Source organism: Aquila chrysaetos, chromosome 13, assembly GCF_900496995.4.
Source record: "Aquila chrysaetos chrysaetos chromosome 13, bAquChr1.4, whole genome shotgun sequence".
In the NCBI taxonomy this organism is placed as follows: Eukaryota; Metazoa; Chordata; class Aves; order Accipitriformes; family Accipitridae; genus Aquila; species Aquila chrysaetos.
In genome coordinates, this window is record NC_044016.1 from 5,910,032 (window position 1) to 6,051,899 (window position 141,868).

At 49.4% G+C, this 141,868-nt stretch overlaps 2 protein-coding genes and 1 long non-coding RNA gene across 6 annotated transcripts; 1 reads left to right on the forward strand and 2 right to left on the reverse strand.

The window, feature by feature from the left end:
• Nucleotides 1-7,924: 7,924 nt before the first annotated feature.
• On the reverse strand, nt 7,925-9,606 carry LOC115350220. The gene is made up of 3 exons (XR_003926352.1): nt 9,493-9,606; nt 8,364-8,365; nt 7,925-8,029 (listed from the first exon to the last, which is right to left on the reverse strand). It is a non-coding gene; the product is annotated as an uncharacterized LOC115350220 (long non-coding RNA).
• A 4-nt stretch (nt 9,607-9,610) lies between these two features.
• Nucleotides 9,611-79,334, forward strand: ITPKB (inositol-trisphosphate 3-kinase B). The gene is made up of 7 exons (XM_030035628.1): nt 9,611-10,584; nt 62,719-62,818; nt 63,451-63,664; nt 66,816-67,020; nt 72,418-72,519; nt 74,057-74,128; nt 76,864-79,334. The coding sequence occupies exons 1-7, from the start codon at nt 9,661-9,663 to the stop codon at nt 77,077-77,079; spliced, it is 1,833 nt and encodes a 610-aa protein (XP_029891488.1). The 5' UTR covers nt 9,611-9,660; the 3' UTR covers nt 77,080-79,334.
• An 11,306-nt stretch (nt 79,335-90,640) lies between these two features.
• STUM (stum, mechanosensory transduction mediator homolog) lies at nt 90,641-139,405 on the reverse strand. 4 transcript variants are annotated; one of them, XM_030035572.1, is made up of 5 exons: nt 139,121-139,405; nt 105,571-105,750; nt 99,823-99,831; nt 95,845-96,677; nt 90,641-91,614 (listed from the first exon to the last, which is right to left on the reverse strand). In XM_030035572.1, exons 1-4 carry the CDS (start codon nt 139,305-139,307, stop codon nt 96,637-96,639), a joined length of 417 nt encoding a protein of 138 aa, XP_029891432.1. In that variant the 5' UTR covers nt 139,308-139,405; the 3' UTR covers nt 90,641-91,614; nt 95,845-96,636. The 4 variants fall into 4 exon arrangements, with proteins under 4 accessions (XP_029891432.1, XP_029891433.1, XP_029891436.1 ...); XM_030035573.1 differs by having other exon boundaries at nt 95,845-96,860; XM_030035576.2 differs by lacking the exon at nt 99,823-99,831 and having other exon boundaries at nt 95,845-96,860.
• Between the last annotated feature and the right edge of the window lie 2,463 nt (nt 139,406-141,868).

Consider the following 141,868-nt stretch of genomic DNA (forward strand, 5'->3'; position numbering starts at 1 on the left):
CACACGGGTTCTGCTGAGGACCTGCAGGCCCCACACCTCTCCTCTTCTGTCCTTGCTGTTGCATCTCATTAAGTTACTTAGGCAATTAGGTGAATTCCCCTGGGAAGAAGAGAGCAGCCAGCTAGAACTCTATGGTATCCATCCCCATCCAGTGGGAAGCAGGGACTAAATATGTAACATTTAGGAATTCATTAGAGCTGCAGTCTAGCTTATCAGCTCTTATTCAGCAAGCTTGGAAATGGATGGTTATTGTCTCCTCTCTGGGCCAGATCTTCACTTTCCCCAGCTATAATGGCTTTTTAGATACCTAATTTCAAGCAGCTGTTGGTACCTGCCAGACCATGAAATATCTTTCACTTTTTCCACAGGAAAATAAGAATGGGGAGCCCCTTCCTTGGAGCACAGAGAGTTGTGAAGAGTGGCAACCTTCATGGCAAGGTGAGGGACCATCCCAGCTCTTGAAATGTCTTCTTACTCAGGCACCTAAATGTGGGTTTAAATGCATCAATTTAGTTACCCAGAGGTAAAAACTCCAGCTGTAGGAGCTTGCCCAGGTTTAGAGAGCACATGGTAGTAGAGTGGGAAATGACAATGATCTGAAACTGTAGTCTGTGTGATGGCTTAAAAATCTTAGAAATGTGCCATCTCAGAGATAAATAACTCTGCCGATCCAGGAGCAACATGGAAACACTTGGGGGAGGAGGAAGGACAGCACAAGAGGGAGCCTTATCCTGGGCATACCAGCCAGAGGAGGTGGGAGTACAGCAAGGAAAACTATGCTGCATTGCTGAATTTGCTGCTCAAATCCCAAACTGGGGAGCAGCTCAGAGAGCAGTTCACAGCTCCATGAGCGGATGTCTCCAGAGCAGGGACAGGGGGCAGCAGGGAGACAAAGCTCTATTACTGGTTGGGGATGGAGAAGCTGCTCTTGGGACTATTAAAATGCACCCTTATTATGCCTGGGTATGTATGTATGTATAGAAACTTGTGATAGGGCTGAAAAATTTCCGAGGTGGACATGTAAGCTGTTCTTTCCATAAGGGCTTTACTCACCTGTAGTTGTTCAGAGGAAAAGCATGATCCAGTGTGTGGATCTCAATCTGTCTGGGAAAGATGTTCTTGCTTGAAACAATTTTATGTGCAAGGACTGGTGTTTTCCAGTGACTGCTATAATACAGCTGCTTTTCAGGGTCAGGGTCTGCTGACCTTTGCAATTTGTTGCGTGGCAATGAACAGTGCTAGGTACAGAAAATAGCACAGATAATACACTGTTGTCTGGCAACATCATTTAGGAATATTTTCATAGCTCTGTTGCTTTAGCTATTCAAAATTATGAAGAATTAACCTAGATCTGCCAGTTTATTAAACTGTGCTGCACTCATTCAAAGCTCAGCTTTTTTCCTTTCACAGACAATAGGAACAGACAAAGGTAAACATCTGTCCATCACAGAAATATTATGGTAAATGCTTAAAATGTATTATTATACCACAGGCAAAAATAGATTATTGGAGAGAGGCAAAATGCTTTCTTTTAAATTAAATGCCCACAGCCCTGTATGGGCTTTAAAATTATTAGTCGTGTCTTCTTCAGTGCCCTCTCTCTTCCATTTTTCAAAACACAGAGATCACTCATTACAGAGTGGAAACTTGGACAGCATTTCTTGTGATTCCGCGTTCATCTCATCCCTAAAAGGTGCAGTGGAATCTCACAGCCCTGGAGGCTGAATATCCTCGTCATATACTACCAAACCCAAAACAGTCTATGTGACACACTGCACACTTAAAAAATAGCCTGTCTTTTTCCTGCCATTATCGTAGCTATCTGAAACAAATGCAAAGCTGCCCAATTATGGTTATGTGGTCACAGTCTAGTGGAATAACTGTGACCCATAAATAGGAAAAACCTCTTCAGACAATGAAGCAGTATTTGAATTCTAATTGTTTTATCCCCTCAACCACAGACCTAGGTACAACTTTTAGTAGCTTCTGGGTCCAACGGGGAAGGATTTCCTTTTATAATTTTATTTTTACTGAACCTCAGTAAAACTCAAGAATACATATTTCATGTGCTCCTAGTGCCTCTAGTTCTCTCCGTGCAAAAAAAGGAAACATTAATGCTGAATCATGGGTTACGCCCCAAACATGCACGTGTTTGTATTCTTATTATCAGCAAATAGCAACCGTGGGCCAACTTGCCAACGTAAAGCCCTGCTGCAGTGCAGAGGACCACAGCTGTGGCACATAGTGACTGCAGAGCTGGGCTCTTCTCTGGCAGCAGGAATAAACAGGAATGGTGGCACTGAAACTGCTGGGCATATCCAGACATAAAACCAGTGGGCATTCACATCAGACCTTCACATCTTCATCCTGGGGAGTTTACTAGCTTAGGGAAAAATAAAGGTACCACTGACATATATGCATTGCATCAAGAGGAAATGTAACATCTTGTGCTTGTTCTGGAGCTCCTAAACTTTCTTGTCTGTCGTGTTTATATAATTCCTTGTTAGAGTACTTTGCTATGCATAATATTTTCCATGCATACATTTTAATCTCCTGAGCTCTGTAACAGTTCTCCAAAGTCCTGCTGCAAAACCTTGAGCCTGTGAGCCAAGCTGGTGTTCTTAGCCCAGCACTAATGCTCTGCATATGTGTGCTGTGCATGGATGTATAGAATGTATGCATCCCTTCCTCCAGGGACCCCAAGTGTGTATGAAACTTCAGGGAAGTCACAGCCATAAATACCCTGGGAGACACAGGACGTCTTAGTATGGACTGCCTGTTTCACAGGCAGGTGAACCAAGGCAGAGAGGCAATAAGCTACTTTGCTAACACCCCACAGCGCAGCAGGGGCAGAGCCAGGAACAGACCGCCGAGATCTTTGGCTGGCTTTCTTGGCTGTGCCAAGCCATCTGACTTGGGGCAAGGTGCGGGCAGGAACGTGTGGAGGAGTATCCCAGAGAACAAAACTGGTTCCTTTGTGCTCTAGGTGGACATACGAGCTCAGGCAGACATGGGTGCAATACACAGGCTGCCCTAAATTACATTGACTTGCTACAGGTGTCTCTGCAGAGCCCTGTGTTCTTGCTCCCTGAACAGGAGCTGGCACAAAAAATATTAACCAGTCACTGCTTAGTTCTGCCATCATATGTGTTCCTGTAGCATAATGGGAGGGGAGCAAATGACCAGATAACCCAGCTCGGAGGTCACTGAGAACTGGGAAAAACAGTGGCTTTCTGACTTGTTTTGCCACTGAAGCAATGCAAAAGGGCTAGTGCAAGATCCAGAGCCCTTTTCTCAGGCCTCCGCTTCCCCTGCCAGCCCAGCCAGCCCAGAAGTGTGCCATGCCTGTGACAGTCACCTGCCTGAATGTAGACAATTCTCGGCACATAATTCAGTGTTGTATTTCCTCTTGAGTCTTCTGTGGTTCTTTTTCTTGTAAAATGTTCACCATATTTGTTCTCCGTCACACTGGCATAAAGTCAGTCTGCTGACTATAGAATTACTTTGTGTTTATCCGTTTATTTCTGTATTTTACATGATTGTAAGACTCAACTCACTGGTGAGGAAATGCTATAAAATACTGACTTCCACTGCAAGGATGCTGACAGTCCTTCTGATGCTGAACTGGATGAACAGTGACAGTTTGGACAACTCATCTTTGAAACACAGTGAAGGCTGTCTTGTCCAACCAGTCCAAAACATGACTGAGAGTAATAATTTAAAAAATGAATCTTATAATAAAGGAAGAATGGAAGGAGGAGGGTACTTTAGGATTGTAGTTGTTTTATGATTAAATTGTTAAGATTTTTTCTGTTTTGTTTTTACAATTGGATTGATACTAAGAAGATTGTGGTCCATTCTGTCTTGTTCTAGTTTTATAATGCAGCCCATGCCATATTAATTGAGTGCCTCCAAGGATTTACGTGAATAGGATGACCAATATCTGTCATGCAACTGTTCTCCCCTCTCCATGGAAGGAGGTATTTCTGCAGAACAGGACCTTGTTTCAGTAAAGAGTTTTGGGGTTTTGTTTTGTTTTTTGCTTGTTACTGTGGTTTGGGTTGAGGAAGGGGTTCTTGAAAGCAGTACATGTGTCTCTGCGTTTTCCCTAAGGAAAGCAGGTCAGGGGAAGTAATATACCATGCACTTAGAGTAGAAAGTGCTGAGGCTTGCAAAACGTCTCAGTCTTGGGGAGTCTGTTGCCAAGCCTCAGGCCCTCACAATGATGTGAGCATCACTGTGCCAGAGGCCAGCGACACTGTCTTCATCTTCATGCTCTGGCAACCTTTTAGATACTATCCCAGGCTCAGCATGGCAAGCCTCGAGATGTGAACCAGGACCTTGGCTCCAGAGGAAGAGGGTGTAAGTAACAAAGGACAGTTCTGTCTGTGCTTGAGAGGGTTACCACCACCATTCTGGTCTGCCAGGGCTCCCCTAGCACTGGAGGGCTGTGCCCGGGAGCAGGCTTTAGCAACAGTCAAAAACTTTAGCTAGGGTCACAGCAGAGGCTGAAAGGAGTAAAACTCTGTTTTACTCTGGCTGTACTGTCCGCTTTTCCTATCCAACATTTGCTTCCTGCGCAGCTGATCTCCCCTCCTGCCCAAACAGCCCTCTCATCCAGCTCCAGTGGGGTGCAGGTGCTCCTGCTGCAAGATCCACCGCTCCCACCAGCAGCCAAACCTCCTCTTCCCCCCATGCATTCACACAGGCAAGGCCGGTCCTGCTGGTCCTTCAAACAGCCACCACCCCACTGCGCTCGGCAGCCCCAGACCCAGGGGCGAAGCAGCCGTAGCCCAGCTGAGCCACGCACACTGCTCACTGGGCACAGCGAGCACATTTAGAACAACTATTTTTAAATAAGGCATGATAATTTATGTGTCTCCCTTCAAGTACACAGAGGTGCTGGGAGACCATTAACTTTGACAGCTGTGATACTTCTTTCCCCAAACGCTTATAGCTAGTGTGTCAGTGGGAGATGTTACACAGTTAGGACAGCTCCATGCCCTTCTGTGTCTATCCTCACTTTGTTTCAGGACTAAATACATCCTGCAGTGAATATATGCCCTTCCTAAGTGGAAGATCCTGTTCATTTTAATGGCCCCACTGTCTTGAATAAGGACAAGTTGCCCACACAAAAGTTGGCTGGGTCAGCTCTTTGTCCTAACCCAGCCTGCTTCCGTATCCTCAAGCACTGCAAGGATTTTCTTTGGAAACAGGAAGTATAAATTGAAATGAAGAACATGACTTACGCAGACGCAAGATCTTTTAAGACCCAACATTGGACTTTTACTTGAAGAATGTATGCTGAGGTTGCAAGCAAGTCAGAGCGGGACCATCTTTTCGTTCTCTTTGTACAGCACCTAACGCAACAGTGCCAAAGCCACAGAGAAGGCTCCTCAGCAGCATCAAGCAACTATAGCAGTGCTGGTGCCCGGAGACATCCGTCTGTGTCTATGAAAGAAACTTGTCTCCTTTCTTGCCTTCATCCTTGTCCCTGGATGGGACTAGCAACCTGTTTCAGTTCATGCTTTCCATTTAGGCTAACCTCAGACACTTGGTTTCCACTTGATTGGAAACAAGTGTGCTGAAAGCTGTCTGCTCTTTCTTCACTATACAATGTGGACTGCTGCCTGGCTCCAATCTGGAAACAATTATTTCCCTACTGTACCTACCCATTCTGAAAAGTCAAAGACTTATCCCTAGACTTTTTTCGTCTTTCCACTTTTATTAGCCGCTTCTTTCATAAAGAAAAGCTTGTAATTGTATGTAATGCCCACAGAACAGCTCTAGCTCTAGCTCTGGATGTCACATATTTCTGTTACGTGACAAAAATACTGCCATGTTTTAAGGCCAGGTCTCCCATAGGGAGTTTTGTATCAGTAAATATGCTGCAGTGAATTCACCACTCCGTTGTCCTGTTCTGATAGGATGAGTGCTTGAATTTGTGGGACTTTAAGAAGGTGCTTTAAGCACCCATTGTGGTTATGCTGGTGTAAATACTCTTAAACAACCCCAAAGAACGGTCAAAACATCCACACACAGATGTGCAGTAGTGCTTGCAAGTACATGCAGATGCTATTAGCATAGCATAGTGCAGCTGTTTTAAAAAAAGAAGATCCCTGCTTATCTGCATGTATTCCTGGATTTATTATTTCATTCAAATGTTCCTACTTTTTGATATGTGTATGCAGACACGAGGGAATGAGAGCAACAGAGAACCAGAATCTGCAGATATTTGCAGACAGGGGGAAGCTTATGCCCATGAATAGTGCCATTATACTCAGTGGGATGACTTTTCTAAGAAAGATTGATCACATACTTTATTTCATGAAAGACTAGCTCCTGACTGAGCACAGACACTGAGGAAACGGATTGGAGTGGAAAGAGTCTAAAAATCTCTTTTCCTGCACTGAATTCAAAATAGCATTTCTCTTACTGGAAAAACAAACATAAGCTCATTTTGGGTGTCTCTGTCTGTCTGCCTGCGGGATTGGCAACCCGCACCTTCTGCAGATTCGGAGACCTCTCTGCCCCTGTTTATGCTTTAGAGGTTATGTCTTAATTACAAAAAGCTGATCTGCTGTGACATCAATTTCCCTCTCTAGGGGAAATTCCTGGCTGTGAAATCCTAGCAGAGACAAATTGCTGTTGGTTTTGGGTTTTTTTTTTTTTTTCCCTTGGCCAGTCCAGACCAACCCCAAAACTGCCATCTGGGTTTGACCTTGACTACTACTTTGAGAGCAAATCGCAGAGCCTGCTCTCCTGAAGTGCTGACATACAGACAACTATTTCCAATGAGTTATCTTGATACAGAAATCATGCTGTATCACAGCCAAGAGGCTGCTCCCTCTGCCAAGCAGGACCCGTGCCTGGGGGCCGCAGGAGCTGAGAAAGTGCTGTCTGTGGCCTACCCTGAACCAAAAAGGACAGATGGTGTCCTGGACATGTTAGGTACAACCCTGCCTAAACCTGGGGCCGTGCTACAGCGAGTGGAAGTGCTTAAAACCCTCGTGTTTGGCGTCTGGGGACGTGGGGGTCGTCTCCCCTCCACGGGATGTGCTCACCCAAAGCCACGCAACCCGGCAGGGAGGGCTTTGCACCAACTTTGGTCTGGTGTGAGTGACCAACGGGCTGAAAAGCAGCAGGACTGAGCCTTTGTGCCTGGGGGAAAGGGGATGCGGCGTGAAATGGCCGGGCTAGCCGTGCCTTCGAGCTGGGCGCTCGGGGACACGGGTGGCCTTTAGCTCCGCGTTCCTAGGGCTGCAGGCAGCACCCTTTGCCTTGACCGCTGTGCCCAGGGGCGGAATACGAAGGCCAGCAGGCGTAGGGAGGCTGGGATGCGGAGGAAAGGCGGGAGGATGTGTGTGTGTCCCGCCCCGGCGGTGCCGGGCCCCGCTGCGGGACCTGCACCGCTCGCTCCGGCCGGCCGGGGGTGGAAAATGGCTCGTGTATCTTTAACCCACAGCGGCCAAAACGCGGCGGTGGTGGTTTGTTTTTTTTTTTTTCTTAGTTAACAATGGAAACTTTTTTTTTTTTCAGTATTTCCCTCCAGCCGAGCAGCGCCGAGTGAGCAAAAAAAAAAAAAAAAAAAAAAAGAAACTTGTTCCGCTGAGTTCAACCCCAGACAGGCTCACAACTTCCTTCCTGCTCTCCTACCCCCTCCCTCCGCTCTCCTCCTCCTCCTCCTCCTCGCCGCTCCTCTCCCTCTCCTCCTCCTCCTCTCTCCGCCTTTCCAGCCGCACCGGGAGCGGGCGCCGGGGCCGCGGCGCGGACCTGGCCGGGGCGCGGAGCCGCCCGCGCAGCCTCCGCCGCCGAAGCGCGGAAGGGGAGAGCCCGGCGCTTCCCCCCGCTTCCCTCCCCGCTTCGCCCTGCCCCACCGGGGGGCGAGGAAAGCCGTTTGAATCCGCGGAGAAAGCAGGACTCCCGGCCGTGCACCGCGCCCGCGGAGATGCTTTCTGCAGCGCCCTGCGGCCGCCGGCGCCGGCGGGCGCTGCCGGGCGGCGCGCACTGAGGGCGGGCGCGGATCTTGCTCCCAGGTAAGCGGGGACGGGGACGGGACGAGGGGGACGGGACGCGGCCGCCCCCTCCGCCGGGATACCCCCCGAGCAGCCGCGCCGGGGACCGCCGGGCTCCGCGGGGAGAAAGGGGCGAGGTGAGGGCGAGCAGAGGGGCTGGCTGCTGCCCCGGAGCCGAGCGGGCTGTCCCGCACCCTGCCCTGACCCCAGGCAGGCTGTCCCGTACCCAAAATCTGGTCGAGAACCTTGTGCCGGTGCTCGGTTTCACACCTGAGCCAGAGTGCTGGGAGCGTTGCAGTGCCGGGGATCCCTGCAAAGAGGGGTTGCCTGGGCTCTGCTGAGCCTCACGCCTTCTCCGAGCAGCGCCTGAAGGGATGGGGAGCCTTTTGGTCACACAGGCACTGGGGACTGTGCTTAGACCTGTGGGCACTTTACCTGCCAGGAGCCTCACAGGGGGACGCACAGGGGTACCACTGACAGCATCGCACACAAGTGCTTCCAAAGATGCGTACACCCATAGCCAGAGTTAGCATGCATGCGTGTAAACAAGCCTGCACGCTCATGTAGGCAGCGCACTTGTGTGGATCTCATGGGTTCCCATGCGCCAGCATGGGATGGGGATTGCAACTCCGGTGGGACATGGAGCAAACAGACATGAAGGAAGGCACGCTGAAGTACAGAGGGGCACAGAGAGCCACCTACAAAAGCAGAGTCTCTCTCACATGCATACACACTCACACACACAACAGGGCAAACACCACCACACCTTTCTGTATGCGGGCTATGACTTGGAGGCAGTTGCAGCAGTTGATCCCCCAGAAGGTAAACGTGCACAGGGGAGGCACATTTAGACAGGGCACGTGTGAATATGTGCAAGGCCATGTTTTTGCACATGGTAAGTTAGGGGAGTAGTGGAGATGTGGACCCATACTATACAAAACTGGGCAAGCAGGGAGCCTTCACATGTATCGTTGAACAGAAATCCATGCCTCAGACTTGATCTTGGTTGTAGGGGGCAAACCGGAAGGTGGCAAATTTAAGCTGTTTGGAGTTTTTCCCTTTCTTCAGAAAATGTCAGCTTTTGGGGCCCAAACTTGAAAGCTGCCAACTTTCAGCTCACACCAGTTGGCCATAACTCCCTAATTCAGTTGCGGGAACGGCCGCTGACTGTATGTCCTCTCGGACACGGCTGCTGTGGCTGCGTCGACAGGCAACCTGGAGAGGGGGCAGGGAAGGCAGGAAAGAGGGGAAACAGCCCCAAACCTGATTTCCTCTTGGCTCAGACCCTTCTGACAACCAGGCTGGGCCATGTCCCCAGGGGTGGCACACTGAGGCTGCATGCAGGTGTGTGCAGGGACTGGGGGGGCACATAGGAAGGGAAGAGTCTGGCCAGCTGTGTGCACAGCTGGAGGGTGAGCTTAGGGGGGACACAGAGCTACTCTCACTGCTTGCCTTTCTCTCTCTCTCTCTCTCCCACCCCAGCCGTCCCGTTTTATGGAGCTGCAGGCCAGATCCAGCTCAGCTCCCCTGCTGCTTCCCGGCGATGCTGCTGGTCCCAGCGTGGAGAGACCCTCAGCAGCGCCGCAGAGCCTGAGCACTGAGGCAGCAGTGGCGGCGGCCCCCCTGTGCGCCCCGGCTGACTACTATGGCCGTGTACTGCTATGCGCTCAATAGCTTGGTGATGATGAATAGCAACAGCGAGGTGACAAGCGGAGGGAGCAAGACGCCGCCTCCTCCCGGACAAGTGCTGCCCAGGGGCCCGGAGACACCCGGCAGCTGCCGCCCGCTCCCCACCTTCAGCCCGGCCCCTGTGCCACCCCGCTCCCCGCGCCGTGGCCCCGCTTTCCTCTTCCCGCCGCTCGAGGAGCCCCCGCGGCAGCCAGGCAGCCCCAGGGGTCGGCGGGGCAGCCGGGGCGAAGAGGGGCAGCCAGGACCCCCCACAGCGTGGCAACTTCAGCGGGAGCTGCACAACGTCCAGGTGAACCAGAAAGTGGGGCTCTTCGAGGCACATATCCAGGCGCACAGCTCTGCCGCCCAGCCGCCGCGGAGCCCCCGGCCATCCCGGTCCCGGCCCGCCAGCCCCGTGGCGCCAATGGTGGGACTTGGAAGCGGACCCCGGCCGCGAGCCTACGGGGAGAGTGAGGCCCCCGATGTTGCTGGGGTGCAGGTCTGGCCGAGCACTGCAGAGCCCCTGGGGAGGTCGGTGGTGATGGTGGTCCCAGCTGTGGGGCTGGTGGAGGGCAGCAGCCCCACCCCGGAGCCATCAGGGCCTGCACCATGGCAAGGCGAGGTGGTGGTGGCCCCCACAGGACTTGAGGGCCAGTGCCCAGCCATCGGCGGGAGCATTCCCGCCGTCATCGTCACGGACCTGGGGGGCCCGGAGGAGGAGGCGGGCGCCGTGCCCCCCGGCAGCCTGCCCGTCCGGAAGCTGTCATCGTCCTCAGCCTCATCCACTGGCTTCTCCTCATCCTGGGAGGAGTCCGAGGAGGACATCTCCAGCGACCCTGAGCGCACCCTGGACCAGACACCGGCCTTCCTGCAGACCCTGGACCAGCAGAAGCCCCGAGTGGTGAGTCTTGCACCAGACCTGGGGAGGTGGGGCGAGCACTGGCAGCATTCCCCCTCCAAGGCACAGCTGCAGTGGGAGGGCAGAGGTTTGTCGCAGCAGAGGTCTGCAGAGAAACTTCCCATTTGCTCAGTGGTGCTTGCTTTTCCTCCCGTGAAAAGCTTATCCCTGTTCCTAGTCTGAAAATCCCCTGCTCGCAGGAGAGAGTAGCGGTACCCATCCCACTGTGCACAGTCCTTGCAGAGCTTCCCCGGCGCTGCAGCCTGCCCGCTGGCATGCTTAACATGCACCCACGGACTGTAGCCTTCTGCTGACGTGGTTACGAGCCTCAGCTTTCCCTCAGCACAGGTTCTCTGGGTGCTGGAGGTTTCCCATGATTTACATGAGCCTAAAGGAGAATTCATTTCCTCTTTGGAGTGGAAACTGTGTGGGCCAACTGTCTGCTAAAATTTATACTGATGCCCATCACCATAATGTCTGTGTGCCTTTCACATGGAAGCAAAAATCTCTAGAATTTCTGGTAATTCCCCTTTTGAATAAAACTTTTTGCTTGGAGGGTATCTTATATTTTAGGTAAGCACGTATTTATTAGGTATTTATATTAAGTTCATTTGTTTCTGGATCTTTGTTTGTTGTGGGGCTGGTTGGGAGTCTTCAGGTGAGAGAAAGCATCAGTGTTGTATTACCCTTAGAGCAGAAAGGTCTCCTCGGAGAGGAGGGCTTTGAGGCGCTCTCCAAAGGCAGACACTCCTGGGATATCTTGCATCACCTGGGGAGTTCGTTCCATGTCTGAATGCTCTACACAAAGCATGCTTTGCTTTGCTCTGAGCTGCCACACCATTTATCCAGAGGGCTTTGGACCACTTTACCCCAGGGTGCCGATCACGAGGTTCTCCGACCATCACGTTGGCTCTCCCATCCTCTGGCTGTGAGATATTACATTGATTTGGGCTCAGCACTGGAGCCTCACACTGACAGACCCAGTGGCTCCTTAATTTTAAGGAGTTTGATAAAGGCCTGTCAACTTTCAGTGATGTGGTTCACTATGTTTAACTTTCTGTAGACACATGATAGTGAAACTCTTGCTAAGCTCAATGACACGAGGAAAACCGGTACAGGGAAACATCTAAGTAAAGTGAAGGTATCAAACTCATGAAGAACTGACAGACTGTGGTTTGTAAAACACTCAGCAGGCTGAAATAAATGTCTTTGCTTTTCTACTTGTTTTGTCCTGTTCCAAGAACTCAGGCTCAGTTCTGCTCAGGATGGAGAAGCAGTTGAGTAAAAGCACAGTTAATGAAGTTATGAGTCTGTGGCTCATCGTGTTTGCAGACAGTTTTGTATTTTGTGGCTCTCAACTGATGAATCAGCTTGCTCCCTTTGGGAGCTGCTACAATCCCTCTGCTGATTAAATTCTCCTGGTTTTGTGTGCATGAGCTGTAGTAATCTCTGCTCTATTCTCCATACTAATGAGTGTTCCTAGTGCCAGATCCACTGATTTGCTGCTGAAAACAGTTCGCTGATGGGCAAAATCATGCCTGATGCTCTTGTGGAAAGCTTCCTGGAGCCTCAAGCTGACTCTGCACAGCCTCCGGTGGCCTCCAGCGAGCTCAGCCAGGCTGGTGGCTCAGCAGTGAACAGGCAAGGCTCGTTTGTATTGCCAAAAGGCCTGGATCAGAGTGAGCTCAGATCAGGTCTAAGAACAGAGTAACTCTGCTGGGCTCAGTGGGACTACTCCAAGCTAAACGAGATGAAGATCTGGTCCAAAATGTGTCAGGCAGTGTGTGGAGGTGCACTTGATTTTGTGTTTCAGTGGTGGAGTCGTCTCAGCAGGAGTGGCTGGGCTAATTTACAATGATACTTTCTGCTGGGCTCCACAGGTCCCGTGCAGGGCTGATCACTGGCTTTGGCAGGTTATAGTCAACTTCTCAGCAGGATTGTGCGCAAATGCCCAGTAATTCAAAGCTGATTCATATAAATAACACCCAACTTTGTGTACCAGTTGGCAACATCTTTTAAATGACAGCAGAAGGCAGCTACTGAAGCAGTCTCAGGTTGCACACTCATTTGTTTTCATGAACTCACTATTTCCTTTTAACAACGCACACGGTCTGGAAATGAGTTGTGTAATGAGGGAGAATGTGTGAGAAGCTCTCTCCGCAACTCATGCTTTTCCGTCAAAATAAATTCTGGGAGATCTCGGCCAACAGAAACCAACCTCGTGCCTCTGGGTTGAGTAGATAAATGCTGGGCAGGCAGAGAGCTCTGCCTGTCTGCACCAGGTGCTGCTGGTACGGGGGAAGGGCTATTGTACCTGGAGGAGAGGTAATGACGAGTGACAGGGAAGCAGTTCTTGCTGCAGATATGGTTTGCACCGCATATCTCGCATAGCATATTTACAGATTTGATAAACAGCAGGCTTGCTTCTGCCCTTCCTTTCTGGAGGCTGTCTGGCTTAGCAAATCTGTTAGGGATGTCCGGCTGTCTTTTGTAGTTCCTCCTGGCATCCCCGGGAAATGGGCAGATCCCTCCGGCTGGCACGGACTTGTCCTCCATTTGTACTTCAGGTAGGAAACTTCATTTGCGGTCGGGCCTGCAAATTGGCCAGTAAGAAAATGATGTTGCCTAGCGAAGGGGAGGGAGGGAGTCTGGATACTTTTTTGGGCTCTGTGACTTGGAGCAGCTCAGTAGCTGTTATGGGCTCTGCCTTTGTTTATTGAAATAGTTTGCTCAGTATGTTGCCTGTCCCTGGTGTGCTCTGGTGCCCGGTGGGCTGCGCAGTGCTGGGATACAGTGACCCTGCCGTCATCATAGCAGGCTTCTGAAGTGCAGTGGCAGTAAGAGCAATCTGATCTTTTGCTGTTGCCTAACTGCAAGCCCACTTAAGGTCTGAGTAAACCTCCACGTAAGGGCTTTTGCAGCTGTGGCTTTCTCCAGGCTGTGGGCTGCTGTTGGAGAAACCCCACAGTTGTTTATTGATGCTTGCAAGGTTTCAAAGGCACTTGAGTGATTACACTTCTCGGGCTGTGTGGGAGGGACAGCCTGTCCAGGCAGCATGTTGGGATGGGGATGCTCCGGTTTGACAATGCAGCGCTTGCTACACGCCTGCCACGACAGCAGCACGGGCAGTTTGGGGAAGGAGCAGGTGCCTCCGCTCACCCACCGTGCTCCCTGTTCCAGGCTCTGAGTGGCCCAGGTAGCCCAAGACAGTGGCCTGGCTCCTAAGGGGGATTTCACACCGAAAATAAGCCCCATTCAGCTGTGACTCCCATTGACTTCAATGGGAAAACACGAGTCCATGAGTTTTGCTGTTCCTGGGGGTCTCTGTTTGCTCTTCCCAAGGGAGAGCTGATAGACCAAGGTGTACTCAGCAACAGGAGGCTTGGCCCCAGTCTTGAAAGCTGGCTGTGCCCCTTAAGCAAAAGATATTCCAATGCTGGTCATTACATGAGTCGTTCTCATTGACCTAAATTCCCTAGTTTGTCAATTCCTTGGCAACTAGAGACAAAGCAACAGGCGAGTGGAGGGAAAGGCAGAAATTGTGCAAGTACCTACTATAGAAAAATGACATGTCAAGGGGAAAAAAAACCACCCTCCTGGAAAAAACAGTGCAAGACACTGCAGTGTTCCTCTTCCTGACTTTCCCACAGCCACTGTGAAAATGAAAACACTGGGACATACGGCAGAATAGTAATCAAACGACTCTCAGTACATTGTGAAACCGCTGCTCCTTTCAACAGGCAGAGCAGCTTGCTCAGAATAAGAGACTTCCATTAACCTGTGCAAAATGGCAAGAGCTTTTGGAAAAAGCTAATGGCATTGCTGCTGACAGGTGATTTTTTTAATTGATTTATTTGTTTGACTCACAATGGCTGTAACGCATTTCTGAAAGGAGCCAAGTTTAGATAGGGTTAGTGTCAGCCAAGGGCCTGTGGGACCCTTGCTTATTTCTCTTTGAGATGTTCCAAGGCATAAGCTGACAACAGCACTCCTGATTTGTTCCTATAAAAATCAATCAAATTAAATACACTTTCATACCTTTCCTAGCTGTCACTGTGATCAGGAAGTAACAGAAACCATGACCACATGGCTATGGTGATGCATGCAAGCCCCGTGAATGTATATCTTTACGCTGACTGTTTTTATGTATTTTACTCCTTCCTCCCACCATGTTTGTCTTAAAAGCTCCTAAGCTTATAAGCTTGTGAGTGGTATCACCAATTTAGTATCAATATAACGTCTAGTATATGAGGGCCCTGCTTGCTTGCTCTGAAGAGTGACTGTTACTCTAGTAATGCATATCATTGCCCACGGAAGGTGCTTAGCACACCGGGTAAACTGCCAAAGGATGGAGCCTCCTTCAGCCCTGCTGTGGGAACACTAGGAGGAAGAGGAGAATGAGATGGACACCTCTGTGTTTCCACTCTCAGAGCACCACACTCAGCAAACTTGGCAGCACGGCATGTTTTGTCTGCTGGGACAAGATCAGGAGCCCCTGGTGCCCGGTGGGCTGGGCAGAGCTTCAGGCTCTTTGTAGGTGGAGGCGGTGCGCTCTTTGGTAGCTTATGTTCTACCTACTCATGTGGCCTTCTTGGGGAATAAGCAGCTTTTTTATGGGCTCCCACCCATGGAGGCTAGGTGAAGATGCTGTCAAAACCCAATGAGAGACAAACGGTGCTATTTCAAGTCCATTTTCATCAGCACTTTTGAGCTCATTGGGAAGGGTTTCTTCTCTGCTCACATTTTCCATGATTGACAGTGCAGGAATTACATGGCACATAGCAGATCCTTTTCATAGGGGAACTCACTTGCTGGCACAGCTGTTGTCTCTTGCATATTTTGTTTCTCAAACAATTTCACACTGAAAACATTCATAAAAGGGGGAAAAAAGCCCAAAGCATTTCCGAGGTGCAAGAAGAACAAACATTAGGCCCATCATCCTTAGGGTCCCCAGCTTTGGAAACAGCCAGGTTTCCTCCCCTTCTGATGGGAATCGCAGGATGTCAGGAGCTTGGCTGGTTGGACCCTTCGGGTGTTAAGCTGAATGTCCGCAGAGTGAAGTTCCCGGATCAGCGGAAAATTTACAGTTTTGTCTTTACCTTTTTAGAGCCTTGCAATGACAAAAAAACAATCAAACTGTAGTCAGCACCTGCCTCATGTTTTCCATATTATTTCTATAATGTGTTAGGACAGATTTGCATGTGAAGAAAATATTAACGCAGCACACTGAGCTCTCGCGTGCCATGTGATGACTGAAAGCCAGTGCTGAGCTAATGTTTTCTTTACATGTAAATCTGTTCTAACTCACTAGAGAAATAATGGCATCTATGTATGATGTTAAATGTTGCTTCGGCTAAGATTAATCTTCTGTAATTGTTAGAGATTATTTTGTTTATACCAGTAGGTAAATTTGTGCAGTAAATTTGACCTGCTTTCTTCCAGTGAAGCACAGCCAAGCTTTCTAAGAAAGATATGTTAATATTTAACAGACAGTGAAAACAAAATGTTAACATTTTCAAATCAGTGAGTAACTTCGCAGCCTAATCCCTATTCTCAAATGTGACTTTTCAGGGAGTGTGGGCTTCCACACTTGTTGGGTCACTTGAAATGGCCCTTTTATGGAATCCATCTTGCTCAGCCTCTTTGGAGGTCTCCTCAGGATAAGTCTTCTCCTAAGGTACCTTTCTTCTCTGTTGACTCTGATGGGATCTTGAGGACTAGCCTAGGAGTGTGCTTAAGACAGAGAAATCTGCTTCTAAAGTACTTATGAATGTCTTCTGTAAAATTTATCAAAATTTCATTCTTATTCATACACATAAAAAGCCAGGTCATGCATAGCCTGCACAATGGCTGCAAGTAGTTCAGGAAGCTACTCCAGTCTGAGGTCTACCAGCTTGAAAAGCAAGTGCCTCTGATTTGGCTTTTTAAATCAGTGTTTAGGCAGCAAAATGTGTGATTCACTCTGTAACAGGGATGATCACCCAGCAGTGCTTTTCAGCATGAGTTGGCATGGGTATGTTCAGAAGTTCAGGGTCTCTGGCTGCAAGTTTCACTCTGGATATATGTGCCACAAACGTGCTCAGAATTGGTGGAAGCTTTTGGAAAACTTAGACTGCAGCTTCTTCTTTCCCAGCCACGGTGGGAGTTCGCCACCACAGAGCTGCTGTCATGGCTGTGTGCCTGTGGAGATCCTCACTGCCGTAGTCAGCCACGGGTTGTGTTGATTGAGTGCTGGCATTTTCTGACCTTAGTTTCTCAGAGATAGGCAATACTGGAGTCTGAAGCTGCTGCAAGCTGCTAAGACCCATATTAGCCTTTTCCCTCTCACAATATTTATTTCAATGTCATCATACATTTCAGCTGTGAGAAGAAAGAAGTGAGTTTTTTATAGTAAAGAACGTTCTTTTCATTAATGATGTAGAAAAAGAGACAGCCTAGTAGAAGGAATTCAATTCTTCCTTTCAGATCTAAAATTTATTGCTAGCCAAAACACAAGGATTGCTTTTGGAAGGAGAACTAGGGGGTAAAACAACAAGTGCTTAACAGTTATGACTTCTTGTAAGCGGTACAGTGTATTATCTGATCAGCACTACACAACAGGAACTGCATTAGTGTTCAGCACTGTTGCGGTTTTAAGTAATAGTAAAGCATCCCTCATCTCCCTGAAGGACACATATGGGCTCTGGAGTGACATACCGATGGACGTCTTAATAAGTTTGATTCAAAGGACAGAATCAGATTGTCTCCTCACCCTTTGCTTCACATGTTGGATTTGCAGAGAGGTCGGCACCTGCAGTTGCTGTGGTGTGGACCTCGCTGAACTGATGTGAGTTTTGCCTCAGGTTTCATCCTTGGCTTCTGGGCTTTCATCCTTGACTTTTAAGTCTTGTACTTGGGGTTTTGGAAAGTAGGGCTCTTGGACTGTGTGAAGCGGAGTGGAGGTCTCAGCCTGCAGTCTTCACTCTCACAAAACTCCCTTCCCTCCCCCTGAATGCTTTGGGCTTTGCCTGAATGAAGACCAATATATCAACACCAGGAATAACCAGCACAATGTCTTGGTAGGATGGCGATGCCAGGAAGCAGGCCCAACCCCCTCGCCCCCGTCCCGTCAGTGTTTGCAGAAGGGGCCATCAGAAACGTGGCACTGAGTGGAAGTTAGCAGAGGGCTGAACAACGGCAGCACCTACCTTCAGCATCACCTCCTCCTCCTCCCCCTTCGCTTCCTGTCCCTTTGCCCTTGCTTGGGCAATTTGTCTGCAGCAAGATAGAATCAAAGAACCCTCTTCCTTTGCTAAACAATTTGCTCCTTTTGTTAGGGTCAGATAAAATGCTGATAAAAGCTGTTGTAGCTCCACTGAAGCCAGCAGGAGCATGCTGCATATTTGGTCCTTGATCGTTTTTCGCCTTGCTCTCCCCTGCATGTATCCAGTTACATCTTGTGGTAAATCCATGTTAAACTGAATTAATGAGCAGAGATGCGGTCCCCGCAGGGGTTTTGCCCGTCGATAGGTACAATGCTTCAGAGCCTTTGGGGACAGGAGTTTTATGAACGGAAAGATCTGCAGGGGGACTTTTGGGAAAGTGCATTTTACGGTTGAGTGTTTTTTTCTCATTTCTCGCTAAACAATCTCCGATCCCTGCTGCTTGGGAAAAGGGCAGGAGTGGAGCCTGGCCTTCAGCTCACCGCTGAGCCTTGTTCATTGCAGCCGTACTTTGACAAGGCGTTTTGGAGGGGCATAGGAATAGCTTTTTTCCCATTGAGCTAAATGCATTCAAAACATTTTCGTTAAATGGGTACTTAAATACAGTGGTCGAGGCAGCCCATGTATACCCCTCAAAAGAGAGAAGACCAGGGTGCCAAGGAGGGGCAGGTATGAGGGGGAGGTTAGCAAGCTCCTTCTCACCATGTGGACCATAGGAATTGCTCTGCCGGCAGCCACAAGCCCTGTTCGATACCCAGGGGCATCCTCCCACTGCAAGCAAGGTACAGAGCAGCCGGGGGAGAATTAGCAACATGTTCAAATGTAATATGGTTGCTATAACGGGTAATATATATTTAACACTCTGCAGGGACCATTCAAGCCTGCATCTGTAGGAAGGGGGAAAAAAGTCAGGTTTGCTTTTTTGGCAGACTGCAGATCAGAGTCCAATCTGCAATCTCTCTTGGTATTTTTTATGTGGGTGGGTTTTGTTAAGTTACAGGCAAAGTTATTGCACCCCTAGGCTACTCACATTAAATGTTTCTCCAATTTTAGCAACATTCTTTCCAGGCTCAGCTACATTTGTTTTTATCTTCTCTATGGCAATTGATGATCTAAGTCTAAAATGTATAACTCCGCAGGATCTCCTGTTATATATTTCTTCCACAGCTGTAGCTGAATCAGGACAGTATAATCCAATGACATGTTGTAATGCCTCATGCTTTCTTTAATACATTCCAGATTAAAGGAGTCAGCAAAGTTGACATATCCAAAGTAATAAATTTAAACAATAATAACGACAAATCCTGAACCATGATTATATCTTGAAAGTGTTGGGTTAGGGTTTTTTTTTTTTCCTCCTATCTTCTCTAATCTGGCTAAAGTCTGTTTGTAGGAAACTGAACAGGACAGATAAAAGATGATGAGACAAACAATTTAATCCCTTAATAATGTCAAGTGGAAAATCCAACAACAGATTGGCAAGGAACTCAAATAACAACTGCAAAGTGGCCCTTACTGAGGACTACAGACCTAGCTTAAAAGGCCGAGCTTGGGATATAATTAGAGATGAGCCTGAATCAGTGCCCACAGGTTCAAACATTTCTTTGAACTCTGAAATGGAGTCCAATTCCTTTTTTTTTGGTCCATGCCTGCATAGCATCAGCTTAGCTCCATTGAAGCTCCCGTTCAGCATCATCTCGTACCTTGTGCTGCCCTCAGTACCCACACAAAGTGACCATGAAAGGCCCCAGGGTGGTATTTCCACCTCTGCGTGCTGTTGCAGATGGGAGCATGAGATGGCAGCGAGTGTCTGCTGCCCAGGTAGGTGCCTGTCATGGCAGCATGAGGAGGAGGAGAGCTGGGCACCGCTTTCTGGCACTGCGCTGGCCTCCGAGTCCCACCATCTCATCCTGCTCTTGCTGGGGACTGGCACACAGCTGCACCCCCATGCAGCAACCCCCATTCCTGCTGCTTCGGGCAGTCTCGCGCTGCCTTTAATAGATACGCCTTGAAAGCAAGGCATGTGGTCACAGAAGTAGGAGGCACTTGGAAATGCAATTGCCAAGCAGCTTCAGAAAGAACATGCTAATTATTATCTCCTCGGAGCTGTATTTACTTAGCGCTGACAGCCCTTCACCCTGGGGTTTCATGGTGGGAATGTCTTATTGGGGTGGAGACCAGGGCGTCCAGAAAAGAAACAAAGGAAAGAGATTTTGGAACTGTGTCTTATCTCTATCCACCTGAATTACTGTTGTATTTTAAAAGAATATATGAAACCCATTGTTTGAAAAAACCCTGACAAGTGTGCTTTCCCGGCTCCATTGTTTTAATGTTCTCCTAGGAATTTGTATATAAAATGTTCCCAGTCCAGTTTATCTCTCTCTGCTTGACAAATCCTGTATTTCCCTTCTGTACTTTTAGCAGAGTGGGAACTAACCTTGATCTTTTTGCAAAGCCAACAGAATTGCCTTGTCGGGTGTCACGTTGCCACCTTCACACACAAACAGTGCATGTCGCAGTTTTTGAGCAAGATGTACCGTCACTGAAAAAAAGGCTGTGTAAAACTCTTACATTCAGGATGAACTTTTGAAAAGCAGCTCTGAACTGAAACAGACCCTCTCTTGGAGGAGGGAGCAACTAATGTTGTCCGGCTCTCGTGGAAGCTCCCTTTCACAGCAAGGTTAAAACAAATGATCTGAAGCCAGGGATACAGCTCAGCTCCTCCACCGTTAGCAGCCCCTCATCTATGTCTCATCTCAAGGAGAAAAGGCTTGGCTTCTCTCCTCAGGTCTCTGTTTTCTCATGTTACCCTTCATTGCTGGAATGGCTTTTTCGAGCCTAGGAAGGCAGTGTGGGAGTCCAGGTGGTTGGAAGTGACCATAACGTTGACCAGGTGCTGGGCCGGTAATGAGAGGGAAAGGCAGAGGTAGCATGATACCACCTTGTCTGTTCTTGTCTGTCCCTGTATTGTACAGCCCGACCAGCTCTGATATTTGGTCTTTGAGCTTTTGGGCAGCTTAAAGGCAGTTCCAGATCCCAGGTTTGTTCTTGTGGATGGGAACTCTTCCCAGAAGGGAGAAAGCTCAGAGGAGCCTGTTTAATATAGGCTGATCTCATGCTTGAGCATACGCAGGAGTTGACCTTTCAGCACTGAAATAAGAAGTGATGGGAATAGAATAAATCACAGCCTTGAAAGAAAAGCCAAGTAGCTTAGACTTGCACCTCAGGAGAAGGAGTTAAGGTATGGAGGCTGAGAGCGCTGCAGAGGGGCCAAATGACAGATTCGAAAAGCGATCTTTCAGCAGTGGGTTTGGTGGATCTTTGCAGAGCAAGACTGCAGAGGAAAGGCTATTGAGATGTGAAATTGAGATATGAGGTGATGAGCCCTGGAGGTGAGTTTTAGTTGGGTGGGTAGGTTGGAAAGACTCTGTTAGGGATGTTATCCTGAAAAAATCTGCAAGACTTACAGATAGGTTGGATGTGAGGACCTAGAGAAAGAGATCCAAGTTTTCCACTTGCTAAAAGTTTCAGGGTAGGAGCAAAACATTCACAAATGAGAGCAGTAACATTTACACTCGCATTGCAAAGGCATAAATTGTTCTACGAGTTGCCAGGCTGTGAAGAATCAAGCTTCTGTATTGCATTGCAAGCCCCAGAGCTGTCATGTTTCCATCGAATCCAAAGCCAAAATTTCCATAAACTTGATAGGAGTCAGCTCCAAGCCCCCATGGTACACCCCCTTAACCTTCAGGGGCCTGGTGTTGAATGCAAGATTTTTCCAAGAGGACCAAAACTCGAAGCACTCCCCTAATATCTGGAAGCTGCAGCCCAATGAGGAACTCCCTCTGCATGGTGGCTTCTGTCAGAGTCCGACTCCCTGTTTGGTCTCAGGAGAGGGTGTCTCGGGGTTTCTTTAGGGCAGGCACAGTGGAGGGTCGGGCTGCTATATGCCACAGAGCCCACTGCTGCCTTGAGAGATGCTGGGGTTTGCCCTCCTGGCCCATCTTCCTCTGGACCATCTGTGCTGTGTCCCCAAAGCAGTCAGACCCCCAGCCCCATCCAGACAAACCCTAGCAAGACAGAAGATTGTAGGAGCTGGCTGGAGCTGGAAGAACAGTTTTTTGGCAGAGAGTAAATTTTCCAGCAAATGTCAAGGGGGAGGGGGAGTCAAAATGATTCACAAATTCAAACACATTTTCTGAATAGTTCTGGCCTAGAAAAAAATACAGAGGTGGGGGAAGAGGGAGGGATGATAAAAATAGCAATGCATGTCATTCTGACACTTTCAGAATGAACCGTTTCATTTTGGGAATGGTTTGTTTATGTTTTGCAAGCATTTGAAATGTAGATTTGATTCAAAATGGCATTTTTCACTTAAAAGTTGACCTCACCGCTAAAACACACTGAAAGAAGAAAAGGTTTTTTAGAACTTACATAACACAAAATGAAACACCTCCTTTTGCTTTGGCTCCAAATGACACATTTTGGAGTTTTCCTTCCACAGCCCCATGATTTTAGCTGTGTTCAGCCCAACCGGAACATCTCCTCTCCCCGATTTTTTTGGTTGAGCTCTGATGTAAAAAAATCCATGCTCCATCCAGCTCCCGTGCTGGCCAACCTTTAAGTCTAATGCCATGGAGCAAGTACTTTAGTTTAATCTGAGGTCAACCACACATTGCTGTGATTCAAACTGAAACCTGTGGTATCGAATGAATAAGAGCTGTAGGTTTTGTAGATAACTGGCAGCTTCTCCGGAAGATGCAGTGTCGAACCTCATTTAGAAAAATAACCCAAACTCTTGGGGCCCTGAAATCTGATCTAGAAATCTTCAGAGAAGCTGGAGTTTGCAGACAGCTGAATGGCAGACTTTCACTCCCCCGGCACTCACACTGGTCTCATTCAACTGATTCATTAAAGGGAAACAACCAAACAGCTAGTAATTACTTTGCTGTAGCCAAAACATGCCGCAGAGTTTCCCCGGGCAGAGGGGAAGGAACACGTGCATTTGCTATATGATGAGCCATCGTCAAGTTTACTGTTCCCCGCTGTGTTTTCTGCCTGGCTGGGACACATTGCGCCGTTTCCTCAGCTGAAGTCCATCCCTTGGCATCTGGAGCGGAGCCTCCTTTGCTGAGATTTACCTTGACTGTCTTCTGAGCCCCTTCATTCTGTGCCTTGGGAGGGTTCAGGCACAAAAGAGGGAGAAAAAAGATGCTGCAGTGTGGGACAGCAAACTTTTTAACAGCAGCCCCTCTTGGGCAGGGGCCGTAGGAAAGACCTTTTCCATTCGTGGGAGGATCCTGGGGTTTACCTGCAATAGGAAGGTTTATAAGCATTTTTCTGGCCCGCTGTAATTTTAGTGTTACTGAAGGGTGGATCTTATGGTGTGGACAATACGGACATTTTTATCATCGAGGCGTGTAGAGGCGAGGGGCTGGCAGTGGCCGAGTGGCGGAGCGGGCTGTGCTCCGTGCTGGCCCTGGCAGCGATGGGAGCTGGGATGGCTCTGCTGCTGTCTGTGGTGGCTCTGGGTCCCCCTGCAGTGGGGGGTGATTAGTGCTTGCAGTGGGACAAGGAATCGAGGCCAGCATGCGTGTACCAGCTCTTCAGCTCCCTCGACCATGCATTTACTGTTAAAACACTGCCAACTCAAGCTCTCCCCAAAACAATGAGGATTGCCTTAAAAACCACCAAATGTTTCAGGGGTTTTTTGGAAGTGCTGGGTTTGTTTGATTGTTTTCCTAGTTTCTATGCCTTTAAGTCATAGTCAGGGCAATTTTTCAGTCTTTTCTCTGCAAGCCAGAAGGCTAGAAACATACTTTCTTTCCAAAAATGAAAGCTCAGAGTCTCAGCCACCTGAGTGCAAGAGCTGGCAGCTGTGACAACAAGGCAGAGCTCATGCTAAAACTGCAGGAGTGGGCAAATGGACTATTGAAGTAGCTGCTTCTCTCGGTCGAGAAATGGGCTGAATGGAAAGAAAGGCCAGAAGGGCAGAGCATGTAAGCCGATTCAGCTTTCCTTTAACAAATGAAGAACGCCAGCTCTCCCTCCCCGCCCTAGCCAAAACAAAAAGCCCGTACACAACTAAAGTGAAATCTGCTTTCGTGTTTGTACGTGAGTCGTGACACCTGGAATAGCGGGTGACATTCGACTCTCGCATCTCTGCCGAAATTCGAATTCATCTCCCAGGCGAATTCTGGAGGTGGGAACACAGATAGAGGTACTAGCACTCACCAAAGAACAAGGACCATACTGACTGCACACGGAGGCTCACACCGCTCCTCTGTCAATTTTTTATATAAAACACAATTTGAAAACTAATCACTTTTTCTGCAAAGGTGATTCAGAGATCTTTGACACAAGCAGCTGCCAGGAGACGGGAAAACAGCTCTGACTGTGTTAAAGTGGGGAGGCAGCACAGAGCCTGCTGGCCAGCACTTCAGTGCAGATTGTAAGATTTTAGCAAAAATCTCAACTTTCCAACTAAACAACTGCATTTGGATAATGATCTATGGAAGGTTGTACATGTCTTTTGACAAGGAATCTTAGGCTCTTACAGTGCTCGTCAAATACCGAGCAGGGTTGTTGAACTGTCCTAAACCACCTTGTCATTGAATGGTGCAGAGGTGCTGTGTGAAGTAACGCCAAGTGTTCTCTAGCAGTTCTAAGGGTGTTTGGATTTCAATTTACTCTCATCGGATACGCTGACACGTTCTCCAGTTTGCCTCTTGAATTAAGATGCTGCAGTGTTCACTTTTCTCCTTTCCAGCTGATAGGTATGTGTCTTTGCTCCCCCAAGGGGAAGGAGGCAAGGATATTCTTCCTTTTAGTGCATCCTTAGAGCTATTACACATTTAAAGGGAATAATCCCCAAAGCAAAGGCATGGACATTGGGTGTATCTGTGGGCTGTGCACTCTTCTCAGGTGCTCCATCTGCAGGGTTAACTTCGGTGAAATAGCACCGGGAGGGCAGTTTTGAAGATTGTGTACAACATGCAGATGGTCTTCTGGAGAGCAGCTGCCTTTGGAAAACCAGCTAAAACTACTGTCGGCGTAACAAACAGAATTAGAATATTTCCAGGGTATAAAATTAAGGGAGGAAAGCAGCTTTACTGACTATTGTCAGAAAACAGAGGCTTGCATAACAGCAACAGTTTCCATATACTATGCAATTAAGTTACTTGCTTGGGAATTAAATTGCAAGTCAGTTTAGACAGCGTGGCCAGCTGTAACATAACACACATTACAACACACATACTGAATGTTATTACTTGGTGTCAGCGTTTATTGAACAGAGTGGGGACTTGAGAAACAAACTTTGGCCCAGGAAGCACTAACAATGTGATGGCACTTAACGTCTCTAAAGCAGCACAGCTAGCATTAGAATTTTGGGGAATAAATTCTCCAAAGATAAAATACTTTGGAAAATACCTGCTAATCCCTTTAAACCCCTAAGACATATTAATTTTCATATTGGGTAATGAAAAGCCACAGATTTTACCACTAACCTCGAAAACATCCTGTAGTTTTTGGAAAAGTGAGGGAGACTCCAGGTGTAGGTTCAGCGGCTGGTTTTGCAGCAGCAGTTCCAGCTGATCTCACTGGAAAGTGTTTATTTGCTGCTGTCTGCTGGTCCCTTGCTGTCTTCTTTTGCTACTGCAGGAACCAGGGCCAGCAAACAGTGCTCACTGACTCCTTGAACTACGCTTCCCTCCCATTTTTATGGAGAAGAATCGAGGCTCTAGAACATCGCTTCATTTCAGTTGCAAGATTGGAATGAGATTGGGCCAAATCAAGTCTGTTGTAGCTCCGTTGAGTTTGGTGGGCTTGCACGAGGGCTAAATCTGATCCAGAGTCAGAATAACATGGAACACAGATGGGCTGGGTTAGTGCATTGTTTATATAAATGGCTAGACCATGGAGAGCTGCCCGCATTGCAAAATCCCCCTCCCAGCTGGGTCCGTCAGGGATCCTTTGGAAAGCACGGCATCGGCAGACCAGCAGCAAAATGTAGCACAAAGACTGAATTTCCCCTCTCTTCCTACAGCAGGTCTCTTGCGCTCAGAGTTGAGGACCACGTTGGCAGTGGTGCATGGGCTCAGCTCACCAATTGTGCTGAACCGGCATCTCAGGGAGCAGGACAGATCAGATTGCTGTGCCCACTGATGGGAGTAAAGTTATAAATACATTTTTTGAACAAAAATAGGAACCATCCACCAGAGCTATTTCTGATGACCTCAAAATAAAGTTAGAATTTGGGTTTTTTTTCTCTGTTTCTTAGCGGGGTTGCTGAGCTCTCCAGCAGAACAGGAAGTAGGCTGAGGAGCTGTTTGAGTAACCCGAGTCATCAGATCAATGGAAAAAATGGTTTGAGTACATTTTGTGAAAATGCAGCCAACAATTTTGAAATTACTGCAGTTTCTCTTCCTAGATCAGGGCTGTTGTTCATGCCAAGGGGACTTATGTCTACCACTGCTGTGTCTGTAAGGAAGCAGAGTGTTTCTTTTTGATGATGTACACAATGTGTACCCAGGGGTGAAGCAGAAATCTTTCCCTTGGTGTCCTTGGATCAGACTCCAGATGAGTTAATCCCTCAACATGATCAGGATCCTGTGTAATTTTGAAATGCCTATCATGCCATTTGGAAGAAAAATAAACTTGCTTTTATTGGGAGTTGGGCATGGGGAGGTCAGGGTAGGTGAGGAGGGAGGGAGACGATAAGAGACACCATTTTGCTGTCAAGGAGGAAGATGCGCAGTTCTGAATCTCAGAATTGAGGCTGGTCCTACATTTTAGTGACACTTGCAGCTCCTTTCATGTTTTGCAAGCTCATCCGAGAATTGAATGCATGCCAAATTAATCTTTCAAGGGAAGCGGAGCCGGGTTGAAAATATCTCCAGCACAGATAATTCAAAGGAAGTGCAACTTTTAAAAAAGCATGTGAAGTGCCTCTAAGAATCTACCTGGTTTTTCTTGTTTTCTTTTTTCCTTTTTCTCTTTCCTCCCCTTAGTCCCACATTTTGCCTCTTTGCTGTCTCATCATGTCACCATTTCCTTTTTTCCCATTAGTTTTTCTCACAGAGGCATACAAAGGGTTTTCGATCCCGTCACATGCTCCAGCTGGAACTAGAGCACGACTCTTTTCTGACTGTATTTTCTCCAGGATTTTGTCAAGTTTAGCTGCAGACGCTCCCCAGCTTTTCGCTAATTGTCTTTTCAGCTGTCCTCCGCTTACGACACTCGCGTTGCAGCCGGGCAAAGGCCAGTTCAAGCTTCAAAGTGGAGGCGATGCCGTGAGTGCGGGGAGAGCAAGGGGCTGCCCGGGTGCCCGTGGCGAGTGGGATGGGGCGGCTGTGGGGAGGGAGCGGTGCGGCGTGGGAGAGCAGGGTCAGGAGAGAGAGATAAGACGGACAGGAAGGGAGCGAAGGGGAAAGGCAGGTGGAAAAGGGAAATGACCGCGGAGGCCAGGAAGACTGAAGAGAATACAAGGGAAGCTGCGAAGCCATCTGGGAATCTGCTTTAGCCACGTGTAAATCGCACACGTCCTTGCGGCTTCCCCCTCTGCGCAGAGCAAAGCAGCGCCCGGAGGAGGCCGGGCAGAGCCGGGATGGCGGCGTGCAGCTGCGTGGGGTGAGCCTGTGTGGGTGCGGGGCCGGGGGGGCACACGGGGGGATGCGGGGACCAGCCCGGCGCAGGTGTGGGGACAGTCCCATGCAGGTGTGGGGACAGCCCCGTGCAGGTGTGGGGGCACAGTGGCGGCGGGCACGGGGGCGAGGGGAAGTGAGTGGGTGCCCCGAGGTGGGGTGCAGGAGCAGGCAGAGCCGTGGCAGAGCCGGGTCCCGTGAAGACGGGGGCGGAGGTTGGTGGAGCCGCCGCCGTGTCGGCTTGCGGGCGACGGTGGGGGCAGAGCGGGAGGAGAGGTGGGTGGCGTGGGGTGGAGGCAGAATGGGAAGTCGAGGAGAAACTGAGTGCGAAAGCTGATCAGGGGATGGAAAAGGAGGAAGCTGAAGGGAAAAATCATGTGAAAAGTTTCAGGGAGCAGAAAAAAGCATCATGGAAGGCTGACATGGCAAGGCAGGGGAAAGTGAGGAGAGCTCGGATACGAAGGTTTCGAAAGCACTTAATGATGTCTGGGGTGGGATTTGTGGCAAATAGCTAGATCTGAGCCAGCCTCCCTTTGTGGGGGGAAACAGGCCCCTGCAGAGCATAGCGTATGTGACCTGCCTGCACAGCGCGAGAGGAGCTGTGGCTGCGCAGTGCCATGACTGTAAAAGGAGTTAACTAGCATAAATGCAGTCGTCTACACTGAACATGACTAAAAATAGGTGAGATGAATTGCAGTCCCAAGGACAAAATGTTACTGTAAATGAATACAAACAATCTCGTGTTATCTAGCCTGGTGCGTTCATACCTCTCCCATGCATGTGCATGCTGGAGGTGTGTGCCCAGGTGCAGGGCTTGTGTACATCAGGTGCACATGTGAACACCAGCATGTACCTGGCTGGGATACTTGTGTCCCATATCTTCTGTGCAAAAGTCCTCTCCACCTCAAACCCTGAAAAATTGGGCCATGATGCCAGAGCAGGCTGTAGTTCCTCAGGTGTCTGCAGGTTGTATCGTAAATCGTTTCTAAGAGTCTCAAGGAAGAGCAGGGAGACGCGCTGCAGTTTCGGGGGGGCTGCTGCTGACCCCATCACTCTCCACTTTGCTATGGAAGGGGCTGCAGGGTTAATCCAGACCCTTGCCTGATTTTAGCTCAGCTCTGCAGGCTGCCTTCGCTGGCACGGGGCTCGTGGCTGCCTCTGCCAGAGGTGTAGGGGTTACTTTGCTTTAACTCGTGCCGGGAAGCACCAGTGTGACAGGGAAGAAAGGTGCCCTGTCCCTGACAGTGCCGTTTGCCCTGTGCCACCTCACTGGCTGTCCTGAAGGAGAGACAATTTTGCTCCCCCGGTGAGAGAACTGGTTAGGAAAAAATAGCACCACATTTCCGCAGGGACACCCATGGGACGTGCCAAGAGAAACCGAGGCACACGCAGTTATTTCATGGGATCCCTCACACATGGACTAGGCTGGCGTGGATGGTCTAAGCAGGGCACGGAGCTGGAGCCCATCTGCATTGGAGGCATCCTCTGGCAGCCCCAGCCGGCTCTCTGCAGCCCAGCTCTCCTTCCCCATCCCAGTCCCTGAGCTTGTCCTGATCTCCAAATTAGGTCTGCAGGTCCCTTGCCTCATCTTTAAAACTCTCTGTGCAATTAACGTGCACAGGCATGTCCTTGGCCGAAAATGCCCCCAAAGAATGGGCAATGAGAGGTGGCAGGCAGTTTGACTGTAGCTAGGGCTCATGGTTATTTGTAAGAAAAGCTGTGAATGTATCTCTCTGCACCAAGAACTGGTAGGTTGCTCATGGAGGTCATGAGTCTCTGGTGCTACCTGAGCTTGTTTAACAGTCTCCACTATGGAAGAAAACAGAGTTTTAATCCAGTGAGGGTGATGTTGGGCAAATACTTTTAGTGCTTGGGTCTGCTTAGTCGTAACTGAACTCCTCTTTCACTTAGTCCTTTACTGCAGGCTGCTCATTCTCATGCTGCGCATTTCCTCTGCCTGCAAAAGCACTTAGAAAAGCTTGGATCCCCAAGTCACATATTTTCAATATTTATGCCCCCTGGATGATTTTCCAGGGAAGCTCTTAATCTTACAAGTCAAGAAAAGACATATATTTGTCAGAACTAATACTAGCAAGGTGCAGAGTTCATTCTCAGGCAGCAGGTGGGTTAGAAAGCCTTATTTTTGTGCAATTAATTTTGTAAGAGCTCCCTCCCCCCTTCTCTATGCTTTCATTTGCTTCTGTGTCCTGGGGTCTCAGAAGACAAGGGTTTCTAAGGGCCAATGGCTGTCTTGAAATCACTTTCTGGCAGTGCTCACAGGAGCAGCCCAGAAGCAGCCGTCCCTGGATTTCCACGTTCGTGTTAGCTGTTGAAACATGTTGTCTCACAAGATCTATAGGGTATCACCCCACTAAATTCTTTAAACCTGTTCAGAGTGGATTAGGAGAAACCCAATAAGCCAGTTTCTGATTACTGTAATAGTTTCCAGATTATTTTGTTTAGAAGCCTGTGTGAAACATTACGTTGTGCCTTCCTCTCTCAGTCCTCAGGCTGAAAGTGAAAAGGTCCTGGTATAGAAGCCTGAGGTCAGGAGATAGATACACAAAGTTTATACATGGGATTATTTAGTGTGCAAACTAATGGGCTTCAAGTGAAATACTTAAGATCATTGCGAAAACTCTTCCATTACTTCCTTTCTACTTACCCTGTCCGGTAATAAGACATACAGTTTGCGTGATGAAATTGCAAGGATGTGCACACAGACTTGGAAAAAAAATTAGTTGTCGGCTCTGTGCAGAGCCACCCTGGGGAACTCCCTGCTGCAGGATGCTGGGGGCCCACCTGCACCGATGGGAGAAGGGGCTGGGGGAGCACCACGCAGCCACGTGTGGGATTTCAGCAGTGGCAATAAGCTGATCATGTGGAAGGAACGGTATGGGATTGCTGCGCTGTGTGGGCGGCATTGCACAACAGCCTCCATTGCCGATGGGCTAGGGCTGTCTTTGCGCTGAGGCTCCTCTCCATGCTCTGGCGACGGGGAGGGGGCTGCAGAGGCACCGCATGGCCCATGGCAAAGGGCCACAGCTCTCTGCAGCGATGAGAGACTAGTCCAAATGAGAAGGCAGCTCCTCGTGCTGCTTCATCTTCCTGTGAAACAGGGGCACGGCTGAGAGCAAACATTCTGAATGGCATTTGCTCCAATCTGGGCCCTGTAGACTGTACTGTTCTCACAGCCAAAACTCCAAATAAGAGCATTTGCCTGGTTTTCTATTAAATACAGCACCTGAGAAAGTGAAAGCCTTAGGTTTTGTAACTTGTTAGACCTAACATCACAAATGATGAGCCCCAGGTGCATCACGCAGACTAGCACTAGTCCCATGGCAGTGTCAGGCGCCACGGGAGCAGGACCCAAAAGGGTGTGCTTTTTCCCCGAAGTTGGTATGAACTCCAGCACATACTGTGCAGGGCTTGTGGTGATGCTGGGTGGCTGCTCCCGGGAGGGTGCTATCAGCGGGGTGTCTCTGAGCATCCTGCACCAACGAGATTGGGGGGCAAAGCCTTCCCCTGGTGTGAAGCCCCTGAGCTGCCTTAGCTTCAGCCCAGCTCTCACATTTACACCAGCTGAGGATCTGGCTGTTGCCTCAAACCAAAGGGTTACATAAATAACGTGCAGCTTGAACTGTGTTAGAAAGCCCCACCCTTTTCCTGCAGTTTTAGTTAGAGGGGCCATGCTGCTTGTGATGCTTTATTGTAACAGAAAATTAAGAGAAACGCGGAAAAACAAGGTAATAGGATATTTGTTTTAAGGTGTGCAACTGGGCTTTTTGTCTGGGGAGGGGGAGAAGGTACGCTTTCTTCAGCAGGTGTTTTTAGATCACATTTTTTTAAGCAAGGAGGAGTGAAGTAGATGCAGAAATTATTTATATGGCCTTAATTGTTGTTATATCTAAGGAGGAGTTTAACTGGAAAAGATTATGCGTGTGCTGTCTGAATATTGCATCACTCCTGGATGGCATATTCAGATCAAAATCGTTTTGTATGCATATGGCAGCTGACTAACCGGTAGCCTGATGTTTCAGCAGGACTGATACTTGCACACCCTCCTGGCCCAGGTGTGCTCTTCAGCATCTAGAAGCTGTCATTGAATAATTCAGCTTCCAAAGAGCAAGCTCAGCACATCTGGGCTGACACGGTGGGGCTGGGTGGTGGGTCATAAGGGAGTGAGAAGAGCTGTGGAGATTATGTGGACCCCCCCATGGGTAACCACACAGCAGCCACACTCGGTGCCTTCTCAGGCTGAGAGATCTCAGGACTCCTTTCAGAAGTGGTGCAGCATGATGGTTCAGGTGACTGTCCCCTTTGGAAGTTCACATTGGCTGTCTGTCCATCCACTCTTCTTAGATGTGTTCGAATTTTTTAATCCATCTATTTCTGCTCTCAAGCTTCTGTACTTGCTCCAGTTACATCAAACACTGCTATGGCAAAGCCTTTAAAGGTGTGTTTAGGACCATAGGGTTCCCCAGGTTTCTGCATACTATGTGGGCATCACTCAGAGACTGAGCAGCACTGGTTCTGGGCCCTCAGGTGGTTTGTGCATGGCCGCGTGTTGCCCTCTTAGCACAGGGACTTGAATCCTGCTCTGTGTAAGGAGTGAAAGTGTGCTGGAGCTTCAACTGACCTAAAGATTGCTATGAAGTCTATAAGAAATTCAGCTGAACCTGGCTGCTGGGAAAGTCTCAGGACTGGAATAAGACCATTGTATGAGATAGGTCTGAGGAACATCAGCAGGGCTTTCAGGCAGCAGTTAGTCCACCAGATGCCCTCATATGGGAGCTGTGCCCCAGCTTCCGATCCACAGGCCTGTGTGCTTCATGTGGCTGGCCTGGAAAAACCAGGATTTGCAGGTACAGCTGGGTGATGGGTACGTATTGGTGCAGGAGACATTTTGAAGGGTAGAAACTGATGCACTGACATCATAACAGGGAGCTGATGGGCTGGAGACAGCAGGTGGCACAGCCAGCCTGCAGCCCCAAGGAGTCTTGGGGACCAACATAGAATCATAGAATCATTTAGATTGGAAAAGACCTTTAAGATCATCGAGTCCAACCATCAACCATGCCCACTAAACCATGTCCTGAAGTGCCTTTTCTACGCGCTTTTTGAATACCTCCAGGGATGGTGACTCAACCACTTCCCTGGGCAGCCTGTTCCAATGCCTGACAACACTTTTGGTGAAGAAATTTTTCCTAATATCCAGTCTAAACCTCCCCTGCTGCAACTTGAGGCCATTTCCTCTCATCCTGTCTCCAGCCACCTGACAGAACAGACCATCACCCAACTCACTACAACCTCCTTTCAGGTAGTTGTAGAGAGCGATAACGTCTCCCCTCAGACTCCTTTTCTCCAGACTAAACAACCCCAGTTCCCTCAGCTGCTCCTCGTAAGACTTGTTCTCTCTAGACCCCTCACCAACTTGGTTGCCCTTCTCTGGACATGCTCCAGCACCTCCATGTCTTTCCTGTAGTGAGGGGCCCAAAACTGAACACAGCACTCGAGGTGTGGCCTCACCAAAGCCGAATACAGGGGAACAATACAGGTCAGGATGCCATTGACCTTCTTGGCCACCTGGGCACACTGCTGGCTCATATTCAGCCGGCTGTTGACCAACGCCCCCAGGTCTTTCTCTGCTGGGCAGCTTTCCAGCCACTCTTCCCCAAGCCTGTAGCGCTGCATGGGGTTGTTGTCACCGAAGTGCAGGACCCGGCACTTGGCCTTGTTGAACCTCATATAATTGGCCTCGGCCCATCGATCCAGCCTGCTCTGATCCCTCTGTAGAGCCTTCCTACCCTCGAGCAGATCAACCCTCCCTCCCAATAGTGACATGCGTCATTATTTACCAGAGGAAGGCTTTATTGTGACCGCACTGCCTGCTTTCTGAGACCCGTGCATTCACTGTTGTTCCTTACCATTTTTATTTGTGTAGCCCCCGCAGCCCTGTTGGATACTGCTATGTGTTGTGTGCCATTGGGCTGCATGGCCCTGTGGGAAGGGATGCACTCTCCACCCTTGGCCTCTCCTCTGCTGGAGTTCAGGCAAGCGGTCGTCTTTTGTTTCCTCAGTCCAGCAAAATGTGTTTCTCCCAGGTGGGCTCTCTGACCCTGCCGGCTGACAGCTCCGGTGTTTCTGTCTGTGCCAGGATTTTCATAGAAATTCTCCACTCCTCCTGCACTGGGATTTTCTCCCAGCTGGTGGGACTGGCTCTTTTCAGCATCCCATCAGGCTGGGAGCTCTGCCAGCTCCCAGCCAGGCTCCACTGCCCGCACACAGCCAGCACAGAACAATAGAGGTTGTCTCTGATGCCTGGTTGTTTGCTGCTGGGATAGACAGCCCCAGGCTCTGCTCTGGGGAGAAGCAGCATTTCTAATCCTGCAGGAGTTTCATCTCTTTCAATCAAGGGTCTATACAACTCCTTGCAATGGTTAGCTCTATGAATGACAATAATCTATAATTTGGCTAGTGTTGGGTCTTCTCTTTCAAGGATCACCTACAAAAGTGACTGCTGAAGGAGCAGACAGGTGAAGTTGGACATAAAAGCAGATGTTACAGGGGTGCGTGACCGCAGAGATGTACATTGCCTCACGCTGAGGGGAGTCCTTAACCTCTCATGCAAGAATAGAGAAGCAGTATGTTTCCTTCTTCTGGTGGCGGCTTGCCAAGGTGAGCAGGTTAGCACCGACAAAAACATCTCTCTCTGCAGCCCTCAAACTGGGTCATACGGGTTTCCTCTTTGGATTTGCATTTCTCTTGCAGCCCCTTTCAGCTGGCCTGAGGTGCAGTAACGTGCAGGTGGAAGCGCCCTTGCAAGGTTATTTGTAAGTGACTTGAGGAGGAGCAGGAGCATGCACACCCAGGCACACACACACACAAAACCCAGAAACCTCACCTTCTGTTACAGAAGATGAGCGGTGCTTCTCAGCATGGCGTTGCTCTTGCCACGCGGCTGCTTAGGGTGCTGCAGCCACAGGGGATGGCAGGAATAGCTCACCAACACGTATGGCACACACATGCCGCAGCACACATGCTGCAGCACACATGTACACACAGGCAGCACATCTGCACATGCAGTGGCCACCATCGTTGCCAGTGCTTGGACCTTCAGAGCCAAAAATGTGAGCTTTTTGTCTGGAATGAAGAACATGATTTGAGAAGGGGTTTACATGTCCTTTGTGCCATGGTGCGGGGTGTGGATGGGGACAGGAGCTCTTGCATCTGAGCGACCAGAAGTGACATCCTCCCGTGTCAGCTCCTGCTCTGTGGTGTGAGTGCTTCCACCCACGCATTGACAGTGCCTGCATCGTATTTACACCATGTAGACCCGATTCCAAAACTTCTTTCAGTTTTCCCTCCATCCTTACTGGAAAGCAAAGCTCTCACCAAAATTTAAGTGAAGTTTTTTCCAAAAAAGGACTGTTAAAAAAAAAACAACCAGCTTCAGGATTTGGTCTAGTATGAAGGTTGCTTTTGCTTTTAGTTTCACAGAAATGACAAACATCCCTAGCTGCTCTAAGAGTTGAGGTCAGAATGGAAGCAAGCTGTTTTGGGGGGGGAAGCAAGAAAGAGCTGGTGAATCTTTAAACCCGCAGCACCACTGTGGCTCTCACCAACAAAACCTGACACAAAAAGCCTGCTCATTAAGATGGCTAGTCATGGACCAGCCTCGCAAAGGCGTGGGTGGCATTCATTACAATCCCCGGAGCTAGGCAGTGTGTCCTGCATCGTCACTTCATTTCAGACCAGTACCCAGTTCTGCTTAATGTCTCATCACAGCCTGGGGGAGGCTGGCGTACTGGGTGCGCAGGGATGCTCCGTCACAGGGACCTGTCTGGCGGAGCTCTGGCTGTTAGGCTGGGACCTACAGTACCTCCATTAGCACGGGACGTCCCGCACCTTGAGCATCTGCCCTCGGGTTTCTCTGTTACCAATAAGAAGTCTCCATCTAGGCTTTCTGGACACTTTGTTCCCAAAGCTGGGATTACAACCTGATGAGGTCTTGTTTTCACGGAGGGACTGGTAGGAGAGTCAGGTGTCTACAAACGTGCTGAAGGCAGCCTGGGATGGGAACATCCTCATCTTTTGGAGGAAGCTCAATGCCCAACCCACAGCTTGCAGCAGGTCTGCATCTCGTAACCCTCTCCCTTTGCTGTTCTCCCTGTTCCTGCGGCAGCTCCAGCAGTAGAGTTGCGGCAGCCTGGCTGCAACCTTTGGGCCCCTGTGTCCACCCCTGGGGAAGCATCGGACACAGCCCTGCACCCTAGCCGGTGGGTGGCTGGGGATGGGAGTAGCCAGGCACAGGGGTCCCATAGCAGCTGCACTGGAGATGGGACTCAAGAGCCACAGCGTGAAGCTGGTCCGGCCCAGATTCATCTGCTGTACCGTCACCAGAAGGGATGGGCATGCCACCCTCCCAGCACCCCTACCCCATCCATGATGCCAAAGAGAAGGAAACTGCCCCAGTGGCAGATGTGTCAGGTCTTGGCTGTTAAGTGTAGTTGCTACTACCACGGACGTAGCATTGCTTCCCTGGATTTGGATTTTTTCCTTAGCATTGTGCTAGTCCTTGTTGTCCTTTTCCCTTCACTAATTTTCCTTAATTACTCTCATTGCCCTCTCTCCCCTGCAAGTCAATGCCATTAAATCCAGGCACCAAATCCAGAGGGGCACTGGCAGCACTGATTTCCTGGGCAGACTCCTGAAGGCTCTGCAACCTCCTTATGAAACTCCTGTCCTGCGGTGGAAGCGATTTGGCTGCTTTTGTCAATCACTTCTGCCTGCAGCCATCAGAGGTGACCTGCGTCTCTCAGGATTCAGACAGTTTCTTTGCCTCTGAAGTGCAGAAGATTTTATTAGATGTTGTGCATTTATACTATGAGGTCTTGATGGTAATAGATCATCTTTTCATCTTTTTTATTGTACAGGATGTACCACAAACAGGCCCCGATTCCTGTTTACTTTAAACACTATCGCAGCATTACTATGCAGGCTTTCCTGATTGTCTCCTCCTCTGCCACAGGCCTTCCAGGTTTTTAAATATTTCTTATTTATACATCACACAAGTCAAAGATTAGATTTTATAATCAATATGATAAGGAGAACTGAAATACAAACCTTTCCAATAGGAAAGAGCTTGACATAATTTTTTTGTCCAGATAAGTAAGGAGGTGGATATGGCCCCACCATGACTGCAAACACTGGATAAGCTGCCCTGCTTTTTGGGAGCCCCTGGGGAGGAGCAGCGAATTGGGGGTGGGTGTGAAAATAGAGCTTCCCAGCACCTTCTCCCGGCTTATTTGGGCCTCTCTATACTTTTGTTTAAATGAGACCCACCAGTCTCTCAGCACTCGTTTTTGTGGGCACGTTTGCGGCTATGGCGAGTGTCTGGGGCAGGCGTGGGAGGCCTTTGCTAGGAGTTGTGGGGCACAGCCCCCCAGCTGGGGATAGCGAACACTGTCTTGCTTCCAGGGCTCACAGCTCTGTGGGAATAATCACGTCCTGGGAATCCTTGACAGCATCCCTGTTGGGCAATGGAAGTGCCCGCCAATTTAGAAATGAGGAAGGCTTGGCAGAGAGGTCAGCGTTTCCTTAAGCACCCATTTACTTTCGATACCTCTGTTTTGTAGCCCGTTTTGAGACAGGCAGGCCTGAAGGGCAGCTATTGATTTGGACAGTAATTCAGGCTCGTAAACAGTGTCTGAAAGGTCTCAGCCCTCCGCACTCCAGGGTAGTGACCCTGAGGGAAAAACGCTGGCTTCAGTGAGCGTTATCCAGTGCCTGCGATCTGTTTGGGAGTACTGTTCAGAGCTCCCCTTTCCTCACTCCTCAGCACGTAGATTCATGCCACAGTCTTCCAGGCACACATGGCCCTCCCTCAGGCACCCTTTAACATGACTCCATAACTCATTTTTGTTCTTTGTCTTATTTATGACTGTCAAGTATGTTTCTTCCAGTCCAGCAGAAAACAAGTCAATGTAGAAAACAATATGTGATTCAGTTTGCAGTGGTGCATCTAATTTACAGGAACTGGCTCCTTCGTACAGTACATACTGTGAAATAGCAGGTCTGCCTTGGCACTGGCTGGACAAACAGAAGTGACTAAGCAATCCAATTGATTTATGGCAATAGCCTTGCACAGAGGATCCGGGAAACCTCTGGGAAAACTGCCTATAGCTTAAGGAATTGCCACCTGCGAATTATAAAGCCTCCAGGGCACAGCAGAGACCCGTCGTCAGAGCCTGAGGGGCGAAACATGAGGCAGGAGAGCACCTAGTTTTTGGGGCAGTGCTTCTCACGGAGCTCACCGTGTTTTGGGCTGCCAGCGGGTGAGGGAAGCGCCTTTCCCGGCAGGATTGCGATGCAGGGGGCCCCGAGGCGAGCCAGTGACGATGGGCTGCTGCAGCTGCTGTGGGAATTCCTGTCACAGGTAGGGCTGGGGGGGGGACCAGGGAGGAGTGAGAGGTGCTCAGAAAGGTTGAGGCACAGCTGATGGTGGCAGAGAGATGGGAGAAGGGGGAGGTTCAGCTGGATGAAGTGCCGGACTGCCGCAGAGCAGGGTGATGGGGAAGGACAGAGGTCTGGTTTTAGGGGTTTTAGCCTGCACTCCCTGGAAGTAAGTGGGACTTGAGGATCCTCGTTCCTGTGGCAGTGCAGTGTTTTGTGTCGAGCATATCATGTGCCACTGGCTATAGGCAGGTGCAGAGAATGCTTTCATGAATAAGGGGGCAAAGTCATTTACTTGATTTGACTTACTCTCACGATAAAAAGGCCATCCATCATAAAAGGAAATATTTGTGCAGTCTCTGAACATGAGCTGTGATGTGTCTGTGGGCTCCCATTAGAGTTTAGATTTGGTTTTCTTTTTGCCTAACCCACTTGCATCCTCAGAAGGGCGTCCCACAGCCCCACCACCCCACAATTTAGGTTTTACTGGCTTGAGCTGCAGAGAGATTTTCATTCTCAATGGCAGCTAAGATTCACTGAACCGGTGTTGTAAGAAGCTGTTTTGCCAGTGCAAGGCTTTTTGGAGTTAAGCAGGTGGGGAAGAAGCTGAGTACAAACGAAGTGGCTGTTTGAGGGCATTCGCTCAGCAGGGGGATGCGCTCAGCTCTTCAGCTCAGCTCTTCAGCCCAGCAGGCAAGGACTGCTCTGCCTTCCCTCCTCCTCTTCTTCTGCTACTTCCTCGCATCCCACCAGTGTTACCCCTTTTCCCTCATCCCTTGCCACCCCGTGTTGGAGCACATGGCCCTTTGTTGCCCTGCTTTCCTGGTACCTTGCGCTGCGTGTTTGGCATGCCATGGCCACCCCAGAGGTGCTGGCAGTGGCAAGGGAAATTTGCCTTCTCAATCACCGCTCTTGGCTCCTGAGCACTCAGTGTCCACGCCTGCAGGACAGCCCATCAGAAACACCCTGCCACGTTTCACAAGCTGATGCTGCTGCTCGCTGTGAAGGACCACGTTTGCCCCGCCTGCCCCTCTGCTCCGGCAGTGACAGAGCCCGTGGACCTGTGACCCTTGATGGTGGTGAACGGCTGTCCTACAGGGATGGAGAAACAGATACAGGGTTGACAAACACTGAGTACAGTCATTTCTTCAGAGGTACTAGGAAAACAAGGGGATCAGTGCTTGCCACATTTCCTAGCAAAACAGGAGTGACATGCTGGGAGGGAAGGCATGTCTCCCAGCTGCCATAGCCTATGAAATGGAGGGGCTCTTTTTGGAGATGCAGTGCTGTGTCCTGTTGCACAAGGGGCCTCAGCTTTGATGGGCATGTTTGGGGAGAAATGGTGCAGAAAGGATGAACAAAGCTAAAAATGAAAAGTTCACTGATTTGCCCTACACGTCTGAGTGTGTGGGGTGTGAAATACAGGATTTACTGGTGGAGGAGAGTGGAGAGCAGAAGGCAGATCCTCTGCCTGTTGATCCAGGCACAGGTTCTGTGGTATGTTAAGTACCTCTGGATTGCTTGTGGAGCAGAGGAGGAAGGAGTTTGGCAGCATACCATGGAAATTACTGCCTCTCTCTGAGAGGGATTGATTAATGAGATCAGGTAGGGACATGGCTTGCCAGGTTATAATGACTTTACAACGCCTTCCCAGTTTCTTGTGGGGCACCACCCAGAAACACAGATTGAAAATACACCTCAGGGTCGTGTTGGATGTGTGGCCCTGTTGCACTCTCATCCCTTAGGTCCAGGGTCTCTGTGCTGGCTGTAGCAGCTGTCTCAGCCATGAAGGATTCCTGCACATGGGCTGCTCTGCCAGAGCAAAATGGGGGCAGAGGGAGGAGGCGGGGATCAGTAGCCACCTTGAAAATCAGGATTGCCTCCTTCCACGTGGGCTGCAGTGCTTGCAGCTGGCTCGCAGTCACGTCCACGTGCCCTCCCCTACACCCAGGGGCTGGGGTGGAGGTTTGGGTTCCTGTAGTTACCCACTTGTTCATGTCCCGCAGCCCAGAGAGGATCAGGGGACACTTGATGGCCAAACGTCACAGAATGAAGGCACTGCATAAGTTCATAAACTTATGAAGCTACTAACAGTGTGTAATGAACTGTGGAGAGAAGCACTTGTGTGCCTCTGAAAAACCTGATACAAAGGCTTTAATGCTCATGTAGTCACTCTTCTCAATTCTTCTGGGTAAGTAAATTCCCAGTATCTTATCAAAAATCTAAGACAAACCCCAAGGAAGCTGTGCAATAGGGGAAACTTGTCAGGTGGGAATGGTGTTCAAGAGCTGCCTCGCTGGGAAGCTGTAACTCTCTTTTCTTTGCATTTATCTGCTGATAGCTGAAAGCAAACCCCTTTCCTTGAAAACATCGTTTGTTGCCAGACCCCAGGCGCTGCAAGCCTGCGTTCGATAACTGGCTGGGGAGCACTGAAGCATTGGGAATGGGGAGACGAGGGCTTTCCAAGTAAACCAGTGACTTTCTTCTTGCTTATGACCGATTTGAGGGTGGGTGGTATTGCATTGCTTTTTTAAAGTAATGGTAGAGTTGAATCAGTCTAGGGGCTAGGCTTTTAACCTACTGCTTATTTTTTGAAAAAATGTCACTTGCATGAAACACTAATCTCAAACTAGAGCTCCTGAGGTGTTGGGGCCTCTGCCTTTCCTGTTCTTCTTCTCTGTGTGTGTGTGTTGAAAGGAGCTTAATTTAATATGGTTGCCCTGTAGTTTAGAAATGTGGTTGTGCTAAATGGCTGTCCGCTAGATTGCTCTTGTGAAGTTTCCTCTGGATCCCATAGAAATAGCAGATGTCAATGCTCAACAGCAAAAAGAAAAGCTTAACGTTCAAAGGAAGCTTTGCATCAGAATTGAAGGATGAAGCCAAATCTTGATATTTCCTTCTCAGAGCTTTGTGTTTGGTAGTAAATCTCGATGATGCACGTGGCATGGATATGCAGTTCATCACCACTTGACTTTTCATGCAGCTATAGCAAAAAATGCATGTTCTCAAGTCTCCCTGTTTGCCATCTGCAGCTGGAGCAAGTGTGTCCCAGAAAAAGAAAACAAACTTGCTTTTTCAGGCTCAGGCACTTCAAATATGTGCTTTAGGTGGTGGCAGTCCTGGGATGTGAAAGATGTGGGCTCACTTTCTTCTGCTGCAGCATTTTGGTTCCTAGGAAGCTCTTTGTAAATGAATCGGGGCCGATGACCTCATTTTCGGTAAATTGCGAGGGGAGTTACTTGCTGATTTTTCTGCAGAGATGTCTGATTAAGCCACAGAGTAAATAATAGGAACAAATATTTCAGAAGGACCTTTCCCTTGGGGTTTGTTCCCACTGAGTCAGTCCCTGTTACATCAACAAACAGTGCCACTTCAGTAACTGCAGGAGTCAACAGGGCTGAGTGGAAATCGCAACACGTTGGGCTGATTCCTCCTTTCCCCTCAGCTGGTTGATCACCATGGCTTTCAGTTTCCAGTCTGCCGCGGTATGAATGTGAGTACACACTGTAGCCTGGCCTTGAATTCAGAAAGTGGTGATGGATTGTGGTAGTCCGACCTAGTCCCACGTCAAGAAACTATTCATGAACATGTCCTGAGAAAATTTTTGCTCTACGTCATCCTCTTCAGGATGAGCTCTGGGGTAAGCCGTGTGCTCCAGCGAGGCTGCCTGCCCCATGGCAAGCTCATGCTCTGGGCACCAGTGCTAGGGTGGCAGGGCTCCTGCCCTCCTCCTGCCTCTCGGTCTCACTTCTGCAATTGAGTTTCTGCTCAGCCCCGAGCAGGGAGAGCTTCCCTGGCAGTGGGAGCACGCGTCTGCTGCAGGGTCCTTGCACTAGTTTTGGTTCATGGCTTTTAGAAGGGTGTTTTTCAGGTAGCCTGGCTGACTGAGAACTGCTGTGCATGCTACTTAATGATTATTCAAGGCAGGCACTTGTATTAGGAACCAGGACTGCCATATGCGCAGCCCGTGGGGGACTGGGATGGTGCCTGGCGTGTATGGGGAGTCACAGTCATTTGGCTGCTGGGCTGGGGACAGGATGCCCCCAGTTTTGGAAAACTCAGTGCCAACTGCCTGTCCTGGAAAGCTACTCTCTTCCATGGGGAGAGGGACTATTACCCTTCGTGTGATCTGAGTGCTCCGCTGGTCTGGCAGGGCTTCAACTTGGGACCTCCGTGTCTCTGAGCACGAGCTGGAAATGCTTGGCATGAAGGAGCAGTTTGACAGCCCTGAGCTATGCCAACTCATCTTCCCCAGTCGCTGAGAGCAAGCGCTGACCTACTGAGCTAGCTGCTCTGCTCACCGCTGCCAAAGTGGGCTGGTGGGATCAGAAGAAAACAGCTTGCCTGCTGGACCTGGGGAAAGTACCTGATGTGAGGATCCTGCCCATCTGCTAGGAACGGTCTGCACGCCGGGAGCGCAGCACAACTGGAAGCTGTCATCCCAGCTGTGCAGCCCTGACAGCTTGTTTCCGTAGGGAGTGAGCCGTTGAGTGGGAACGCTGGAGTTGGCTGTTGCTGGCTCCTGCCAGGCAGCCACGGCGTGTTGCAACACGAGGGCATGTTAGGGGACTCCAGAGCAGAGGATCCAGCTGAGGCAACAGCCCCCAGATCCACGGGAAATGGGATTATTAATGGTTTTCCAGCGAAACGCCTCCGTGTCTACGCGTTTACCGGGAATAAGATAGGGGCAGAGCTTTTTGTGTGTACACGGGAAGCCCCAATATAGGGGCTGGAAATGTCCCGTTGCTCAGCGAAAGGATCACAAGGTTTTGGATCCTGTCTGCTGTCAGCAGCCCGCACAGGAGGCACTTTTGCAGCCGGCAGCAGGGGTTCTGGTTTAAGAGAACAGAGCCACTGCAGATCTGCTCACCTGGCCAGTTTACATTGCGTTTTCCCCACGTGTAGGCCCGAGGTTACTAGGACAATGTCCTCCATTGGAAAACATCCAGAAAAGCCCACCAAGGAGGGAAGAGAGGTAAGAGAAGGATAATAATGGCAGTAATAATGGCAACTATGGAAATTATTTTTCAGCAAGCAAAATGCAGACTCGGGACAGCACCACCCCCACAGACTGCCGAGTCAGCACCTTGTGCTGTTGTTTTGCCGCCCTTGAACCTCCTACCCTGCTTTCTTCCCTGGAAAGGGGAAAGGGCACAGTCTGTATTTGCTACCTTCTTCAAGTGCTTCAGATGAATTTCCCAGTGTTTCAGAGCTTGCAAAGCTCTGTGCAGGGTGAGGAAGCCCAGGGGAAGCACAATAGCTGCAGGGGTAGCCTGGCACGGGTTTAGAGGTAGCAGGTTTTCTGACTGATCGGTGCTGGGCTCAGAACTGCCTCTAAACATCGCTGGAAAATACTTTGGTCTAATAACACCTTTTTTTTCCCGTTTTCCCTAAGCTCACATTCTTTTTCTCTGGCATTTTGGCTGACTGTCGAATGAATTTATTGCTCTAATAGCAGAAAATGACCATCAGCAAATCCCTATGTTTTTGCTGCCTCTAAGGCAAACTGCTCGTTGTTTCTCCATACTCTGGAGCACAGATATTTTACAGGGCAATTTTCCAGCCTCCGTCCGCAGGCTGGCTGTGAGGGCTGGGCTCCTCCAGTGGCAGAGTTCCTGTACCTGCATTTCAGTGCCCTGCTGAGGGTGACTTTTGTGCACTGGGCGAATGCATGACAGCAATTCAGGGGGAGGCGTTTGGGGGTTGTGGGAAGTGGTGGGGAGAGCCAGGTCACGCAGCTGGCTCTGACGGTCTTAGTGGTAGCATGTCCTCACTGATATGTGGTGTGTGCTGGGGAATTCGCTTCAGCCAGAGGTCAGCTTTGGCCTTCATGCGGAAGGACGGGATGTTTCTGGTACACTTCCACGCACTGGTGGAAGTGCATTTCCAGGGCAGAGCTTTGTCCTGTATCAGGTTTTGTACATCCATACGCCGCCAGCAGCTCGAGCCATTTTGGATATACATGCTGGATACAGCTGCACTCATGTGACTTCCTGGGCTAAACTTTGTTACAGGGGAAAAAGCAAAGTCTTTGTTTACCCGTCTCAATGGAAAAGTTTAGTTCTGGCCTGTCTTGCCAAGGAAGGAAGGAGTGTGCCAAAGTGATAGTACAGCAAATTCTGGCTGCTGGCGGACCAGGGACGGAGCTGGCTGCCGGGCACGCTGTCGGCATCACGCCCCAGCTGTGTAGGGCTGCCACGGGGCATGGGTCTCCGGGATGCAGTGAGCGTCTGGCTCTTTCTTGGCTCTCTGTTATGAGAGATGGCCACAGTGAAGTGCTCAGCAAGTCCCTGGTGTCTGTCCAGCAGAAAATGAGGAGGGGGAGAAGCAAGCGCTGTGTGTGGAGGATAGGAATGGGCCAGGGAGGGAAACACCTTTGGCAACGTATACACAGAGAACGTAACACAATGCACGGTGGGCCCTTGCTTGGTTTTGAAATGCAGTTTTGATTCAAGTAATCACAGCTCTGGTATCAACTCACTCAGTCACTGTGTGCAGCTGAGAAAGCATGCAGCAAATGCATGCAGCAACCGTTGTCTGCAGCCACCCCAAGGGCAAAGCTCAAACCCTGAGCTTTAGGACATACTTCCAGTTCAGGCTTTTCATTCCATTTCTTTCTGTCCTCCTTCCCCTTATTGAGGTGTTAATGGCTCCTGAGCATGGGGTGCTGGACTGGCGGGGGATGCTCTGCTGGCGTGGCTGCTCTCTTGCAGGGCTGAAAGGCATAAGTTGCCCCTATGGCTTTCATTTACATGAGCTGAAACTATTACAAGGTTAAATTACAGCCAGGCAATGCACCTTGGTGCTTTAAAAGCTGCGGACATGTTATGTGGCCCCAGAAGGTGGTTCAAACAGGCCTCTGCAAAGAGAAACTCATCCAGGGGTGAATTTACCCCGTGCTTTCAATGCGCGAGCTGCTCTCCTGTGCCTGGCTGCAGCAGCGTGGTTCCCCCAAATCACAGCCTTCCCGTCGTGGACCAAGCACAGCACGGGAGTGGTGAAGGGCCCTGTGCGACCTGAACAGGATCTCCGGTGTACAAAGGGCAGGCTTGTCTGAAGAGGAGGAGGGGTTTTGTATTTTCCAGTGGAACCGGGAGACTTGACAAGACCCAGGACTGACTCACTAAATCCAGCTCTCGAGACCAGTCCCTTGGAGTAGATAACTTTATATTGTCCTCTTCTCAATCTAAGGAAGCGACGGTGCTGTGGAGTGAAGAACTGTGCCCCACATGTGCATTACCTGTCCCCCTGCATCTGAAGCTTTCCGCTTGAAACTGAGAGCCCATGCAGTGAGCTCGGCTGACAATCCCAAATCCCAGCACTGACTGCTGGGCAACTGAAACACGGCTGCAGCTTCCCTCCTGATTTTGTCAGATCCTTGGTTCTGCAAGTACTTCTGCTCCTTTGAAGCTGCTTGAACTCAAATTAACAACCCTTTAATGGGACTTGCATCTTCCAAATGAGACTCTATTAGCTGCTTGCCATAGCTGTCATTTTCCAGATGCTTTCAATCACCCTTTTTTTAACTACATCTCTCTACAGAAAACCAAAATTTCCCTTTCCACCCTCCTCTAATCTCGCTGCTCACCAGGATGTGCTAGTCACTGACTTGTGAGTACTTTGTTGTTGTCTGGCACATCAGCGGGTGTCACAAATAATCACCTCATCAACACGGTTTTTGTTAGTACCTCTAACATGCTGGCTATTAAAAATACCTTAGTTCATTAGTGAGACACTGTTTCCAGCATATAAACTTTTCCATTCCAGAATGACTGACTGTAATGCCCTAAAAAGCTTACAGTTGTTTATAAGCTAAATAAAGTAGGACACCTTCCATCTACTTATGCTGTGTCCCCGCCATGACTACATGAGAGGGGTAGACCTGTGCTGCTGTTTCCATAGGCATGTGTTGACCAAGATGAAATACTTTTATTTATGGATTTTTCGTCCTTCTGCTGCACCCATAGTACCACTGCCTGGGCAACACCACTCACAGATTTAGGTCTTGTGAGATTTTTACATCTGTGCTCATGAGCTGGAGCTTCAGCTGGTGCTGGCGGCACCGCTGGGTGCTGAGGGTCCCTGCCTTCCTGTCATGCAGGGATGAGCGGGCTGCGGCGAGGGGCCAGGCAGTCACTAGCTAGGTGCACCATCTTTGCATAGACAATTACATTTATGATTAGGAACAGAGAGGATTTAGCCATAATATTTGCATAGCTCCTGTGCAGAGCTCTGCAAGTGCTGGTGTACGGTTGGTAGCTAACCCCGGGGTGGCAATCGTGCTCTTGGCCCAGGGCCCATGTGCAAGAAGAGTGCTGGCAGCGGTTTTGCTCGGCCATCTCAGAGATGCCGGCTCAGGAGAAATGAATCCTCCTCCCTGGTGGTGGCCTGGGGATGTGTCCCTTGTTAGCCATGCGTCCTAGCCATATAGTGCCAGTGTAGCATTGGTGAGCAGGTGTGAGCCTCCTCCACTGATGGTACTGTCACTGGGACTCAGATGTCTTGTGGTGGCCACGGTTTGAAGAGCCTTGCCTGCTCGAAGAGGGAGCACATGAAGCCATTTCAGTAATTCTTGTAGCTGTAGCATTGGGAATGCCACTGTCTCATCAGTAGCTTCCTGACTTGTTTTTCATGCAGAAAGTCTTGGTGTTTGCACAGGTGAAGGAACAATGAATCCAAAATGGTCTTGTGCAAAAAAATGCAAATATCGCTTTTATTGCCGTGTGACAGGGACAGTACATTTGCAAAGCAGTATGGCTTATTTTCCGCAAATCTCTCCTTCTCATTCCTTGTAAGGCTGGGGAGCCTCTAACGTTACATCCCCGAGAGGCACTGGCAGCCATATGCTATGGCATGTGGTTGTGACTTTGCAGTAAAAAATTAGGTCTTATCCTCCACAGGCCAAACAGTGGCTCTGAACAGTGCTAGCCAGCCAGGCAGTGGAGCTTGGCAAAGTCACCAAAAAGCAACTAGCTCCCAGCTGAAGTACTGAAAGGTAACCTGTGATTTCTAGTTGATCTTGGTACTATTCAATCTGAGACTGTGACGGTCTCAGTGCTTTTCTGTAGAGAGCTGGACTTGTTTTTCAGATAGGGAATCTCCAAGGGAGATATGGGGAACTTCTAGAGATCATCTCGTAGGTGAAACTGCCTTTCCGTGCTTCCTTCTATTCCTAACCAACAACAGGAGCAACTCAAGAGCTTGGAAATGCCTGGGGTTTTTTCCTTTTCTTTTTTTCCTTCAGGAAGGGGAGGTTTCCTAAGCCAGGATTCAGTACCGCTGAACTAATACTTTAGTTCTACGCCTGTGTGCCGGTCCCTGACGCTGAGGACAGGATTGCCCTGCTGCGAGCCACCACACTGCTAAGTTGAGTGGCTTTGCCATAGCAGCTGCAGCCTGTTGGTATTTGCACAGTACTCTGAAGCAGTGGGGGAATTAACCCTGCAGGGCGGGAGATCCCTGCATGGGAACGAAGTGCTGAGATTTCTACTTCTGCCCACACCAGGGAGGCACAAATAGGATTGCGAACACAGTGCAATAAGTGAACCAAAGAGGAAACACTAACCCTAAAATGTTAATCCTGAATTGTCACGATGAAATTACACCATGAGGAGATGTGTAAAACAGTCCAACAGTTAGCTGGGCTTCTAGGGAACATCCTCCATCCTCCAAAATGTTGGAGTTGTACTTGGAATGGGTATGCCCCCAAAATGGCTTGATGATCCCCAGTTGCCCATCTCTGAGGCTCTGGGGAGGTGAAAAACTGCATAAATTGCTGTGTCTGGTGGCTTTTAATAGCTCAAAAGTCTGTCCTGAAGCTTCAAGCTGCTGTGGGAGATAGATAAGCTGTGACCAAAGGTGTCACGTAGTGGTGGCTTTCTGCAGAAGCTGGGCAGGCTGCTGCCCTGAGCTGCTGCTTGAGGGACCATCACCGTGCTTGCCGGCACCCAGCAGTGGGAGAGGAGCCTCGGTGCTGGGAGTGGGTTAAAATTGGTCCGTGAACTAAGGTGAACATCTCCTGGAGAGATCTGACCCCTAGAGCCACCAAAGCATGGAGCTGGGGGAGACCTTATGGTAAGCGGCTGCTCTTGGATGTTTCTGCTCAGGCTGTGGCTGGTTAGGCTGTGCTTGCTGCTCTCTGTCCATGCTGCAAGGCAGAGGTCTGCCCCAAGCATGCACGGGGCTGGCTAAGCCCCGTTAAACTGCACTGGGGGCGATGGGGTGGGCATCCCTGCGGGTGGGACCCCAGTAAAGGGACTGGCAGCAGTGCCTGTGCTGGTGCAGCCACATTGCCCTGGTCACAGCACGGCCAGGTACGGCATGTAACACTTTGGAGAGAGGATTGTGCCAGCACATCCTCCCCCAGGAGTCACCGCTGTGCTCCCCATGGAAAGCCACTGGGAATTTTTGATTTTCCACCCAAACCTCGCTCTGCTTGGGACCTTGGCTTTTCTATACTCACACTCCGAGAAGTACAGTAGTAGGTGTGCCTTTTTTTTCAAGCCAGATCTGAAAACGTGCGCACGTTTATTCTGAACAAGGCAGATTTCTGGCTCCATTGTGCACTTCTTCATTTAAACATAGTGTAAGTAGTGCACAGCATGCCCTGCAGGATCCTGCCGTCTCTCGCTGATCTCTCGATAGCTTGCTCAAGAAAGCTACCTCCTGCTCTGCAAGCTTCAACACCATGTAATGGAAAAATATAGAAGTGGGGCCTGGCTGTGCGTCAGCGGGTGTCTTAGCAACCTCCGCCTGCGCTCGCCTCGGCGATAGGCACGCGGGACTGTCCGTCTCTGCGGAGGGATGAAATGTAGCATTAAGCATCCCCCCCTCCCTTACGAGGGAGAAGAAGGAAATACCAGGGTTTGCTGGTGTCGCTGGAGCTTGCCGGGTGCTAACAAAGCAGTAATTTATGAGTGTGGCAAAGAATTTCATCGGTCTTCAAAGCAGGACAGAGGCATCTGGCGCTCGGCCACTGCGTTTGTATCAGTACAGGAAAAACGCTGAATTTCTTCAAAGCTGCCACAGCGTTTCCTATTTTTAGATTAACAATGCATGTTTTGCTGTACGGCACCAAATGTCAACAAAGAATGAAGACCTATTTATGTTGCTTTGTAGTAAAGCTGAAGCAACAGGAAGCCGTGAGCCATCTGGGTGCCTTCTGAGCCCTCCAAAAACCCCATCCCGACTCAGTTGTAAAATGCACCAGGTGACCGCCATGCCAGCTGGTTTGCTCTCTGATGGGGGAAGAAGATGGGTTTTGGGGATTGCCCTCCCATCCTCAGACCCTTCAAGTTGCTACGTGGAGGAAAGAAACCAAATGCCCAGCTCTTGATTGCGCTTGCGTTCAGAGGCTTTTTGTTTCTTGCTGTCGTTCGTGCTCTCCCTTTTGAGGCAGCGCCTCAGCACCGGCGTGCTTCTCGGTGCAGGTGCCTCTGCTGGTGCCTGCATTTCACAGGCACTTGCTGGAGGAAGGGATGGTGCCAGGGGCCCTCTGTGCCCTCGAGGACGAGAGGAGGCTGGAAGGGCACCAGCTGTCCTGAGTTTTCCTATGGCACTGTTGGAGCAAGCTAGTTTTGGCAAAAGTTTCTAAACTTAAGGGCTCCTTTAATGCGAGGGCTCTGGTTGCTGGCTTACTAAAATCAGCCCCAAAGGAATTGCTGCTCTGACGTTGGTATTTCTGGGTTGGAGAATGGAGGATGTCCAGGCTGGACGTGTGGTTTAGGTGGCAAGGTTCCCCTTGCCTTGCTGCAGAAAAACACTCGGAGCATGAGTGGTGTGTTAGAACACCACAAATGATTTTACTGCGAGGGCAGGCACCAACTGCCTGTAGGGGGGCATGAAGTAGATCTCGGCTCCGGAGGCAAAGCAGAGGATGCTTTGCACCTTGGCTTGCTGAAGCGGCTCATCGAGCTGTCACTGAGCAAGAGCGAGAGGAAGCAGCAGCACCTGCCCTTTCTCCTCCTGCACTCTGCAAACACTCTCCTGGGTGTCTGCAGCAGCTGGCTGAGCCATGGGGTGAAGTTCTGGCCACTCGCTGCTCAGCTCCCCCCAGCCTCCTCCACTAGCTGCTTATTTGGGATGGAACCTCCTTTTTATCTTTTTATTTTGATTTGGAAAAATAAAATTAGAAAAAGCCTGTCAGAAACTCAAGTGACTAAGTGCTTCATGTGCTGCTGAAGTAAATGAACAGCAAAATGTCTGAGGGGAGAAGATGACTAAGTTTTGCTACCTCCTCTTCTGCTTCCCTCACCCTCTAAGAGGAGCTAAACATAGTTGCCTGCAGCAGGAGGACTTCAGCAACTGGCTGCTACCCACAGATGCAGCGTCAGAGATCGTGGGCTCGTGCCTTGCTGAAAACCCCAGTCGTTCGGAGAACCAGGCGTCTTCCCTACATTCATTTCTTTTCTCCCTTGCTCTTCCCCCAAGACAAAATTTATTTAGAAACACTAAGACACAAGGAGCTAAACTCTGGCTTTGCTACACCCATGTTTATAATGGGTTTCTTGTATCGCTTCTGCCAGTGCCCTCGTGATTATAAGGCTAGATATAACTACCCTTCATTTTCTTGTCCTTTTTTGGACCAGAAAATGGCTTGAGCACCCTCTTGAAGCATCACGGTGCTGTTCCGAGAAAGGCTATCTGGATTTTAATATGAAACCCATGATCCTTACTTCTTTAAAAGATGTCGCAGTCTTCTGCAACTCATCAGTGAGAAAATGCTGCTTGCTAAATCAGCACCTGGGGGCTGGCACTGGAGTTGTCCATAAACACCGTGTCATGCCGCTTGCCTTAAAAATAGCCTCTTTCAAGAGAAATATTTAGTTTATAAACAATTTCACTTTAAAAAGAAATACAAGCAATCGTATCTCTCTGTAAATAGTGAACCTGAATTGCCTGGGTCACCCTTGGGTGATCCTTTATGTGTCTGGCGTGTTGCCAGCACCACTGTGGTACTCAGACCCTCTCTTCCCGCATCCAGGGAGGGGGATGCTGGGGTTTTGGGGGGGTGCCCTTAGGGCGCTCAGCAACTCTGCCATTGCTTTGGCTGAGCGGATCCCCCCCAAAACCCCAGCATCTTCCCCCTTGCGCCTGTGCCAGCGTCAGCCACCCGAGGTTACCTGGGGTCCCAAGTGAGCCGACAGCAGGGCAGGGTGTTTCTCCCCAAGCATCCTCTCCCCACTGCACACCCAGGGATTCAACACAGCCGTTGCAGAGGTGATTTTCCATTAGTAATGCTCAAAAGAAAGTTCCATTTTCCTGTTTCAGATGAGCATTTCCCTTTTGGGTTAGAGAAACCTCTTCCTCCCCACCACCCTGTGGAAGGCTATAAACATGCACCGAAGCAGCAATTTTCTTTGCTGTCCTCTGTGTTCCTCTTTCCACCAAAAACCCGGCATCCCCCCAGCTGGCACCTCTGTGGCGTCACATGCACCAGCTCAGGGGAGATCGTGGCCATTTATATAGGAACAGCATGTTTTTTCCTCAATTTCTTAAGAGTTAACAGCTGAAATCCTCTTTTTCTTCCCCTGCCCCACCCCTGCGTGTCAGCACACGGTTGGGTTGGAAAATCCAACCCCACGTGCTGCACCAGGATACAGGGTTGGGTAACCCTCTCCGCGTCTCCGAGGATCCTGTCCCTTTCCCTAAGGGCTCAGGGGTGTGCCGGGGTGCAGCAGGGCTTGTCGGCTCCGCGCGTAAGCTTCAAAGGCAGCGTAAAAGAAACAGCGTAGGAAACCCCCATGGCTCATTTCTAGCAAGAAACCTCCTTGCCTGATGCCGTGACGGGCTTCTTCCCCCACCGCCCCACTAGCCTTTCCCTGGCGCAGGGCTGCCCAGCCGGCAGCGGCACGCTCGTTGGATGTTCTCGCACCAGGCAGCCGCGGCAGGACGTTGGCTTTGGCGGTGGAGGTATGTACCCAGCCCTGCAGAAGCTGAGCCGTGTTGCTAAAGCTGGCATTTTTCGATGACTCATAACTAAAATGGCTAAGGGGCGTGCGTAGGGCTTTAACTCCGAAAATGAAGCCGAGGATAAAATTACTGCTGGTGCTGTGCTGTCTGCTTGCTGTCAGACCTTCTGCCGCAATGGGCCGGGGGGCAGCTGAAGTGTGCTGTTAGCATGAATTCCTCCCTCCGTCCTTTCTCCAAGGTCACTCGTACCTGCACGGCGCAGCAGCCGCGCACAGCCGGTGCTCTCGCTCTGCTGAGCTTGTGCCACTGCCTGCCCTCGCCAGGCTGGCTGAGCCCGCTCCTGGGTGCAGCGGTGACGAGCACCCAGCCTGAAGGAGCGTGGGCGCAGCAGGGTCTGGATCCGCACGGACAGGGAACGGGGTAATTTGGCTGAAGTCGATGGGGATACGCTCTCTATTCACAGCCTGACGCTGCTGTGTGGGGAATCGGGAATGAGCATGTGAGATGCTCTGTGTTTGAAGGTGTTTTGAAGCCCTGTAATTAGCATGGCCTTGCTGTGCTCCTGGGAGCCCCTGGCTCCAGTTGGTTGTGTGTCCAGCGAGGAAGGAGTCCTTGCAAGCAGCTTCTCTTAAAGTGCAAGATTGGTGCTTCCCACACCCGTTCGGGACAGTGCAGCCGGAAAGCTGGCGGAGGAGAAAGTCTCCAGGGTGCCCACGAGGTAGGCTCAGAAGCAGTCCATGGCAAACGAACTATGTCTGTCTCATTCTGGTGGAGAGAAGCCTCATCTGTGCCCACAAGCCCCAGTGCCGGGAGTAACAGATGCTGAGAGCCGTAAAAGCTGACTTGCGCTGCTCTTTCCTGCGCATCACCTTGTGGCACAAGGGGGGACTGGTCCACGGGTACCCGCTACCTCTAACAAGCCTCTCTTTGCCTTCAGGTCTAGATCACTTTTTCTAATAGCACTTGGGGTCAGTGCTGTTTTAAGACTGGAGCCTGTGCGATGTGGAGCCAGGCCTCCCACTCAATAGAGGCCCCTTGGCTGCTGTGCAGAATCACCCAGGGAGATGCTCTGGGCACTGCGTGGTGCATATGCAGCAGGTCTGCAGCTGCGGGGAGGAGGACTGCTGCACGACACGGGAGGTGTGTGCTGCCCCAGCACGCGCCTGCAGCACCCTGGCTGCTTGCAATGCCCCTCTCTCAGCAAAGCCACTGTCTTTCTAATATGATCCTTCTGTAAGGATCTGAAACCAAGGAGTATCAAGCTGCATTTCCACTCCTGGAGGAGGTTGCTGATTATATTTAGGAGCTGCCTAGGAAAAGGAGCCCATCCCATGGCAGTGTGTTGGGAGTGCTGGGGAGCCACGGCCGAGGCAGGCTGGTGCTCCCAGCAGCTCCTCTTCAAGCAGAAACTCCTCCAGCCACTTGGCAGAGGATTTGCGGTCCCAGCTCTGAAGCAGGAGAGACAATAAAACTCTAAATAGTACTTTAAATCATCAAAGTGCTATCCAAACATAAGGGACTCCAAACACAAATGAAAGTGCTAAACTGATTTAAAGGGGAATTAAAAGGTCACGCCTGTTGAACATTCAGCTTTAGAGTTTAGTCATGTTTATGAAACTTACAACTGCTTTTCTAAATCAGCTTTTTACACTTCATATACCCAGTAAATATGGGTATGTTCAGGGCTTATGACTAATTTTAAAAATTTTCTCTTCTAAACAAATTACCACAGCCATAGCCTGGCCCTTTTTTCCTTCCCTTCCATCTCTGCCTCCCACTCCAGCCGAAGGCACTTAAAAAGCATCTGAACATTTCACTTGCTCATGGAAGAGATGCATTTCTCACTCACATATTCCACAAAGTGAAGTTCAGTTATGGTCAAAGAGCGGAAGAGCAGCGAGCGAACTCCATGAGCAGGCAGAGCGAGGGAACAGCGATGGAAATGTTTTCTGTGCCCAAGACCAGTGCAAGCTGCTGGGGGTTTCAGCAACACGAAGGCTTGAATCTAAAAGCCAGACCTTCCTCATCCAGCTTCTCCTGCGGATCACTGCACTAACATTGCATGCCTTGGCATTGCTTTTGCATAACCTTGCTTGTGCATCATCAGTGCTTATGGGCATTATGCTCCTAGGGTGTTATATTTACAGCGTCCGTATCAATGCCGTCTGTGCTAATGCCAGAGGAAATACTACAGATGGCTACAACAGCACTGGAAGTCAGTGGCTGCACTGTCTGGCCCATGTCCACCCTGCCTGGGAATAAGTCCGGCTGAATGGATGAGTGATGTGGTATCACACCATAGTGTATGCCTGCTGTGAGCCTTGCGGGGAAAGGAAATCCGTCTACACCCCCCTTCTTTGGGGCCATGAGCTCTGGGCATTTCAGCTCACGTCATGGCCCATGTCAGAGAGCAGACTAGTCCAGTCCCAAGATTTCTGGGTCACCTCCTGAAGCAGACAGAAAGAAATCAGAATCAAAAAACAAGTATTAGAAGCTGCTTTGTTCCACTCATTGATGTTACTTCTGCGTTTGGTGTCTCTGACCCAAAATGCCTCTAAGCAGACTGTAAATGTAGCATCTTGGTTTAAATCCCTAAAAACTTGCCTTCAAATTGTAGAAGAGAGTGTTCAGCAGCCCGCATCCTGCAAGTAACTGTATCTACCAGTCGAAATAAGGCAGATTGGAAATAACTGGGACTTTACCATCTCCTGCTGGTCTGAGCACCTGTGTTGCTTCCCAACGTGTCCTGTGCCAGGGTCCCCCCTTCCCAAAGGACCCAGGGGTCCGGGCCATCCCTTGGGAGGATCTGGCAAAGCCTACAGCTCCCGTCCCACCTCCGCAGCATGTAAGAGCACAGCTCTTGTGCAAAGGTTGTTTCTTGCAGGAAGGCTGTGACCTACCAAACCACTGCTCACTGGGGCACTCTGTTGTGACTTTTAGGAGCTGAATCTTCCTTATCCTAAACTGCAGCTCTGGCCTTTAGGTGGCTGAGCTGGACTTCAAATCAAGCAACCAGAGACTGATGCAGTTGTTTGTTTAGTGTCAAGAAGGGCCCATCTTCTGGTCTCAGAGGGCATGTGGGAGGTAGCAGCAGTTCGGGATTTACAGTGGCAGGGTTGGGAAGGCTGCGGGGGGGTCCTTCCCCACTGGCAGGATGAGAGTGAGAAGCGCTAGAGCCAGGGCAGGCTCAGGAGCCCACATCCCCAACTTGTGCTGCGCTGCTAGAGGAGCCGATGAGCAGAAATGATGTTTTGAACCAGAAAGACAGTGGTGAATACTCTGGAACTGGGAAAGGGATCAAACACAAGTCTCCAGATGGAAATGGAGCAGTTTCCATCAAAGCCGATGACAAGTTCCCTGATATGGGGTCAGATCTTTGGACAGCACATCGCGTTTCTCAGCTGGACGCCTGATCTGGCTGCCTACAGCTCTGTGCACCAGCGTGCTGCACAAATGGGCTGCAGCACTCCGAGACTCTTCTCACAAATCAGTTCACCAAGGCCCACTTTTGGCTACCAGCAAGTATTTTTATAACCTGCTGCTTTTAAAAGCTAGCTGCTTGCTGAGGAAGGAGCATTGTACAGCTTAAGTAGCAGTCCACCAAAAGTGATTAGCTGTTTCTGAATTATTCAGTTACCTTCTCCAAGCTGAAAATTGCTTAACAAACCTTATTTGTATGTACTTAATGAGTAACAAATACATTTCCAGAGATCTGGATCAGTTCCCACTCAGGAAAGCAGGCTGAACGTGTCTAATGCTGGCAATTAATAATTCAACCAGCTTTACGGGAAAGTCAGTTATGGCTGATCTGCATTAGGAGGTTTTCAGCTTTACTGAAGTAAAGGCTCTCCATCAGGAAGAAATGCCTCATGGAGACAACCATAGCTTTGAGGCTCAGTTACTCTGAGCTCCAGTGCAGGTTTTACCTTCACTCTCAGTTAGGCTTTTTCGGCTTCTTTCCTTCTTTGCCAAATTGGACAGAAAGGTCTAACACTGCCTCTCCTCTCTGTAGCGATTAACCCTAAGCATGGCACTGACGTGGATCCCACGCTGCTGCTGTGCTCTGCTTGTGCTTTGTGGGTGAGGAGGTTGCAAATGTCCTTATACATGATGGGTGACTTCTGTGCAGCTGGCTCCCACAGCCGCTCCGTTTCCTTCCATTGTGATAGGGGAGGTCAAACCGAAGGACTGCTGCTCACTCATCTGCCTTTGCTGCTTCTAATTCTCCTCGCCTCCATCATAAGCAGGAAGAGGGAGCCTGCAACAAGCTCCTGTTTTTTTTCCAATACACTGGAATATTTTTTCGATGATCCCACCAGATGTTCCTGGCTTTCAGGCATTTTTACCAAGGCTCCTCTATCGCACATGCTGATCTCTTGCAGACGGCAGACAAGGCAGTAGCTTTATCTCTATGACCCTCTACCCCAGATCTTTGGTCTTGGTGGGACTGCTCCCTGGTCCCACTGGGGAAAAGGGCATTCCTCACAAAGCCAGAGGGGAGTGGCTTCTCTCCTGCGAGAGGCAAAATCCTTGCTGGCTAAAATGAGACTATTCTGAAAAACAAAGCATCTGAAGTAAAAGAAATAATGCACATATTAGGGTTGTTTCTCTCTCTAAATGAGATGAAGACCTTGGAAAGTAGCAGAAGCTACTATGCCCCAGCAGAAACTTCTATGCCCAAACCATCAAAATAATTTCTCTAATGGGGCTTAGGGGTTTGGACTAGAATTGCTAGGCAGCCAGGAGTGCCTTTCAGTCATCAAACTGTATTTCCTTATATCAACTTGAGTGGTCTGTTGTTGGGCCTCACTTTATCTGTGCTGAACAACGGCAAAAGGAGCCTGACTGGCATTGCCTCTGCCAGGTTTTGGGGAGCTGCTGAAATTTTTATTGAATGCCTTGCGCGACTAAACCAAAAAATGCCCACTGATCCAAAGCCCTCCCATTGCAAGCTGCTCCTCTGGCCAAAACATGGCTATTTAGCCATTGTGCAGTACAGAAGCAAATGCATCAGTGAGGATGAGGGGAGTTTGCATAGGAGGAAGATGATGTAAAATATGGGCTGTCACTTGCTGCCAGCATCAGGGTCAGCGGTCACAGCCTGGTGCGTGCTGAAGCGGTCACTGGGCTCTTTCTATTGCCTGGACAGAGGGAGAAGTTCAGGGGGCTGAGAGATGGCAAAGCCGAGCAGAGCATAACCCCAGCTCTGCACCACGTTAGTGATCGCACTCCGGAGCACGTCACGGGAGGGTATTCGGCCGGGATCCTGCATTTTGGTCGCCCACATGCCAGGACGCGCCGGGAGGAGGCATCCCACGGTACCTGCCAGCTCTGCCCCGCTGCCCTCCGTGCCTAGCGCCCAGCACAATGAACAAAGCTGGCCTCCTTGCCGCGGCTGGAGTGACAAGGTTTTTCCCCAGTCAAGGGAAACAATCATCACTAGGGAAACCTTAACTACTTTTTAGAGACCAAAAGAAAACGCATTCATTCTTTTAAACATGGAAAACTAAATGGCCTCTTTTTCCTTGGCTGCATGTGCGTGGCCGCGGAGCAGGCTGACACGGAGTGAACTCTCTGGGCAAACGCTCCCCCCACTTATTTAGTTATTAAAGAAGAGGGCTCTCCGGCGCAAAGTTTGCCCTTCTCAGCTGCTCGCCGTGTTGTTTTTTAAACCAGCAAGGCTCCAGATACGAAGAGCAACTCGCCAACCCTCCTACTTGTGAGTGAAACATCCCGGAGCCCTTCTGAGCTGTGCCGAAAGCCCCTTCCCGCAGGGGCCCCCGGCACCGCAGCACTGCAGCTGCACTTCTCCTTTTGGAAGAGCTGGAAGTGAAAGCGAAGAGTGGAGAGGGCCCGCTGCACCTCCCACCCACTCTAGCTGCAAGGGAGGGTGTTTGGGGAGTCACCCCAGCACCCGAGGAGCGAGCGAGGGTGCTGGGCACGGAGCAAGGCTGGCACGGTGCCTCTCCTGAGCCGCTGCGCTTGGCGAGGGGCGGGCAGCCGGGAATGTGCCAGTGGGGCTGCCCGGCCGCCCGGGTGTTTCAGTTCTGCAAGGAGCACCGAGGGTGGTTGGATGTCAGCATTCTACAGGAGCGGGGCTTTCTCCAAAGTGAAGGGAAAGCCAGGGTGTCATTCATGCAAGCCCCTGGGCCGCAGCAACTCCACTGAAGCCAGGGGAAGTGGTGGGCATTGGTGACACTGCTGTCTCCTCACAGTTTTCCCTCCATCTCTTCTGATTCTAGGCTATTTCCTGATCTTCCTGGGAGAAAGGGGCTGACGTTCTTTTCAGAATTGGGAAAATCATTAATTTAACACTGCTCCCACTCTTTCCCATCCCTGCCCTGGCTGCGTAATCTTGCCTCTAATGGTGCATGCTCTAGTTAATAAAAAGCACTGAAATACAGGTCCAGCTCCTGCTATTTCCAGGAACATTTGGTCCCATAAAACATAGGAAACCATAATTTAAGCAAATTAAATCAGTTATTGCCTATCTGTCTGGCTGAATGCATGGAAAGGGAAGAGCACCCCGCTGGCTCTGTGCACAGGGAGTAACACCAGCCAAATTCCACCAGCATCTGCGCTGGGAAAGGGAGGCAACAGGCAGTCCCAGAAAGGCACATCTCCTTCAAGCAGACATTAAAGGAATGCCATATGCTATAGGGAAAATGTACAGTGAGTACTGAGCTCATCAGTCACTTTTTGTTTAATCTAATTAAACACAATATATCCTCTGACCTTCTGGGTTGGCACTAAATTCTCCTATGTTGTTCTTTCCACATGAAGCTCTATTGACAGATGGGGAAAGCCTAGTTTGCTTTAAGCTTCAGATAAGTAAAGTTAAACATGCAGCAGATAAAATTGTTTTCCCAGCGCTGCTCTCCCACTGACCAATTGTGGGTGCTCGCTGGGAGGGCTTAACTCCTCTGGCCCGTATCCCACCCCCGGCTCGGGGCACCGAGCTCTGCGGTGAGCAAAAGTTGTAAGAGGGCAGAGGCAGAAGCTGAGTGATGCAGCAACCCTTGAAAGTTCATTTTTAGAGTTGGTTCTAACAGTTGCTCAGCTTCATTTCTGTGTGGCAGATGATTACGGAAAACGGTGCCGCTTCTCACTAAATATATTTCCAGAATCACTAAGTAATTTGCTACCTAACAGCTAATCAGTCGGCATTTGCTGATGCCGAAACAGGTTTTAAATAAAAAGTGTCGAATTGCATCAGACACGTCGTGCATATTCCCTGCTTATACAGGCTACATGCTGTTGCTGTGTGTGCAAGGGCACAATCGGTCAACACGGCTTCGTGAGTTTTCTGGGAGGGAAAGCAACCACAGAGCTGGATTTGGGGGAGAGCAGGGTGCCACAGGCAGGCGCGGGGTTTGATCATGCAAATGGGTTGGAAGCGTGCTCAGCTTTCAGCGTGACAACCTGCGTGCTCATTTCCTTGCAGGCAAACAAGAAGAGCATGTATCTGCCCTTCACCAGCATCACTTGGTAAAGCCACCTGCAAAGCTATTTTTTCCAGTATGGTGAAAAATCCTTTAGTCTGAGTCCAGGGAGTTATCGCAGGTAACCCTTCCGTGTACGTACAGCTGCACCTGTGCTCCTGGTCCTGTGCACAAATAACTCCTTGAAATATAAACCAAAAGTTACAGAAGAGCCTGGAGGCGATGCCCTTATGGTTCCCGATAGGCTGGGTTAAAGAAGATTTCTTTACTGTAAATAGCTTTAATACTCCTTTTGTGTATTAACAGTGCTGGGCAGGGTGGGGAGGCAGCAGCCCGCTGAGTGCAGAGGGGCTGTTTTCTGCACGTGGCCGTGGAGTCAAACTGGAGTGGTGTGAACCTCATGGCTGTGATTTTCCATGGCCAGTTGCAGGAGCTTGACATGGGGGTTGGCATGACCGGGATCCCAAGCCATCAGCTTTGAGTTGTCTGAACTCATGCCGGTGTTTGAATAAACGCAGACCTCTTGCTGGAAGCTCTCAGCCATCCCCAGTGGCTGTGAAGGACCCTGCCGATGGTTCACAGCCACATAACATCTCTCTTGAAGCTGTAGGGAGAGTACGAAGGATGACATTCTGCCTGGGGAGAATTCCGTTATCTTCAGGCATAAGGGGGTGGCAGGATCGCTGGGGGCATTGGCCACTGTCGCTCCTCCATGGTCTAGCCTCTGTCTCTCCTCTGCAGCAGGTCGGCAGCCCCAGAGAGCAGGCAGATGAAGTCATGCAGCTGCTGATTTACTAGGGGAGCTGCTCCTTGCAAAATTCACTGCCTTTTGAGCACTCCCACGACAGAGCGACCAGACATTTTTTATAGATACATACAACCCCCAAAAAAATTGGACCCAGCAGGCTGCTCTGCAAAATGAGCTGCGCATACTGGTCAGTAACACGCGATGGGCTGAGGGCACAGGACAGCTTCCTTTTGATGAAGCAAACTTTCCCTCATAACACTGGGAGGGAGCTCGGGCTTAAAACAAAAATCCGATGACTCCTGAAGGAATTGCAAAGGGGACAGTCCCTCCTCTCTCCTGCAAGTGCCCACATGGTTGCCCCCGTGAAGCCAGGGGGAAGAGGCTGCATGAAGCAGAATTGCCAGTGACCCCTGCGGCAGCGACAGCTTTCCTCACAGTCTATTTCCAGCAAGCTGGGATTGACTTGAGATGGTTGAAGCCGCCTCAAGCCTCTCCATAAAACAAGTCCTTAAAATCTGGGTTGGAAATGCCTGGCCACCCGAAACCTGGTTGTGCCTGGATGAAAACATTTCCCTCTGGTGTAAAGGGATGGGGATGTGCTACCTGTTCTTCATGCGGGTGTGCTCAGTGCCTTGCTTTCTGTCTTGTTGAGCTCAGCAGAAAGGTTGTTGTGGTGTTTTGTGTCTCTGGGGGACTCAGGGCCATTACCCTGCGCTGGGAGCAGTGCTGGAGCAGAGCACATTGCTCCTGGGAAAGCCCCGGGAGGGGGAAGCCGAGGTGGCTTGCCCTGCTTCAGAGGCCGCTTGCTTTCATTCTGCCTGTGCTTTGAAGTACCTCAAGGTTTTAGCTATAAAGCTCTAACCACTGAAAAATAAAATCTTGGCTTGGGAAGGCGCGTTGCCTTGGCGTGTTTCCTGGGACTGAGTGACTTATGATGCTGTGCTGTAAGTGGGGGAGGACTCCTTCTCCTTGTTTTAGAGGAGGTGGGTCACACTCCTCTGGAGTCCAGACTCCCTCGGAGACTTTTTCTTTCCCCTTTTTTTCATGACATCAGCCGGGACTTGATGTTACTATTTTAAAAACAAAAGGAGGGGACACCCCCCCCACACACTTCCCTCCCGCTCTCTGCCAAAAGGAGAACAAAGAACAGCTAAAGCGCACAAGTTCTGGCACTCTGTTTGGAAATAAAAACATTCATCCTCATGTCAGGTAGGGAACTGCCCGACCCCCCTGCCAAAGCAAGCAAGCCGGGCGGCAGAGCAAACCCGCGGCGCAGAGGAGCCTGGGCGAAGGGGATGCCCGGTGTCACCCCGCGCTTGGGCAGCTGCTTGCCAAACTCCTGCACTGCTGTACCAGTGCCAGGGTGCGCCGGGATGCTCCCGGCCACGGGCAGTCATCCAGGGAAAGGCCACCCTGTTCCTCCCGGGCTGGGAGGTGAGGAAGGACATTTCTTCTTCCCCTCTCCCACCCCTGGTCCCCACAGCGTGGGCAGCCCCTGCATCTCCATGCTCCCCGGCAGGGCTGGTGCCCGGCGCAGGGGTAACCCGATGTAATTTCCACGCTTTAGACACTAACATCTTTGTCTGGCTTCTTCCTCGCCATTTAAACATGTCAGCAGTTCCCAGCACAGATTCCTGTGCTGTGAGTTCACCCCGGACAAGTATCCAAACTGCAAGTCGGGGCTGCTGGCTCTTCCCCGCCTGTCTGTGAAGCGTTACTGGAACAAGGGCCGGTTCTCCAAACACGAGGAAGAGATTACTTGGGCTTTCTGGAAGGCTCCCTCCCATGCCTTCAGAGCAGAGCAAATGAGGATAATTTATCTGTGGGCTTCCGGCTGAACCCAGTAGCTCGGAGCAGCCAGGACTATGCCGTCTGTTTGTCCCAGCTCCTGCAAGAAGGCATTTTTCCATTGTCACCGTTGTATATTGTTCGCCTGATTTGTTTGTGCCATCGCCTTCTGGGGCCAAGATAAGAAGTCGTCCCCCTGCCTTTTAATGGCGGCATGCTCCCCAGCACAATCCAGGGAAAAACTGTCTCAGGAAAGAGCCTTCGAAAGAGGCTTTCATATGCCCGACAACCCTCATTACAGTCATGTAAATAGTTTTGTGCGATCTATCTGGCGAGAAACACAACATGTCAGAAGGGAATTGTTCTCTAAAATGTAGTTATGGATGGGCCAAAGCAGGCGGATCAGCTGCATGCGGGTTGCCAGCTTAATGGACAAAGCAGCTGCCTTTCAGTGGGGAACAAAAGCCAGGCAGTGAGCCTATGCGCACTTGTGTGAGCGTCTCTTATTCCCCGTGGGAGCTGGAGTTGAGTTTTGTGGCCAGGTAGAAATCCTGGGCTCCCTTCCCTGCTCCATCTGCCATGATCTAATGCGGTACCCAAGGATGGGTTAATGTCCCTGCTGCTTCTGCAGAGGGATGCGGGGAGCAGAGACAAGGTAATGCGGATGGCTGAGCCCTCTGCAGCAGAAGCAGCCAACTGGAACAACGCTGTAACGCTATCCACTTTAGTGAAGTTACTCGTGATTTTTGAACATAGAGTCGAAGCCCAGCAGCTCTGGCTTGGCACAGGGCAATGGGACAAGAGCAGATTCTCTGTTTGCTTCCATCCTGCGCTGGCTCCGGTGCCTCCTCGCCTGTCCAAAACAGCTGCGTGCTGCCTGAAGTGACTTTACGGACAGTAAAAGCTTAAAACATTGCATTCACCTTCATGATATTTTTCTCCCTTAGAGCAAATCATGGCGGAAGATCAAGAATATGGTGCACTGGTCCCCATTTGTGATGTCTTTCAAGAAGAAGTACCCTTGGATCCAGCTAGCGGGACATGCAGGTACGGAGCATGGGGAGGGGCAGAGTGGTGGAAAGGCTCTTTGTTATCTCAGGTTAATGGGCTTTGTTGGCCAGAATTGCTTCTGACTGCTGCATGGACGTCACAGATTTCAGCTCCCACATCTCTAGCCCAGGAGAGTGACTTCCCTAAATGCTAGGGAGGGTGACGTGAAGGTGCAGTGCTCTGTGCTTTCAGTGTCCCAGGGCCAGCGGTATTACTGCCACTTTTTCACAAGCAGCAGAAAGCTGAGTCCTTTGGGTGAGACCCAAGCCCTCTTGCTGATCCACAGCAAAGCAGGTGATGCTGCCCAGCACAAAGATGCCCCACGCATGAGCCTAGAGTCAAAGGTGTGAGCTTACCATGAAGTACACAGAGGCTGTGAAGCAAATGTATTGGGTGCTGCAAAGCAGGTCTCTGCCCTGTTTAAGGTGTGACATTGCTGGTCATAAACCTCTGACACTACATGTGAATCTGGCAGCCTGAGCTTGCAAGTCCCAGCCTGCAGGGACTCTTTCGGGTGCAGGTGTAAACGGAGATGCTTCCAAGGTGTTGGGCTGCCCTTCTTGTTTTGGGAAGGCACAGCATCATCCCCCATCCAAAACAAGTGCCACGTTGTCCCTTGTCACCCTCAGGTAGTTTCAAGGCAGCAGCCAACGGCAGGATACTGAAGAAGCACTGTGAATCGGAGCAGCGCTGCCTGGACCGCCTGATGAACGATGTCCTGAAGCCCTATGTTCCTGCCTACCACGGCGACGTTGTGAAAGACGGGGAGCGATACAACCAGATGGAAGATCTGCTGGCTGAATTTGACTCCCCCTGCGTTATGGACTGCAAAATGGGGGTCAGGTGAGTGACTTTGGGGACGTTGTTTGAGTTTTATGATGGGATACTCAAAGCAAATGCATTTCCTGGGTAAAACCCTCCGAAACACACAAGTGAGAACACCAGGCTCACCTGTCTTCAGGAAAAGCTAAGCCAACAGCGTGAGGAGAGCGCCACGGGGAAGCCTGGGTACAGGAAGGACACACTAGGCTCTTTCCTACTCTGCTTGTTGACTGTTGCGTGTGCTGGGAAAGTGGTTCGGTGCAGTGGAGGGGACAGCACTCTATTTGGGTTTGGGTACACTAGAATGGCACAGTAGCTTTTAGGAGGATGGCAACCTGCCTCTCACTGCTGCAGCTGGACACAGCCAAGGGGCAGGGAGCAAAAGGTGTGGGAGATCCTGCCCAGGGTGCCAGAGAAGTGAAATAAAGGCACTTGAATGGCACAGCTTCGGTGAGTGAGAAACTTTCCCTCTGCTCACTCTTTGCTTCCATGCACACTTGAGGGATAAAATGTGTGTGCTAAGTAGTTAAGTGCCTTTCATGCAAAGCTCTTGAAATGTTTCCTAACAGATGAGCAACATTACCCGTGTCCTCCTCAAGAACCATCTACAGATATGCCAAGATCCCAGGCTGCAGCCACTTGGCCAGCAGCAGTTTTTGAGCTAGCGACTCCACAGCTGAGAGGGTGTCCCGGAGCAAATGGGAGCAGGGCTGGTGACCCTAGGCGGCTGCCAGTTTTGGAGCAGCCTCGGGCCACCGCTCGGCCCTGGGTCTGCTGCAGGCTGGTGTCAGGGTGGGTTGAGACCCCCCTCGCTGGCTAAGGTGCAGCCCAGACGCAGTGGAGATGCTTGCGCTGCTGGAAAAGCTGATGGTTTCTGTGGGAGGGAGGAATCTTTTTTTTCCCCTCCTGAACTCCCGATGTGAAACTCGAACTGGCGTGTCGGGCTGTCGGCAGGGAAGAGGCGAGGAATACTTTCCACCGGAGGGGTGGAGAGAAGGGCAGGGGGCCCCGGCGCAGCCACGTGGCCCTGGCGGACACACACTGTGCTGCCGTGGGACAGAGATGGGACCCGCTCTGGACCCAGAGATGACAACCACCAGAAGAAGACCTGCTGGTCATGCTGCCCGGGTGGTCCTGCAGCTGCCTCTGGGAGGAGGAAGGCCTCCTGCGCACAAATCACAGGTTGGGTGATTTGTGCAACTGGGTTTTTGGAGCTAAGACAGGCAGAACAGGCAAGGGAGCAAATGTGTTGGGCATCATCATCATTAAATAAGATGGTGCTGTGGGAGGAGCTGGTGAGGGAGGGTGACTTGGGCTAATGTTGGGGAGTGGGGCATCCCCATGGCCGGGCAGGAGAGGCTCTGGCAGATGAACTAAACCTCAAGGCTATTAAACCTGTCCTCTGAGCCAGCAGCTTGCTGCCAGGCAGATACAGGTTTGTTTTTTTCCTGCCAACCCGGCTTTGGGATGCAGCAGCCTCCTGCAGTCACCCCTAAACAAAACTTTGTCTTTCTTAAGCCCTGGTAATGGTTCAAGCCCGGAGCGATGTGGGGGGACCGAACCACGAACACAGACGATCTGTCATTCTCATCAAAAGGAAATCTAGCTTTCTCAGCAGCACTTCTGAGCATGCCACTGCTTTATGCTGCTATTTTATTCTGTCTGCCCAAAAATCATGGGTTTGGTGATCTCAGCTAAAGCCTTTCATTGCTTTTATCTGCAGTGTTTTTCAAAGGGGCTGATGCTCTGGGGGTGTCTGCTGAGTGATCATATGCCTGCCCAGAGAAAAGACACCAGTCTGCCTTGCTAAACCTGTGGGAAACACAGGAAGACCGTTCCACGCAGTCTGCCTAGCATCCTCCCCGTGCGTTTTGCTTGGTTCTGGCAGTGAACTGCACACTCAGTGCTGGGATTTTGGCTCGAGGGACATGAGGAGAGGACTCAGCCCCTCTACAGAGCTGGTCATGGCTAATGGGAGGTGTAGAGCAGTTTGGATTTGGGGGGAAGGAGGTGACAGATAGGGTCATTCCTGTGTGGTTTTGCTGGGACATCTCACCTGGCTTGGCGAGTTGCTTGGAGAGAGCCTGGGCACTTGCTGGGCTGAGCTGGGGCAGGTTTGGGAGCCACAAGAGGAGTTACATAGTGGTTTATTACTGCTGCAGGAAGTATTATTTTGTGGATGATAGTTTTCCGCATGCCGGAGTGCAGAAGTTCTCCACCAGTGTGCTCTGGCACAGAGTGGTGCTCCTCTGAAGGATGCATAAAACCAAGGTCTTTGCACGTTCCTCTGCACCCTCCATCCTCCTTCCCCCATTCCCCCACCCTGGCTGCACCCCGTGGTCCTGGGGGGACAGTAAGCACCTGGCCAAGGCTGCATCCCTCCCCCTGCTCCGTCCTGTACAGGAAACTTCAGCTAGATAGTCCACTTAAAACAGGCCTATACAGGGCAAAATCAGCAGCAGCAAAACAGCCCTCTGTGAAAACACCCTGTTTAGCAGCCTGCAAGGCACAGCTCTCATGGTGCACAGGGTGAGGTGATGGGAAAGCACAGGAGAGGCACAGGAGCAGCAGCTGCCCTCCTCCTTCCCCCAAATCCAAACTGCTCTACACCTCCCACTAACCATGCCCAGCTCTGCAGAAGGGCAGGAGGGAGCAGCAGCCACCCACGTTGGCCAAACCTCGGAGGGAGCAGCAGCTAACACCGAGGGCTGGTATGCAGCAATCTCCCTCTTGCCTTCAACTCAGCCAGGTCCCAGAGCACGTGGGCAGTTTCCTGGGCACATCTTGAAAGCCATGTTTAGTTTGTCAGAGCCGCTAAGTCACTGCTCAGGTTTGCTGAGCATTGGGAAACAGACCCCCAGGACCAAGGGGTGGTGGCAGCAGCAACACCATAAGGACCTGCAAGAAATAACCTCCCTTGTTATTGCCAAACTGGTTGTGGTTCCTTAATGAACTGAAAAGCTATCAGGTGTTGATGATGGGGTGCTAATTAACTCAGGATCAATTCACCTGCAATGAGGCTTGCTCCATCATTTCCTATGCTGCCCTACTCCGTAGGGATCAGATATCATGGGTAGGCCCAATTTTGGGATAAGGGTTGTCTGTGGGTATACGCTACCTTGCGTGGTAGCACTGTGGCCCTGCTAATGTCCTCCGCCCTCACTCCTTGCAGGACATACTTGGAGGAGGAGCTGATAAAGGCGCGGAAGAAGCCGAGCCTGAGGAAGGACATGTACCAGAAGATGATCGAGGTGGACCCCGATGCTCCCACTGAGGAGGAGAACGTGCTACGGGCAGTAACCAAGCCCCGCTACATGCAGTGGAGGGAGACCATCAGCTCAACCGCCACGCTGGGCTTCAGGATTGAGGGGATAAAGGTGAGGCTGCTCCAGGCGTGCACAGCAGGGGGAACTGCTGCTGGGAGCGTTTGGTAACCAAACTCACTCCCTCAGAGGCACACACAGCAGACTGGTGGCGAGACCGTGTCACATCAGGACATCCCTGGTCCCTGCAGCCAAACCACCCTTGTCAGGCACCTGGCTCAGGGCAGTGCTGCTCTTCTGAGAGCACAGCTGAGCTCAGGGCATCAATGCAAGAGGACAGTTTTAGCCATAATCTCATTAAATCAGCTGCTTGGTTGATTTCCCTGAGTATGAAATGCAAAGTGCCATTCTCTAACTTGAAGTCTCAAATTAGTTGTTTGCTTTTGACACTGCTGTGCCGCTAGGCTGAGCCATTAATCCAAATCCCAGCTTGAACATGTGCTGATCCATGTTTGGAGCTGTGAGGTTAGCTGCAGTTGGTGAGGAGCCTGTATTTACATCCCTGTGTGGAAAAATTCAGTAACAGAGCACTATGAATGGGGCGAACACAAGCAGCAGTACTTTCTGCTGGCACCTGCATGCGTGTGTAACCTGTTAACTGTGCTTGCTCAGAGCTAATGCTCACATTTCTGGAGATACCTGCTGGGATGCTCTTGTGTCCCCATTAGATGAGCCAGTCCAGGAGTTTTTCTCCTGGCAAGCAGACTTTGAGGTGAGAGAGATGTCTGGGATAGCACTTGAACAGAGTTAGATCTGTAGCCGCAGAGCAGTTGTATTAGTGATAGAAGACTTGCATGAACATTAGCAATGGCATATGCCTTTTGATAGCCAGCCAACATGAATTAAAGGTAATATCACACTTGAGCTAAGCATTTCATCGCGTGCCTGGACATGGTGTTGGCTTGGCAGCTGAGGGGAGCTCAGTCAAGTCATGCCTGCAGTAATTCAGGCTTGGGGCACAGCTGGGGGCCCAGGCGGTAGCTCAGGGCAGCTGCTCACTCTTAGCAGAAATGATGGCTCGATTTCTACATATATCTTGGTTGGAGGAATTTCTTTCTCTTGATCACAGATCATTTTTCTCCTCTCTGAGTTGGGCAGGATTCTCCCAGAATGCCCGTCTGGGTCTCTGTGGCCTTAAACTCCTGCACCTCTCCTCTCCTGATTGGAGATAGTGGTGTCAAAATGATAGAATTAAAACAAATGAAGCCGTTCCCTGAAAAAGCCTTTACATCAGATTTTGTAGACTTTCCTGGTAGTGTTCCCCTTCACCTTGCCAGTCAAACAACAAACAAATGCAGGTGTTAGACCACGGGTTTAAAAGGTGATCATCAGGAGTGGGTCACTCAGAGCCGCTACTTCTGATTACCCACATACCAAACCTCCGGTGGGAAGGGACTTGCCTGTCCCACGGTGCAGGACAAAGTCCCTGGGCTGTGGGAAGCCCAGCAGAGCATGTTGCACGTAGGGAGGAGGGCACCTTCTTCATTGAACTGTTTCATGGGCAGCAGAGGACAGTGCATTTATCTCTAACTCAACCACTCTCAGAAACCCAAGGAGCAGCCCTCGGGCTGAACCCCTTCAAGAGTTTTCTGGCAAGCAATGCAAGGCTCCTGTGCCCCTGCCTGGGATGCTGCTGGTCATGGTCCCCCACAGCAGCTTTCTGTGGTGCCCTACATTGGGTCAGGGCACTTGCCTGCTCATGCAGCTCTTCCCTGATCTCCCCAGCTCTCCCAAAGACCCTTTTCTGCCCTGGGCACCCGCAAGCACGCTGTGAGCTGCTCTGGCTCGGGACAACCCTTTGCCTAGTTCCCATTGCTGTTGTTTTGCTGGTGCTTATTATAAACCTGAGGCTATATAAAAAAAGGAGTGGGCCAGTTGGGACCAAAGCTCCCATGCACTGTTTCTTCTCCCTGCTTTCTTGCTATAATCAGGAATATCTGCCTATTTATAGTCCAACATGATATATCCTTGGCCTCCAGCGGTGCTTCTCAGCCTGTGATCTGGGGACCTTTAGGGGGCTTTATGGCAAAAGCAGGTCATATTGAACCGCTTGAAATGAAAAATGTAAAAAAAAAAAAAACAAAAAAAAAAACCCAAAAAACAAACCAAATCATATTCCCACACAGGCCAAAAAAACACTGTGGAGGGAAATAAAAGCCATAAAGGAGTGGTGAGAGTTGCTCCTGGTTTAGCCGACCGTAAGTGAGCTGCTGCGCAATGTGAGCTGTGGATTTTTTTCAAAGAGGTGAGGCAGCCCTTTAATTGAAAAATGTTGAGAAGTGCTGGCCTCCAGGAGTAATCCTGCTGCTGCTAAGGGCTGACTAATTCGATCAAGGCTCTAATTACTATAATTCTCCTTAAATCCCTCAGCTTCTGCATTATTTTCCCCTAAGCTACAGCATTAACAGTTCATGCTGGTTCCCGGCTGGCTTTTTTTCCAGCAGGGCTGTAGACCTGGTTGTGCTGTGCCGTATCCCTGTATTTGCCCTATTTCTGAGGTCGAGTCTCCGCATTAGGGAAAGCACCTTCAGTGCTTTGAGCTGCTACTGAGCCCTCAGAGGAAAATCCAGGAAAATGCTATCTAATGACAAGTCCCCCCATGGTTTCTTTTCTGCTGCGGATGCTTACCTGGGAAGAGCAGGGGTGAATCTGCCCCGCTCCTTGCTCATGGCTGGAGGCTGATACAGGAGAGCGCCTTGCCGTGCAAGGGAAGGGCAGGATTTGGCCCTGGGCGTGTGGGCTGGAAGGGGGCACAGGGGAAGGAGAGGAGCAGCGGTAACCTTTGGGACAGCGCAGGCAGGTGAGGTGAACAGGCAGCTCAGGGTTGGGAATGAGGATGGGGACCCTTTCCTGGCTGAGCACTTGCTTTCCCAGGTGGCCTCGAGGATCCGGTTCTTCCTCTTTAAAACGGAAATTTTCCTCTGCAACAGGAGATAATGACACTCATCTAACTTTCTGGAGTACCTTGAAACTGCTAGAAACAGTAGCTATTAATAAAATTACCATGCTAAAAGTAATACAAGTGATCCCTGGTGACCCAGTTGAAGCTTACTGGAGCTCATTGCAAGAAGCGTCACTCCTGAGCTCCTGCTCTGGTCCAAGAGTCACTCACCATTGCCTGCAGCAAGGCCATGGTGGGATGACATTCCACAGGGCTGGGATGTTTGCGGGGTCCTAGAGCAAGCCCTGAAAGCCTTCACCTGACTTTCCCAAGATGGGCAGCTCACGATCCCCATCTGAGGCCGGACACAGTGCCAGAAGGAGAGCCGGCTGACCCGAACCCTGCCCCAGTGACGCCAGCGCAAACTGGAATCGCTGATGGGGCGGAGGTTGTGATAGCCCTTATCAGCCCCCCTCACATTTCTGCTGCGTGGAAGCCAGCCCCCTTGGGGCTTCGACACCTGTAAATGTCATGGCAGTTGTCAGCCCCATGGCAGGAGCGTCTGGCTGCGCAAGGAAACTGCGGGAGCCGTGTAATGATGGGATCAGCACTACAGATAGGCTGTTTGACTTTCCTGAAGCCTAGATTGCCTTATCTTGAAAGGCCATCTGTGGTTTTCATTTATTTTTAGGAGCACTTAGAAGTCCATCTCCTTTCTTGGATGCTTTGTGGAAAGTTCTGCTCTTTACATGTGAAATTAGTGCTGTGGCACTTCTCCAAATTGATATCTATTGTCCTCCGGGGAGAGGGTGGGTTGATTTCTGAACTGCCACGTCAGGGCTCACGTGATGGATGTATAGCGGTGTAGCACCCTTCCCCTATATATTCCACACGTGCCACAAGAGCACCCTTGGCGAGGCCTCCTGCTCGTGCTGCTGCTGCCTCATGAGACACAGCTGAAAGCAGAGACCCTGGCTCTGTTCGGTCCATCGGCAGGATGGGTGCTACGGCAGGGAGGTCTCCAGCGAGAAGGATGTCCTTGGCCCCTGCTGATGTGTGCTCTCGCAGCCATTAGCCTTGCTTTTATGCCCTGTGGCAGTGTAGTGGTCAGGCTGGGTCCAGGGTGGTTTGAAGCTGGGTGCATTGGTTGCACCTCGTACAAACAAAGTTTTTCCTGGAGACTGAGACCTTTCACACGTCGCTTTCATTATCGCCTTTGTTAACACTTGCACAAAACACAAGCTGGAAGTTGGAAGTGTGCTGTGTGATTCATCCCAAACAGCACATCAGGTGTGGGTTTGGTACTGGGCTTGCCTTGCCCAGCTATCTGCAGCCTGGGCGCTTGGCCTTTCCCCAGGCTGGACTGGCCACTGTTCCCATGGCCAGCCCTCTTCCAGGCGCATGCATGTGGCCCCATCCCAGGGCACTTACCTGGATGGGTCTCAAAGTCCTGCCAGGGCACATAAATCTCTGGGGCAGGTGATTTCATTGTGCTCTCTTCCTTCCCCAGCCTCTGCTCTGCTTCTTCATCCTTACTTCATCTTCCCCAGCCCACAGGATGTCTTTTTGGCCTCTGTCCCTTCACTCTATTGTATGCAAACGAGCTGTCCAGAGCAGTGAGATGGAGCTCTGCAAGCGGAGCTGTGAGCATGAGCATGTGTGGTTTAAAATAGCCCCTGTATCCAGGAAGCGAGCACTGCCGGCCCGACCCACAGCTGCTCCGGACAATGAAATGTGCTGATCTGAAAATCAGAGCCCCAGCAGTAGTGGGGAAATGGCGAGTGACCTACAAAGCTGCCCAGGGGTTCAGCCGGGAGCCTCTGGGTCAGGGCTGCGTGCCATCCCCACGGCAGACAAAGCCACGCCATCCCTGCCGCGGGCCAAGCAGGGACGTGCCTCTGGGGAAGAGGCGGAGGAGAGCACAAGGCTGCTCGCTGCGTCTTGGTGCCAGGCTGCTGCTTTTGAGGGTTTGCAATCCATGGGCTATCAAAGGACTAGAGAGGCAAGACAGCTGTGGGCCTCGCTCCTTGCCTTCATCTCCTTGTTTCAGTGGTTTGTGGAGGACTTTGTGCGGAGGGGTTTTTGTGCCTGCTTCTGAGATGTTGTCTCTGTCCACACTCAGTTGTGTCCTGCCACGGTCGTGCTCTGCTTTCCTCCCGAAGCAGGGGTGCACCCCGAGACTGGTGTCAGTGCCTGTGATCCGCCACAGCAGTGATGAGAAGCCATTCGGGCACGGTGTGGCCAGGAACAGGTGGTCTCCAGCCACTGGTGGGCATTGAGCGCCCGGTCCACGAGAGGTAGCTCGTCCACATTGCTGGTGACCTCAGCAACTACGTGGTGGTGGAGACTTGCCGATTGCATTAGGGGGCAAAGCAGTGGAGCTGTGGGATGGTTTGGGATGTGCAAGGCAGAGACCTGCTACCTCTTCTCACCCGTCCTCCATAGACAGGTCCTTCAGCTGCCAAAAAAAGCTGGTCGCATCCTACTCGGGGACATGCTTGGCAGCTGAAACACCCGTCCTTGCCCTGCCTCCATCCCTATCCTGCTTACCACTATCCCTTCTTTTCAAGAAAGAGGACGGCACTGTGAACCGGGACTTCAAGAAGACACGGACAAAGGAACAAGTCACGGAGGCCTTCAGGGAGTTCACCAGAGGAAACCGCAACGTTTTGGTGAGTGGGGGATGCTGGGGGGGCTGCCGGGAGAGGGCTCCTCTGGTGGGGGCTGCCCTTGGCTCATCAGCTCCCTGCCCTGAGGGGCTGCAGCCTGAGCAATCTCTCTTAAAAAAGCAGGAAAAATGGCAGAGAGAAATGCCATCCTGGTATAGGGGTGAGAGGAGAGCAGCGGAGGGCTGGGAGGGGACACGTTTGCTGCAGCAGCACTTCTCAGGCCAGGTCCAAGTCTGCTGAGGATGCTCAAGGGTTGGCCCCAAAACTTGCTGCAGAGGCACAACCATGCTCAGCCCCCTTGTCCCTGGGGCTGACGGCAGCCTCCGGGCCCGCTCTTTACCCCAGTATGTGATGGCACGAGCAGTGGGGGCTCCCACCCTGGCACAGTGGGCTGCCCCACACTCTCTTACAGGACGGGTGGCCAGGGCATCCCCCTGCCTGCACCAGGTGCCCTTTGCATGGGCAAGCCACCGTCGGCATTTTCTAAGTTCCTCTATGTTGCCAAGACAATAAGAGATGTTACTGTAAACAATTTACACCGTGTCAAATATCCTATTTGACAAAGCGGTCCCATTTTAAGCTGTACTATGTGAAGCCTACAAATGCAAGGCTCCAGCTGGAGTGGCCCTTGTCACTGCCTCCTTCAAACTGGCACGTTCGCTTTGACAAGAGTTACCCAGGGATCATTGCCGGATCTGACAATGAAGTTTCCTGGCTGCATTTCATCCCCAAAGAGCTTGGAGCACACTCACACCATCATGCCCTGGCTTTGGATGGGGCTCCTTGGCCAAACCATTGCAATACAGCGACCCCCACATCTCCCCACGCAGTCAAAGTGTGAAAATTTAGGTGTACTATAGTGCCCAGACACCTGCTGTGCATGTTCCTGTGCTTAGTCTTTCTATCTAAACCTCAAAATGAAATTATCAAAGGGTCCCCCTGAGAACATTTAGTTCCTTCCAGCAATTTGCAGGGACGCTGGAACAGGCATGTGGGTCTTGACCTGCGTGCTGACTAGTGTGAAAGCCCTTCCACCTATGGTACCAACTTTGCAGAAGTGCTGATACAGAGTTACAGAAGTTGTCTCACGATGCTTGACTGACTGAGTGATAAAAAGAGTGCAGGTGAGAGAAAAAAGCAGCCTGGCTGTGCATGCACAAGCAGCAGCTGCTGAATTAGCTGTTCCCTCCTCGGAAGTGCCATGGATGCAGTGGTGAAAGTCTGCAGAAAGCACTGGTTCAGCAAAAGCAAATGCTCTCACGAAGTTGTGGAAGCCACAGGAGCTCACAGGATGCTGTAGAGGCCAAAAGGATAAGTGGATCCCAAAAAAGAGGGGACACCCCTCCCAGTGGACAGGTCTGTGGGAGGATGCTGAGTGCAGAGCAGCTGAGGGACGCCCCTGGCATCTCTCCACGCAAACGTGGTATCATGGAAATGATGCTGGGAGGGATGACTTTCCTGTCTGCCCCATGCAGCAGTTTTTATGTAGGCTTCCTGCAGTGCTGACATCTTGGGTTTTTTGGTTTTTTTTTAATTCCAGAACAGTTACCTTAACCGGTTGAAGGGTATCCGCGCTACGCTGGAGACGTCCCCGTTCTTCAAGTGCCATGAGGTAATACTCACGTTTAGATAGGTCTGCTTGGAAATGCAAATGGTTTAATCACAGCTCGTCCAAGGAGAGAAGTCAAAGCCAGAGGCTGTAAATTTCTACAGTTTTGAATTTATTCTTATAACCATATTTTCCTACCCCTGTTTATCTAGTACTTACGTGGAAATACAGCTGATGACTGGTATAATGTTCATGTATCTGACATGGGCTCAAACCTACTGAAAACCAATGTTCATACAGATTAAAAGTGATCTAGGAGGAATTTGGGCTGCTTATGGGTTTATATGACTGGGAAAAATCCTTACGGTAACAGTAGAGGGGTTTTCTGGAGAGAAATGCCTGTCTGAATGTGCATCAGGTATCATTTGGCTGCTAGTTGCTCCATGTGATCAAACAAGGCTTCAACATAGCCATAAACTGCAGATATCCCAAAACTGCCTTTGCTGAGCTGGTTGGGGCACTACAGTAAGAACCTTGGAAAGACTTTCCTCCAGAAATGAGTGTCCACAAAATCAACATTTTCTGCAGTGAAAATTCAGTTCTGGTGGGAAAACAGAGGAAGCACTAAATTTTTTGGCCATTTCAACAGTAATTGGAATGCTCCATAATTTAATTAAATCATTTTATTGATTTAGCATTGGGAAAAAGTATTTGCTATTGCATCTACTTAACAAAACATGAGAGCACGTGTCCTTGGCATGTGTTGTCTACGGGCAAAAGAACCTCACAGGAACCCTCGACTCACAGGGAGCAGGAGCCACAGCTCCGAGATCCCACTGTCCCTCAGCCGGAGCCGCGTGAGCCACCTCGGCTCCGGCTGCACGCGGAGGGTCCTGCCGGGAGCTGGAGGCACATGGGGCCGTGCCTCCTGACAGCAGCGCCTGTAAGGCAATTGGAAGGGAAATGTCAAAACTGAGGGTTTCAGGTCAGTTCAACACGGGAAACAAAATGCTCCCTGAAACCAAGTGCCAGGGTTTTGCTTGAAAACACAGAAACAAAACAGCCTTTCAAGGAGGTTTTGAAAGGAGTTTCCATTCCTTAAAAATTAAAAAGCAGCAGCTTTGACTTTCCGTCCCACTTCGAGACGAAGCACAGCAGAAGCTCTGCCAAGCTCTGCGTGTCCCTCCACGGGGCCCTCACTGGGCAGGGCTCCTCTGAGGAGCTGCAGGAGAATTCGGCGACCCAGGACAGGCGAGCAAAGAACGTCAGCAAAAGGCTTTTCCTTAAGGTTAAAATGCTCTGTCCTGGCCAAGAGAGGGCTGTAAGAGCTTAGAAGGAGAAGAGCTAAAGATAAGCATTTCTGGAAAATAATACATATCTCTGGACCTTGGACGTTTTCCCAATGTGCTGGAGGAGGAAGTCTCCTCAAAAATGTAAATTCATAATAGCTTTTGCAAACAGTACATGCTTCCCATTCAAAACCCTAGTCTAAAGGCAAACCTCAAACTAAACCCTGCTGATAGCACAGACATGGGAGTCCCCAGTAACGTTTAGTGCTGCTGTTTTGGAGGGCTGACACCAGCTGGGTGCCCCTAGAGCTGTGCTCCTCCATGTATCTGCACAGCTTATGGGGCACTCCTGGCTCTCAGCACGCTGCGTCCTGTCTGCTAACAGCCGTTGTGCTCGGGTCACCAAGGTCCCCGTGTGTGATACAAGGGCAAGTGAGTTCATAATCCACCAATTCATGCACATCAGACATAATTTGGAAAGCAATCTTCATTTGGGACAGCTCTGAAGCATGCCTGTTGGTGCTTTTCTGTAGTACTGCCTGCTAAAATCTTCTGACTGGAGGAGCAGATTCGGCAGAAGAGCACAATGGTGAATGGCCTGACACTGATACGTGTTCCCCAAGCACTGGGAAGCCACAGTGGAGCTGCTGCTGGGCAGCAGCCTGGCTGGGACTGCGTGGCGGGGTGGGCCGGGGGCTGAGCTGGAGGTACCCACCTGCTGAGCATCTCTCCGCTCTGTGGGTGGTGAGCATTGGGCTCGTTGGGTCTCGTCCCTCTGCGACAGACCTTGAGAATTCTCCTGTCAGAAGTGATGTGCGTCACCTTCCCAAATGAACCGTGGGCTTCCCCAGGCTTGCCCAGACAAGTACTTGCTGCAGGATTTTCCCAAAGGCCAATCAGGATATGAAAGAGCCCTTCAAAGCAGATGCAGCCAAGTGAACTCATGGAACAGGAAATTTGTGCACATGTACCTCTGTAACTTGCATCCCCAGAGCGCTGTGAAAGCCAGGAGGATATTCTAGGGGGAATCTGAGTGCAATTGGACGGTGTTACAGGTAGCAGGCAGCACACTGCAAGTTAACTTGTACATGGAGTGTTACCCATCACTGTGGTGATGTCTTCAGGGCTGGTGAGTGTGAATAGCACGAGCCAGTCACAAAGAACCGGCCTTGGAAAAAAATCCCCATCTGAAGGCTGAGACAATTCATCTCATTCCTTCCCCAAGGACTTTGACTCAGTTTCCAAAATGACATCTCTATCTTTCACGCTCATGTTTTTCTGATCCTCTCCTTCTGCCAAGAGCTGGGATTTGTGTGAGTAAATCAGCTTGTCTGAATACCAGATTTGCATGTGCAAACAGCCAGCAGCACACAGAGCTTGCTTTTGCTCATGCAAAATCTCAGCATCATCTCTTGCAAATGCAGCCTGAGATAAGGTGTCTGAAAGCCCCAGAGCTGTCTGAGAATGAGCAATAGGAGCACCACTAACTGGTCTCTCTCCTCTCTGCAGGTAATCGGGAGCTCCCTCCTCTTCATTCATGACAAGAAGGAACAGGCCAAAGTCTGGATGATTGACTTTGGGAAAACCACCCCACTGCCGGAGGGACAAGTTCTCCAGCACAACGTGCCCTGGGTGGAAGGGAACAGAGAGGACGGCTACCTCTGGGGGCTGGACAACCTCATTCAGATCCTGACAGAGTTGTCCCAGAGCGAAGACTTGCATTAAAGCTGCGCGTCTGACTCTTCCACTACCCCCAACCTGCCCCCGACTGACTCTTCTGAACTGCACTACAAGACACTTTCCAGCCCTCGCCCTTCCCATTTGAAAGCTATACTCTCCCTATTTAATGTGTTTTTGTTGTGGTTTTTTTAGGTTGTCTTGGTCTTTTTTTTCCTCTCCATGTAAATAGAGAGCTAACCTGCCAGAACAAAAGCTGAACTTGAAACCTTGGCTTCGCAGAGTCAGTGGGAGCACACGGCCGTGCCGGCCGGGAGCAGCCTGGAGCGTTGCTTAGGCAAGCGCGTGCTTTGCCTATTGTGCTTCTGCCTCTTGTGCAGCCTGATTTTAAGAGGGCTGGTGGAGGAAGGAGCCTCTCCCTGCACTGGGATCTGTAGCTTTATCCCAAAAACACTCAGTGGCTGTGCCCAGGACCCTCTGGCAGCCAGGTGTGTGAGCAAGGCATGGGGATAGCGAAGGATACTGGGGTGGGACCCCTTTAGTTGTCCTTGCCAGCACCTTTCAGCCTAGGGAACTGGCTGTGCCGGGTCCTTAAGAGATGCTAGAAGGGCAGATTTGGGTTTTTCTTTGTGTTCAAGACATCCCATAGAGGTTGCTCAGTTATTTTCAGGTGGCACTGGAGGGTGAGGGTTTTCCTCCTACTGTGGGGCCATGTGGCTAGGCACAGGTATTTACCATGGCCAGGTTCTTCCCACCCACATCCCCTGTGCTAGGTGCACTGGCACGGTGGGTAACGCATCGAGCTCCCCTGCTAGGAGCTGCTTCCATCCCTCCTTAGCTGGGGTCCGCAGCCCTCCATGCAGAATGAAGTCTTCGGGCAGGGCTGGGGGAGAGAACAATAGCTTATAAGGGACTACTATGAGACCTAAAGTAGCCATCCAGGTTGATCAGTCTTTTTGGCAGCAGCCAAGCACGTGTGTAAGGGTAGTGCTGCCAATGCCCCCACCTGGCCCAGGGTGACCTCCCCGCCTGGAGCATCTTTGTAATTTTTATCAGCAGGTGGTGAAGGGTTACAGCAGCCAAGCAGCTCTCGAGGTGGCCGGGTTAGTTGTCTTTGGCAACGCAGAGTTGGGGTCAGGCGTCCCCGTGCCTTCCCTCTTTTTCCGCAGAGCTAGCTGACTCTGCCGCTGCTCTTCGGCTCTGGCTTCCCAGTTTGCTCGGGCTGTGCGGACGGCCTCTGCGCTCCCGCTCCTGCAAAAACACCCAGTTCCCTATTTAGGGCGGAGGCTATTTTTTAACTTCCTGGAACATTTGAACTAAGCGGCTCGCTCGTGGCAGAGCTGGCTCGCTAAAGGTCAGCCGTCGAGAGGACGGCGGGGAGGGGAGGCCGCAGGGCAAGCCGGGGCGTCCCTCACGTCGAGGACAGAAGGAGCGTGCGGCGCAGGAGGTGGTGCAGGAGCTTGGCAGCCACGAATCCCTCACCTGCTCCATCCCCAAACCCGCCGTCTCATCTCGCTTCCTGGGAGCGGTGCTCCAGAGCCCCTCTGCCATCCTTCGGTGGGTCCAGCACCCTCAGTGGGGGAGGTTTTCTCCTGGCAGCAATAAGGAGGAGGAGTTGGCCATCGAGCCATCTGCAGCCATGCCCCAGCCTCTTTCCCAAGGATTGAAGCCTCCCAAGGTTTTTCTCAGTTCATATCTCACCAGACAGATGTCTTTAGCTCATCTGATGCCATTGTAAATGGTTGCACTGTTTTAGCTCCTTGCCAGGCTTTCTAGAATAGCCCACGTGGAAGTGCCTTATAGACTTGCCTCTGTTCCATTAGTGTCATGGAAAAGGTTGGGTTTTTTTTAAGTTATATTTATTTTCATCCCATTTTAATTGCACAAAACACTAAAACTTAATGCATGGAATCCCTTTTTTTTTTTTTTTTTAAACTGTGTTTTTAATTTTTAAACCATCCCTTTTCCAGCTTTGGAGAAAGGATATGAACAGATATGCATAGATATGTACCACTTATTGCTGTACTTTAGCTTCAAGCTGCTCTTATATATGTGTATTATTTTTTAAGCCTGTTTATAAACCAGATTCCTTGCTTCATGGCTTCGGAAGAAGCAGGTTGTTCCTCTCAGATGTCTTATGCCTTTCTGGAGGAACGGTTGCTGTGAGGGATTTTCCCCACTCCCACCACCCCTCTCGGTCATTGGGTAATACAGAAAAAAAATCAAACCTGTCTGAAACACCAACGCACAGTGCCTGTAAAAAAATCCTGTAACTTTGCAAATAAAGGCATATGGGAAGCATTCTCCTGGTGTACGGTCTGTGTCTGCCCCGTGCAGCTTACGGCAGCCTGGGAACAACCCAGGAGCCGGCTTTTCGTGTCCATGCTGATTTTGGGGGGAATCAAGCTCCAGCTTTGGTTACCCCAGCACATGCTGGGAGCAGCGCTGCATAAAAGCAAGAGTAGGGAAGGACCCTGCGCTGGGGACGGATCCTGACAAACAGGAGCTGGCTTTGCAGGGAGCAGGGCAGGGTGAGAGCAGAGCCAGGGCTGTGGGGGGGTCCAGGCTGGGTGGGGGGCACCCTGGGAGAGGCCTGAGTTTCTCCATCCCCCTTCTGCAGGGAAGCCCACCAAAGGCAGCTCCACACCAGGAATTTCTTTTGGTCTTTATGTTTTTTGCTAGCACTACATTGTGGCTCCCACTGAGCGGTTTCCGAGTGCCACCCTGCGATTTCCGCGCTCAAGAATATCAAAGCACCCAAGGGGCATCAGAGCTGCCCGGCGCAGCCATGCGCTTCCCCTGCTCCTCTCCCTCTCAGCCGCACCGCGGGCAGTGCCGGAGGGAGCACTTGGGATCAAAGGCCACCAAAAAAAACCCGGATTGGTTTTGCACTGAAGGAGAAATCGGGTTGTAGAGCCTGAAGGCAGCTCCAGTCCCTCCTGGTTGTTTGTGCAAGCCCAAGACAGCAGGAGCCTGTCCCGGGGCAGACGTGGCCGAGGGGAGTGGGTGCGCTGCCCCGTAGGAAAGTCAGATTTAATGCCCAGACCCCCCAGGAGCAGCCCAGCCCGGGGACCGGTCCCTGCAGCATCTCTGCCGCTCGCCACAGCGTCTCTAAAACAAACTGCAGGAGAAACCCAGCGTGGACTTTGCTTAAAGACTAGAAACCTCTTGGTACAAGAAAGAACTGGTAGTACTATAGATGTGAGGCGGCTATACGTGCACCTAGCGATCTCTCGTGGGCTGTGAGAAAGGCGTACATGTTTCCTATCCGGCTGGCTTGCACGCTCCTGCAGCATCGTTACCGACAGCCCATGTAGCTCCAGTTCTGGGGGCCACTGAGAGTCTCATCAGTACAGGACTCCTTTTCCTACCTGTGGAGGAAAACAAAAGCCTCCAAAACTTACCCAGCTGCACCCTGAAATGCAAAACCAGAAGGTAAAGAGTAAGAACCTCAACCCTGTTCTGTAAAAACCTCTCTTGAGAGTTAAGGAAACACCATGACGTTGTGGTGGAGAGGGGAAGGGAGTAAGTCAGGGAAAGAAACCCCTCTTGATTGAGTGCTGGCATCTGCTGACCCTGAGATTTATGCACGGGGTTGGAAGGGGGCAGGCCCCAGTGCCAAGCTGGGGCTGCCAGCGCAGCACGGCATGTGCCGCAACGAGAGCCCTGCTTGCCCACCCCACCTGGCTTTGCTGCACCCCCAAAGCAAAGCCCTACTCCCTGCTACAGGGATTAATAAACTAAATTATTAATAAACTCAATATAGAGAAGAGAGGCCAGCACTTACATTAATGCAACAAAGAAAACTTTACATGTTGCTGAGGCTTCTACTGTTACCACACGGAGCCTCCCAACACCTCCAGCAGCACCATGGGGGTATGAGGTAGTTAGGGAGGGGGCAGCTAATTTTCTTCTTAATTATCTAGTTAGGTACTACTTCCAGGAATGAACCTCCTATAAATAAGGGGATGCTGGGGGCCAGCTGGGAGTTGCAACCTCTGAAAATGGTAGGACTTTGATGTGGTGGTTGATAGAAATCTGAGGCTCATGTGGTGTGAGTTGTTAGTGGCACCAGCTGGTGTGGTTTTGGGGGTCTCTGGGAAGCCCCTCACGAGGTGGTTTGCCCCTGCCACGGATGATGCAGGGCAGTACTGTCCCCCCAATCCCAGCCAAAGCCCCTGCCCCAGGAAAGGGCTGGAGGGAGTTGCACTGCCTGAGCAATGAGATCTCAAAAGGAGGGTCTTAAGTGCTTAAATAAATTACTTAAGTCACTGCCACTTAAATACTGCTGGCCATAAATAAAGGTGTGGGGAGGCATCCAGGCTCTATCAGGGAGGCTTGTCTTATGCTGGGGTGTAGAGCGATGAAATGCTGCAATTTGGGGGCTGGTGCTGCCAGCAATGGGCTTTTCCCCTTGGAGAGCCCTCGCTGCCGCCCCAGGGGCGAGGTGAGGCTGCCAGCTTGGAAATTGGCAACAGCCCCTTTGGGTTTCACCCAGGGTCCCGTCCCCCTGCCCGCTGCAGCTCTGCCCTGGGTGCTGGGTGCGGGGCCGGGGGCTGGGGGGGAGCTGCCAGGGTGAAAAAATAACTGCCTTTGCATCTCACCCCGAGGGTTTCGGTGCTGAGGGGTGTGCGTGGCAGGGGGAACATGGGGCTACCGTGGCAGGGGTGGCTTTGGAGATGGGGTGCCAGGATGGCCAAATAGCATCTTGGGGGGGGGGGTGGGGGGGGGGTTAGCAGCCTGGGGATGCCTTTCACCTCAGCCACTCGGGCTTGGGGATGTGCCTGACAGCTCCAGGGTCCTGCCGGTTTGGAAATAACGTGTGTGCTGCTGCCCTGCTGGGAGGCGGAGAGCTGTCTCTGCACCCTCCACGTTTCGAGGTGTGTGGGGGGGTCGTGTTGGGCTTTAACCACCAAACGGGGCTGCGCTCGGGCTGCTCCTTTCCACCGGACCTTAAAGAAACGAGCCCCGCTCCCCTTGCCGCCCCCACGACCCTCATCACGGTCCCGCGTGGGGTGAAACGGGGCTCCCCCCCCCCCCCCCCCCCCCCCCCCGGCGCTTCTCCCGGAGGCCGGGAGGTGGCAATGCTCGCTCGGCGGCTGCAGCCGGGCGGGGGGGGAAGGAATGCTCAGCCGGGCGGGTCCTGCGGGAAAGGGGTGCGTTTCCCCGTGGGAAGGGGTCTGCGCCGGCCGGGCCAGCGCCCCAGGGCTTGTCTGGGATGTTCTCCGCGTCCCTGCCCGGTCCCCTGGTTTGGGACTTGCCCCCTGGGCAAGGGGAGCTGGGCTGGGGGGGGGGGCATCATTAAAGCGAATAAAACCCTTTCCCACCAAGCGGCTCCGTCCCGTATCCCCGCCAGAGCAGGGAGGGTGGATGAAGAGCTTCGTGTTGCCCATAACCCGTTTCTGCGAATGAGAGACTGGGGAAACTGGGGGCCAGCCCCTGCCACCCTGAGGGCCAGCTTTCCGCCTCCGACTTATAGCCCCTGGTCTCGTTTGGGTCTGCGCTTTGTTTTCTTCCCCGGACTTGAAAAATACAAATTTATTCTTCCTGGCTGTGAAGTGTAAAAAATAAAAAAAAAAATTAAAAAAAAACCCTGAAAATGGGGAAGGCAGGCAGTGCCCTGCTGTAGTATCCGTCAGTTTGGTTTGTGCTTCTCCTGCATGGTTTTAAGTCCGTGGAAGTGGTCACGCTCTGCTCCCGCAAGCAGCATGAAGATGCCCACCCGGGGTCCCAGGGATGAGCCCCGTTATGCCCAGGACTGCACTTCACCCACCCTCATAGTGGGCTGGGGACACAGGTCTGCCACCTCCAGCCCCTGACCCAGCACGAGCGATGCTCCCCAGTGAGGGACTGGAGCAGGGAAGGTTTTATACAGGGATTTCCCTCTCCAGGGAAAAACTGTGCTTCCACCCCCGAGCAGCCAGAGAGCACGGGACAGCTGCTGCTGGTGCCACTTTGAAGAGAAAGCCTGTGGAGGGGGCTCCCCAGTAAATCCCACCCGGGACAGCACTGGAGGGAACTTGGCAGCAGATGGGCCCCACCAGCTCATCCCACTGCCAGCACCAGTCCGCCACCTGCTCGGGGCTGATGCTTTCTGTTTGCCGGGATTCTGTGTCTCCTGCCATTTGTTCTGTGTGTATTAATAACATCAGTCCTGCAAGACCTGGGGCCAGCTCCCTCCCCTCCCCATTGCCTACTGCCAGGGTGTTCAAACACACTTTCCCTAATGTAAAAATCTTACACTTGAAGCCACCTGGACAAAGGAGCACAAAGGGAAACTGTGGCACAAAATTATTTAGGCCAACAGCTGACCAGAGCCAGAAAATAAAAAGTAAATACTTTTATTTCTAGTGACTGCCCTCCCTGTCAGAAGGTGCTTTTGCTCCGAGATGTTTTATACGCTGCTTTCCATGACAGGAACCCGGGGACTTCTCCTGCAGGGACACACGCAGCTACTTCGCTTGCAGAAGTGGGGTTTGGCTCGAATAAGGGAATGTGAGAAGAAAAAGCAACAGGAGTCTGTAGCAGCAAGATAGAGATGCTACAGACGTGGTTGCCCCTTTGTAAAGGATCTGTGGCTAAAAAACATTTCCCACCAGCAGAGCAGTATCTTTTGCTAGTGCTAAATTCACACTTCATGTCTTTTTATGCCCCCAAAAGCAAGGGGAGAAGGCAGTACCTGTGGGATGGGCTCTGCAGGGCGGTGACACCGTGCAAAGGTGGGCAGCCCCTCGTGATGGTTGGCCATCGCTTCAGGCACAACACCTGCCCACATGCTCTGCTGGAAACCCGCACCGGCAAAATCCCTCCCGCGCCTGCCCGTGGGTGCCCAGAGGAGCAGCGGGACGCAGGGACGCCTGCTCTTAATCGGTGACATCCGTGAGGGTTAGAGCAACGCGGTCGGAGAGGGGCACGGTGCTGCCTGCGTGCTGCGGCCGAGGCGTGTGGCCACGGTGGGACGTGGCCCTGCAGAGCAGGGTCTCGGGTGACCCCCATGATGTTCCCCTACGTGACCTGCTCGGCACGGCATAAATGGGACGAAGAGCTGAAGTGGCAAAGCCCAAGTTGCTCTGTGGGGGCTATTCGCTGCAGTGGGGATGGGTTGGGAGGTTTTAGTAAATCACCCCTCTCTATCTCTTCTTATTCCTGCCTGAATCTGATTACCACAGCAAGACAGTGGCAGTTCTGAAAAATAAAGTGGGTTTTGCTGCTGAGCAAAGATCCTCGTCTTGCTTTGGCTAGATGACCCTCATGGGAAAAGGCGATCTTGCATGCACAAGTTACAGGTCTGGTCTTTCTTGTGTCCCCCATCACAGCCAGACGTGGGGCTGGTGCACCCCAAATCCCCACCGGTGCCTGCGTCTCTGCAGGAGGCTCATCCTCTCAGCTGCACTCCCGTGCTCACAGCTCGGCTGCCCTTACCCCCCTGTCCCCCCAGCAGCAGGGTTTCCCCAGTACCTGGGGCAGCCCTACTGTAATCAAACACACGGGAATGCTCACCTTCCTCTTAAGAAAGCATCTTTTGGGTCATTAAAACAGGCTTTCTCTAAAATTAGACCTCCAGGAAATTAATTTCCTAGAACGGACCTTTTCCATTTGGGAAGAAACAGAAGAGGCCTCGGAGTCAGCCTTAGCCTTTAATTCCACTTTATCCTGAGCTGGAGCGGCTCAGCGGGGTTGGAGGCAACTGAAGGTGCGTCAGCACCCCGCAGCTTCACGCCTGCGCCCCGGGATGGCTCCAGGCCGGCGGCACGGCCCCGCACAGCCTCGGTCCCCAGACGTGGGCAGGAGCAGGATCGTACCTGGCACGACCACGAGCAAGTCACTGCCATGCTGAGCCCCACTGGGCCCGAATTTGGGGCTGCTCGGGTCCTGGTGGAAGGCGCACCTCCAACATTAAGTGTCTTTTATGGGCTTAGAGTGACGTAGGCACCTTGGAGGGGCAGCCAGCAGAGGCAGGCTGGCTGCATCCCTCCTGGGACATAAACACCTGGTAGTTTAAAACATTAATATTTGAAATAATGTCTGGTGGTGAAAAAGACCCAGACTGTGTTGGGTTTTATGCGTGTTTGCATGCACGTGAAAGGGACCTCAGAAGCTGCTGCAGGCAGGCAGCAAACCTCACCCCGATGGCAGCTGCTCCATGTCAGCCAGCTATTGCCACCACCCCGGCTGCCCACCAGCTGAAGCATTTTGGCTTTCCCCGGAGGGTTCAGCCTGGGGACGGTTTTGTCCCCCCACTTTGCCCACCTCGGCAGGCAGGACTGAGCGGGCAATGGGAGCAGCCTGAGTAAGTGTGTTGACCCGAGTCTCGGTCCAAAGTTATCTTAGGGACATGGTGTGTGATGCCATTTTTTTTAGTGCGCGGATGCGCTGGCTGCCACATCGTCACTTCCTCTGGGGACACACTTAATGTGCCCTAGACACAGGCGTGCACTCCTGCTAGGCTTGCAGTTCACATCCTCTTCCACAGGGCTGTGATTTTGCTTTGCAAACAAGCTCTGAAATAGCCTGTACTTGTAACATTAGCTTCGCGGATCAGTTGCTACCTGCTCATAGCTGCATTCAGATGTGAATGTATATTTGGAGTACATGACTCAAAGATTTTGAGATAGTATGTACATACGTTGCAATAACCCTCCTTTGCATGGATATTATTTTTTTAAATGGTTGCGCAGGCTAGTTTGAACAGAAAATAATTGAAATTACGTTTTTCTAAATACATATCTCTAAATGATACAATATCCAGGCAGTGCATGCCCACATCTCTGCATTGCCACCAGTGAGAGTTGCCTGCAGGCAGACCCCGGCTCCCCATTGGGGTGGGCTGCAAGCTGGGGCTGACCGCAGCCCTCCTGCCCAAGATGCTTTTGCCCCATCGGGTGTAACAGCAGCCGACAGCCTGAAATCTCCCAGATGGCCTCATGCAAAGCACACCTGGTCACACTGATTGCTCCAGATCCTGCATAAAGTCTCAGCTACTCCCCATCACCCAGGAGTGGTGTTAGTGCCGTGGGCTGCAGCCCCGTGGGGCTCTCAGCAGGAGCTGCTGCAGGGCTGGATGTGTCCCAGCAGCGTGTGGCAGCCCTGAGAAGGTGAGCTCGGTTTGGGGAGGGGGGCTGGAGGTGGAAAAAGCCCAGCTTAGGGTGGGCTGCAAGTGAAAAGGGAGGTTAATTTTCCCCGGTGTGTGGTGGTTGCTGGAAAAGGAGTTTCCTTGGCCCCACCGCCGCTGTGCTGCGCCGAGTGGGTGCATAGAGGAGCTACAGCAAGAGCCGGAGGCGTGCTGGGAGGGCATCTGGGCAGGCTCTGCTCTTGGCTTGGGAGGGTGAGCCAGTTTGCACCTGAAGTCAGGGTGAGGTGCGTGTGGTGGCCGTGTACCTCCCCTGGGGGTGCATGGTGTGGAGGAGGTGGGTGGCCAGGCAGGGGGTCTGCCCCGGGGATGCGGCGTGGGGTTTTGGGGAGGGTGGCTGCGGGCTCTGGCTGTGTGCCGGGGCTGGGGGGGTAGGAGTGGTGCTGGTCTGGCTTCTGCCCAGCCACAGGATGCTGGAGAAGAGCAGAGCAGGGCTGCGTTGGGTACTTCCAGCTCTTCAGGGGCTCTGGGTTTGCGAGTTGCTGTCTCCTGGCGAGGGCCAGCATGTTGTGGGGTAAGCACCCCGGGAACCCACTGGTCACCCTGTTCCCTGGGTTCCTGGGTGATGGTGCTGTCTGGCTTTAAGGCTGCTCTCCAAATGGGGATTTTGGTGTCTGCTCCAGCAGAGCTGGTGCTGCTGCCTGTTTGAGGAGCCAGCAGAAGCTGCAGGCTGTGCCTCTTACCTCTTGCCCCTCTGCCTCCTTTAACCCCCCTGAAAACCTCCTGGGTTTCTGCCTGCTGATGCCAGAGCACTCCATGGGGTGTGGGTGTCAACAGCCCACAGGGCTCAAAAACTGCTGGAGATGCTTGTCATTCCGGATGAGGGAAGGACCTGCTCTCACAATGGTGCTTGGGTGAGGATAAGGCAAGGGGGGCTTTCTCCATGGCTTATCTGTCTTCACTAAGCTCCAGTTTTTGACTTCTCATTTGTGTAGGGGGGGGGGGTTATCTTATTTTTTTCCCTCCCCTTCTGAAATTGTTGCATTAGTAGGACTTTAAAGAGAGCTCTTCAAGATAATTATCCCAGATCTCTCTAGTGGATTTGCCATGTGATGGTGTGTCTGCATGGGTGTATTAATAGTATCATAATATTATATATCAGTTTTCATCCCAAAGCGCTTCACATGCTGAGGGGTGAAGCCTAAATAGTAAGATGTGGTAAGTGAAACGGAGCTTTCTGCTTTGCCTACCAGATCCCTCAAAACCATGGGGTGTGAGAGGACCCTTTTTGCTGGTCTTGCACCGAACCTGGGTTTGGTCGCCTGAATCTCATTGAAGCCCCCCTGGCTTGGACCCGCTGCCCGGTTTGCCCCGCTTTGTGGCTGGGTAGGGCTGTTCCGCGCTGCTCTGTTCCTAAGGCTGGTCCTCGGCAGGGTCCCTGCCTCTGATGCTCTTGCTGCAGCTGATTGCCTTGCCAAGCTGCAAACAGGAGTTTGCATCCTTCCCCCTTCCCTGTTCTTCTCGTTAAAGACAAGTTGCGTGGGGCTGGCTCTCCCTGCAGCCCAGCCGTGGAGTGTCAGCCATGGGGTGTCCCTCGCGGAGGCTGGGTCAAGTGGTTACTAATGGTCTGTGCTGGGCACCGCTTGTGAGGACGGATGAAGTGGGATCTGTGCTGTCACCTTCCTGACGGCTACGTCTCCCCAGGCTCGCTGGGTGCATGCCCTCTCCCACTTCTCCAGAGCCACGCTCCGCTTCGGTCTCTTGCTGCTCCTCCTGCATCGGCCCGTGCAAACAGGAGGAGCGTTGTGCTATGCTGGCAATTTGGAGACGGGGATAAGCACAATTTAAGCTCTCAAGCTCCATCTCCAAACGTTGCATTTGGGGCTGTGGAGGGTGCATATCACAGGCACAGTTGCATCTCCTCCCAGATGCCTTCCACCTCCTCCACCAGCCCCCTCCCCTGCCAGGCTCCCTCTCCATCCCTGCCCTGCCTGTCAGAAAAAGGCTGGGATCCTGGAAAGGGAGGCCAGCAACCCCTGTGCCATGATGCCACCTTCCCCCTTCCCAGCAGGGAGGGGGGGAAAGTCAAAGCGCTGCAACGGGGAGGAGACCCCCCTGGGCAGCAGCAGATGATGGTCGGTCGCAGGCTGCAGGGCGTGCGAGGGACTGCGCGGTCCCACTATAGCACAGAGAAACGTGCTCGAGGTTTATTCCCTGCAGCCTACTGTTACCTGTGGCAGCGTTGCAGCCCTCCAAGGATTTGGGGTTGTGATGGAGCAAGATGCTGGCCCTTTCTGGGCTGAAACCCGTCCTCCGTGAATGCCACCTGGGCTAGAAATGGGGTGATGGCTGCAGCCCTTGCTTTCCCAAGGGGTCAGGATGGGGAGCGTGAGGTCTCTTGCACAGAGGACAGTTGGTGTTGGATAAGCTGCTTGTGTAAACCTGTGTTTGTAAGGAGCCTCCTACAGAGGTGAGGCTTCCAAGCAGGGCTGGGTGAAGCTTGACAGCCTGGAAGCTATCCGTGTGCCAATGTTTGGGGTCAAAACTTCTAGGTTGTGGACATTCATGTGAATGAGCAATTGCTTAGAGACTTCAGACCCCTGCTTTTTCTCAAAAATGACCGAGGGAAGCCCTGACAAGTCCAGCTGGGATCTCCCATGTGTTTCCCCACCTGTGCTGGCTTTGGAGAGGGAGCACAGCGGTGGCACTTCGGGGCATTGCATGCTGCAGGAGGAGCAGGGAGCACGAAGTACGGACGGTCAAAATGTGCAGATGTGTTTTGACAGGCTGTCGGCCCTCGCAGCAGAGCTGCCTTTCGTGGGAAAGCTCCCCTGCGACAGCTCTGCTACCTGCCAAGGTCTGCTCTGCTCAGGTGCGTGTGGCCGAGCCCCCGGCAGTGCAGGGGCTGCTTTTGCGTGGGGAGCAGGGTTAATGTGCCTGGACTCATTTTAAAGTGTTAAAACTGCAAAGAAAACCCAGGTGAGAAGGATTACTGGTAGGTGTGTGCACAGGGGAATGGCAGGGTGGCTTTTCCCCCTCCCTTGTCTCTATTTCAGAGGTGCAGGTAAGGCTTCTCACCAGCCCTCTGCTCTCCCGTAAGGCTCTGGGTCGTTAATTCCTTAAGAAAGCTGTGCCCTGGCCGCTGCCTCCTCTCCTCAGCTGATGCTGGTCGGGGCTGGTGTCTACTGGATGCTCTTCATCACCCAGCTGGTGCGAGGAGGAAGACCCATTTTGATCCAGGGCTGACAGGATTTCTCCAAGCTATGTAAAGAGACTCTGCATTTCATTTCAGCTGTCCAGCAATAGAATATATTTAACTTAAAAAAAAAAAAAAAAAAAAAAAAAAAGAAAAAATCCACAGTATCAAAACACAGCAAGTCACAATCCAATACTCAGTGATATAAATAGGCATACAAATGGTCCTCTGTAACCCCTTAGTTTGGGCTCTGGCATGAAAATGAAAGGTGGGTTCGCCATCGGGGTGCAAACGGCACTTGTTCCCTCCTTCGTAGGGTGGAAAAACCCAATATACCCAAGCAGAGCCAAACCCAAGGAAAGCATGGACTCGACCCAGAGATGGACAACTTATCCCCCTTCCAGCCTATAAAGCAGCGCCTGTGTCTGTATGTGTGTGGTAGGTGGAAAGGGAGGCGTGCGGGCCAGGGTGGGATTGTTTGCTGGGTATTTGGGGGAGTGCTGCCATCACCTCCAGGCAGTGCCAGTGGAGGCGAGCCCTTGTTTTGATCCCAAGCCTAAATGTGCCGCTCCGTTTGACCTGCCTGCTGGAGGATGGATTGAGCTACTCTCGCCTTGTCGGTCCTAGAGCCTCCGTGAATTCTCCACATCCCACTGCACTGTTTCAGTGGAGGGGATGGGGGGGTGTCACTTCCCGCTGGTCAGTGGGTGGGTGCAAGAGAAGCAGGACTGAATTTTAGCCTGGCTCTAGTTATGCATATGGATGACAAGAGGAGGAAGGATGGATTGTGGGTGGTATGGGCTCCCATGGGATTCACTGTAACTAACCCTGGTTCAGCTGGTGGCACTGTCACTTGGGGTTTTACAGCATGCCGGTCCCACGGGGCGATGGAACTGCCGAGTGCCAGTTTGGAAAATAAATTGCAGTGCTGCCTGAAAGTGCATTATGTGTGTGAGCATGAAGAGAAGTCAGCTAGAAATTACAGGGGGGGTGTTATCATGCCATGGTTAGCAAGCGCGTGGGAGAAGGCATTGCTTTTCACTGGGAGGAATATCAGATCTAGCCAAGCTTATAGCTCTTCTTGCGTCTGGGCTTTAAATCTCAATGAACTCCTGGTGGCCTCTTGTAGAGGGTGCAGTTTGGTTGAATAGTAATAAAATACACTCTGGCTGGAGTGTATGCGTCTATGTGAACTGCAGGGTCATCCCAAAACAAGTAGGAGGCAAGGCAAGGGTGGAATAAAACAGCCCCCTGAAGAAGAATGAGACCGTGACTCCGGTTTCTTGTCCAAGGAGCTCAGCACAATACCCGCTGTGTCACGGCGAGATTACGACAAGGGGCGATTTCCAGCAGAACGGAAAGATCTTTAATAAAATGTGTGACAGTCAATGCACGTAGGGAGGAACATGCAGTTTTGTGTCTTGAAGCACAGGATGCAGCACAGATGGAGGCACCTCGCATGTCTAACACTCCCTACAACACGGCTGAGTGCCGGAACCGTTTTGGGCACAAAGCCCCGCTGACCTTCCCGGCTGTGATTGCCGGGCACGTGTGCCACGGCTGAGAGCGATGCCAACCCCCTTGGCAAGCAGGGTCAGGTGGGCAAAGGGCCGGGAGTGTGGGGGCCATCTGCCGTAGCACCTTTTCCACGGTAAGTGTGGATTTGGCAACACCGATGAACTTAGAAAAAAAAAAAAAACACGTTAATGTGCTCTGCATTGAAATGGTTGGGCTGACCCAGGATGAAATTGGCTTACGACTGGCCACAAATTTCAGAAAAGACATTTAGTTTGGTTCCTACCTGGAATTGCTCTCCACTGAGTAGTAAATCAGCTGTTCAGCCCGGCTGGGTCCAAGTACCAAGGAACTATTTCATTAAAGCCCTTTTTTTGAGAAACCTGGTTTTCACCATCAGGAAAAAAGCAGCAGAAAATACCGTGTCGCCGGCAGATGGGGGTGAAGCAACTGCATTTATTGTTTGTTACCCACTACCACTCTTTAGCTGTAGAACTTGCATCTAAAACATCTATATTTATAAAGCAGATGATGATATCGGGATAGCCCGGTGCCATGCGCCTTCGACCAGGTCAAGCGTTCGCTGGGTGCGACCTCGAGCTGCGCCGGCAAGGAGGCGGGGGTCGGTTTGCAGCGGCGGTGCGGTACGGCACGGCGGGCGCTAGCGGGACGGTGCGGCACGGCTCCCGCAAGCGGGGGGCAAGTTACCCAGCCCCGGTGTTGGTGGGCGTCCCGGAGGGGGTGGCCTCCCTCTGTGGCACTCCGGAAAGAGGTGTAAACGCGCTGGGTGATTTATTTGGCCCTAAAGAGAAAGACAAGCATTGCTGATGGCGGGGGAGGGAAGCTCCAAATTAGCACTCATACCTGTGTCTTCGCTGCGCGGGTCTTCTTACCAGTGTGTGAACTGTGGGCACCGTGCACGTACCTCCAGCTCGCTGCCAGCTTCCCCACCGCCAGATCCCCCGGAGCCCCTCAAGGGAACGGGCTCTGCCTGGTCTGTCCCTGGCACAAAGCTCTGGTCTCTTACGAGAGGAGGAAAAATAAGTCGCGGGGGCAAGGTGTGGTATTAAAGAGGGGACTGAGCAGACCCCCCTTGTGACCACTAAGGCTTGAAATCCCATCAGCTCGGCCTCTGAGCTCATTGCAGCACGTGTCTCCCCGCTACTTGCCACAGGGAGACCCGAAACCAGGCTCAGGGTCTTGCCACTGTCCGAGAGCATGCTGCTCTTCCCACCTGGGCTGGGGGGAGCTCAGAGGTGTTGGTTTTAATCGGGACTATTGGAAAAAGCAGAGGTTTTTATCATCATTATCACTGCAGTGGGGCAGCTTTGGGGAAAATGCAATTTGGTGCTTGCTCCCCAGTAGCAAGGTGAATCGATACAGTTGCTCCTGTCCTAAAGCAGAGAGTGGGAATTTGTCTGGTGCTAATTAAAATCAATTAAGCAAATCCCCACAACAGGCAGAAATAAAGTCTTTTGTCCTGGCTACCCATTTGACAGATTTCAGAGCCTCTGAAGTGGTGTGCTGGCTGTTTTCTTGGCTTCAGCAATTTGATAGAAAGATCAAAAATAAAAATTTTTATAGAGAAAAATCTGAAAGTAAATTATAAATCCCGCACTTCTGCACAGTGCTGCCATTGCCAAACTCCTTCATGCAATAAATGCAACCAGCACACAGACTTTACAGAAGCGATGCTCTCTGGAGACCCGCAGCAGCCCCAGGGAGGGCAGCATTTCCATTCAGGCCCTTCCCCAACTCATTCAATTCTCCCATCCTCACTAGAGCACAGGGACAGACAGCACCAAACGTGGCCTGAAAGGCCAGCAAAACCCTGGTGATGCTGGCGAGGAGCCTATCTTGCCATTTTTTGTTCCTGGGGTAGCTTTTGTACAGGTGCGGGATCTCTGGGATGGGGCATCTGCTGCTGGTCTGGCATCCGATGCCACAGGAGACAGGATTTCTGGCAGCTTAATGCCCAGTGAAAATGTCAGCTTGTTTAACCCTCCCCAGACTGAGACTTCCAGTGCTGCCTGTCCGCTAAATGTTTAAATCCATCTTCTAATAGTGAATCCATCTTCACAGGCACCAGAACAAGTTGTTCTTAAGCCACGCTTGGCTGTTCCTGTTTCACAGCTTCTGCACCCAAAGGCTTTGCCTGGTTTCTTTTCAACACCTCTACCAGCTGACCTCGTGAAACCTGTTAGCCGTGTCTGCAGAGGCTCCCGCACGTCCATCCCGCGACCGCGACACAACTAACTCAATGCTCAGGCAGAGTTTGGCGTTTGCACTTGAACGAGCCATTCTGTTTTGGTAAATGTGAGGGGTAACCGTTGCTCTTGGTCATCATGCTTGCTGCAGCTGAGCTAGCAAGTTGTTTGGGTGGCCTGATGACTAGTTATAAACCTCAAAAAAGAGTTCCCACCAATCATAGCAGCAGGTTGTGAAGGTGTTTTCCAGCTGTGCTACTGATTCCATCTTTGCTCAGGGTTAGGATCCTATTTACCCAGGTGGGAAATGAAGGAGCAGAGCTTCTCTGTCTCGCAGTAAATGCTGAAGCTCAATTCTGTAACATCCGTACAGTCCTGCAAGCCACAGGGCTGCAGACGCTACAGTACATGTCACTGAGGGTCCACCCTCTTAACTGGTGCTTTTGGTAGAAATGGTCAAAGAGAGTTGAAAATGTTGAACATCACGAGCAGAAATCCTTTTGGTGATTGCTGTGGCAACAGTTATCTTGAGGAGTTCATCCCTTGGCTTTAACGCAGATGTCAGATGGCTCTTGGGTTTCATTTTTCTGCCACTGACCTACTAGGAGTTGATTTTTTTCAAAATGCTGCTGTCTTGCAAGCCTCTGCTCGGCAAAGCAAGGCAACCATGCCTCACTGCGGCGCAGCGCCTTGGCAGGATAACTGTGCTGCTTTTCCGCTTGAGCACTTCCAGCCCTGGGTTAACAAGAAGCACCAACTGGTGCTTGTCTTCCAAAGGAACCCACTTCACTGCTGCCTGTGTTGTGCGGCTTGTGTCTCTTTGAAAGTTGATGCTTTTTCACCTATCTTCCTCTAAAATTACAAATGAGAAGCTTTCCTGTCTCCACCATGTTACGGATCTTTGCTTTCTGTGGAGCAGCCCAAAAAGCTGAGCTCAGCACCCCCATTTGGATACAGGGTAGTTGCCAAATACCTGCTTCTGGCCGGCCAGCATAGCAGTATGAGCCACTGCTTAGGGTGCGAGGCAAGAGGAATGCAGCCTGAGATATTCCTGTGGTTCTGCCATGGGTTTGCTTTGGAGTCTGGTAATTTAACCTTACTGCATACTGCTGTTTCTCAGCTGTACAACGGGGATAGCGATGTCTGTCTATCATCTCTAACATCTGCAGAGGCAGGGGGTTACTGTTAATATTTGGCCAGGACCTGTGAAATATTGCTTTAAACTTAACCTGAAGGGTCTTCCACAAATCCATTTCATGTTGATTTGTTTCCTCTCCTCTTGCTAACCATGTGCCAAAGAGCCAGTTTAAACATATGCCTCCTATAGACTATAGGCACTGAAGGACACGTGCTCAGTGGGGCTTGTGCAGTTTTGCAGGCGTTCAGCTGAGCGTGCTGGCTCAGGCACTCCAACCTCAAACACCAGGTAGTACTTGCACATGTACAAAGGGAATGGGTGCAAAATACACTGCCCTTGATGAAGTCTGGCTTGGTAAAATATACAATGAGTTGTTTGCGTTACAAATTTGCATCCTTATTCTATGGGTTCCAATTGCTCTCTGATTAAGGCTGTTGAGATCAGAGGAAATGCTCGAGCCAGCAGTCTCCTGGCTCACAGTGAAGGCTGGTGCTCCCGAGGCTCCTGACTCTCTGCCCCTTTCTCCTGTTCTGGCAGCCCAAATCTTTTTATAGCACGCACAGTTGTCGAAGGGTGGGGTGAAGAAAGTTTGTCGTCAGTTCTGATGCCTGCGCTGGATAAATGTGCGTGGTTTGGATGGGTCCTGTCCCACCATGAGTTAGCTGGGACTGTGGATTATGCTTTATTCTTAGCCCTGGAAAAGGATTTCCTGAGCTGGGAGAGCAGCGAGGTATTGGTGCCTGCTTTCCACAGGCTGTGGGCTCACAGCGAAGCGTGGGCATTGGGCAGGTAGGAAACTTTCTGGGAGAAAATGTCCTGCATTAAAGGCAGCGGGTCTCCAGCCATCAGGAGAGCACTTGGGGCTATGGGGAGGCTAAGCCATGTTTCCTGCTGGTGTAAACACTAAAGGAGTTTCCTACCCCACCTGGGGGGATCACCAAGAAGTGCCCTGTCCAGTGCAGGGCTCTCCTCCAGCCCTGGTGGGCAGCTGTCCTGCTCAGAGTACCCCTGCGATGCCTCTGAGGGTTAAACACACATGGACAACAGCCTGGTGGTCTGCACTTTCTGCCTGCGGGTGATCAGGCGAGGAGACACACGTGCTCAGGGGCACTTGCTGCTGTTTGACATCTCAGCTCTCAGGTATTTTAACTGACAGGATCTGCTCTGCATGGAAAATGAAAACCTGCCTTAAAAGCAAACCATCGTGCCAGGAGAGGCCAAGAGCTTGTAGGGCGGCGAGGTTCGCTGCCGTCCCCTTGCCCACGGCCTGCCTCTGCAGGAGCGATGGGCTGGAAGGAGGTCTCGGCTCTGCCACGCTCGGGTGGCTCCCAGTTTTGGCAGCGGGTTTGTGTGAAGCTCCTGTCCCTGGGAGGACCCTCCCTGGCCGAGAGCAGCAGCCTGGTTTTGCCTTCTTTCGGCAGGGCTCCTTCTGTCACCTTTTTGGAGTGGAAAAGCAGCCAGGTGTTGCTACCAGGTCCCCCCCCGCCTGAGCTCCTCTCACTCTGCTGAAACACCAGCCAGGATCGGAGGGGTCACTCCGCCTGGATGCCCAGTTTAGCTCTGCACATCGTGTGTTCAAACCACGAAAACGCAGCCCTACCCCATTTGGCTATGGGCCTTCCAACCATGACTGCTACCGAGCACCTGGTTAGCGCCAGGTCGTGATACTTGAGCTTTGGGCACTTACCCTGGGAAAGCGGAGCGGGGACACTGCTTCAGCCAGGAGCACACGCCGCGCTGTGAGGGGACCCATTTCCAAAGCACGGAGACACTGCCAGCAAGTCCCTTTCAGGGGGAGGGGAGGAAAAGTCTCTTTTTTTTTTTTGGCTCCCTCAGTATTGTTTTACACTAGAAGCCTTTGGCAGCACGTGGCTGCACCCACCACCCTAGAGGCAAGGCTCTGTGGGGCACCGGTCTCTTGCTAAATAAAGTCTCGCGAGGGGCTGGCAGGAGGTCTGGTCTTCACATGGTGCCAGTGGATGGAAGCAGGGGACAGCCCCAGTCAGTTCAGCAGTACGATACAATTTACAGCAAGCACGTTTCTCAAGACATCTGCGAGGACAGAGCTTCATTGAGCATCATATATACGCAGACAGTAGAGGAGGCTGGGCTGAGTCCTCCGCTACCACGAAGCAGTCAAGGATGGACTCTCGGGGTGGGGAGAAAGTACCACTGGTTTGCTTTTACATACTGTACATGTATCTATTAATAGCTCCTTGGCATTTGATGTTCGCCGCCGGTTTCCTTTAACAGTGAGCGTAAAAAGGAGGCAAAACGTCTTCAGCTACTTCCTCCTGGGAGGAGAGAGAAAGCAGCATCTCCTGCTCCCCCGGCTCAGCTGCCTGCCCAGGTGCCACCTTCGCCAGGGGTGTCTCCTCCTCCCGCCACCTTCCTCCTCCTCATCGGCCGCCCACCACGTGCTGGCCGGGGCCAGTCCTAACCCACGCCGTGCTCGCCCCATCTCCGCTGCTCAATAGGATCAGTGCAAGTCTCCGTCGGCTGCTCTGCACCTCCGCTCCGCTGGACGGGCAGATGAACCGGGTTCAGACAGAAGGAAACAAAAGAAAAGTAAGAAGAAGAAAGACAAAGGGTAATGAAAAGGTCCGTGGCCCACAGCTGCCAAAGGAAATCTCTCGCCGTGTTTCTCTGACCATACTTGTCCCAGCCACTACAGCTGCTGTGGGATCCCCTGTTCCTTGTAGCCTGTGAGGAGGGAGGGGAAGGGAACATGATTAGTGTTAATTCCTAACGAGGACCCTCGGCGAGGCTCAAGCGAGCCATGAGCCTGGTTTACTGGGAATGGCAAACCGCGTGGGAGAATAGGGGGGGAATGCCACGTCCCCCCTCGCTGCCAGGCTGCCCCAGGGCAGGCTGAGCCCAGCAAGCCGCCCTGCCTTGCTTTAGCCGACTCCTGCCCGGTGCAACCACCTTCCTGGGCACGGCGATGCGGCTGCCGGCGGCCAGCCTTGCCGCTGCAGTGCCTGCCTGCCGCCGGCCCTGGCGTGGGCAGAGGCACATCTGCTTGAAGAGGTTATAAAGGCACAGTAGGTACCGGTGACCACCAATTCCAGTACAGCCCAGTAACCTAAAACCTTTACAGAGCGTGTTTTTCTGCAGCGTAGGGGAAATGTATGCCCTTATATACTGCTCCAGAGACACAGCTCTTCCCAAGCGCTGACCCGGCAGCTCGCTGGTCGTGGATCCGACGCACTCTCATCTCTACTTGCGATCTACATCTGAACCTTGTCCTTCCAGAGGACTGCCAGGTGGGAGGAGGCTGGTTTCCTCTATCCACCTTTTAGTTCCCATGCTGGCCTTTGCTAACAGAGCTCTCCAGCAACAACCAATTTGCGCTGCGGTTTGCAGAGTTGAGCAAACATGTCTTGGAGGAGAAGGGGGACGCCTTTAATCGCAGGCTGGCATGTCAGTGTTCAAACACAGACCCTGGGATGCCTCTGTGGGCCCTTTCCCTGACTATATTCTCACTGCCTTGTTATGCACTTGCTTTGCTCTAGCCCAGCAGAATTACAGGTGCTTTTGTCAGGGCACAGCAGCCGTCCAGCGGGACTGGAGAAAACGGAGCTTTCCAGCAGCAAAAGCGATTGCACTGGGAAACTGCCTCGATCCCTCCTCCTCCACCCCTTCTCCTCTTTCCCCGGCCATGGGGTCTAATGCACCTCCCGGCCAAGGCAGCAAAGCCCTTGGGGGGGGTCTCTGTGTTGGCTCATGCTCGGCCCCAGCGGACGCCAGGGCCCCGCTGCGTTGCAGCCACGTGGATGCTGCAAGGGCTAAAGCAGCCCGTCCCGCTGCTCGTCACAGCTTCTCCAGGCCTGGGGCCACACTTTGTTTCCTATCCTGTAGGTAGTGGTTGAGGGGAGGCTGCAAATCCCGTAGGGGAGGGCTCCTTCCCCCGGCGGGCCAGGGCAGGGAAGGGCAATGGGAGAGCACCCGCTGCTCTTGTGGTGACACAGGATAATGAGAAAAATATTGGGGGTTTTTAACACTTTCCTAGGTGGTTGCAATGACTGCACCAGAAGCTTTACCTGCTTTCTTTTTAAGAGAAGCTGGGATTGTTATCATGATAGTATCAATACAAAAGATCTCCTTTTCAAAGAAGCAAACAGACTGTCCTTACCTGCACTGCCTGTGATAACAAAGATCTTTCAACTAGAAACCTTCTAAAAATCTGGAGGTTTTTTTATTTTGCTTAAATAATGTAAGTAGCTTGTCATTTTTATGTTTTTGAATTTCAAATGAGTCTGAAATTTCACATCTCAGAAGAATGCTTAACTCATCAAACACTTTTCCATTGACGCTTTTTAATATTTCTTTCCAACTCTTATGTCAGGCTTTTGAAAGTCCTTTAAAAAAAGCTGAACACAAAATACCAGTAGGTGCCACAAGCCCTATCTTTAAGGGACTTCTTGCTGAACTAAGAATTGGCTCTGGCAAATAAATTTTGCTATACTCTGGAAAATCCATGCATGCCCCCAGCCTTGGCAGTCTGTGTCTCCTGCTGCTAAATGAGCACAAGGAATAGAGGAGATTAACGACACTTATCAGTACTGCACTGCATTGCTGCCCGTCATGTGCAGCTGAACAGAGAGACTCTCACCTTTTTCAAACAACTTTTTCTAGGAGGAAAAATGATGATTTCTTATACATTTATGTGCTAAGTGTGAGTTGGCTCTGAAGGCAAGATGAGCCGGTTGGAAACCTGTAATAGGGGCTTGTCTACAGTATCGGTTTAATTTGTTTAGGGAGCACAGTAAAAAAAACAAACCAGAACAAAATAAAAAAACCAAGCACATGGACCAAAGAGTTGGGGCATGCCATGAGTCCTTAGCTAAAGTAAGCAAGCTAGGTTATGCTTACAGTAACTTGCTTGCATAGCCATGCCTTTTATTAAGGTATACTAGAAATCCTTTCAGTCCTTCTGTGAGTTTTGAAGCTGGCTAGAAGACAGTTACGGTGGCCAAGCCTGTATCTCTCTTTACGTGACCAAAGTAAGCCAGAAGATGACCTGTCCTATGCTAAACTTATTTATTAAACTACTTCAGACTTAACTTGTTAAATAGTTTATATATGAAAATAGTTATTGTATTTCTTGCATAGGAATAGCTATTATGTATGAAGCAGCTTTATGTTAGTACATCTGCAATACAGTTAAGGTGCAGTTCTGTAAAGCAGACAGGTCTGGGATCAAGATTAAGTTGGTCTGAGTATCTGCGCACAAAATCACTGATTTAATCAAGTTTGCTTGAAATTGCACTTCTTCTGTAAACCATTGCAAGTAAGATTCGGGCAAAAATAAACCAGTCTGTGCACTGGCTGTCTTACTGGGACTGGGTTCACGCTGAGGGTGGCCTCAGGATGCTCTCGAGGCTGAAATGGGCTCGAGGGTGCCCTTGGGGCAGCCCAAGAGGCATTTCAAGGTTGGGTGGAGAACACGTCCCCACGGCTGCGTGGCCACAGGACAGACAGAGAGACAGGTGGACACAGGCACACACAGGCACATGGCTGGACTTGGGCTGGGAACAGGCAGCACTGACCAAAGCGAATCCCAAATGGTTTGCCCCAGCTGACCGCTCACTGCTCTCCATGGGGAGCTGCCACGGCGAGGGAGGAGGAGGAGGAGGAGGAGGAAGAACAGAAACAAACTTACCTTGTGAAACTTTGATGGTGAACAAATGGAGGCAAAGGAACATGAAAGAAAGAGAGAGGGAGAAATGTAACTGTAGACAATATATCCGAAACACATGGAGAACCAGAAAAGAACAAATAAATTGGGGCTGCAGAGTAAACAGAGAACAGCTGCTCTACCATCAGACATTCACACTAGGGCTAAACATTATTTAAAATCCTTGTACTTGAAGTGGATCATTTCATTTGGGGCTCTTGTTTAAAGAGGATGGGGGAATCCTCACGTGCTTTCCAGCTCACCGGCCCTGAGCCAGACAGGCTGGATGGACTAACACCTCTGAGCGATGCTCCCACAAACACTTTCCTCTGTGACATTGCTATTTCACAGGTTTGACCAAAGGGGAACTGCGGAAGGAAATCAGCAAACAAGACATCACAGCGTACCGGATGGCACGTGGCATGCTGTTCACGGTCCAAGAGCTGGGAAAACTACACCTGACAGCTTTTTGGCAGTTTTGCTGCTGAGTTTGCTTGTGCCCAGAGATAACTCACGATGGCAGCGTGCCTCAGCCCGGCTGGGTGCTGCAGACCCTGGTGGTATTTAACACCCCTACAATATTTTAAGAACTTACCCTACCGCAGCATTTGGTAGAAAACTGCAAAAAAGGGTATTTTAACTACCTTCCTCAGGCATAGTTTGGGGGATGGCTCTATTTAGATTAAAAAAAAAAAAACCATAATAGGTCTAAGCCAGCAATATGTCCTCAGAATTTCCTTCATGTCATGAAGGGTTACCAGCTGCTTTAGGATGTTGCTCTCTTCCAAGTCTCGAGCGCTTTCTGCTCCTTTTCCTTCCCAGGGCAGCTGCGTTACCTGCCCTAGCAGGGACCTTGCAGAGAATAGAGGCTCAGTGATGCTTTCCAAAGTCCCTCGGAGCCCGAGCGTACAGTAACCATGCAATCATCTGCTGCTGCTTCTGGCAAGGTCTGAGCACTGTAATTAGCAAAGGAGCGACAAGTGGACAGCATGATTACAGGTAATTTCTTACTCCTGGCTGGCAATCAGTCCCTGAGAGTCAGCTGCCCACTGCAGAAGCAGGGGTCGCAGCAGGAGTCCCCGTTCTGTGACACCACAAGCAATGGCACCTTTGCTTGTTCATGCAAGTCGTTAATTCAGGGGCCAGAAGCTGAGCGAGGGCTTCCTTCAGAACCCAGGCTTGACTTCTTGGCTGCGTTCATTAGAGACAAAACAATGCCTGGACGAACAGTCCCTGACTTCTGTCCCCTATGCCACCTCAGTGTGACATTACTATATTGATTTCTGTGGTATTTCTGTCAAGAAATGGCACAAAACCTTTTATAACGAGCTCTGAGCAGCTAGGGAGTTCCTGGAAAGGCCGTTCCCCTGCCTTCGTTCTGCACAATGCAGCTAATGAAGACGTGCGCTGCGTGGGCTGGGGACAAGGTGTGCCTTTAGCAGAGGGAAACTTGCCCAGAAAGCCTTAGGAGGCTTATTTTCCAGTTGGCCTTGGCCAGCTAATTAGCTCTCTTTTGCCTCAGCTCCATACCTCGTCCCCACAGCCGTGACAAGGGGTTCGAGGAGAGCACGGTGCGGCAGTGCTGCCCAGCCACCACTAAGGGCAGGTGGATATTTGCAGCGGCAAGGGGAGAGTCCAGTTTGGGGTTTTGGGTTTTTTTTGCAAAAGAATTAAGTGCTTCCTTTTAGTCTACCTTTGCCTTCAGGCAGCAGGTAAAGCAAAGGACGGTTCCCAAAGCCATATGGCTGCTTAAAGAAGATATCTGTGGCATTTAATGGGGCCAGCTGGCAATTCATTTAAATTAGCAGAGAAAATGCCCCATGCCATTGTGCTGCCAAAAGTAATTAAGTGTGACAGCAAAACTGCATTCAATTAATCCTCCTTCTGGGATATATGCTGCTAAAGGACACCTTACAGGAGATGAGAGCTGGATGGGACCCCCTGAGGTCAGTCAGTCTCTTGCTGTGTCCCACCTTGTTCCTTACAGATGTGGGTCTACTCGGGGTCTTCCAGTGACAGAGAGGGCAGATCCTGCCATGCCACCTCTTCAGCATTTTGACCTTACTGGAGGGAAAACGTCTCCTGATTTCCACACAGATCTTTCCTGCTGTTATTTAAGCCTGTCCTAGGCTAAACTGCTGCCCTGGCCTGCTGAACATCTTCATTGCCTGCTGTCTCACAGTCCCCTGGACTCTCTCCAGGTTGTCCACATGAAGTACAGCCTCCAAAGCTGGACACAAGCCTCGCCGCAGCTTTACGTGTGCCGAGAAAGGCGAGGGCACCAGTTAATGTCCTACAGGCTCTGCTCCTACCTGCTGGGGCAGTGTTTGTTCCCTCCACAGCAATATACTCCTGTGCAGCTTGTGACTCACTGCAGCCACCACATCCTTCTCTGAAAAACAAGTTGTTCCCTAGCGTGTATTTATGCAGTTGATTAATCCTTCCTTAGTGTCTTGGACTTGTCTCCACTGAGTAGCATTTATTCTTTTCAGACCATTTCTTCGATTTGCTTGAATCTGGACACTGCCCTCACTGTGCCTGCCATCCTTGCAGCCGCCGGTGGTGCGGGGCTGGTAAGACCCTTCTCCTGTCCATCATCAAGCTGTGAATGAAAATACTGAACAGAGCTGGATTCAGAAAGGACCTTTCAACACACCTCTCCTTATATCTTTCCGGTTCAGGAAAATGCATTTAGAGAACAGTTCTCAAGCGCATTTTCACCCAGGCCACGTCTCCCTGGCTTGCTGGTAGGAATGCTGTGCGAGACAGTGTCAGCGCCGGAAAATCAGGAGGGACGGCTGACCGCCGCTGCCGCTCACAAAATGAATCCCTCTGCCACAGAAGCGAATCAAGCCAGTCTGACATAACTCGCTCTGGAGAAACCCAGGTTGACTTTGTTTCTTTTTATTTTCTAAATGCATGCAAGTCACTTGTTTGATTACTTCTTCCAGGAATTGAAGTATACCTGACCGGCCTATAATTCTTCTCCTTTTCCCTTCATTAAAGACAGTATGACATCAGCCCAAAGCTCTCCCCTCGGAGCAGGCTCCCCCTTTTAATGGCTGAGAATTAGCACTAGAAGATGAAAAACTGCGACGAGCCTCCCTAACTCCTACCCAGCTCCCTACCAGCTAATAGAGAGGCCGGCCCTGATCCACTCACCCCTCAGGGAAAGCCAGAGCCGTGTCCCCAAGTCCCGGCTGCTTCCCACCCTTCTCCTCGCTGCTAGCCCCCATCAGGTCCAACACCACCCGCTGTGCCCTGCCTCTAGCCCACCAAAATCGTATGGCACCCTCACAGGGACACGTGGAATTGGCCATGTGGAATTGGCCATTCCTCAAGGCGAGGAAGACTAGAGGTGAGCAGTAGTTTCACATTTTTTTAACTGTTTCCCACCCACATGCGGATTCAAGTTGCAACGGTGTACAATTTCTGTCCAGTGCATCAAATAGTTTGTTTGTATGCAAACAAAACCCATCCAAAGCAAACTGTTTCTTGGCAGTGTTTTTAAATGAAATGTCTTGTATTTGAAACATTGTTTCCTTTTGAAGGTGGTTTTTTTTTTTTTTTTTTACATGAAAACAAAACATGAAAAACCATTTTGGGACTGACAGGGTTGTTTTATCCAGCTGGGAGCAATTGATCACTTCTGTTCTTTGTTTTGATTGAAAAATGAGTTTGTTCTTTTATTCTGCATGAACCAAGGGCTGCTTTATTTAGCCATTATTTTCTCTGCATGGTAAGTAAACTTAAAACCCAGCAATTTAATGAGACAGCAAGAAACTGCCAAGGGCTGCAACTTGTCAGATGATTTGTAGCTAGTTAACATAAGACACGTTGACTCTTCTTACCCTTCCCTACTGCCACCAGAGGGGCCGGGATGAAATACTGTTGCTGGGGTCGGGGACCTCTTGGCCCGAGCATCCCCGGCACACGCTGCTCACCCACCCTCTGCCTCCCAAACTGGTGGGGTCCAGCCAGGTGCAGGGAACAGCTTTGGGGCGGTATTTCCAAGCTGTATGGTTTCTCCCAGCAACCAAACTGGAAAACCAGTAAGACCCTTCTGAGCCCCAGCCCCTCTACCCAGAGGACATACACGAACAGGACTGTGGAGAAAAGAAAATCACGCTTTCAGCTGTAGCTCTTTAGCTGGACAGATGCTTTTCTGCCTCTTCCCACAACTGCAGAACTGGGTCCTGCCAGACAGCGAACTGTACGCAGAGGCTGTCCAGCAGAGCAATGGCAGAAGAGCATATGATTATGAACACATAATTATGGGATTACACACAAATTGGGCAGGTTCTTAAAGACACTTCACAGATGTACACCAATTCACAATTTATCCTCAGAAATAACTTGGGCTACCCCTGCTCTGCGGGTACATCTGAGAGGAAGCTCGGCAGGTGGTTCGCAGGGAAAAATGAAGGGCAGCCCTGCTTTGTCCTGAGGAAAGCCTTTTGCCTTGCTTATGTTCAGGTTTTTAATATCCATCGTTTGCTCTGGGTGGGGATTGCCTTTAACTCAGCCTGTAAATTGAACCTGGCTCAGAAATTAGCAGGTGGTTTGTTGAGAGGGTTTAAACCCTGGGTTTGGCAGCTGAAGATGTGCACTGTTTTCCTGCTGTTTTTTTCAGTTTCATCCATTTCATCTTTAGGCAGGTGCCTGGCAATTTTCTGAGATCCTCTCTCCTCCTCTGTCATGCAGCCACAGATGTCATCAGCAGAGATGACAAAGTGGAGCCCCTTCAAACCAAAGAGCTAAAGCTGCTGGTAAGATGTTCTCTGGGAGAAGCGCTTGCTTTGGGAACCGTCTGCCCTGCCAGCCTGAAGGATCTCAGACCTGTTTGGTTTGGGGCAATGCTCACCAGCCTCTGCCAGCCTTTGGAAAGAGAGTGGGGTCTTGCAGACGTAATCAGCACCCTGAGTTGTGGGCTGCTTCTGGCTTTGGAGGCGAGGCTGTCACCTTAATTCTCTGTGATATGATACAACTTTTACACCAGTAAAAGTCTTTAGCAGAGAAAGTTACAGAGCCTGTATTCTAGATTGGTAATAAGTACTAATTGGGTGATCTAAACTATGTATGTTTAAAAAAGGTTTCCTCTCCTCTTCCCCTAGACTAATGTTTTGGAGGCTTCTTAAAGGGTGCAGGGGAAATCCTTCTAGGAGTAGCTAAACAGTCCTGCACAGCCTAAGAACTTGGTGTGAAACATGAAAAAAAGCCTGTGGGTAAATATATCCTGGGGAGGAAGGAGAGGGTCCAGGATAGTCCCCGGGGCTCTTCTGGGGACAGCTGGCCCTGCATGCTCCCTGGGAGCAGAACCAGCCTCGCAGGGAGGTCTTGCTAACCGGAGAGATGCAGCTGGAGTCATGAGGGAGAAAGGGTGCTCTCGTTCGAACACGCACGCGGATGCAGCCAGGGCAGAAGGGGCTCCAGACAGCAGAGATCACAGTGCTGGGGGCCTCACCCCTTCCTCCACTTTTCATTTTATAAAGGGGAAAGGAAGATCCTAACCCATGTGGTGGGATGGGAACCTCTTCCAGATGTGTCACGGGGCCTATCCCAACTGCCTCCCAGCAGCTCCTCTGCCTACTGTGTTTCTCATGGACTTGCAGAGCCCATCCTGTGGCTTTTCTTCCCTATAATGCAGTCTGATGGCTTGCAGGGTTGTTAGCTGGCACCCAGCAACATGACCACTGAGGGGAGAAGTCGGGGAGGTGAGTGCACTGTACTTACTTGCAAGAATGACCATGTCCATCCCCCAAAATATACTCATAATCCAGCCAACCATCACGATCGCCGTCAGGATCTGAATCAGAGCAGCAGCAATGTTCAGCCAGAAGACACAACACATGTGCCTGTCGGGGAGGTCAGTCCGGGCTCCGCACAGCACGGTAAAAGCCGATACAAATGTTCCTAGGGAGAGAGCAGCAACAAAACACCCAGTGAAAGCCACGGCTTCCTGCCAAATTCCTTCCCTTAGACCCACTTCTCATAGCATCGCACTCCTTGTGCTCTCACTGCAGGGCTGAAAAGCTGGAAACACTTTACAGGAGGACAAATGGAGGCACAGCCACATCTCACTCAAACATACTACTGTCTCCCATTGAATTATACCGATAGGTATACTTGAAAACCAGGACAGAAGAAACACTCTTTGGGTTTTGGCTCCTTCCCCCCCCACCCAACAGTAACCACTTATGCACTGTTGGCAGTTTACAAGGGAGTGCTGTGTGTCTGTGGAAATACCAGTCTACCTTTTTTCTGCCTGGTGGCTCTCTCTGGGGGAGAACATTTACTACACAGAAGCTCTAAAAGGGAAAATTGCACTCAGAGTTAGAGCAGGACTGCATCTAGAAAGCTATATGGGTCTGGCAGTCTGTTACTATTCACAAATACTGCTCTAGAAGGAGCACACAAAAAAAAAGGGGTGCTAATGTGGCACTGCATCTTCGCACAATGTTTCCCCCAGTCGCAAGTTGTTACCTGAGAGCATGTTTTAACAAAGCAGAAGCAGCTAAACCAGGGCTGGAGCCAGGCGACCTGGCGTCGCAGCCCTTGGCTCTGCTTGAGACCAACTTACAAAACTTGCAAACACCCTTCAGACTTCCTAGAACAATTCAGATGAAGGATCTTGTTGATGTACGAAAGTTAAATCTGGGGGAAAAAAAAACTACACCACAGCAGCCTTTACAAAGATTTTTCCTGAATTTACCACATTGGACAAGCCTGATCATTTATTCACAGCTGATGTTCTGGGCTCATAGTTAGCTGAAACCCGCAGCTCGGGGAAGCCTTGTCTGTCCCACAATCAACCTGCAGAAATATGCAACACAGGCAAAGAGCAAAAGAAGCTGTTTCTGACCCCCATAATGTACAAGCTGTTGGCCAAGAGGTTCACTCACCTGATCTAAGTATGTATTTCAACACCTCTTATCATTATGAATTGTCTTTGGTTATTTTTAATATAAACAACAGCATTGCTAAGGTAGGTACAAAGGTGTAATGTGGATTGTACTGGATAATGTAGTTCTGTGAAATGCTTTAATTAATGAATGTCTTGAATAAAAAATCCTGCAGCATGACGTCCAGTGGTTTGTACAGAAATTGCCCTTTTTCCTATCAAATGATGGAAGCCTGCAAACACCCTGTAAGATGTGAATGAATGAGCTCATCTTCGATGCACGCAAGTGCCTTGTTGAACTCGGGGGAAGGAGGGAGTCCTTTGGTTTGACTGAAGACAGGGAAGAAAATTTCAGTTTACACCCACCAGAGAGAGAGGAGAAGGATCTGGTTAGGAGCAAAATACCATTTTGTCCTGCACTTCCAGGGTGGTGGAAGAGATAATGTCTTTCATTGCTGCCTCTTCTTCAGTGGGTCACGAGGATAACAGGCTGTTAAGATGCCGAAATGCTGGGGAAGGCTGACTACAGCCTATTTTTAATCTCACCATCCTCTGCAGGCTTCAACTCCAGCATCTTCCTAACACTCCACCAGCTCCTAAAACCCCGCTCATCTTCCTGCCGCTGGCTCAATCTGATTTCATACTCCCACCCGCTCCCTTCGCCGCACGCCGAAGCCGGGCACGGAGCAGCGGCAGAGTGACACCGCGGCGGAGGGGAGTGGGTGAGTGCTGCTGGGGTGGTGGGAGGCAGCCCCACGGCAGAGCATCACGGGCAGGGAGAGGGGCTGCCTCTTCTCCCGTGGGAGAAACCCCCCCTGGGCTTCATCCTCTGACTGTTCAGCTTCCACAGGCAGGGTTTCATCCCCTTATCCACCAAAACAAAAGGGTCTGCACAGAGGAAAAGGGGAAATAATTTTAATCCCAAAGGATGCTGTGTAAGTCTCCCCATTGCTTGTTAAAAGAAAGGCTGTCTTTTGCTCTGTGGCTTTGTCTTCCATGTCTTTTGTGTCCTCCACATGGGATTATGTGAGATCTCTGCCTCGCTTCACCTACCTTTTTTTTCCTTTAGAGTTTCTCCAAAGCAGAAGGAAGCCTGGAATGTTCCCCCATGCTTCCTGAAACTGTTGTCTGCAAAGTTACACCACAGCACTCTCTGAGATTAAATATGGATTGAGGCAAGATCAGAGACTGGGTGTTTACGTTTTCCCATCAGGATGCAAAATCTTGCCAAATGGAAATGCACATCTCTTTTTAAAATGAAAATCTTCCCCTCTCGCCTTACCTTTAACTCTTCCAAGATGTGTTACAAAAAAGGTTGTAAATGAGTAATAATTCTTAAGCTACAGCTTCAAATCCTTCCAGTGAAGCTTTTAAGATTTTTACATCATTAGAGTGAGGTGCTGAATTAGCTAATTAATCCCCTAAACACCACAGTGACTAAGCTAATGTCTAGCCCCATTCAGAAAGGAATAAAGCAAACAAAGCAGTTAAGTGTCCCTCTCTGGACACGGAACTGATACAGAAACTAGGATTAAAATCTCATGAACCTTGGCTTCCCATTCCCTCTCCAGGCCACCTTCCCACTCACAGGAGCCAATTCATTTTCCAATGCCAGTGCATTTTCTTTATTAATTATGATTAGCTGATCTTTGGGAGGTTGTTGGCATTTTTAAATGCAAGACTTGAGACATGCCAGCAGACATAAGACGGAAGTAGTTTTCCTCTAGTCCACATATGCTTTAAAATGTGAAGCGGAAGAAAAAGTCTTAAATGCATTTGCCATGGTAGATGTTTTCCCCTTAAGAAGCCATCGTAGTTACACATCGCCGAATATGGAAGCGTTTGCATCTGGAAGCAGAGAGGTGGAGAGGAGGAGGAAGGCAAGCAAGCTGTATCTGCTGATACTGCCTGGCTGCATCAGAGCTGGGGCACTGAACCATTTCCCTTCCTGACCAAGCATTCAGACACTTGAATACCTATAGCCTAGAAATCATAAACTCAGTATGCAAACTGCAGCTGGGATGATGTGGCCAAATAAATCACCTGTCCAAAAAGGTCTCACGCTGTGAGTGTAACCAGCAGATGCAAACTGCTAACTTTGCCAGCAGATGTAAACTAAAAGCACCTACAGCTATGCCAGCATAACATAAGTAAATTATATCAAGCATTTCTTATATCTTCCCAATGAAAAAATACCCAAAATGCATTCAAATCTGGGATTATCCTAAATCGTGAATTAATACGGCCTCTTTGGGGACAGAGGAGACGTGGTGGAGAGATGTCCCACACTACCTAACGAGTCTGGCTGTTCAGCCTCGCGGTGCATCAGGGCCCATTGCAATCACCTGGCTGAGCCATACAGCCCACCTGGCACACGGGGCCAGCAGGTACCAGGGACTGGGCAGAGGGATGGGTGGGAGCTGAGGTTTGCCCTTCTGGAGCCGCGGGGGGCAGAGGGTGAAGGCACCATGTGCAGCGAGGCTGGGAGGGGATGGGAAGCCGAGCTTGCTCTTTCAACTCATCTCATCTCACGTGGGGCAGTGTCAGCCAGCCGGGACACTGTGTGCCATTTTCAGCAAGGGAAGAAAGCCTCTGGGAGCCTGTGTTTGCTTTTGCTGTCAGCAGAATTGGGGTATTTTTAGATTACACCAGTAAATATGGCAGGCTTTTTGTTTTCAACAGTTTAACCCATTGAACACAAAGGGGACGTGTTATCTGTAGGACAAAACTGTAAAGGGAGAGACAAAGGAGGGGCTTTTGCCCTTTTTCTCCTCTCTGGTCCCTTGTCACCCAGGATAAAGTCCCCTCTCCAGTGTATGCTGGTACCCTGGCAGCCATGGCCTTCCCAAGAGAATCACCAGCTGGTTCCTGGCCTCACGGAGTACACCAAATTAGTATGAGAGAAGAATACTTTGGGTTTTTTCTCTTGGAGGAGAAACTCACACCCTGGAGAGAGCTCTCCTGGTTTACTACTGTTTGGGTCACTCATCCGGGGTGGAGGAAGACATGAGGTCAAGCCCATGGTCTGTCCTGAGCACAGTCTCCTCCGTGCTATCCGAGTACAGCAGTGACTATGTTACGGAATATCTTAAGCTGCATGAGGGAAGTTTTTCTCTCCTGTTTTTGCAAGAAAGCCTGTCCTAGACACTTCTGTAGGAGCTTCAGCCAGACATAGAGCTTGGTATATTTCACGTGAAGGACGTGGCTATGAGAAAACTTCTGATGGCACCTTCCCAGAAACATCAGAAGTGGGAGCCTGGTTGGAGCCAGGGTGCAAACCAGAGCAAGACAAGACACCGATGGCCACAGTGTAAGTGTAAGTAATTTCAGCATACAGATAACTTGTTAGTTAGCTCCCACTGACTACCAGATATCTGAAACTTCACAACAGAAAGCAACTCTGCTGCAAGAAAATCACATCCAATGAGCTGCCCCGTTACAGGTGGAGGAACAGCAGAAACCCAAATCATTGCAGTCGTGGTCCCTACACTACAAAAGCCTGGAGCTAGGGAGGGGCTGGGAAACACCCCTTCCTCTTCCCACAAGCCTGGAGGTCATTTAAGATGTTCCCCTATAACACTGGGAGTAAATGAGGTGGTGGGATGGTGCCTCCTTTCCTGCTCTCAGAGGGAAAAAATGGAACCCTGTCACGATGCTGGAGCACAGCTGCAGGTAAGCACAGGCAAAGAGAGGAAGGAGAGGGGAATGAAATCTGAGGTGTCTGTAGGAGCAAGGAAGGCTGTTGGATCGATGGTGGGAGATGTAGTTAATGTGCGTGTTTTGTGGGGATGAGATGTACCTGTATAGCTGTATTGTATCAGGGGAGTGTTCTGTGTGGGGACACGTCTGATGTGCCTTTGAATTTTTTAAGTAAAATGATTATTAGCTGTCATTAAACAGTGTTGGCAGGTATATGAGGCAGATGCTGTGGATGTGCTGAAAATTCATGAGATGCGCTGGCTCCTGCTTGCGTGAGTCAGAAAAACTGTGCGAGAAGGGTAATAAGGATTGCACTTGTTTGCTCAGTATTACAGTGAATGTGGTATCCATTGGTTAAGACAGCCTTGGGTCCTAAGTCTCCTGAATTTGTTTTTATACTCTAGTTTGAACTGTAAGGAGTTGTTTCGGTTGTGGAGGTCTTTCATCCTTGGTATCAATCCACATGCTAAGCTGTAGCCCTTTGGATTATGATGAGGGAAAGAGAACTACTAAAACTTGCCCAGGAAAGGGCTATAGCAGCATCTGCTGATGCCGAAAACCCTTCCCCACTGCTTACGAGGGTAGAGCTGGGCTACACAATAACATGAAATTGCAAAGCATTAACATTCAGGTTGACTATCGGCTGAAGTTTCCTTAAGCAGAGAATTGTTTGTGTCTTTGCTTGAGAAAACAGACACAAGGTGTCTGGAAGCATTCTGGCCAGCACGAGTCCTCACCAGTGTCCCCAGTTTCCCCCTCGCTGGAACTCAATAGGGCTTAGGCCACATCAGAGAGAACCTACCAGTGCAAGTGTATCACCTAAACTCTCTGAGATGAGAGCATTCTCTCCAAGCTTACTGCAGGCCTCTGAACAGAAAAGGCTGGTCCAGAAGAGCACTTGATATACCTGTGCGTGAGCTACCGTGGCTCTTGTGGGCAGGGGCCATGCAGCAAATCTCTCTGGTTCGCAGCAAAAGCGGAGGTGCAGAGGCTGGAGGGTGTCCTCCTGAGGAAGCGAACCATTCTTAAGTGCCTGGGCCTGGCTCCGTGGCCAGATGTGCTCCTTTGTCAGGAGGCATATTCCCACCTGGTTTCCTCAGAGGCACTCGAAGCAAGCAACGGAAGACACCAACCCGCTCGCCATTCAGGCCCCTCTGAAAATAGGTGTACACAGCTACGGCTGCACTCCTGGAGCACAGCATCCAGCTGAAGTGTCTGTGACTGCCTCGCACCGAGCAGCTTGGGACCGCTGAAGAATTTGTGCTGCTGCTGTGGGTTGGGGCCAGTGCTTAGTCCGGGGTACAGAGGCTGTTATTTACACAGCAATTCTTCACCTGTTAGTGGGTGCTGGACTTGTTTCTCTCGAAATATAAAGAACATAGAGATGGTAAGACTGCAACACAATGCTGCAGCATCAGCAAGGTTTAGGTGTCCCACCCAGGAAAACATGCAATCTGAGTGTCAGTGGCATCCTTCCCCTTGTAGTTCATTTCAGCTATGGAAGTAAGCCAGGACTCGGTGCAATTACCTGGTTTTCTTCTAGAAATAATGGTGCTTTAGACCAACATCTTAAAAGCTTGGGGTTTAGGCTAAAGTTTAATTAAATAGCCATTGGCAAGCTTTCTTCCCTTTCCAGTATCCATACAGACTAAAGCCTACCCCTGCCAAATACAGTGCAAGGGGGCTAGGGCAGATAGATGGCTTTAACAGTTTGAGGGGGAAGAAGAGCAGGAGCAGTGGACAGCTTAGAAAACAGGAGGCTTGCTCGGTCCCAGGCAGCACCTCTTGGAATTGAAAATCTGAATCCCATGTGCACAGGCCAGGCATAACAAGTGCTGCTGCGAGGGGGGAACATCAATGATGTGCAGACCCCGGCAGCAAAGTGGTTGCCTGCAAATGCAGGTCTCGGGGACAGCAGTGTGGGCAGGACCTGGGCAAGAACAGCGGGAACTGAAGGGAAGGAGAGGGAGAAGAGAAAGGGAAGGAGGAGAGAGTGGAGGCAGCAAAAGTGACAGAACCTAGATGTTGCCATGGAGAGTAGCTCATTAATTTTCCTCTGTGGCCTGCTATTAAAAATGCTTTGTTTAGCTTCTGCCAGCACGTTGTTTTTATTTTCCCCTTCCATATCGGAAGGACGTTCAAAGTGAATTCTGGCTCTGTCCGGTCCTTTTGGCCTCACTATGGACAAAAATATACAGTCGCTTGACAAGTAAGAGCTGGCGCTTGCAATTCTTGTCTCCACAGGATTTGTTCCACCTCCGAAGCCTGCAGAAGGCAGGCTGTATATAGGATTAGCTTTCTGGTTTCCCTACATACGTGAAAAATGTCCAGCATGTCCCAAAGCATTCTACGTCCATGACTGATCACAACTGCTTCAGTACATTGCTGTAGCTCCCACTGAGCTCTGCATCTGTTTGTTATTAGTAGGCTTGTGTCGTGTGGTCAGAACAGATTTGACAGTGTTTATGTAGCATCTACAGCAGACAGCCCACGTGCAAGTAAGATAGCACTGCCTTTGCATCAAAAATGAGATTTGTTTCATATTTAATGCCGTAGAAAAAGTTAACTCTTCTGAAAATGCAGTTTTTTAACACTACCTTCAAAACTTGACTGCAACAAACTTTCACAGACTTCCAAGGCTAAAAATACACAGAGAAATCTTAAATTGTATGGGGGGGGCTGCATGAAGGTGAAGTGACTTACTAAAGCTTTAATTATACGCGGAGCCATCGGCATTATTTTTACTCTGCAGCACCGCAATGTTTTGAACACTTAAAAGCAGCCACCCATAAATAGTGAGATTGCAGTACAGCTTGTTCCACTGCCAGACATTCCACAATCCTTGGGTGAAGTTTTCCAAGCCAGTCCTGTGGTTTAATTCTGTTGACTTAATGCTTAAAATTAAGGGTGTGTTTGAAGTATTTGAGATTGGAGAATTTCTGCTGAATGGCGATGCAGGGCCCCACTGCATAATCCACAGTGGTGGAGCAGACCTCAGACTTCTGCCAGGACTTGCTGTTGCTGAATTATTTTTGCAAGGTGTGCCTGCCTGACTCCCAAACTAATTTTTTCCCCTCTTGTATAAAAGATGTGGTCCCAGAACTGCCACTGACATTTTGCATTGTGCTTTATAACACCATGAACCACTGGAGAGGACTTGTAATTTCCCAGAAGTAAAGGGGGGGAAGTAATACTGCTACACAGATACCTAGACATAGGAAATGGGAAGGGTGCACCAAACAATACCTACCATCTACAGTCACAGAAAATTAATTGCTTAAGATAAGCCCATCTACACCAGAAGTATCATATTTTGCCATACTTCCAAGAAAATGTGCCACAGGGAGAAATTCTTTGCCACTCATCACAGTATCTTAGCCGACACTCAGGTCAACTCTCTGAACACAACAGCAATCTGTCGCTTATTCCCAGCTTCTTCGCGATGCAATGCTAGTACCTCATTAACAGACATCTTCCTCCCCAACCTGTTCTGGCTCCTGTTTTGGGTCACTTGAGAATCCCTGGCTGTCCAAGTAGCACTGTAGCTGTTCACTACACCTGTCCTTCTGACTGTGGTGGTATAGAGAGATGCTTTGCTGAATGTAAAGAAGTCATCCTTTGGGCACAGCGAGCAGTCTAGCAGCTTGAGCTCCACATAGACTAATCTGGCTTGTTTCTTGCCCACAGCTAGATTGGCTTGGTTAAAGCTAATACAGTTCCCCAGTAGTACTCTGCAGTTTGTAAGGTAGATGTTTGCTATAAAGCAGACCGCAGGCTGTCTGCACGTTACAGACAGGGAACAAAGAGCCAGGGAAGCTAAATGACACGTCCCTTGTTCTGCTGCTAGCCAGGAGCACCGCTATGAAAAGAACCGAGACGCTGGAGCCTTGCATCTGTTCGATGCTTACTTTTTTTCTTTGCTAATGGATTAAGGAGAGAGTTTTAATTAATTTGCATTCTTATTAAGGATGCCAGCATTGAGAGAAATAATGTAATTGGCTTCCAATTATAACAACAAACATAAGGAAGAACAAAAGGTATGACCACCGTTTACAGCATAGGGCACTTTGCTATAAGGTCATCTGCCGCAAGTGGATGCATTCCTGCTGCTCTGTAACTTTATCAGCAACTTAAAAGCTCTGTTTCATGGAAACAGCTCTACCTGCTGGTTTCTCTCTGCTGCCTCCTGCCATGCAGAACTTTCTGTATTTGTACTGTCTACTAGTAAACCAGGTGCTTTTTCCACCTCAGGCTCCCCTCTCCCCCCACGAGCTACCCAGGAACACCAGCTTGGGTGCTTTGCCGTGGCTTTCCTAGTCCCAGGCTGCTCTGTACCCACCCGCTGCAGGAGCTTGCGATCCAAGTGGCAGAGGAACCAAGGAGACAGAAACAACCTTCCACTAAAATAGCTCTTCTTTTTAAGACTATGATCCTAATTCAAAATTCTCAAGTACCTCCAGAAATCAATTTTCTGTTTTCTTGATGTACATCCAGAAACAAACTTTGAGCCATTCCATTTTATGCTATTGATACTGAAATAATTTGGATGTGGCTTTTCATCCACGCTTTACAAACCTGGAAGCTTCAAGAGCAGAATGTCTGGAGAAAACCCCTCCTTGTTTCAGAGTGGCCAGGAAACCACCTGTAAGGAAAGATTTTTGGCTTTCTGATACCTCCAGTTCCTAAAGGCCCCTAGAAATAAGAGCTGCCTAACAGTGGAAAAACAATGAGGAAAAGCTATGGATTCTCAAGAGCTTTCAAAAAGGCTCTTGCCAATTATACGGTGATGAACTGAAGTTTACTCTTAATTGTCTGTGCCAGGGAAAGCTCTTTCTTGTTGGGTGCAGAGCAGGACGCGTGCATGCGTGACCCTCCAGTCTCAACTTCCACACTACTGCAAGGGCACCGAATGGCACTCGGTATTTTACTGGGTGAAGCCAGATCAAATGCTTACTTGTTTTCCTGCCTCTGCCCTCCCACAGGTTAATTAAGTGCCATCAGTGCCCATCTCAGGGTGCTCTAATTCAGCAGGAGGCGAGCAGCAGGCTAAGGGCAGCGTGAGGGTCTCTCTCCTGCCCTGTCTGTCTGCATCCAGCCAAGCAGCCACAGTCCAAGGTGAGGTATGCAGCTGCACTGCCTCCTCGTCGGTCTTTCTGATCACTGCCTTGTAACGAATGTAGCCCTTTGAAGCTACCTTACAGCATTTGCTCTGCTCGTGGAAGGATAGATTAACTAATTCTAAGATTCACTGAGCGGTGAATGTGAGCTTGCTGTGATACCCTGGAGTCCTTAACTGTGAAGACAAATCATGTTAATTAGAGACTACCAAGACACAAGACAGAATTAATCTTATTAGAAAGTTAGATGGGGATGCAGAGCAATTAGAGGTTTTGCTACAGATCAAGACAGACGACATGGAAGTGTAATAAAGTGCGCCAGCCTCCAAAATTACCCCAAAGTACAAGCTATCTTTTAAGTAGTGTAGGAATGTAAAACAAAACTGTGACATAAATGGTCAGAGATCTGCAGTGATATGTGTGCAGGAGACTAACAAAAAGACCTTTTTTTAATCCAGAAAACTCAGTGCATGCATTCTATGAGCCAAAGTCTCTCAAGCAGGGACTTAAAAGGGACATGACAGTTGCACTCTGTAGCCCAGAGGTGTGCTGTGGCACCCAGGAGTCTGGAATATGATTTGGGAGACCAGAATTCAGTCCTGGCTTTACAGCCGCTTGCTAAATAATTCTGAAGCTGTAACTTTATTCTTGTAGTGCCGGAGTAACATTATTAAGGTGTTAACACCACTACTTTCAAGCGTCTTTTCTATTGTCCCTCTTTTCTATCCTCCTTGTCCCAGGATATTTACCATCTTTCATGCAGCTGACATGACAGGGCTATATCCCTGATGTTCTGTTCAATGCTACCCTAAGTCAAATAGTGACCAGGTCTTGCTTTTAAAGGACAGTTTTCACAAAAGCACTATTCTTAGATGAAAGGTAAAGCACTTTACCTACTAAAGCCACTGCAAAGTTACTGTTTTACTCATGTACATAACATCTGAAATATGTAGGAGATGATGCTTTACACTCTTAAGTTTGGCTTTGGTACCTACAGGTGATTCGGACAGATAACAAACAAAAATCACATTTCTTGATAGTTTACCTAATGGAGAATATAAAGCTGTCTTATTCTATTCAGCAAAACCATAGTGAACATTTTCTGCAGCTTAACCTCTATCCATTTTAACTTGAATTTCCCACACTAACATCCCTGAACAGCAGATTCAAACACGACCGATTCTGTAGAAGAGCAGTGTGGGATGGATCCACACAGGATCCACACAGAGCTGGGCTGCAACCAACCCACGCTCTCTTTGGTGAGGAAGGCGGGCGCTGCCATTGTGGAGGTGAAGCACATAGCCAGAGTGAGCCTTTACACACGACCTGCTGTCTACAGTCTTTCCCCTATGGGGAAGATGGGGAGAAGATCTGGAGTCTTCCAGAGCCTTTTTGGCTCCCCATGGAAAAAACCCAGGCAGACCAAGAAAAGCAAGTCTTTGTTGGCAGGGGAGAAATGAGCTGTGGTACCTTATGCCTGACATCACCCCAGTGCAGGCTCCATAAATAGAGCAGGCTGGGGTGACCCATGACTTTACAGATTCTGTGAATATGAGCATCAGCCAAGACAAATTAATTCAGCCCAGCTAGCATAGTTTTCTAAAAGGAAGATTTCTTATTTGGGTGGAGAAAATGTGGATATTATGGAGGCTACTGAACTGCATCAGCAGCTATCCTGGGATATTGTGGTCAAGGACCTGAGCAACCTGCTCTAGTTTAACCCACTTGGAGGAAGGACAAGATGACCTCTCGAAGTCTCTTCCAGCCTCAGCTATTCTATGATTTGTCAGTAACTTTAACTACTCTGTGCAAGGCTTAGCTGATCTATCTCAGGTTTTTTTCCCAGAGCTGTGTCCTTCTGCCACTACACAACTAACAGCTCTTGAACATAGGGCTCTTCATGATCTGTCAATTTATTTTTGAAGAGGTGTTCTGGTTCTTAAACATCAGGTGCAATTACTCTCATAGCAATCAGTATGCCTGAGCAGAAAGCAAGTTTGTGAGTTGCTGACCATGCCAAAACAGGCGAACTTCAAGTCAACAGCCCCCCTCACTTTGACACTGCCCCCCTGAGCCCATGCATGCTCCTGTCAAACAGCTCAGCCAGCCTCTGAGGGGAGCTGCCTTTGTACCAGGGGGAAATAGCACTTTATATAGGAAGTGCCCTCTTTTAAAGAGCTATCAACTTGGACAAAATCATCATTCCTGCAGGGTAGTCCTTTTTTTATTGTCTGAAAGCAAAGCTAAGGGAAACACACAGCTTATTTGAGCAGGTCAGAAACATAGACAAATACTGAGTCCTGTTGAGGAGCTGGGTTATCCACAAAGAGTTAATGTCACTTGGCCAGCCAAGACGTGTCCAGCAAGGCCTGGGCCTCTGCACAGCCATGTAAGTGAGCTTGTGGGATTTTACATGTGGTCTTTTCATCTGAATGCCTCCTGCACACCTCCATCTCTAGGAGTTCTTGCATTCCCAGTTTGCAGGAAATAGCATCCAATTTACACTTATTTCCATTACAGGACAGATTTTCCCTTTACCAAACAATTTCCAATATCTGCCATCTAGCTACTGGTCAGCATTAGATAAAAATGCATATGCATTTGTTTGTAGATATCACAAAGAACCAAGTTCCCAACATCACAATATAGCACGTAATTATTCTGAGTGAAACATGAAAAGTAATACCTCTACTACACAATGATTCAAGGACACCATTCTTCCGGAGTTAGAGGAGATATATATGAAGTGAGATGTACCAGGGAAAGTGTTATACAAGGAGAAACTGGAAATTATCATAGCTTCACCTTGTCCCTTGTTCTTTTTTACAATTCTCATGTTGAATGAGTTACAATAAGGTTAGGGACAACGGTAAAATCATTCAACTCCCCCATGCAAGACTGCTGGGAGTACTTATCTAAATGTTAAAGGGTGCAGCTGAGATGAGATTCAGACTTTTAAATGTCTGTTCCTGCCTTACCAAGAAGCCATCAGACTGGGGGCAGGGGACCAAGCCTGACAGCTGACACCGACATTGCAACACAAGACTTCACAACCTAACCAAAGATGTTGCTTCTCTGCTTCTGTATGTCCTCCAGTTTGACACACTGGAATTCACTATGGTCAGTTCTTGCCCAGTTTTTCATGGTGTTTCCTAAACAGGGCTGGTTTTTGGGGGGTACCAGTCATGCAGAGGAAAGGGAATCCACATTTGCTACTTGTGTGCCAGCCAAGGCCAGGACCTCCTTGTGGTAGGCAGTGTATGAACCACAGAAGATTCTCCCGGTCCCAAAGAGCTCATACTGCAGTTCTTGAATATCCCCAAAACTACTCCTGCCGTATCTTCTCAGGAACTGGTGTTACATACTATCTCTCTCAAGAGCCTGTGGGGCTCTGGAGCAGCTCAAAAAGCTCTATAACCTCCAACCCATTGAGGACCATCACTTGTACCTTGCATGGCTCCCCTGGTTCAGGACTCCAGAGCAAGCAGTAAGGAAGGCAGAGGAACACATCACCTTGGAAAGAAAGGGTGGGCGTAGAGGGAAAACACTTCTTGAAAGGGCAGGCTCAGCTGAGGGACCATCCATCTAGCCTTTCTTCATTCCTGTGTCGGTGTTCTTTTCCTACTGCCAAAAAATACATCTATATTGGGCCCAGATTCATCTCTGACATAAATCCATTGACTGCCACAGAGTTACACTGGGGATTAATTTGGCTCATCAGGCCTAACCTGATCTTGGCAGAAATTCAGAAGTGCAAATAGCAGAAAGACAGTTCTTTCAAATAATAGTAACAGGCCATGGCAAACATTATACGCCTGCTGCTCTGTGTGAGGCTGATGAATCAAATCCAAATAGGAACTTGAACAGGGCTAACATAAATATGCATCCATGCAATTTGAGCAGAATTAGAAATTGTAGAAAATTGATCCTATATGCATACACACACTTTCCTAACTTTTTAGCAAGTCTTTTGGGCTGTATGAGGAACAGGCTCTGCCCCATACATCCATACAGCAGCCAGTGTTGCTCTCCTTGCTCCCTAGCTGAGCAGGACCATGGTGCCCAGTGATCCAGGCAGGGTCTCCAGGCTCACCTTGTGCCCAGAAGCTGTACAGCTGGGAGACTAGTTATCCAGCTCCTGTGTGTGGACGCTTTCCACTCTTAAGACTTTACTTTTGGAGCTGATGAACATCTGTTGCTGTTAGCATTTATATACCCTGCAACAAAAAAAACCCTACCCTTGAATTAAGGACCTGTTGTACTTCCTGTGTGACACAAGGTAACTTGTTGCAACAATTTATTTCTGTAATTAACAAATGTCCCCATCCATGTTAGGAATTTACAGAGATTAAATCAGTTAATCACTGATTTTTTTAATACTCCTCTTTTAAGACAATGAATAGGTCAGATACTTTTCTGACACATAGATATCTGCAGTTCTAACCACCAAAATGACTAAAAGCTATACTTTCTCCTGCCCAAAGTCAATGAGTAGTGGCAGAAAGCAAGCTGTTCACTAACAAACAGTGGTGAGTCCATGCTTTCCCCCCACCCCCTTAAAGCACAGGCTACTGTGTGCTCTCTGAAAGAGTGGACCATTGATACACTGCTATATACCACGATGTTCTCTTCCTACTTAGGAATTCCTTACTCTTCTATGCTAATCGCTATAGGTGCCTAAAGTGTGTTTCTACAGTCATTAGAGCTTCCTACACTTAAGCATTAAATAACCCCACATTTCTAGCTAAAATAATTCATTTTTCTTCCATTTTAGTGATAAAAATGTAGCATTTTTTCTTCCCTCACATTTTACAAAATTTCTAGTACAGTATTGTACAAAAGCAACAATTTGACACATTGGAGCTATTCTGCTATCTTTTATTGTGCCTGCAATGAAAAAAAAGCATGTATTTTTAGCTGACTCTGCTACACAGAACAATCTGATAGCAGAAGCCTGTTATTGTCATTCAAAGGAACATTTGTTTAACCAGATGCAGTCATGAAAAATTACCTTAAATTTTGCAATTAGTATTTGCTAGAGAAAAATGTCTGTTCCATGCAAAATCCAAAGATGTCAATGCATTAGGACCACATCACAAAGCAGCTGCATCTTATTAAACTTTCCTTGGAGACAGACTGGAACAGGACCACCGATACTCTGGGACATCAGAGCCATCCACAGCAAACCACATGTCTCTATTTCAGATACTAGGGCGATTAGGACAGTGCAATAATCTAAGCAGAAGGGCCTACTGTGGGATGTCAACTCCTTAATGATTACACTGTGCTTTACAAATGGAACCACTGTTCTATGGCAGCTCCTTGCAGGGAAAGGCAATGGCAAGTTGGCACACGGGACAGCAGGGGAGAAGGAAAGTTTAGGTTCAAGATCCACGAATTGAACTCCTTAATGAGAAGTTCCTAAGGGCCATGCAGACTTGACTTAGTCCTCACCCAGAAAGTACTCCTCATGTAGAAAAGGAATTTCTGCACACAGTAAAAGTGCTGGGTGCTTTTGTCTGAGCTGAGCTAAATCAGAATCGTGGGTGGGCCTGGGGTGTAGATGGAGTAAGCTAGCCTAAATGCATGATTTGTAAAGGATCGCTAAGCACAAGAGGTCAGGGCTGGGGAGCTCCCCTGGCAGTTCCTACTGTATTCCCCTGCAAGAAACTAGAGGCAGCCCAGGACTCTTTAGAAATCTTTACATTTGCCTTTGCAACTTGCTCTGTGCTCTTCTCAACCATTGCAGAAGACCCAAGTGTTCTGGGCCAACCACCCAGATCACCCTGCCCTTTCCAGAAAGAGCCTCAAAACCAACCTGTTCCTGCAGAGGTAGAACGAATATTGCTGCTTAAGCCCCCCAGTAACTCTGTCTCTGGTCTTGGAGGGAACTGGGCAAACATGACCTGCTGTCAGGATTGTGTTTGGTCTTTTGGCTGAATGTTTGGAAACTGGGATGATGCTTTGCACAAAGCCCACCATGCCTTACCTGAGAGATGGTATGGCTGGCAGCAGGATGTTTCAAGCCAACGCATGTGCTAGTAGCTATGGGTCACGTGGAACTAGCTCTTCTTTTTGCCCATCTGACAGAAAGCAAGACCAGATTTGGGGTGGGATGAGAGTGGGAAGAGGACTGGACAGAGTAAAACAGTGTGATCAATTCCCCTCACTACTAATTGAACTAATACCGGTCAAAATACACATAGAAGAAAGGTCAGACAAAGGCTACTGCAATACAGGGATGCAATTACAACTTGTGGGTTAGGAAGTCCCTAAACCACAGAATACCTTAAGGAAGAAAGGAGTATCACGAGAAGGTGCTGGCACATTTGCTGACACACTGGCTGGCTGTACAAAACAGGCCCTGACTGGTGCTGTGGGAAAGTTCAAGCTCATCTTTGCTAGATGAGTGGCAAATCATACAAGACGGGCATAGTTTGCACCATTCACGGAATCCATGTGAAACATCAAATTTCTAGATCTGGGATTAAGGCAATACAAGTCTATTGCAGAAGTGCTTTTTATTTTCCAGTGAAGATTAACAGCTGAGCCAAACTGCTCAGCAGGGAGGGAACATGAACATAGTTCTTATCCTTCTCAAACGTCTGGCCCTAAACTATTTATAACCCTTCAATATTTTTTTAACATATGCAAATAACTCTGCATATATTTCTCTACTTACCCAGTTTTGAACATACTGCCACTTCTCTCCTAATGTCCATACTGACCAAAAGAAGCACTTCATCTAGTTCTCTTTATCTTAGCATTTCATAAGTACTAGTGATACCCCAATGCGTGTCTCTAATTATGTATGCTAGCATTCTCTTCCTTCTGTTGAAGAACAAAAGAAGGAAGGCAGAGAAGCTAAAGCGTGGACTTTTGAAAACACTGAGGCACCTAATTCCCACTGAAATCAAGGAATTCCAGGCTAAATCATGCCTGAGGCCATAGTGAAAGAGCTGTCAGGTTCCTCAGTCAAATTCTGGCTTTCCTAGTTTAGCCTCACTGCCCTCCAAGGCTTTTGGCTATAATGAAAGTGAAACATACAGATCAGGATTATGAGTATGTACCAGAAAATGAGGATACTACAGGATATTAAAGAATGTTTGTCTGAAAAGTCTCTTTCCTGTGCTGTCATAGTTTGCATTTCTTCCTGTTAAGCAGTACTACTGATATGTGCTGGGGGTTTTTTATGACTTGAGGAGAGCAGAACTTGTCCAACAGCATATACCAAGTGCTTATGCTGTGCAACTATATGAGGACTTACAGGCTGAAGAGAACCAGCTGCCAGGCAATTAATCTCTTTTTAGTATAGGTTATAAGCCCATATCAGACTCAACAGATGGGAACATGTATCTGTGCCACAGCAGATTCAGTGCAAAGTCTCACCAAAGATTTCCTAAGCTTAAACTTAGCTTACTTTAACCATGGCTTTGCACTGAGTTACTAGTAGAAGTTTTCCTCTGCCATCTCTTGATGTGAGGCGGTGTAATCTCCAGCTAGAGCATGGAACAGGCACTGTTACTTCAGCTGTAACTGCTTAAGCTGCCACAAACAAGTTTCTGATGGAGTTGTCAATACCCCAGAAGTCAGAAGAAGAGTAAGAAGGGAAACCTTTCTATGTTAGTCATCACAACCAGAGATTACTGCCAGGCATCATCCTGGTTGGCTGGGGTGAAGCGAGGAGAGGTGATAGCCAGTTCTCAAGATGCATCCAAGTTCACCTGTCAGCCCCATTAGTATATATAGCAGCTCTCAATGCTACTGATATGGAGCATGCAAGGACCTCTTCCCTACTCTCTATCCCATAGATAATGCATAAAGGAAAGAACATGTGAACATCCAGCATGTCCTTCAAGGAAGGGATCTAAATATCACCATGAGCAGTGTAGCGAGAACATGTGCTCAGGGTGTTCCGCAATCAGCGAAGCTAACAAGATTTTAGGTGGTACCAGAGGAGGGATGCTATGGAAGAGGTTATAACAGCATTACAGAAATCAGTGATGTGCTGTGGTGAGTTGACCTTGGCTGGCTGCCAGACACCAACCCAGCCGCTCTCTCACTCCCCTCCTCCTCCACAGGACAGTGGGAGAAAATAAGATGAAAAAGTTTGTGGGTCAAGATAAAGGCACTTACCAATTACGGTCAAAGGCAAAACAGACTGGACTTGGGGAAAATCAATTTATTGCCAATTAAAATAGGTTTGGATAGTGAGAAACAGGCAAATTAAAACACCACCCTCCCCCTCCTTATTTCCCCCCCTGCCCCCAGGTGCAACTTCACTCTTTCATTCCTGATTCTTCTACCTCTGCCCCATTCCAAGCAGTGCAGGAAGGATGAGGAATGGGGGGCAAGGGGGCTGTGGAGTTCACAGCAGTTCCTCTCTGCCACTCCTTCCTCCTGAGGCTTTTCCCCTGGTCTCGTGTTGATCATTCCACAGGCTGCAGTCCTTTGGGACAAATCTGCTCTAGCATGGACTCTCCACAAGCTGCAGTTCCTGTCAGGAGTACCTGTTCCAGCATGGGCTCTCCATGCATGTCTTTCAGCTGTTCTCACAGACATGTCCCCCCTTCCTTGCAGCACTATGCTGCCAAAACCTTGCTACCAACACCCAATACACAGTTTGGAAAAGAGCTAGCAAAGAGCTACAGGGAAGGGCAATGATAGTAGTTACAGAAATTAAAAGTTTTTATGTTGAGGACTCATGAGAAAGACAGGAGGTCTCAGCTTCAAAAATACACAAATTACATGAGACATGGTAGATGTATATGCATTAGGAAACAGCATGGAGGTCAGACCTACTTATGAGTTCTTGTAAGGACAAGACGAGATCCAGAAAGATGTGTGGGCAATGCATGATGTATTTTGAAACTATTAAAGCAAATGCCTTATTCTGCAAACCAGTTAATGGGTAGCTTTCATCTGACCTAACTTCAGATATCTGCAAGGGAGGTGTCTCACTCTGAGCCAGTTACCTTTTGCAGTCAAAAAAAAAAAAAAAAAAGAAAAGAAAAAGGAGACGGAGGCCCCCAGAGGTGTGATTCACTTAACCTATTTTAGAGAAGAGATGAGTCACACGCTGGTAGTGCCTAATTCCTCCCCACAGATTATAACAGCAACCAACTCAGATGCACAGGTAGATGAATCCCATCTAATATGCCCAATAAAAAGAACATTTGCCATTTAGCAGAACTATTTTGACTAAATACTACTAATAAAAATTATCTCCTGCTTTGGTGTATTAGCTAGCTAATCAACTCCTTTAGGAGGAGCTTTTGCTACAGGCAGGTTATTGCATTCAACTCTGTTCATTACAGGTCTTCCTCTGAAACATCTAGTACTGGATACAGTATGAGGTACAACAGAGCAAGGACTGTGTTCTGCAGGACTCCTACGCCCTCAGTGTAGAATACAGCCATGTTATTATGGATACAGAGCAAAGACGGGACCTAAACTATGGTTAATGGTATCCCTGTAATACCAATGCACATATTTTTAAATGTTATTTTTGCCATTCTTCCCTGTTGAGAAAGAGAAGTAAAGACAAGTTCTTTGTTCTGATCATTAAGGTTTATCAAAATGACCTTGGTCATTGCCTGAAGGCTTTGCAATGCTGATGAAATGCTCCTGCAACAGCAGGAAGACATCTAAATTTGATGTTTCTAGCTCCTTTCATATTGCCTTTCTTCTTGAGGGTATCTTTTTCCAACATGACAGTGTTTGCATGGCTCAGATGAGCCCTGTTGCTAAGAAACAAGTCCCAACTGTGCCTTTAAAACTCTGCCTTTAAACATACAACTCAAGGAAATATTTTTCTTTTCATTACACTGTATTGTGTGTTTTTATTAAGATTTCTTTTAACTCAGATTTGACTCTTGGGGTTACATTTCTATCACAACCTTCTGAGATGGGACCCATTCTTCTTCCGTTGTCTGTACAGCGCCGTGGGCACCTACACAGTTGTATAAATAATGTATTTTAAAATAGTACATTTTAAGATCACAGTAAGGCCCCATTTTGCACACAATTCTGGTGTAAACAAGAAGGAATACAGTGGAGCCTACTTACTCCAAGTATATACTAAATACTAAACTACAAAGCACAGTACAAATCAGTGTTCTTTCAAACGGCAACTCTAGGGTGCACCGGTGCTTGCTTGGCTTTGGGTTTTGGTTTTGGGATGTTTGCCATGTACTAAAACATGCTGAAGTCCCCCTTGTGTGTACAAGACAGTCTGTAGCTTTCACAGGCATAAGGCAGATCATAGATCACATGAGGAAGTAAGTAACCAGCACATCTGAACTACACATTGCCCTGTCCACCCTATTTATTGGATTTTCACTAATGCATGGCACAGATAACACCTTGCTTCCTGACGAACACAAAGTCCAAGCGTGATGGAGGTAGTTCATTAAAAACAGTTTCCTTGGAAGAGAGTAATGGAAACTAAAGCATGGCTGCGTGATCTGAGGCACTGAATCGCAAGAAGTCCATGTAGATTCTCTTGCCAGTTCTGCCACCAACTTCCTGGCCAATCTTCAGCAGGTTATTTTCTCTGACTTCTCCGTTCAGACTGCAAACAGTCTAAGTGTGTGACATCATAATCCCTGTCTAAGTATGTGACATGTCCCCACCCCTGGAAGTGTTCAAGGCCAGGCTGGATGGGGCTTTGAGCAACCTGGTCTAGTGGAAGGTGTCCCTGCCCATGGCGGGGGGGTTGGAACTAGATGATCTTTAAGGTCCCTTCCAACCCAAACCAGTCTATGATTCTTTAATTCTTCCTTCATATTTCTGTATCATAACAGGACCTGAGTGTAGTCTGCATTTCACAGTGCTACTGAAATAATAATGTAGTAAAACCCTGGTCAACTACCTACTCAGCACTTCTCACACCAGTAAATAGTGGACTTCTCAGGAAAGTCCTAAATCACAGTCACTGGACTAAGGTCTCGTGTCATTTAGGTATCATTCCTTTTACAAAATATACTAAAGAACATTTACTAGTGTAAGATGAAGTGTCATAAATATTTAAAACAAAACCACATTTGTAAGGGAAAAAGGAAAGTAAGTTTTGTGATACAACAGCCTCAGATTTTTAGCTTTGGTTGCTAGCTCATTTGGGAAATACAATTCTCAGTTGGTGTCCTACTTGGTACTGCAACTTAGGAATAGTCTTCTCTGGTTTTAAGTGCAATGTAAGAGCTCAGTTCTGCAACTCTTCTTTACAGTAAGTAATACTTATTCAAAGGAGCAACCTCAAGGGGCCAGCTCAATGCTACAAGCAGCAGCAAAAATGGTTCTAGAGGCTCGACACTACATTGCTTTGCATGTTGTGGATTCTCAGTTCTGACAAGTGGGTTTAGCTTGAAATGGGAACATTTTATACCTGTTTTGCACTGGTTCGGATGACTGTTTGTTGCTCCAAGCAATGTGACCTGGAGCCCACAGAGCAACGAGAAAGGGGACATTCTCTCTGTCCAGTTCTGCCTTAGCACACAGAGAGTAAATGAGCACTGAAAGAACACCCAGTGGATTGAAAGCACTGATGTGAGAGCAGAACACATACACCCATGGGCCAGATTTTCAATGGTACCATGTATACCATATTTTAGCTAATACAGAGAAGAAAAATCTTTTATTCCTTGTGTCAGTAATATGAAGGGTGGACTGTTACCATTTACTCATCACAGCTTCAGTAAAAGGATTCACTTGCTGAGCAAGAGCGGTTCCTGGGAACTAATGCTCAGTCTGAACTCCATTTCTGGCTCCACCACAGGTTTCTTCTAAGTATCAGCTGCACACAGCACAAGGAGACAGATCCGACTTTTAACTACGTTGCCCTGAATCTACCATCCAAAGTGGGAATACTGAGGCTTAACTCTGATGGAAATGAGAATTTGCATGTTGGCACCTTTGTGCGTAAGGAGTTATTTGGATCAAGATGGGTTGGTGACACGGAATGGCTGATGGCTGAACACAGAGTCCTCCCCATTCTTCTGTCCACACTCATAGCTTGGTTCAAGCTCTGCTTCGCACTTGTACAGCTATCTACACATCTGCAGCGTGGGTGTAAAAGAACGCTGGTCTTCTGTGGCAGTATACAATGTAAGGGGCTAGCTCTCAAGGCACAATAATCAGGTCACCATGTACAGCTGACCAGTGTAAACAAGATGCAAGTTAGATCACCTCAGGGAGTCAGCTTCAAAGGACTACCTACCAGGAGAATCCATTTCAATGTTGTTTTTGTGGGATGCGTGGGAGGAGCAGAGGACTGAGTGAAATAAGTACTCAGATGCAAGTCAATGTATAAAATTACCTTTGGGCTTTTAAAAGAGAAAACAAAGAGAGCATTTTTGTACTTACAATTGCCAATGATTGTAGTTCCTGTGCTCTTTTCTCTCTTTTACATGAGACAAGGAACCATCCCACCAGCTCTCTGTAGCCACAATGAAATTTCAGTAGGAGGAAAAAAATCTCGTGATGCTGAGTCTAAAATATTGTCTTTAAAAAGATTTAGTATTTGTTTTCTAAAAACCCTGCTAAGCCTTCTCTGGTATTGATCAGTTTGTTGGGTGCAGAGCTAAAGAACAGAGACATGCAGCAAAAAACAGTTATCATCCTTGCAATACAGACAGGAAGATGTGGCAATGCTTTCACAATTAAATAGATCAAGAGATAATTTAATGGCCCAATCCAGAGCATCTGCACTAACTAATTTGTCTAACTACATCAAAACCAATGTACCTACTCTTTCAATGGATTACTCGATAACCAGTCTGGTCCAAATGAGTTTGGAAACAGGTCTGATTTGTCACAATCATTTCACAAAGACAGAAGGAAGGTATGCGGAACCATGCCGATCCCACAGCTAGAAAGGGATTTTCTTCTGGCTACGCCTCACAAATGTCTCAATGTGTGACCAGTCCTTTCTCGCACTCCTAAATCCTTTGTGAACTCCTCCCACTAGAACAGCAACTCCAGAGTGGGTTGCAGGGCAATGAGAGTTGCATGTCCTTACAGCTGCTTTGTGTATGTAGATCCAAGGAGGTCCAGCTGTACTTTTAGCTAGAATTCAATCTTCAGATTCTTGGAACCAGTTTTCAGTGGAAAGGAAACTTAAAGCTTCCTGACTCCAAAACAGTGTTTGCAAGAAGATATAGGAAAAAACAAACAAAAAACCAAACTTTTCATTTACAGGGAATATAAATACATAAACCTTGATCCAAGAGCTTATTTTATCTTGCTATAAAGAACCTGGTCCTGACCACTGTCAGTGAAAGAGGTCTGACTATATGGGCCTCTCCGCATAGTGATTTCTATGGTGTCAAGTTGCCATCTTCTTTCCCCAACACAGCATAGCAAATACAATGTTGGATATTCACACACAAAAAAATCATGTTTATGGAAATCAAATTGTCATGGCAACAGAAGAGGTCTTGCAAGTATTTTAAAAATAGCAAATTAACAAAACCCATTTATGAAATCTAAAATCCATTCTTTTATGAATGCACTTAAAAAAACAGATACAACAAATTGTTTTCTACATACATAAGGGAGAAATCATTTAAACCCAAGATCTCACCTCACTGTATGGGCATACGTAATAGATATATGCATACAAATAAATACATATTTTAAACTTAAAACAGCAAAACTGTTTCAGCTGGACAGTGTTATATTAATGTGATCATTGGGCTTATTTTATTTCAGGTAAAATATTTTCATATAAATATTATGATTCATACTTTGTAAAATAACTATTTAACATAGTAAACTTGTAACAATGGCTCCTTATAATCTAGTTTATTAATCTTCATTAAAATCTCAGTTCTTCAAGGGCTTGTAACACTTACCCAAAATTGTACAAACACTTTTTTTAAAACATTCTTATTTGGTTCAATTGAAATTTTTTCCAACATGGTCTCAATATTAATTTGACCATTTAGCCTCTGCATTCTTTACAAACTTGCATGTCTTATAACTGAAACAAAATTATTATCCGCAAACTCAGAGCACTTGTAAGTTTTGTGTGGCTATTCATCTATGCTTGTGGCAAACTGAGACCTCAGTCTAGATAAATGACAAGGTGGCGAGATGCTGGATAATTATCTGTGATACGTTTAAATTCCTGTTCCCAAAGATGGCAGCCTTAGTCCCCTGCACAGTTCCTTATATAAGCATTAATACTGAAGTTAGAAATGCAGTACAGGTTGAACCCCTGCAGTGAACGCAATTATGTTTCCAAGAGTTCCTCTATTGATCGTATTCACTCTTTTCTCTAGCAAGATTTGACCATGATCCACTCTGGCCATATCCTTGGGTATGCTCATAGTGGAACTTTTAACTTAAGTTAGTGTACTACCAATCACCTTTCACCAACCATCTCATTTATATTTACTAGTCTGGATATTTCATGATTATATGCTCAAAGACATGAGTGTCCATGGTTTTGTCTAGTCTGGCAGAGTTGTACATCAGTTAGCAACGTATCTACTTTTTTAATTTAAAAGTTCAGTATAATATTGCCATCCTCCAGTGCTGAGAAATCATCAGTCAGGTTCTCCAAAACTGAGACTGTAAAAAAAAGCCATTCATTTTCTACCCCCATCACACCCTGCCCTCCCTTTTTTTTTTTTTTTGAGACAGGATCATAACTTCAAATCCTGCTCCAAAGCCATGAGAGTTATATTTTTTCTTTTCTTGGAAGCAGAGATTCTCACCTAATCAGGAGCCTCAGGGTACAGGGTTCTAAGGAAACACCAAATATTGCGAGTCAGGATTGCATTGCTAGGCCTTTTGAGGGGCTGTCAAGTAGTTAGAGAGAAACTGTTTGGCCTGTAACTCCCTTGGAATGGGAAAACTGAACTTTGAACTGCCTTTATAACAGGACTACATTGCTGGAGGAAGGAGGGTGAGAGCGGCTTCTAAGTGGTAAGACAGAGAGAAAACAATCTGTGGAAATGAGTATTTTAAATCAAATATTCAAGTTCTGTCTACTTATTTTTTCCTTGACTCTATACACAATGAAACCCAGTAAGTTTATAACATCAGAAATCAACATGTGAAATATAACTAGGTAGAATGGCATGTGATTTTTCTCAAGCTCTTACAATATATTCATTTTGGGGCTCCTAGTTAACACAAATGCTCAAAAACCCTGGGAAGAGTGGGAAGAGGAAGAGGGATTAACTCCTTCACTTAATGAAAAAGCTCCCAATCTTCAGCAGAACCAGGGAAAACCAGGTTTCACATTCCTGGAATCTCTAAAGCAAGCTCGGTCAACACAAACTTTTCCTTCTCATGTGAGGCTGGGCCCATGCTGATGTCATGTCCTGGGTCTGACTTGTATTCAGTCATGTCTAAGGTTGCTGTACGATGCTGGCTCCAGCTCTCTGCTAAGGGATACTGCTGCCACACCAGCTTCCTTATGTGTGCATCATACCACAACTGCTCCAGTTCACAGACCAGCATCTGAAAGGCAAATGAGCTCTAACTGCAGTTTCAAATAAGATGTTGGACTGTGAACTGGAGTAGCTGCAGCAGACGTGGGCATTCCCTTCTGTTCCCCTTGCTGCTGGAGCAGTAACTTCCAGCAGAAGTTGTGTAAGGCACAGATAATGTTTTTAACTGTCAGTAAGGTTTGCCAGATGCCAGAACCTTTATGCTAGTAACATCCCAAGTCCTGGCCATAGGTACAACACTCTAAACTGGTTTATCGTCTTCCAGATACAGGCTGGAAGGCACATCTTATGAAGAGCGGCTGAGGAGTCTGAGTTTGTCTAGTTTGGAGAAAAGGAGGCTGATGGGCAACCCCATTGCTCTCTACAGCTTCCTGAGGAGGGGAAGTAGAAAGGGAGGTGCTGATCTCTTCTCCCTGGTATCCAGTGATAGGACACGCGGGAATGGTTCAAAGATGTGCCAGGGGAGGTTTGGACTAGATATCAGGTAACATTTCTAGGGTGGTCAAACACTGGAACAGCCTTTGTAGAGAGGTGGTTGATGCCCCAGGCCTGTCAGTGTTTAAGAGGCATTTGGACAATGCCCTTAATAACATGCTTTAACTTTCAGTCAGCTCTGAAGTGGTCAGGCAGTTGGACTAGATGACCATTGTAGGTCCCTTCCAACTGAAATAGTCTACTCTGTTCTATCTTCGTTGACCAGCATTTTTGCACAGTGCTACAACTGAGTCCATATACATCCATTGTAGTCGTGCAACTGAGTAACTTTAAAGTTGTAAAGTTCTAAAATGAAGACAAGTCCAAAGACCCAAGAAAGAATGTTATATGTCAGATTGACTTTGTATCTCATAGAAAAGAAGAAAGCTCTTTCCCTTTTCTCCTTTCCAGGTTACCTCTGAATGAAAGTTTTCATAAAAGAATTGCAAACTCTAGTCCCTTTTACAAACTTAGGGACTATTTTAGAATCCCTTTACCATCCAATCACTCATTTCTCCACAAAATTCAAAATTGTATACAGATTCTAAAATTCACCTTTCTGCTTTATGCCAGCTGCTGCCACCTACGGGTGTGTTTGTGTTCAGGGTGCTGCAGCGCAATTCCATGGGTAAGAAAGAGACTGAGGAACCCGGTTTCTGCTTGCTGCTCCTCCCTTGGCTATCCTGAACAGCTCCACAACTCCCAATGCTCTTTTCATGCTGGAACAGAGATAAAATGGCAGGGAACTGCTGCAGGCAATGGTGCATTATCAGAGTTTGTAAATCCCTCCAACACCCACTGATTCGGAGCAGAAGAACAATTCGCCTCCATTCTGCAATCCAGACTGGCCAAAATTCACCCTCAAAAGCATTCTCCTCATCCAAGTGACTTCTGTCTTCAAATCCTTTCACTCCTTTTCTCCCTTGCTGCAAGAAGTTCCAGTTCTTTGGCCTTCTCACCAAATCTCTGTGAATGTACTTTTCTCCTTCTGGGCTTGATTCTCTATTTTTCTCCTCATCACACCCTTCGTCTGGAACAGCTTTCCAGGCTCTTTAAAATTCAGTTGGTTTACTTGGCCATTTAACAGCTCTTCTCTGCTGTCTGCTCCCACCTTCACTCTTAATCTTCAAGTACATCTGTCCAAATTGCATTAAATGACAAACGAGACTGCGAGGTGCTGAGCAAACGCTGTCTCCTTACGTGTTTGTTAAGTAATGAATACCTCCACAGAGCTGCTTCGATGACAGCAGTGAACAAAAACCAGTGAACAAAAACGTCACTGGCCATTTCTTTTGTCTTCTATTTTGATGGAAACAGAAGGCATGAGGGAGGGGAGAGAAACTTGTTTGCATTTAAGTTGGTCTAGCACTGACAGCAATTCAAAAGCAGCAGCATTAGGTTAGTGCACAGCTTGACAGTGAAATGAACCAAAAAGTCGTTATAAACACAAGTAGAGCTCAACAGCTGACTTTCACCAACTGCAAGGACTGGAGAGCAAAACCTGACCAAAGGACATAAACAGTACTAAATATTTGGACTGTGACAGAGACTGTAGTCAAGAACAAGGCGTTGCTGTGCTTTTGCTGTGTATGCCCATAACTGTGTTTGTAAAGCAAGAGCCACGAGAGGGTGATGAGTAAGAAGGCATGTACATGTATGACTATTATGGCTAAGTGGATAAACTCAAGGAAAAGATCCAGTGTAAAACACGTGAAATGGAGGAAGAAGAAAAATATATTAAGTATTCAGGCATGTATGGGCTAATAAAATACAGCTGCAAAGCGGAAAGCAGCTTTCTTCCTAAAATATAGCAGGGCACGCCATTGGACACTGGATTAGAACTGAGGGTCCATGCCAGATCCCTCAGCAGAGAAAAAACCCTATTGGTTTTTTGCTGATCAGATACACAGGCTGGAGTTGTCTCAACCATGGATCTACAAACTTGAAATAATTTGGCATTTATTCTGATCACAAATTATCTGTGATTAGTTTTCCAAGCTTCTTTGTCATTCTAGATGGTCCAGACGCTTCAGGGCACAAAAATATTCCAGACTACCCTGTGCTGGCAAGATCATTGAGTGACTATTCAATATGATCAGCCAAGTAAGTTATGTAAGATATTTAGATTTCTTACTTAAATCTCTGTTTAAACAAAAAAAAAAAAAAAAGGAAATCAATGGCCTTCTCCATACTGACAAGAACAGGACCTGCAGGAGTAGAAACCTGCAGATTCAATTGTTCTTGTGCCCAACTTCACCTCACCATGAGGAATATCTACAGCACAGCTGATACCACTGCTACCAGCAATGGAGCAGTAACCTGGATGCACACATTTTATCACAGGTCTCCTTTCCCACCTTGCACAAGCAGATGAAGAAATTACCATAAAGAACTTCTTGATCTTTTCAGTGGAAAATACAAAACCCAACAGAGTGAAGTCTACTGACAATAGGTTTGTTTTGTTTAATTATGCTCTCATGAACAAATAGCTTGTTTCTGCAGACTACCAGTAGTCTATACATCACAGGCTGAAAGGCAATGTTAGCTAAAGAATTCCAGCAGTAAAGTTCACAAACACAAATTCATACAAACACTTGAAAAACCTTTGTTATGCACAAATGAGCTTGTTAATCACCCAGATTCATTGATTTACATGTCCACAGGAAAAAAAAAAATTATTAAAAAAGATCATAAATGCCAAAGCAAGTTTGAGATTTTAATGCACAAATGTTTGAAAGCCCCGATTTCTTTTCTGCAATATTTGTCCTACTATAGATAAGAAAATGTGTTTTTTCCTTGAAATTCTTTGTTTCAATAATGAAGGTAATGGATGTTTGAGGCATCTATTTACCACTCCAATGACAAAAAAAAAAAAAGGATATTGATAATTTTATGCAGATCTCATCCCTGCAACTTTCCTGAGTGTTGTGTTCTGTACTTCTATTCAGCTCTTTGGAGAGCTCATTCTGTCGAAGAGAGCCGTGGCTTCTAATGAGAGCCTTCTGCAGATGCTTGGCTTCTATAAATCAAGTATTAAAGCCATGTTTACATGGCTGAAGGTCTAGCCCTTGAACTCTATCAAGGCTGAAGCAGAATAAACAGATGGTAGAAGACTCGTGATATGGAGCTGACACATGCAGGGACAGGAGAGCTATATACCGCAGAAGAAAAAAGTTCAGTGGTCTGCGAATCATCCCTTCTTTCCCTAGCTGTCTGTGAGAGGCTGTCACTCATGACGTCCTCCACCGGCTATTTCATGGCACATGGGTGGCTGCTCTCCTACCTTGCACTAACATAATTTTATGCTACGTATTTCAATTACTCCCTGCATAAAAATAGTATACATGTATAATTCAGGCTGTGATCCAAAAGTCCACCCCCTTCCTGACAGAAGGGATTAATCTTGGAGAATACCTCATACTTTCAGATAATTCCACTCACTTCTCACATTTCCCTCAAGTTCTCCCCCTTCGTTTCCCCCCTCCCACACACGTGATGTCGAGGGAAGGAAAAACGGGTAGGAAGGAGGGCAAGATTCCCATGTATCAGCTCAGGGAATGACAAGGAGCCAGATCTTCTCCCACGCTGACTGGCACACGGCAGCTCCAAGAGAACACAGTCTGCCAGCTAAAGGGCATGGCCAGCCCCTTCTCTCAATTGCCATCTGCAGCACGTACCGGCTGGAGGTGCACACTGCTCAATCCTGCGGGAACTGAAAAAGAGAGCATACACCACCATTTATCTCTGCTGGCGTCATCATCTTCCATTCTCCAGAGCTCATGACGGCATGATTTGGCACAGAGGCCACAGAGCCTGCTCCAGAAGCCCTAAGCCAAACTAGAGGTTACAGTGTCTGTGGCACAGGGTGCCTGTGGCAGAGCTGGGATACTGGTAGCCAACAGCATGATGGCTTTTGCTACAGCACTCGCTGAGAACACCAGCTCCTTCTTCCCCCTTTCATACTACCTGCTCCTTTTATGAACTTGAGCTAGCAAGACCTTTGTTACAGCTCAGCCCTGCAGCCCTATCAGATGCAGATGAGGAAGACGGCATCGGACCATGGAAAATTCTGATCCAGGATGTCTCCAAGTGGTTGCATCTATCACAGTGAATGGAAGCAGTGTAATTTCAAGGCTGTTCTGCAAAGCAGATTACAAGTAGATGGGCTGATCAAGCTTTTTTAGGTTGTATTTGGTCTGAATTTTAAGTTTTGGCAAGGCAAAAGTTAACATATCCCCTGGGTATGAAAAATTTCCAAGGCATCTTTTGTAACATACATGCAAAGAGGAATTAATACCCAGTTTACAACGCATCTTAAAACCTGCAGTTCTGGGTTACTACATAAAACCTTGAAAATTAACCAACTGAAAAAAATAAACTGACTATAAACAAAGAGAAAGTGTTACTTCTCCTGTCCAAATACAGTACTACTGCAAAACATAAATAGCAAAAAGGAAAAATAAACTGGATGTTTAAAATTCTCAGATTTCACCTTCATAGATGACTTCTGTAACATAGGAATGATAATTTAACTCAAAAAAGTAGAGGCTTTCAGATGCTGAGAGACTGCCTGAGTATTTGGTAGCCTGCATTGGAGCACAAATTCTATTTGGATATCACTGATTTGAGGTACTGGGCACTAATGAACACCTCAAATGCACTGGTCTCCAAGCAGTGGAACACTTGGTTTATTCTGTTTCCCCTTTTCTTGTCTATTCCAGTGGCTTCTGACCCTTCAATGCAATTGTACTGCAGAGCCTACACATGAATGATAACCATGTGCAGAACAGATGAGGAATGAATTCAGGGGCTGAAAAATAGAGAACTTCCATTACCACCTAAACACAGTCACACTCTCCACCTAAACAGGCAAAATATACAGCAAGCCTGTGAAACATCATTTTAACCTGTTATAAATCTGGACTACAGGAACTGATGGGAATTTTGCCATTTACTTCACTGGGAATAGGCTCACATACTAGATTTGAATACTTCACACCACTGGAAATATTATTTATTTTACAAGTGTTGCTCAGCTCATTGAGATGGCTGAAGTGTGACAATGACACAAGATCTCTTTTTACCGTGACTATTCCTCCCAGTAGATTTGTGTTCCTCCTGTTTCCCCTTGTGTGTGGGCTATGTGATATACGACAGGATATGGCTGAGATTGTAAATAGCTATATTCTAGTCAGGTATATTATCTCAGAGTAAATTTTCTATCAAAATGCGTACAATATTAGCAGCTTCATTAAGAGAATGGTTCACTTATATATGGACTAAGTGCTATGCTTTGCATACAGAGTTTGGGACGCATCTCCAAAACAATGCTTTTCCCCAGTTTGTGAGAACACCACATGGAAGGATTTCTTTTAAGTTGTAGTTTGTTTGTTTTGCTACTTTTGCAACAAAAGACCGAGAGGAACAGTGGTATAGGCAGCCAGAAGGTACCACTGAAATCAGTGCATCAAATGGAAAACAAGTTTAAAAAAAAAAAAATCTCCGCCTGCTAAAAAAACAAAAATAGAATTAAAACCATTTTGGGCTGGTCCAGCCAGTTGGTGATAACACAACCAACATGGCTGCAAAGTCCAGATTGAACTCTCAAGCTTTCAAACCAGCATGGACTGGGAGCCCTGTACACCCACCTTCAGAAAGGAAGCGCTATCTGCTGTCATTCTTTACTGACACCTTCTGTGTGAGGGAAGGCACACCACTGCCTGCCTCCAGCAGCCATGCAGCAGCAGCCAGAGAAGAGCTCCGGGCAGATAACCACACCTCAAGCCAATTCTGGCGTGAGGATGGCTTATGGGGACCTACCATCCTAGGATGAAGGAAGAACACTGAGGTTTTCTAGTGTGCTGTGCAAAGCAGCACAGTGTGAAGTATAAGATCATTCAAATGAGGAAAAGGGCACGGTAAGTCAGGTTTTTTTCTCATACATCTACAGTGAAGATGTAGCGTCTTCCAATGCCAATGGAAACCCACGTCTTCACTTTGAAAGCTCTGGCTTTGAACACCTCTCTCTGAAGACAGTGGGGAACTAAGTGCTAAATAACAATAACCTAAAACCCCATGAAAGCACTCAACTGGAGAGTTGCTGTTTGATTCATCATGCCAGGTTCTTCAGGTGGCTGCACACAAGGGCTGTGAAAACAACACACCTGAGCACGCAGCATTACATCTGGAAGCACATATACCAATGCCATTCTTTCCACAGGAGAATTCTAAGGTATTTCAAAAGATGGAAGTTTTCCTCTGGAATACATCTGTAGGTTCAGAGCAAACACACTGGAATAGCAATGATTTGTATACGTTGCACACAGTATAACACTCAGACTTAGGTAATACTTTAATCAGAAGAACTTTAAGAATTTCAGATTCATTAAAGAATTAAGCCACCTGAAACACATGAAGCAGTTAAGGGCAGGGCACTAGCTCTTTAAAAGCAGGGCAAGCAAGGAGATAATCCTATACCACAAGCAAGGCTCTCGCAGTGGCTATAGTAGCAGAAATTGTGGCTAGAAATGGACTATGAGAGACTCAAGGTATGGGCTAATGGTTTTTGTTTGGTTTGGTTTTTTTTTTTAAATGTGACTGTTTTGCTTGCAGCTAGGATACTTGCATTTAGCCTTGTGTCCCGGGTGCCTTTGTAGTGTTCAAACTCTAGGCTCCAGTTGCAGTAAGCAAGTATTTTCTAATTAAAAAGGAGGAAAGGGAAATACAGAAGGGATTACAGCCACATCTTAGGGATGCGTTACCCGAGTCGCTCACTAGGGACTTCATGTTGAGAAACTGTGAATCCCCAGTTTCTCTGGACATCGGTTCCTAAGAGTAGTGGTACAGGATCAGCGTTTTTCAGGGGTCTCCTTAGGAAACTCGGAAAGAGGGGCTCCGAAAGCTCGTCTTTGCTGGCGAGCGACGTGGCCGCTCTGGTCTCGGTCCTCTGACTAAAATTACAGTTCGCAAGAGCCCGAACAACTGTAGCCCTTTCCTGAAATCGCAGGATTCCCAGCTCCGGGCCATGCCCTGCCTGAAGAGAAGGGAAGGGTCGGAAAGCGCGGGGGATGCTCAGCCCCCGAGGCCGGAGACCGGCCTCCGCCCCGCTCAGTCACCCAGCGAAGCCCCACGGGGGGCGGCCGGGTGCCCTCCTCCCCGGTCACCGGTCCCTGCCTGCTGCCCGAGGAAAACACGACACACAGACACGCACCCCCGCTGCCTCTGCCCAAGTCGCACGACGACGGCGGAGCCCGCACCGCCCGCCTCCCCTCCGCGATGCGCGGCCGCTGCCCCGAGGGACGGGGCGGCTGCTGGCCCGACGGCTCTCCGCCCGGCCGCTTCTTCCCCCGGGGACCCCGCGGCGGAGGCGCCGCCCCGACCCCCGCCGTAAAACTTTCCGCCGGGGCGGAGGGGCTCGCTGCCTCCCTTTCCCCTCCCTCCCTCCCTTCCCGCGGCGCCGTCGGTGGAAAGTTGCTGCCGCCGCGGCGGGGTCCGCCGGCCCCGGTCAAGTAAGCGGCAGGTGGGGAGAGCGCGGCCCGCCGCCAGCAGACGCTCGCCCCCCCGCCCCGGCTGCACGACGACGACGGCGGCTGCCGCCCTCCCGCCGCGCCCGGGGCTGTGGAGCTCCTTACCCAGCCCCGGCACGAAGGTGTTGAGGAAGAGGCAGATGACAGCCACGGGGAACGGCATGTAGGGGATGGCGGCGCGTAGGGGGCCCTTCTTCTCCCGGACCTGCACCACCACCCCGCTGGAAGGGGCAGCGCCCCGGCTGGGCTCCCCGGCCGCCGCGCTCTCGCCGTCTTTGGGGAAGGGATCCATGGCCGGCGCGGCCGAGGCTGGCGGTGCCCCGGCGGGCTGCCCAGCTGCCGCCGCCGCCGCGCGCTCCCGCCGCCGCCGCGCGGCCCCGCCTCCGCGCGCGCGCTCGCTCGCTCGCCTGGGTGCCCCCCGCGGCGGACCCGACCCCTCCCCTCCCCTCCCGCCGCCGTTCCCGCCCCGCCGGCCGCGCGTCAGTCAGCCGCGTCCCCTCCCTCCTCGGGCTCCCGGCTAACCGGGTCGAGCTTACCCCGCGGTCGGTCACCGGCGGCGGTTGGAAATGCCCCCGCCCGCCTGTCTGCCTGAGGCGATTTGAGACCAAGGGCCGCGCTGCCTCCGCCGCCTCGCGCCCTTTCTGTCAGGGCTGCCCGCGGTCCCGGCCCCTCACACACACACACCCCGCCCCGGGCCCGCCGGCCTGGGCGCCGACACCAAATTTGCCCGACTCGTCCGAAATCGGCGGGGAAAGCGGGCTGGGGCTGTATCCAGGCTGCCTGCCGGTCCGCTTCCCGAGCGCGGCCCCGTGGCGGGCGCGCTGAGGTGAACACCCCTCGGCAGGCTGTTGCTCGCCCAGACCCGCCCGGGAGGTGAGGAGAGGGCGAGGGGCTGTTCGTTCAGTTTAACCTTTGGGAAGGGGAAAAGCCATTTCAGTACGAGAGAGCGTAGAAGCGGTGAAAAATAATGCCCTGTGCGGTTTTAAAAATAGCTGTGCTCTGAAGGTGTAAGAAAAGGTGTAAATTAAGCCCACACTCGTTTGTTGTTTGAAAAACCCTGCTGTAAGGGGGAAGACAAGGAAAAGGGAGGAGAGCCATGAGAATTAGAAGGGAAGGAAAGGAAAAGAAAAGAAAAATAAACCCCTGAAAAGCTAATCGCCATTTGGGACGGTGTGAAAATGTATCTTAATTCACATCGGTACCACTAGATGAAATATCCTTTCGTAGGGCTGGTAATTATTGTTCAGTACACAGTTTAATGGATGAAATGGTAATAGAACTTGAACATGTCTGTAGTTAAAAATGATGATGAGGCTGGTCATTGCAGATAGGGTTCAGCAGAGAAAACAGGAAAAATATTAAAGACATTAATCCTGATATAAAATGTACGTGTGACACATACAGGATTTTTGCATAAGAGATAGAAGGTAGCCTGTGTCTTACTGTGCATTTCAGAGCTGTATTTTTGCTGAGGAATTTAGACCCCAATGGAAAATCTTGAAGTACTATACATATGCCACAGGAATGCCACCTGAGAAATACATGATTCAACAGTTTAATTGATTTCAGTACAAATTAGTACAATGAAGTTAGTACAATGAAAAAGTTAGTTAAACTAAATGACACAGATGCAGAATCCTGTTCCAAGATTATATTATTTTAATTTTTCTAACGGCTGGGTTCTGAACCATAAAAACAATAGACATCTCATGTAAAATCTCTTACTTTTAACAGGTTTTCTTTGCTTATCTTCCGAGTGCCTTTCATCCAAAAAATCTTCTGACTTCTTTTTGATTAAACACACAGTTTAGATGTGTTTCTGGAGCATATTGGCCAACCTGGCTTGGCTATGTTTTTTTTATGGTGACATTTATTTCTATCAAAATAGTTCATGACAGCCTATTATATCCCCTAGATATAAAGCTGTTGGAGGGCTGCATCTTTCTCTTGGAAAGATCTGATGTAACTGACATAGAATTCTATCTTTCTCTGCTGGTTGATCAAACTACAGTCAGATGAGAAATCTTTATGGTATGAATACTGACTAATTAGAGCCTGTACAAAGTAGAATCCACAGTTGGAAACACTATCAATAACTTGCAGTGATATAATTCTCTATAGGCTCAACCAGACGATGAACTGATAAAGGTTCTGGAAATCATGTGTGGGTGAGCCCACATTACCTACACTAAAAGCAAGCAAAAGGCTATTGTGAGAATAGCCCAAATAGAGAATCAAAGACTAAGGTTAATTACAACAATATTTTGTCAGAAATACTTAATAACAGGTTGTGCTTTTATGGAACATTTCCTTGGAAGATCTCAATGCATTTGACAAATGTGAGTTAATTCATTTACTTCTTTAAGATTAGTTGGCAATATGCAAGGCTTACTCTACCCGCTATTAAAATGCAGCCACTTCTAGACTGAACTGCATCATTAATTCTGTGCTGCCAGTGTTCATGGAAGTTCTCCGGCGCCTAAGGCAAAAGTTATGACTGACTCAGAGTATATTAAAGATACCATTGTGTAACAAGTTGTGACATTTCCAAGCTTCTCTAAACAAGTGAATTGGTGGCAACATTACTCTGCCATGATTGTTCCACACTCCTCAAGTGGTACGTGATAACCATGCAAACCATCTTGTACTGAGCACCTGTGTGCTGCATGCTTTACTGTTACTCAGGAGACAAGATGCTATGTGCTGGAGAGCTTAAGTGAGGACAGACAGTTGTTAATGAAAAAGTATGCTGGGACGTAGGTAAAAACATGTGACCCAGGGCTTTTTTTTTTTTTTTTTTTTTTAGGAAAATAAAGATTACAATTTATAAAAAGCAGTAATAATTGTGAGTAT

Coding starts and splice junctions, on each gene's coding strand:
- STUM (XM_030035572.1), bottom strand. CDS start 139,307: ATGGATCCCTTCCCCAAAGACGGCGAGAGCGCGGCGGCCGGGGAGCCC. Junction 105,751..139,120: donor CACCTTCGTGCCGGGGCTGG/GTAAGGAGCTCC, acceptor CTCTCTCCCTAG/GAACATTTGTATCGGCTTTT.
- ITPKB (XM_030035628.1), top strand. CDS start 9,661: ATGGCCGTGTACTGCTATGCGCTCAATAGCTTGGTGATGATGAATAGC. Junction 62,819..63,450: donor CCAGCTAGCGGGACATGCAG/GTACGGAGCATG, acceptor TGTCACCCTCAG/GTAGTTTCAAGGCAGCAGCC. Junction 63,665..66,815: donor GACTGCAAAATGGGGGTCAG/GTGAGTGACTTT, acceptor CACTCCTTGCAG/GACATACTTGGAGGAGGAGC.